General features: G+C 41.0%; 1 protein-coding gene and 1 pseudogene across 1 annotated transcript; both read left to right on the top strand.

Annotated features, from left to right (window-relative positions):
* The first annotated feature begins 78,084 nt into the window (after positions 1–78,084).
* On the top strand, positions 78,085–141,573 carry DCP1A (decapping mRNA 1A). Its single transcript, XM_041762827.1, has 10 exons — positions 78,085–78,240; positions 81,385–81,425; positions 83,695–83,822; positions 108,914–108,980; positions 114,612–114,750; positions 120,928–121,041; positions 131,968–132,720; positions 134,782–134,847; positions 137,031–137,249; positions 137,533–141,573. Exons 1-10 carry the CDS (start codon positions 78,106–78,108, stop codon positions 137,611–137,613), a joined length of 1,743 nt encoding a protein of 580 aa, XP_041618761.1. The 5' UTR covers positions 78,085–78,105; the 3' UTR covers positions 137,614–141,573.
* Positions 105,493–108,165, top strand: LOC121494514 (annotated as a pseudogene).
* Positions 141,574–144,179: the final 2,606 nt, after the last annotated feature.

The following is a 144,179-nucleotide window of genomic DNA, read 5'->3' as shown; positions in this document are numbered from 1 at the left end:
TCAAGTGATAAAAAGACATGGGGGAAACTAAGTTGCATATTATTAAGTGACAGAAGCCAATCTAAAAAGGTAACATACTGCACAATTCCAGCTATATGGCATTTGGGTCAGTTCCTACTATTCTACCTCTATATGCTGGCGACTACAATTGTTTGAGACATCCAGAGCAAGGACCAGCAAATCAAGCCCTTCCTGGCCCAAGGAATTATGAGGGGAAATAAAAATCATTGTAGTTGTTTTAAATCGCTAAGTCTTACGCTTGTTATGCAGTGACAGATAACTGGAACATTGACAATCAAGTTAACCAAAATTTGAGATATAACTATATTTATATTAGATTATGGGACGAAGAAAGGGGAATGAAAGAAGGATAAAAGTTTTCTTCTAGGGCAGCCCAGGTGGCTCAGCGGTTTGGTGCTGCCTTCAGCCCAGGGTGTGATCCTGGAGACCCAGGATCAAGTCCCACGTCGGGCTCCCTGCATGGAGCCTGCTTCTCCCTCTGCCTGTGTCTCTGCCTCTCTCTCTCTCTCTCTCCTCTCTGTGTTTCTCATGAATAAATAAATAAAATCTTTAAAAAAAAAAAAGTTTTCTTCCACCAGGGGTACCTGGGTGGCTCAGTGAGTTAAGTGTCCAACTGTTGATCTCAGCTCAGATCTTGATCTCAGGGTTGTGAGTTCAAGCCCCATATTGGGCTCCATGCTGGGTGGGGAGCTTACTTAAAAAAAAAAAAAGTTTGCATCTATCAATGTTTAAAGTTAGTAGATAACATATAAAATTGATAAACCAGGAGATAGTATATACACATAAAATATTTATAAATATGGAGAATAATACCGAGGAGGGAAAACAGTTAAACAGTTAAGAAGTAGTTATTTCTGGGGAACAGATTAGAATGTGTGGTTGGCAGAGACTACTGTTTTTATAAGCCTGTACCACTTTTTAACTTTTTAATGTATGTTCATTTATGACTTTGTTAAAAATAAAACATTTTACAGAGTAGCAGAACACACTCAGAAGACTTTCTTCTCTCCAATCCTCAACAAAGAAAAACATGGCCCAGCTTCACATAAATACCACACATTTCTAGTGCCTACCACATATAAATCACTGTGATGTGCTATCACTGTGGGGTGACATATATGCACACACATGGTTCCAGACTTTGAAACACCTGTAATTCAGTAAGGGAGAAAGAATATAGAAATTGAAAAAATAAATAGCACAGATGACCCTGACATCGTCAGATAAGTACTGTGGGTAGGTAGACAGTGCTATAGGAAATGAGAAGCTGACAGCCAGCTCTTCTTGGGAGAAAGACTGAAGATGCTGTTGCTGAGGAAGCCCTTACCCTGGGACTACAGGTAGATTTACCTGGTGCCCAGGTCATATTCATCAACACACTCTCACTTGCATCCTTTGGAACCTCAGGTACTACAGCCCTACGCTGTCCCTGTGCCCACACTCCACCATTCCCACATAGCCCATCCTATGTTCCAGGGAGTCAGCCTGTCTCAGAGACCCAGCCCTGACAATATGGGTGGTAAACTCCTAGAAAATCAGCCACAAGAACAATAATCATGACAAAGATCACTTATGTGTATTGAGTACTTCACAGATCACAAAGCATATTTCATTTCCTCCTCAAAACTGCGAAGCAGGCTAGAAATAATGATACCCACTATACAGATAAGGACTCAGAAGACTGAGAGATATGAACCAACCCCTTAATGTCCCACAGCAAGCAGAAGGCAAATGGGGATGAAAATTCACCTCTGTGACTCCAAGGTTGGTAGATAAACTCAAGCCATCCAAAACACAATTTGGTCTAATCCTATGCCTGCTGCCTGACTCCTTGGTCAAGCCAGAGCCATAAGGTGTAAAATGGAAAGAAAGGAGAAAGGATAACTCTTGAGTTTTCACATCATCAGGGGTGTCTGAGCTGCAGCAGAGGAGCTGGGTTATAAATAACATGCACCGGAAGAACCACAGTGTCCAATATTCACGATCTCACTAAAGGCAAAGGAGATTTTTATTGCAGCGCCAATGTTTAGAAAACAGGCTAATGGAAACGAAGAGACAACTGTGCTCCACTGAAAATAAAAGGCAAATAATATCCAAGAACGAGCAAGCAGTCTCTCCCCAGATCTTGGAGGAAAAACAGAACTCAAGAACACTCCCAGCTGGAGACGGGAGAATTAAATGAGTTCTCGAACTTAAGAGGTCTCCAAGGAGAGCAGAAGTAAAAAGCCAGAAACGTCAACACCACTTCTGGGAGAGAAAAGCGGAGGAGGAGGAGGAAGATCGGACTCAGCACTGAGTCTTAAGCCTGGGAATTAGCTTTCAAGAGGGTAGTATGGCCAGAAAACAAAACAAAACCACAACCCTCATTAGTGAATTTAATATTGTCTTCAACCGCCTAAAACAGGTGCAAAACCAAACGGATGAAGGCAGCAAAAGCCGGACCAAATTCCTCCAGCAATTGTGAACTGTGACATATTTACCAGGAGTCACACTGCAATGTTGGCAATGCCATCTAACTGTCACCTGGCTCTTTTGAGTTCACCAAGCACTTTTACATAACATGAATTGCATTAATGAAGTCTTTTCTCTTGATTGGTAAGGGAAGTGAGGCCCCCAAAGAGGTACAATTGCTTGTCCAAGGTCATGTAGCTATATGTAGCTATTTAGTGGTAGAACTAGAAACAAAATTCAGATCTTTGGAATAACTTTGGAAAGAGTTTCTAAAGAAAAAAAAATTCTACTTGTTTTAAATCTCAGGATTCAGCTTTTCTAAACATGGGGGCCTTCTAATTTGATGACGGTCAGTTCCTGTGTAAACAGATTCATTTCCGCATACACGGGCCATAGTAAATCACTAGAAGACTGGATTAGGAATACATAGAGAGGAAAACTAGACAAATGTAGAATTCCCACACATTCGAGGAAACGTATGTTTGATGAGTCAGGTGAAATCCTAGAAGAGGGAAAGCAAGCAAGCACCGCCCAAATAGGGAGGTAGATATTTCTGCTAGTCTCAAAGTCTTTTTTTTTTTAAATTTAAATTCAATTAGCCAACATATCTGGAATACAGTATAGAGGTTCCCCGAAGTCTTTCTGAGAGCAACTATAACGTCTTCAGAACTCACAAAGGATCCTCACCACCAAATCCTGCAACCCGGAGTCTCACAGGTGGCAGAGCCAGAGCCCAGCAAAGAGCTTAGCTCTGTCTCTTTCCGTCTCCTGAGAGAAATTCCTCCCCACTCCTGCACCATCACTGTCTTCGGACCCCCTTGCCTTTTGCTCAGAAAAACTCTAGCCTCAGTCATGGCACCTGAATATGTATTTAAGGCATTATATCATCTTTCGCCCAGGAGTTTGCATTTTGAGCCTTTTCTTTAATGGAAGAAAGACACCACATTAGTGGAAGGAATTTTCAGCATTAACCAACCACTTTAGAAAAAATCTGCACCCACTCCCCCAACAGAAACACACCCCAGCTGAAGAAGCTTCCTGATTCCCTTAAAATCAAAGCCATCCCCAGTTTTCTTTGGAAGAAAGAAAAGGCAACACAAATTTATAGCATAAGGGAAAAAGAAATATCTATGCAGGCTCTCCTTGACATTAAAAATAATGAACCAGATGATTGTTTATGAGGGAGAAAAGTCAGTTTGGAAATAACACCTAACAAAACCTCTATCCTGATTCTGTGTTCTGGTCTGTCTCCTGTTCACCAGTCACCCTGCCAAATGCAGACATAAAAATCATCAAACCTGCTCCACTGCTGCTCCTCTGGCCTCCTTCAGACTGTAAGCCCATATCTGCTTACAGGTAAGCTTAACACTCTACACTCAGCTTAAACAGCTCTGGCTCTTTGGTCTGGATGGAGCCTCACATTTTTCTTTGCATGTGTCACATGAGATCTTAAAGCTGTTCCTCTCATGTGTATATCGAATCCCTAAATGGGCTCAGCACTGTGTCAGGTGCCAAATGTAAGAACCCGGAGTCTGGTTGTAAAGACACACATCACAGTGAAATGAAACAACCAAAACAGAGCAGTGCATTGGCCTCTCCATCTTCTGATTTCAAGTGAACCTTTCTTCCATTGCACCTTCCTACCCTCATGCTGACAACTCACACACACACACACACACACACACACACACACAAAACGCATCACTTCTGTTTTTCCAAGTCAAACTCCAACCTCCTATTCTTTTGGTCTACTTGCTTAAGTATCCCAACTACAGTAGTTCTTAACATCACTTTGAAGCTCACAACCATCAACCTCTCTTTCTCCCCACTTCTCTCCTGTGCTTTGTTTCATCTTTATAATCCCCTCCTTTCAAATCCTCATGACACTCTTGCCCCTCCTTCTTCTATTCTTGTACTGCCATGCCAAAACCTCCCTGCTTGGATGTATTTGGGCATCTTCCTTTACCCTGTCTGCCCCCAAGTTCTGGAAGCAGCATGTCCCACATCTGGGAATTCTGTTCGGACTCATTTACTCAGTGGCACAGAAGGCTGCAAGTTTTAAGTGGTCTGGAGGAGGAAAGGACTCTGTAGCAAGTCCAACCAGTGACAGCAGTGATTTAGCCCTAGAACTTGAACCCTCCAATCTGGCAGAACCAATGACTCTAGAGGCAAATAAGCAGAGGGACAGAGGAGGTGGGTAGAGCAAAAGCCATGGGGAGTTTATATGACAAACTCCTGCAGAAGTTCCCACAGGAGAATCAGAATATAAATCCCAAGGGTTCTAGAGTAAAACCACAATATCTACAGTGGAGAACTATATACAACTTTTTAAACTTCTAGTGTGCTGCTGGATACTGTGGGACAGGAAGGGTCTGGTAATGAGAGATGGAGTGCCCACATAGCTGAAGTTGCCCATTGTGAACATGGTTCTGTTGGTCCCACCAGATCATGAGGTAGGATGGACCCAACAATGACACCTCTTAAGACTGAAGTAGTACATTGAGCATTGAATATGAGGAGGAGCAGAGGGCACAAAAAAAACAACAACCTAGACTCCCATGTCTTCTACCACCATCGTGAGTGTGTCTCCTTCAACTCACACCTATGGCCACCTGGGAGGTCCTGGTGAAACAGCTGACAAAGGAGGGAAAAAGAATATTTCACAGGTAGAACGACATGATATACAGTTGTGAGCCCAAAAGGGACCAGTGCTGCACTCTGGGGCAACAGCAGCTGTGTGTGTTGCACCTGCTCATCTACTTTATGTGGAAAGAGAAGTAGCCTGAAGTTGACATGTACATAGACTTATGGGCATAAGTCAATGGCCTGACTGGTTGGTCAGGGGCATGGAGGGAACAAGTTTGGGAAATTGAGGACAAGGAGATTTGGGGAAAAAGCACATAAACAGATCTAGAGGAAGAGACACAAAAACTGGAGATACTTATATTATATATTAATGTTCACCAGAGAGTATCCACCACAGAAAAGGCATTGAACAACCAAATAGCCAAAATTATTTGGTCTATTGACATCAGCCATCCTTTGTCATCAACTATCACAGTGCAGTTACCATGGCTCATGGTTCAGGGATGGAGGATATGCATGGGTCTAACAGCAAGGGTTTTCCCTCACCAACCCTGGTCTTGCTCCTGCTGTCACCAAATTTCTAACATGCTAGCAACTCTGAGTGCCTGATACTGCATCATTTGAGACCAACCAGCCAGCATGGAGCAATTTGATTGCATTGGACCCCTTCTGGCTAGAAGGGGCAGCATTTCACCTGCTGGGATTTGACTGTTTACCTTTGTTTTCTATGCCCTCAAAGCCCTGGCCAACACAAGTATGCAAGGGCTTGCAGAACATTCAGTCTACCAACACAGGATCCTGCACAATAGTACATTAGACCAAGGGACTCCTTTTACAGCAAAAGAAGTAAAGCCATATAGCATGTAACCATGATAGCCACTGGCCCTACCATACCGGTCACCTCTCTAGAAGTTGCCACGTTGCCAGAGTGGTAGAACAACATGTTGAGGGTTTATCTGAGGTGGGAACTTAGAAGTGATACTCACAGGGTATAAACAAGTTGACACCTAGAGCAATGACCATCATATTGTGCTGTGTCCCCAAGAGGAGAAATGCATGGGTCTGGAACCAAGGGATAAAATTAGGAGTGTCCCCACCTACTCTTACCCCCCCAGTGACCTGGGAAGTGGCTCTGAGTTTCCTCTCCCTGTAACTTCAGACTCCGTGGGTTTAAAGATCTTGTTTCTCGTAGGAGTAATACTTCTACCAGGCGACATTTTAGCTACAGCGACCCCCTAGTCACTTTGAGCCCTTTGTTCTAAAAGACCAGTAGGCAGAGAAAGGTGTCACCATACTAGCAGAGAGAGATCACTGGTCTTGCTCCTCAGCAGGAGGCACGACTGCTGGTAGACAAGAGGGACAGAGAAGAGTATGTGCTTGACACGCCCAGGTGGCGTATTGGCACATCTCCTGGTATTCCCCTGCCCAATTTGATGATACATGGACAATACAGCAGACTTAGATCCCAGATATTTCAGGAATGACCAAAGGGTTCAGCCCTCCCCACATAAGGTAAGCTAGCAGCTGTGCTAGCCAAGTGTGAAAGGAATTTAGAATGGGTACAGCGGAAGGACACAGTGAATGCCAGTTGCAATCTCAAGACCAGCTGCAGCAGAGAGATATTTCATCCCACTAACTTCGCTCTTACAGGTTTTCTCAGGAAAAGAGACAAGCCCAGAATCTTTTCTTCCCAGATGGAGTAAACAGAAGTACAGTATGTCATGGGGGAGGGCTGTACTTTGAATCAGAAGTCAGGTTGAATTCTGTGCTGGCCTGGACTGCATTTTAATCACTTGACTTGACTAGAAAGCTGGAGGATATGCCAAACACTCACTAAGAAATGGGAAATTGGTGAACAAGGTTGGAAGCAGTCACTGGAAAGAAATAAAGCTGTTTCAAGTCTATATCTGAATGAAATGAGAATCTTCAAGGAATTGTTTATTCTTGTTACTTGTTTATTGTCTGTCTTTCCCACTTCTTTGAAACATCCAGGAGGGCAGGAATCACTGTCTGCTCTCCTCACCTAACACCTAGGAAAGTGCCTGGCACAAAGCAGGTACCAAAACATAGCAGTAGCTGTGGTGCATATGAATGGAGGCGACTGCAGAGAGGCTGCAAGGTCTGAAAGCTGGAAGGGAGTAATGAACCTCAGATGGACAGAAAAAACTTCATAGGATTAAGCTGGGCTCTGAAGTGTATCTAAATTTCCCTTCTTTCTCCTTGTAGGGTAGTCTGTATTTACTGACAGCTATAGCTTTTTGGTCCTGTGAAGCTGCACAAACAAGTTGTTCCAAAAACCCCTGCTTTACATGAAATATGTGAATTCTTTTAAAATATAGCAGCATTGCTTCCAAAAGACTTGTCAGTTGAGGAATCACTATGTATTAACCTCTTACCATGTGCTTAGTGTTGTTTTAAGTACCTTCCAGGAACTAAATCTCCTTGGGAAGGTTCAAGACCAACCGTGTTAATGGTGAATTCATCTCTTCAACTGCCAATACTGCGGTAGGATTTTAGAATGGAGTCCAGTGAACAAGATTCAACAACGGAACTAGGGAAAAGCTGGTATCATCCAAACTTCCCCTTTCAGGTAACCTGAAAACACCACCACCTCTGCCACCTGGATCCAAAATGTGAGAGAGATGCTAGATCCTCCAAAGGCAAGTCAGTAAATTAGGTCTGAAACAGGGATGCTCTGACATGACGAATGCAGAGATTTTACTCCAATCGGTAAAATTTCCTCAACAAAAACATCAGGTGTTTGAAATAGGTAAAAACTGAGAATCCAACCTATGTTTAATTAGTCCAGCTTCCTTATTTTTATAGTGCCCGTGTCTAGCAATTCTATCAAATAAACCCTCCCATTCTGACCGACGCAGGGAGATTTCACCTCTTTGCGTTTGCAGGAGTGAAACTGCACCTTCCTGCAGGCTGTTCGCTAGCATAGGTCCAATAGAATAATAAAAGGTAATAAGAGAACAGAACGTAGACAGGAGCAAAAAAACATACCCCAATGCAACTTCTGCTTGCTATCCTAGCTTTTGCTTCCCCCAAGGGCTAAAAGTTCCCTCTAGAAATTTCCTAGGCACTATGCCTATGAATTGTGTAGATGAATGCTAGCAGAGCACAGAAGCTCACTGCGATGATTATTTCCTGAACCATGACATTTCCTAACATCTACTTCCTGTCATGAAGAGTTCAGGCACAGAGACTGACACCTTCATTAAAAGCCAGTAATGTTTCCCTGCACTAAACTCCTCTAGCATTAACAATTAATATGAGAGTACATGTTATCTGCATACCTAAAATTATCCTACTCGAGAATTTTCCTATGAAATGAACAAACTGATTTTATGTGCGGTGAACACTTACGCGTTTTTCCAAACTTGGTCAAGAATAGTTCTTTCTTTAAAAGCTTGGCAGACTATTGGAAAAGCCCATTCTTTTAAAGTACATACAAAGATTATTTTGGAAAGCTGGAAAGTGGAGGCTTATAAGTTTACCAAACAGTCTGAAAGAAAGATAATAGGTTTCCTTGAAAAAGGAGTGACTGCTTCATTTCTTTCCACATCTACCTATGGGATTATGGTACCTAAGGAAGGGAAACAGATGCTCTCTTTAGAATGGATTTATAAATCATAACTTGGTACTTTCTGGTGCATGTAACACTCACTTTGTGCACCATAGGAATCTTTTTAAATGGTTTAAAATAAATCGAATGGCTTCTAATTTAGTTGTGCCTTTTAAAAGCTTTCTTACAATAAAAATAATATATACTCATTTTGTTTTATCATTTAATATATTGTGAGCTCTTTCTCATGTCATTAAATAGTCCTAAAAATCTTGACTGCCTTTACTTTTCAAAGCACCTTCAAGAATACCTTTTAATGTCTGCCTTACATTCCAATGAACATGCCATATTTTATCTTTTGGTTTCTCCAAGTTTGAGCATATGACTAGTATTGTGATGAACACAATTGTACTTGTATTTTTGCTTGAGCTTTTGATTATGCCTTTAAGGCAGAGTTCTAGAATGACAATTACAGGATCAAAGGTATGAATTACCTGAAGTGTTTACTGTAGATGGCACTTCTCACCTCCTCCTCCAATCTCCTTTAACACTTGAGTTATCTGAGATCCTTTTCCTAATGTTCAGTTAGTACAAAATCAAGCAGTGTCCGATGAGAGTTTCCATTTGCCATCAATATTTTTAGACTTTAAGCCTATCCCCAAGGAGATGTTAAGCATCTGGATGAAAATGTTTTTTGAGATTTTCCAGTATCAAGATGGCCTTCTCTCAAAATTCTCCAAAACAAGGAGGAAAAGAAACAGAAAGAGAAACCCATATAAAGTGAGAAAGTGGGTAGAGGAAGGTTGAATACCTTAACAGAACAGAGAGAGGTCAGGGGCACCTGGGTAGCTCAGTCAGTTAAGTATTGGACTCTTGGTTTCAGCTCAGGTGGTGATCTCAGGGTTGTGAGATCGAGCCCCATGTCAGGCTCTGCACTCAGCATGCAGTCTGTCTAAGATTCTTCCTACTGGGGCTGCCCCAGTGGTGCAGTGGTTTAGCGCCGCCTGCAGCCCAAGGTGTGATCCTGGAATCCCGGGATCGAGTCCCACATCAGGCTCCCTGTATGGAGCCTGCTTCTCCCTCTGCCTGTGTCTCTGCCTCTCTCTCTCTCTCTCTCTCTCTCTCTCTCTCTCTCTGTCTGTCTCTCAATCTGTGTCTCTATGAATAAATAAAATCCTTAAAAAAAAAAAGATTCTCCCTACTGCTACCCACCCCCTAAATAAAATCTTTTTTTAAAAAAAAAGGAACAGAGAAAGGCTAAACCTAAGGGCATTCAAAAGAAGATGCCAGTGGAAGAGAAGCTAATTCACCACAAGAACTCTAGAAGAATTCAGGAAATGGTAAGCACCAGATAGAAGGCAGAGGTGAGCCAGAGGCGGACAAACCTCAAGATCCCAAACTCTACCTTGTATATTCAGTTGATTCCCCTTCCTGCAGGTCTAGAGGATATTAGGCTTGCAGAGAAGAGGGGTTTTGGTGAGGAGCAGAACTAAAACTCGGGAGATAAAGTGGTGATTTGCAAACTGAATATAAGAATCTCAGCCCCTTCCACTGCATAACTACAAAATAATGGCAGCCAGGCTTCTCACAGTCCTCCAGCAGGGACTGTATGATCCTTTCTTGGAGAAGCTAGCTGAGACATGAACAAAGCACTACTGATGCTGATATTTGAGAGCTCCCACACTCACAAAAAAAGCCAGCCAGCCACCCATCCATTTCCACTATGGTTGAGCCCATCAGACAGTAAGTCTTGCGTATACACATCCATTCATTTAATAAATACTTATGGAGTAACCACTATGTTTTAAGTACAAGGGATTCTGTAGTAAACAAAAGATAGAAACCCTTATCTTCATAGAGGTTCCAGTCTAGTAGGGGAAAACAGACAGTAAAAACAACAAATAAGTAAACTAAAGCAGGAAAAGGGAGTAAGGAGTGCCAGTAATTCTAAATAAGGTAATCAGAGAAGGATCCTTTGAGAAGGTGACACTTGAACACAGACATGAAGGAGGTGAAAAAGTGGGTCATGTGGATGGGTACTTGGGAGAAGAGGGTTCGAGGCAGAGGGAAGAGAAAATGCAAAAGCCCTAAGACTCTTGTGGCTGTAGCAGAGTGAATAATAATGACAGTCGCAAGAAATAAGGTCAGAGAGGTAATAAAGAGCCAGCCTATGTAGAGCATAGAGCATTTGTGGCACAGATTCAAGGTGGCACCCCACCCTCACACCTCTGTGTAATTCCCTCCTTCTGAGTGTGGACAAGATCTGTGACTTGATTCTAAAGAAAAGATTACAGCAAAGATGAGAGGATGTCAGTCTCATGATAACGTTGTGTTATATGAGACTCTGTCTCTCTAAAAGACTCATCCTGGTCTCTGTCTCTCTGTCACTGATTCTGTCTCCTTTGCTCCTTGCTGGCTTAAAGAGGTGAGGTTCTGTGAATCCTATCACTGCAGGGAACTGAATGTTGCCATCAGCCACACAAGGTAGAGAAGAGATGTTTCCCTACTTGAGCCTCCAGATGAGTATTAGATTAGGTTAGGTTAGGTTAGGTTAGGAGCCTAACCCTGGCCAATACCTTGATTGCAACCTTGTGCGACCCTAGGCAGTGGACCCTGCTAAGTCAGGCCTGGACTTCTGAACCAAAGAGGCTGTGAAATAATAAATGTGTATTGTTTTAAACCATTAAATTTGTGGTAACCTGTTACACAGCATAGAAAACTAATACATCATTGTAAGGACTTTGATTTTTATTTGGAATAATATGGAGCATCTGGAGCAGAAGGGATGTAATATGACTTATATTTTTAAAAGATCTCTCTAGCCTCTGTTGAGAATAGTCTATAATGCATTGGTATGTGCCGGGAGTCCAATTAGGAGGCTCTTGCAATAATTCAGGCAAGAAATGATGGTGGTTTGAAACAAGATGGTACAGGTGACAGTGGTGAGAAGTAGTAGGATTCTAGATACATTTTAAGATACACAAACAGCCCTTTAGACCTCATCCTTAAGTATGAATAGACAGCCTAGGGTCATCAGACATTTGAGAAATATTAGAATTATTTCTAATGCAACAGGAGAAAATAAAACAAAAACTCAGAGAAGACAGATACAACCCAGAAGCAGAAGAAAACTCATTAAGAATCACAGAGTTGGGCACCTGGGTGGCTCAGTGGTTGAGCATCTGCCTTTGGCTCAGGTCATGATCCTGGGTTCCTGGGATTTAGTCCCACATCAGGCTCCCCACAGGGGAGAGTCCCTCTGCCTATGTCTCTGCCTCTCTCTCTGTGTTGCTCATGAATAAATAAATAAAATCTTTAAAAGAAGAAGAAGAAGAAGAAGAAGAATCATCACAGAGAATTAAGGGGCACCAGGCTAACTCAGTCAGTAGAGCATGTGACTCTTGATTTCAGAGTTGTGAGTTAAAGCCCCATGTTGAATGTGGGGCCTACTTAAAAAAAAAATCAGAAAAATAAGAAAAAAAATTTCATACTTGAAATAACAATACTATATATAAAGGTTTTAAAGTAATTCTCCAACAACAACAATAACAACAACAAAAAGCTCTTCCTATGAAAAATATATATAATTTTTAAGTCTAGGAAAATCTCCTTAAAAATAGAAGTAAAACAAAAAGACCAAGAAATGGACAATAACAACAAAAGAAAAGGAAAGTAGGAACAATCCAGATGGTCCAATTTCTGAATAATCATTCCAGATAGAGAACAACAAAATAGGAGGAACAAAAAATAATTTAAAAAAAAATATATATATAACAAGAATAACAACAACAACAAATATATATATATAACAAAAACACCCAAGCAAACAGGGAAATTGCCAAAAACTAAAGAACACAGTCCTCCAAACTGAAAGGGTCCATTTACCAAGTGTACAACACAACGACTGAAAATCAACAGAGGCAAAGCAAATTATTATACATTTTCAGAGCACTGGGATTAAATAAGACATGTTTTAACTAAAACATCCAGGAGGAGAAACAGGTTGCCTACAAAGGAGTGGAAATCCAATGATATCAAACTTATCAATGGCAACATTGAAACTGGAAAGGACCAGAGCAATGCTTTCAGAATTCTGATACACTAGAAAAAAACTTTTCAAGCAGGTTCCACACCCAGTGACCCTGCAATCATGACCCGAGCTGACATCAAGAGTCGGACACTCAACTGACTGGGCTACCCAGTTGCCACTAAGAAATTATTTTTTATCTAGAATTCCACAGGAGTGGAAAATGTTCACTCGTGATATTGCAGTTTCTAAAGATTTCTGTCTCACGTATACTCTTTTTGAAAAAGCTACTAGAAGATGTATTTCAAGAAAATGGAGTAAACCAAGATAAAAGAATGATCTGAGAACCAGGAATGAATAGGGGCTAAAACACGGAGAATGACATAAGACAGGGTTTGTTGAGATCTGGATCCTGGCAAAGGACATCCCAGGACCCCTGCTTTGCAGTCCTGGGGACGCATGGTGCAGGTCAGCAGGGAAGAATAGCAGGCTGCTGGAGGAATGTCTGCAGGATGGGAAACCAAGGCACTGAAAGTTAAACTTTGCATCCATTAGAAGGGAGACAATAAGAATGTCTAAAACAATGATCCAAGACATCACAGCATATAAATATTGTGGGGTTTTTTAATATAAAGAAAACTTTAAAAGGTGGCTTTAAAACTTGAAGGCGGTTGCCTCTGGGGCTGGGAAAAGCCATGGGACCACTGGTTTTTGTTGTTTGTCTTACTTGAATTGTTAAAATATGTTAATTTATTCTTTCCCCAGTAGCCAAAATTAGTTCTAAAAAATTTAAGTAGTTTATCACCCGGAATTTGGCAACATCACAGGAAAAAAAATGCAAGGGTCTATGTAATTAGAGAAGAAAATCCTGTCTTATCACAAATAAAGGAAGCTCTATGTGTTATATAAAGTGAAAGACTTCCCAGCTCTTCTTATCCTCAAAATTACAGATTAATTCAAAGAATCATAGGGAGTTAGAGTCAAATTGTCATGAAGCTAATGAAGCTCTGTTTGCACAAGCCTCTTTCAAAGCCCTGGGAGTGCCTCTAAGCATGTGTGGAGGTAGAAATATATATGTATATACACACACATAAGATTCCAATACACACAAATATATATTTTTTCACATAAAATATAATAAAATCAAAAATTTTTTAAAAAACAAAAAGATTTTTTTACAGATCATGTGGAAAAGTAAAATATTTCAACCATAGTAGTTAAGAATTTTCTCTTTACACTCTGACTTCCTTTCTTTTTTTAAAAAAAAAAGATTTATTTATTTTTTTTTATGATAGAGAGAGAGAGGCAGAGACACAGGAGGACGGAGAAGCAGGCTCCATGCCAGGAGCCTGACACAGGACTCGATCCCGGGACTCGATCCCGGGACTCCAGGATCGTGCCCTGGGCCAAAGGCAGGTGCCAAACCACTGAGCCACCTCTGACTTCCTTTCTATCACACTTCTTCCGGAGATGAGTACCTTTAGAGGTCATATTGGGAATCTGGATAGTAGGGCAAGTTGAATTGTGGATGCATTTAGTTTTGTGTTGCTGGGAAATATGTATGTGGCTCAGAATCATTTCTGCATAGAGGCAAGTTTTTGCTTTCACCTCCAAACTAAGAAAGACTCCTAGGGATGTTCTTACCATCCACTCTGCTGACTCACCTGGTATCTATCATGACGTGAAGGTGAGGAGCTAAAGTCATGGCATGCCATGAGCATGTGCTATGCCACCAGGCCCAGAAGTATGAGAGGGGTGGAGGGGAAACAAGATTTGAAATGCACATCACTAGATGTCAGTCTGAAAAATTCTCTCAATAACTGAACATATAAAAATGTGAATGAAGGGTAAAGTCTGTATCAATGCCAACTCAAAAGGGAAGTTCTCCTCTAAAGGAAATATATTTGATAAGACCACTACAAATAATAAAAACATTATTTTTATCCTTTTGGTGGGGATCATAGAAAACATAATTTGTCAGAATTCTTGCCTTTAAATTTCTTGCTGACTTGATGTGAAATGCTGACTTTAATGAAGATAACATAAATGAATGTTAAGCTACTAACATGAGAACATCAGTGACAAACTGGCTAATAAGTATTGTCAATTTAAGGAGTGCTTAGGAATTGCTAGAACTCATACAGCAATTCGGCAGTGTGGCAGGATACAAAATCAATGCCCAGAAATCAGTGGCATTTCTATACACTAACAATGAGACCGAAGAAAGAGAAATTAAGGCATCAATCCCATTTACAATTGCACCCAAAAGCATAAGATACCTAAGAATAAACCTAACCAAAGAGGTAAAGCATCTATACCCTAAAAACTGCAGAGCACTTCTGAAAGAAATTGAGGAAGACACAAAGAAATGGAAAAATAGTCCATGCTCATGGATTGGAAGAATTAATATTGTGAAAATGTTAATGCTACCCAGGGAAATTTACACATTCAATGAAATTCCTATCAAAATACCATGGACTTTCTTCAGAGAGTTGGAACAAATAATCTTAAGATTTTCGTGGAATCAGAAAAGCCCCAAATAGCCAGGGGAATTTGAAAAAGAAAACCAGAGCTGGGGGCATCACAATGCCGGATTTCAAGTTGTACTACAAAGCTGTGGTCATCAAGACAGTGTGGTACTGGCACAAAAACAGACCCATAGATCAATGGAACAGAATAGAGAATCCAGGAATGGGCCCTCAACTCTATGGTTAACTAATATTCAACAAAGCAGGAAAGACCATCCACTGGAAAAAGGGCAGTCTCTTCAATAAATGGTGCTGGGAAAATTGGACATCCACATGCAGAAAAATGAAACTAGACCATTCTCTTACACCATACACAAAGATAAACTCAAAATGGATGAAAGATCTAAATGTGAAACAAGAATCCATCAAAATCCTAGAGAAGAACACAGGCCACAGCAACTTCCTGCAAGATACATCTATAAAGGCAAGGGAAACAAAAGCAAAAATGAACTATTGGGACTTCATCAAGATAAAAAGCTTCTGCACAGCAAAAGAAACAGTCAACAAAACTAAAAGACAACCTACAGAATGGGAGAAGATATTTACAAATGACATCAGATAAAGGGCTAGTATCCAAGATCTATAAAGAACTTATTAAACTCAACAACAAAGAAACAATCCAATCATGAAATGGGCAAAAGACATGAACAGTAATTTCACCAAAGAAGACATAGACATGGCCAACATGCACATGAGAAAATGCTCCGCATCACTGGCCATCAGGGAAATACAAATCAAAACCACAATGAGATACCACCTCACACCAGTGAGAATGGGGAAAATTAACAAGACAGGAAACCACAAATGTTGGAGAGGATGTGGAGAAAGGAAAACCCTCTTGCACTGTTGGTGGGAAGGTGAACTGGTGCAGCCACTCTGGAAAGCTGTGTGGAGGCTCCTCAAAGAGTTAAAAATAGAGCTACCCTACGACCCAGAAATTGCACTGCTGGGGATTTACTCCAAAGATACAGATGCAGTGAAAAACGGAGACACCTGCACCCCAATGTTTATAGCAGCAATGTCCACAATAGCCAAACTGTGGAAGGAGCCTTGGTGTCCATCGACAGATGAATGGATAAAGAAGATGTGGTTTATGTATACAATGGAATATTACTCAGCCATTAGAAACAACAAATACCCACCAATTGCTTCAACATGGATGGAACTGGAGGGTATTGTGCTGAGTGAAGTCAGTCAATCGGAGAAGGACAAACATTAAATGGTCTCATTCATTCGGGGAATATAAAAAATAGTGAAAGGGATTGAAGGGGAAAGGAGAGAAAATGAGTGGGAAATATCAGTGAGGGAGATGGAACACGAAAGACTCCTAACTCTGGGAAACGAACAAGGGGTGGTGGAAGGGGAGGTGGGTGGGAGGGTGGGGTGACTGGCTGATGGGCACTGAGGGGGGCACTTGGTGGAATGAGCACTGGGTGTTATGCTATATGTTGGCAAATCAAACTCCAATAAAAAAAAACATACAAAAAAAAAAAAGGAGTGCTTAGGGTAGTGATTGTACAAAATACTTGTGTTTATCTTAACAGCTTAGATATAAAAGAAACTAGAAGTTTCCCCAAATTTGATAACACTCCTAAAAATGTATTTGATAACCAATGTGAAGTCAAAAGAAACATTTCGAAATTATCACTAGAAACAAAATATGATTGACTATGTTAAAGGAAACATGGAAATATCCCTCATCATCTCTACAGCAAATGATATTCATTGTCATGTGAAAGGTAATCAGGGTGTGCTGCCAAAAACTAGGGGGAAAATACGATAGAGGCCTGTCAGGCTGCACATTAATTTTACTAGGTGTTTGAAATGTTTGTGGTACTCATCAGCATGAAAAACTTTAAAAAAAAAATTTTTTTTTTATTGGAGTTCAATTTGCCAACATATAGTATAACACCCAGTGCTCATCCCACCAAGTGCCTCCCTCAGTGCCCATCACCCAGTCAACCAAATCCCCCCCTGCCCAACTCCCCTTCCACTTCCCCTTGTTCATTTCCCAGAGTTAGGTGTCTCTCATAAAACTTTTTTTTTAAAGATTTTATCTATTCATTCATGAGAGAGAGACAGTGAGAGAGGCAGAGACCTAGGCAGAGGGAGAAGCAGGCTCCCTGTGGGGAACCCAATGCGGGACTCGATCCCGAGACCCCAAGATCATGACCTGAGCCAAAGGCAGATGTTCAGCCACTAAACCACCCAGGTGCCCCTAGCACGAAAAACTTCTTTATTTTGTTATAATATCTTTTCCCATTGTAAATAAATGCCCACGTCCCTACCTAATTTTGTATTTGTGATTTTGAGTCTCTATTTGAACCCTTCCCCCCTTAATGAATAAGCTCTGTGCTCCATAATGACTAGGTCTACCCTTGGTCCACTCAACACAGACTTAGAATATCTCCCAGTTCAGTAATTCTCAAGTGAGGTGGTACTTCCCACTATCCACTCTTGCCTCTCCTCACTTAGAGTGTGTTTTGGAAATTGTGGTGGGTATTTCTGTTGTTCTACTAATAATTTGGAGGGAACCGACCAGCATTTGGTGGATGGTAGTGAGGTATTTCCAACAGTCTCCAATGTGGAGAAGTCCATCCTTTCCCAGAGCATTATGTCATTTCCACTTTGACTTCCCAACATTCGGCCAATTACATAAGTAAAAAATGTGTATTTAATTATCTAAGCCTAGAACAAAACTCCTTTCTACATATAAACACATGTTTTGTTTTGGTTTGATATTTTTTTTTTTGCAGTTTAAATATACACTGATTTTTTTTTTTTTTTTTTTTTTTTTAGGAAAACAACCAAGAAGGGAAGATCATAGTTTATTTTATTTGGAACCTTACCAAGAAATGTTCACCATTTCGGAAAATCACATCACTGACAGCAATGCCACTAGTTGTATTTGATGGCCAATAAAAATGATATACAAGGGCAAGTACCACATAATCCTATCTGTAGTGTGTGTAACCATCACATTTATGATTCTACGTATAGCTGCAAACATCTAATGAATACGTCTTCTGGTGTAGGTGGGCCTGAGCATTTGCATATTTAAATACATATTGTTTTATATAAATATTTCCCTTTTATGCCTTTATTACAGTTAAGGCACTATATTGATTTTTAAATTATGTATATAAGTAACTTATGTTATCCCCGGATTTCATTTCAGAATAGTAAAAAGGGAGGTTTCAAACAAAAGGAAGACACTGATATGGCTGATATAGCTGAAAACCACTGATTACATTTAACTCTCTCGTTTCATAAATAAACTGAGGCTCTATCTATTCAATTGGTCTAGGTTACAGTCTGTTAACACAGTGCTAAGACCAGAACCAAAGACTCCTCTGTGCCTTGGGGAGCCATACCAATGGACCAAGCAACTTTCCAACATTGTCAGGCATTACTAAGAATCTGATTCCTATTAGGGTAGGGGTGTCACCAGGAAGGGAGATAAAATAAATTACTGTTCAACATTAACACCTAAGCTTGAACGGAGTGAGACTGTTCTTTTCAAAAGGCCCAGAAGTTTAGAGAAGCTTCCTGCCTAGATAAGACACTGGGAAAAGTATCAAAGCAGGAAAGATCTATTATCAAAGTACTTGGAGGAAAACAGTGACAAAAAATACCAAAAGACAAACTTCCTCTGTGGCATTCTTTGGCTAAATGCTAATCCTGAAAGTAATCCTACAGGAGAGGACATTTCATTTGCCATCTGACCTGGCAGCGGCATTGCTACGACCGACCGATGCATTCGCCTATGCAGATTCTCAGCACATGTCTGACTCAGGATGCTGGGAAGGGCAGAACTATCACTAGCCCTAGGGACTGTCCTAGAAGAAACTTGAGAGGACTCTCATGTAAATGGGCTTCATTCCAACTACTTTGAGTCAGGCTCGAGACGTGAATTTGCTGGGTGTACAGGACTTTGCCTGGATGGGAGTGCAAAACCCAGGTGGTTTTCCCAAGTAACCTAGAAATCCACATTGAAAGAAAGGAAGGTGAGGTCTTTTAAACAATCCGAGGACTATATTACAAGTCCTAACCAACAAGGAGGGTGGAGAGGCCAGATCTGCCATTCAGACATGAGTAGCTTAATTCTGATACATTTTCATGAATCAAGAAAACTAAGTATAAAATTAGCTTTAGTAGGTAGCATTAAACGGGCATGACCCTGGTATTCTGGAGTATCTAAGATAGCACCTCTGCAACCAACTCATATCTCCCCACCACTACCACCCCAAACCAGCTCTTGCTTCTTTCGACTTCCTGATCCCCACTCAGGGGGCCACCATTCCTAAAAGCTCCAAAGCTAACATACAGTACATGTTGTCAAATTTGAATTTAAATTAAATAATAATAACAGTAAATATATAATAAAATAAAATAAAAGCTCTACAATTCAGAGGATCCCTGGGTGGCTCAGTGGTTTAGCGCCTGCCTTTGGCCCAGGGTGTGATCCTCGAGAGCCAGGATCGAGTCCCACGTTGGGCTCCCTGCATGGAGCCTGCTTCTCCCTCTGCCTGTGTCTCTACCTCTCTCTCTCTGTGTCTTTCATGAATAAATAAATAAAAATCTTTAAAAAAAAAAAAAAAGCTCTAAAATTCAGTGCTTAGACTATTTCTGTTTCCTCACTCTGTGTCCCCAGTCAGTTGCTAGATTTCCCTCTGAAATATTCTTCTGCCCCCATTTTGTACTCTTTCTCGTACTAGTTTAAGCCTCCTCCTTTTTTTTACCCAGATTACCATGGAAATTGTCTTAACTTCTTCTTTTCTCCATTCACCTTGCCAGGCATGTCCTTAAAGTCAGCACCAAGTATGTGCTTCCATCTCTGCATTGGTTTGCTCACTCTTTCTTTCATTCAATGATCAAATACTTATGCCGTATGTGCTGGGCAATGGGAATATATAGTGGCAAGTGTGTCACAGTCCCTCCTAAAGCAGCTTACTATCTGGACATGGATACAGAAAATTCAGCAAGCATTATAGTTCAGAGGGATAAGTTGAATGACAAGGTAGCCCTGGGGTCTGAGGGACACACAGGGCCAGTGTCCAACTCTATTAATAGGAGCCAGGGAAGGCTTCTGGAAGAAATTACAGGAAAAACCTCAAGAACAAGATAGAGTTCATCATAAATAAAGGGATAGGGGTGAAGGTGAAGAGGTCTTGGGACAGAGTGCTTGGTAATCTATAAGCAGCTTGCCATTTCCACGGGTGTGTGCCTACAAGTGTGGATGTACACAGAATGAGGCCAGAGGGCAGATCAAGGTCATTATAAACTCTATTAAAGATCTTCAAAGACTCACCAAAATCAATGTAGTCTTCTTGTTCTGGCAATCAAAGCTCTCTCCAGTGTGACTCAGACTACCTCCTGGCCAGCCTTTTACATTGACTGACAGTTCTGTGATTTGGCTTCTACTTCTTCCCTCTTCCTGACTTTTGGCCACTCCAACCTTGGTTTTGGTTCTGAACACACACACACACACACACACACACACACACACCAAAGAAAATTCAGTATGCAAAAGCTAGGAGTGGTAAAAAGACATATAATAGGTGGAGAAAAGGGACAGAATAAATTATTCTTCAACATTAATCACAGTGATTTTAGATGGTAGCTCTTGTTGTATACAGTGGTGTTAGTTTATACACCATAAACTGCTTTCCAAAGTTGCTGAGCTAGGGGAAAAACTTAAAGCTTAGAATGTAAAGAACTACTCCTGAATCAAATGTAAATTAAAAATAAGGATGGGACACCTGGTTGGTTCAATCAGTTGAGCGTCTATCTTCAGCTTAGGTCATGATCCCAGGGTCCTGGGATTGAGCTCTGTGTAGGGCTCCTTGCTCAGCAGGGACTCTGCTTGTCTCCATCCCTCTGCCCCTTACCACCTCCTACCCCACTCATGCTCTCTCTCTCACTCTGCCTCTCTCAAATAAATAAAATCTTTGAAATAAAATTAAGGATAGTTATCTTTCTTCTCCAAGTAGGAATCAAGAATAAAGTCACATTCTATTTGCTAAGGTCCATTTTGCATATCACTTTTTAGAAAGGTATTTCTTGCAAAAGTAAGATCCACTGAAATTATTCACCAATACCTTCTTCATTCATCCATTTGCTGGAGGCATCCATGTGCTAGGCAGTACAGTACACAGTAAGTACAAGTAAATATTGAATAAAGTGGGCTCTCAGAGCACACTATTTGGTGGAAAAATAGTCTCTTTTTTTTTTTTGAAAAATAGTCTCACGTCAGAAAATACAATAGGCTCTACCACTGGCGTTGGCAGCCCCTGTGGGTCAAGGAGGAGCCATTTCAGACCAGGTCATCTGCCAATAAATTAGTAGATGGTTTTGGGAATATGACATGTATACATTTTGAGCCTCAATTTCCCCACCTGCAACATGAAGGAGTAGACTAGGTGATTCTAAAGTCCCTTCAATCCAATATGAATCAAAACAGACAATAGTTCTCAGAGACGAGGTTTTCAACATGTGGCAGAACAATGAATTGTGCAAGTGACTCAGTACGATCACTGGAGTATGGAAGTGCATAGTGAGATTCTTTTAGATGTGGTTATGTGGGCATACACATGAGCATGGGGGTTATCTTCGAAGATCAGCACAACCTATATACGTGACCTGATTCAGCTCCCTGATAGCTAGGTTTGGGGGGAGTAACATGATAGATATTTTAGAGATGGAGCAACTAAAGCATTACAAAGTGCCCAAGATGATACCATAGATGATACCATAGATCCACCATAAAATGTACAAAGACAGGCAGTCCTGGTGGCTCAGCAGTTTAGTGCTGCCTGCAGCCCAGGGCGTGATCCTGGAGACCCTGGATCGAGTCCCACATCAGGTTCCCTGCATGGAGCCTGCTTCTCCCTCTGCCTGTGTCTCTGCCTCTCTCTCAATCTCTCTCTCTGGGTCTCTATGAATAAATAAATTTTTAAAATAAATAAATAAATAAATAAATAAATAAATAAATAAATAAATATTCTAAATTTTAAAAAAAGTACAAAGACTTTGAACAAGATTGTTAACAAGAGTACAAGACTTTGAACCCATTCTCTCATGGGTCTCCACTTGTTCTCCAAATGAGTGATTTATTCAGAACTTACATATGTACAACACCATGCTTATCACTTACCACTATCTACACTAGATAGTGTAGATAGTGATCTTACACTATCCAATGTTAGATCACCTATTTGTTCAGTCTGTTTATTGTCTGTCTCCCCCACTAGAGTGCAAGATCCATGTGACCAGGAACTTTGTCCCATCTTACTGTAGCTCCAGTATGTTGCACTGAGCCTGATACAGAATAAATACTGTTGATTTGATGGATGGATAGATGTTAAGTGTTCTGAGAGAGAAAAACAACATAAGATATTTTCTCAAGATGGAAATTTTCACTGGGCACTTGGAACTATTGAACAATACGAAATAATGTGCAAGTGAGCACCAAAGTATTTAACATAGATTTGTGCTGTAATACAGTTGACAAAATAGAGTCAAATGATCAATTAATGTTATAGTGATTGTGGGGCATCTAGCTGGCTCAGTCAGTACTGCATGTGACTGTTGATCTCAGGGTTGTGAGTTCAAGCCCCACTTTGGGAATAGAAATTACTTAAAACATAAATAAGTTTTAAAAATTGTTTTAAATGGGCAGCCCGGGTGGCTCCGTGGTTTAGTGCCACCTTCAGCCCAGGGCATGATCCTGGGGACCCAGGATTGGGTCCCACGTCAAGTTCCCTGCATGGAGCCTGCTTCTCCCTCTGCCTGTGTCTCTGCCTCTGTGTGTGTGTGTGTGTGTGTGTGTGTGTGTGTGTGTGTGTGTGTGTGTCTCATGAACGAATAAATAAAATCTTTAAAAAAAAATTGTTTTAAATGCTATCATGATTGGAGAAGCTTCCAAAAGAAGTAAAACCTGAATCAGACTCTGAAAGATGGAACATTTGGGGTTTGGGATATGGGAGGTGAAATGGAATGAGTGAAGGCCAATGAAAATGGCCTATCAGAAGACCAGACAGATTTTAGGAGTTCCTTTTGAGAAAGAAAATGAGAAGTAAAGTTATAAGAGCAGGTGAATCACAGACTACAGAGGATCTCCAAGAAAAGAGAAGGATTCAGATTTCATGTGATAGTAAAATAGGAAAGAAGCCCAGAAATAACAAGATTAAAATCTTGTCTCCCAGATGGGATGATAGCAACTCTCCTTTTCCTGGGTCTTCCACAAACAACCACCAGGGCTAGTCATACAGTAATTGCTTAATTAGCATTTGCTGATCAATAGAATTTCAATCAAAGACCTGGGTCTTCAGTAATCCTTTTACTCACAGACCCCCCTGGAAGGGGGCGATTGCATAATTTTATTTCTCATCCATCTTTTGTGCTTTTTTCCACATCTGCTGCTGTTTACAGTCCAGGGTAAAAATGTATTACCAACCAAGTCATTGCCTCATTAGGAAGCAGGGTCTGATCTAAAACCAATTTTTCAGAACAATGACTTGTTAAGTGCTGGAAAATGCAATGTTTAGTCATGGAGAAAATAAAGACAGATTCACCATGCAATTTGGGGTTTTTTGTAATACTAAAAGATGAGAGTTTGAACAAATGGAAGGAACCAGTCCATTATCAAGTCTCAACTCTTTCAACATGGGAAACAACATGCTCTGCGGCACACAAATGGAAAAAGCTTTCCTTCATCCCCACTCCCTAGATTTTGTTACTTAACATTCAGAATGAATGCCAGCCTTGTAAGAAGGTGAGGATGCTCAGAGAGAAGGGTATGTAAAGTTCAACACAAATCTCTCTGTGAAGGACAAACTGGTTGAGCCATTTCCAGTGAGCGGTCCTTTGGGGCTGCCTGTGGTTGGTTTCTCGAAGGAGGGAGGCTGGCTCTGGGTGCTGAAAGGGGAATGACAAAGTTCAGAGAGTCCAAGATCACCCGCAAATGTCAAAGTGAAATGCATCAAAGGTGTTACCAGTTCAACTTAAAGAAGTATTTCAGAATAATTGAGTGGAAATAACTTCCATCCTATCATTTATATGGCCTCTGAAAGACAAATGGATAGAAAATGGAAATTAGTTGACTCCATCTATTAAGGAGTCCACTGAAGGAAGAAATGTGGAAGATTATTAATGCTGCAAGATTGTTTTAGCCTGAAATAGAAAATGCCCCCAAGATGCTTCTTTTCCATGGCCCTGAGTGCAAGGTTCAGGGTTTATTTCCCCTGTGAACTGGTTGCTTTCCCGCTGCTGCTGGCCACAGATCCTAATCATGACCCCAACCAGTTAGTCAGCAAATGTGCCCCATGTGTCACAAGGGAGACCAGATCACAGAATGGAAATAGCTCTAAAATTTATGTTTACTTTTTGGAGAAAATATCTAAAACATGGGTTCAAGCTATGTCCACCATATCAGATTCTTTTATTTTATTTTAAAGATTTTATTTATTTATTCATGAAAGACATAGAGAGAGAGGCAGAGACATAAGCAGAAGGAGAAGCAGGCTCCCTGTGAGGAGCCTGATGTGAGACTCGATCCCAGGACCCCAGGATCACAACCTGAGCCAAAGGCAGATGCTCAACCCCTGAGCCACCCAGGTGCCCCCACCATATCAGATTCTTATCTTAAAATACAATGTAAAACAAAGAAAGCAGAAGACATTCCTGACACAGGGCAGGCTTTTCAGAATTTCAAGCAATTGCTACTTCTTTATTTCTATAATCTCATCCTGTCTTGTTGAAGAGGATGTGGAAGTGCTGGCTTTAGGGGACATAGCTCTAATGATCTAATGCACGCTCATAATTCCCTGCCCCTCTCCTCTCTTCCAGCTCTAAGAGTATATGATCATAGATCCATCATTAACTTAGAGTTACATGGTTTGGCTCTTAATCATATACTATATTATAATTATATTTTCAACATATGAATGTTAATCTCATCTCCTCACCTATTATAAATTGTAAGCTCTTTGGAATAAGGGATTATCTTCACTTTTGTGTCTTCCAAAATGCCTATAAAAACGTTGGGTATACACTTTGGAAAACAGTTTGGCAGTTCTTCAGAAAATTAAACATAGAGTTACCCTCTGACCCAACAATCCACTCTTATACCCAAGAAACTAAAAACATGCATTCACACAAAAACATGTACCCAAATACTCAGAGCAGCATTATTCATGATTGCCAAAGAGTGAAAACAACCCACATATCTACTAGTTGGTAAATGGATAAACCAAACTAGTATATCCATACAAAGGACTATCATTAACCATGATAGGGAATGAAGTACTGATACATACTATAATATGGATGAATCTTGAAAATATCATGCTCAGAGAAAGAAGCCAGACACAAAAGGCCATATATTGTACGATCCCATTTATATAAAATATTCAGAATGGACAAATCCTTAGAAACAGGAAGTAGATTTGTGGTTGCCAAGGACCAGATGGGAGGGAAGAGTGGGGAGTGACTGCTAATGAGTATAGGGTTTCTTTTTGGGGTGATAAAAGTGTTCTGAAATTAGACAGCGTTGGGCACAGAGAATTAGTGTCTGAAAGTGAAGTTTCCAGAAATATTTTAAGGGAAAAAAAAAAAAAACAGACACTATGCCTAGCAATTTTGGTATAGTTGTTCCTTCCTGTTACCATGTGATGAGCTAGAGGCCTTCTCCATTCCTGATGGCTCCCTGAGAGGGGCTGGGCTGCCCCCAGGAAAACCCTGCTCAGATCCCCTGCTGCAGAGACGATAAGTGACTGATGGCCCCAGCTGCTCCTCCTCTAGATTTGCCACCACATTTGTGCCAGGCTTCCGCTGGCTGCTCCCCACCAATGACTGAGCACAGCAGGGGAGCTAAGGCAGGCTCATTCCAACAAGACACAGACTCCTCCATCAGGCAACTTTGGCTTGAGGACTCCCCCATCCACCTGGCATCACTAAGAAATTGAGTGGCGGCTCTCCTCTGCAGCCAAACTCGTGATAGAAGCAGCAATCACGGAGCTGGGTTCACTAATAGCTATGAGAAGATGGAGCCCAGAGTAACAGAGGCCTGGAGGGCAGTCAAGAGAGCCTGACATACACAGAGTCTGGAGATGGTTAATAGTGCACAGCATTCATAGGGGTAAAATAGATAGGCGGCCATCAAGAGTGTTACTTAATTTAACATCTATAAGCAAGCAAGCAAGAAAGCAAGAAAAAGAAAGAAAGAAAAAGTGTAGGAACAAAAGGCTGAAGGTAGTTACCTCAATAAAAAAGGCATTTTCCTTTCTCAGGTCTGGGACAAGGCAAGTTTTAGATCTGAAACCCACTGCCTAATAGAGGAGAGGTGGACAGGGTGATAGGACTCACAACAGCATCGCAGGTATATGCAATAATGATCCTGCAGTCCTTCTCCAGGGGACTCCAAGGGCCAGTCACCCACGTGATTACTGAGCAGAGATAAGGAAACTCTCAGACTTTTTGAGAATGATTTAACACAGAATCTGAGTTGACATTGATACTTAGAGACCCAAAGCATCATCAAAACCCCCCCGCCCCCAGGAGGACTTGGTAATGAATAGAGTAGTGGCTACAGTCTGGCTCACAGTGCGCCCAGTTGGGTCCACGGATCCACCCAGTGATCATTCCCCCAGTCTCTGAATGTATGAAGGGAATTGACACACTTAGTAGTTGGGGTAACCCACACAATGGGTTCTTGGTCTGTGGAGGTAAGAGCTATGGTAGTGGAAAAGACTAAGTAGAAACACTGAAACCGAACCCCCATAAGCCAAGATCGTAAACCAAATACAGTATCACTTGGGGGAGCTGGAGATGAGTGCCATCATTAACGACTGAGAGAATGCAAGACCTACCATATTTCCACTTAATTCACCAGTCTGGCCCCTGCAGAAACCAAATGGATCCTAAAGGATGCCTGCAGACTACAAGCTCAACCAAGTAGTAGCCCCCATCATAGCTGCTGTGCTGGGTGGAGTATTGATGTGAGAGTAGACTAATTAGGCCTCAAGTACAGAATATATACTTGATTTGGCAAGTGCATTCTTTGCCATTCTGCATTCACATGGAACCAATGAACGACAGCTGCATTTACAAAATTGCCTCGGGGTTATATTAATTCTCCTGCCCTCCGTCATTATATAGTCTGGCCTCCTGGACATTGCACAGAGCATCACACAGATCCATTTCATTAAAGATAGGACAAGCAAAAGGTAGCTAGTATGCTGGAGGCCTTGATAAAAGCACATGTGTGGCAGGGGGTGGCACAGATGCCCTATGAAGCATCGGGGACCTGCCCCTTCAGTGAAGTTTTTAGAGGTTCAATGGTCAGGGGTATGCCAAAATATCCCTTCTAAACTGAAAAAACGATTTGCTGTATCTTGCATCCCATACCACAGAGGAAATACAGTGCCTGGTAGACCTCTTTGGGTTCTAGAAGCAACGCATTCCACACCCAGGAGTTCTGCTCCAGGCAACACCAGGTAGCATGGAAGGCTACCAGCTTTGGGTGAGTGGGGCCCAAAGCAGGAAGGCACTATGCAGCAGATACAGCTGACCTATCCTGCACATAGTCCATACTTTTCATCAGACCCTATCATGCTGGGGGTGTTAGTGATAGGAAACAAGATGTATTGTGGAGCCTCTGGCAAGCCCCAGTGGGAGAATTGTAACAATGCCGGCCCCTGGGATTCTGGAACAAGGCCGTGCCATCTGCAGCAGAGGATTTTTATGCCTTCCAGAAAAAGTTCCTGATGGGGCCCTGATAGAGACACCATGCTTGGCCCTGAGGTAATCATGAGAACATACAGCTGTCCGTGGAGAGCTGGATTCTGTGGGACCTGCCAAGTCATAAAGGGGGACAGGCCCAGCAGCAGTCCATCATGAGACTGAAAGGGAGCATCTGTGAGTAAGCCTGAGTGAGGGCACAAGAACGCTGCATGAGGAGGTAGCTCGGAGCCCAGAGCAGCAGCCACATCTGTGCCAGGCCCCGCTCCAGGCTTGCACCCATGGCCCTGCAGGGAAAGAGCTGGAAAAGGCCCAAGACTGGCTCAGAAATGACTTACTGATCTGCATGGCATGGGAATTATAGCTCAGTTTTTTTCAGTGTTGGGCATAAGCTGTATATGGACACAAGCTGAAATGGGCAGCAGCTGTGTTGCGGCCTGAAAGCCAGCAGAGCAGGGAGTCTTCCCCAAAGGGTCATGAGCAGGGCTCACGGTCATGCACAGGCACGGAACTGGCCTGAGGTGAGAACATGAAAAGGTTCTGGAGGCAGGGCTGGTGGCTGGTGGCTGGCCCTTTCCTCAGGGGCAGGGGAAGTGCCTGCCAGGACCTCTTGCCTTCTTGTAACTATAAACAGATAAAGGCAGCAACTCCAGCCTGAGAAGGGTACAATCACCAAGGTTCAGTCCCGCAAGATGAAGGTTTGTGTCCCAATACCAGTAAGTCACCATGACCTGCCGAGAGTGAGGAGAACTCAGAATGGATGGTGGGGGAGAGGGAGGGGGAGCACCTGTGGCCTCAAGACCAACCACAGCAGAGGGCTATTATTCACCCCATTAACCTCTTCTAGGTCCCCTCCCCAGGAAAAGAGGCAAATGGGAACTCAGAAGAAGCTGTTCTCTGAGCTGTGAAGAGAAATTTGTGCAGGGCAAGGAGTGGATGCTGGCGGCCATGGAAATGCGCAGCTCAGATCTCCTGCTTCATACATGCAATTGACCCTCAGCCCCAGCCAATGACCAAGCACAGTGGGGAGATGACGAGAGGTCTTTCCAGCAAGACCAGGGACTCCTCTGACAGGTAACGTGTGGAAGACTCCCCACTGGCCAGGCTGTACCCCATCTGGACCTGTACCGTGGTCCAAGACTGCTCACCCATCTCTGCTTCCTTCCTTGCCTCCTTCCTCAAGTGTCAGACCAGCATGTGGGTATCTGCATCCTCCTGCTCCCTTCTCCCCAGACATCTTTGTGCCGGCTTCCAGCCTGCTTCTCCACGGACTGGAAGGAACACACACTACATTTTAGCTGAGCTCTGCAAGCAGAGAGTAACGTGGTGAAAGGCACTTTGTGGGCACAGAGGATTTTCTCATTATCCACTCTGCCCAAAATAGGTGTCATTATTACCTCCTGCCAGGAGATGAGGAGTGATTGAGTGGAGGGCACTCACCGTAATCTAAAACACTAGAAATGATGAATGAGGTAGATTTGGAAACTGGCTTTTATCAGTTCTCTTTATCCACTCAATTTCTATTGAGTAGACTGAGGATGGTGCCAGTACCTGCACGGTTCCTCACACTGCTGGCAGAGCTAGGGTCCAGAGAGCACAGAGGGACTCGGGTTTCTATGCAATTCAGTAGCACTTGAACAAAATATTCGATGATTTGAAATCTGACTAGAGGCAGAGGCATGCTCCTTTGGGAGCTTTCCCATCAGAGCAAACCAGTGAGCAGCAGCCCACTAGTCCTACCTGAGCTAGCCAGTGAGGCAAGTGTCGGCACAAAGCCAGGGCCGGTCAGCATACCTTCAATATGTACCTAGCTCCTTCCTGAGACCCCTCTCTTCACATCTGGAGGAGGTTCCTCCATTGTCTTAGGGTGGGAATGAGTGACAGCAACCTAACATCCCTTCTTTCCCAAGGCTGTAGCACTCTGAAAAGACTTCCAGTGACATGAACTTTTTAAGTATAGGGAAACTCTTTTGGAAAAGGGGATCCTTCCACCCCCTACCACTTACAACAGGTCCTACCAGGCATAGAAAACTGCACTAGGGGGCATCCCAGATGGCTCAGGAGTTAGCTCTGCCTTCAGCCCAGGGCGTGATCCTGGAGACCCAGGATCCCGTCCCACATCAGGCTCCCTGCATGGAGCCTCCTTCTCCCTCTGCTTTGTCTCTGCCTCTCTCTCTGCATCTCTCTGTGTCTCTCATGGGTAAATAAATACAATCTTTTAAAAAGAATTAAAAAAAAAAAGAAAACTGCTCTAGGTTGGCTGAAGCTTTAAAATCAGAATTACTTTCAAATATATTGTTTCATGGCTAATGAGATCCTCAATCAACAGAAGGCAAGCAGGGTAGGGGTTAGCATTCCAGGTCAGAGAAGGAAAGAGGCTCAATAGTGAAGGGGTTTGCTCAAGGTCACAAGGTCAGATCCTATTCTTCTCATTTTCCTACTAGCTTGCCTAACTCTAAAGAATGTTTAGTCTTTATAATTTATTCTTTACTATTAAGACAATCAGATCTATTTCACGAACAAAGGTAGATGAGATCAGGAGATGTCATATTCAAGATTTTCTAAATCCTAACTACAGACTGTACAAGATGCTGTGATGTTCCACACCGATCTCCCTTCTGGGATAAAAGTCTCTCCCAACTACTAGAAGTGCTGCCAGCAAAAAGCCCTCTGCTTACAGCCTCTACACAAATCACCCTGACTCATGACAGCCACATTGCCAAGGTCAACACCCCTTACCAAAGCATCCTGCAACCAATGACTCTTTGACATGGGGGTTTAAAGATTCAGCGCTCTTGCCCCAACTTGGGACAATGCTAAAGGGTCATGCCAACCTAACCTCTGAATTCCCGGGGTCAGCTGAGGCACCACCAAGACTGCATCTGGGCTCAAATTCCCTTCACTTCTACTGGGTCCACAGGATCCCAAGAGCAATTTGTTATAAATCTCTCACATGCTAATCTTCAACTGGCACCAGGTGTACTCTGAGGAAGTGGACGTTAGGTCAGGATTTGGGAGCTGGATCACCCAGTTGGCACTGAGGCTCCAGCATTGGTGAGACTCTGTGGCACTAGGTGGCACAAGGTAGCAGTGCAATTGTTAAAATTTTTACCTGTGGTCAACTGGAATGGTCTACTTACAGAAAGAACGGCACTGCCTGGCATAATGTACTACACATTGGAGAAATTACAGGCAACAGAGTAACAATAAGGATAATGAAATTGGATGGCTACTGCTTTAAGTAGAGGCATGCTGGAAGGGAAGAGGATCTGACCCTATGGCCCAGTAGGGGGTGGAGACCACGCTGCAAAGGAGAAGGGGTATCTAGCCAGCGCGTAGCAGCAGGAGTAAGGAGGGTACACATGGCCTGGATCCTGAGGGTGTTCCACCAAGGAGGGCAGAACATAAGGTTGAATAATGGAGGGTTTATCACTTTGGGAGCACTCTCCTGGGATGCATGATAGAGCAGCCTGGCAAGGATCCCAGGAGACAGCAAAGGCACTTTACTAGCATGATTCCTAGAAGCATAGAAAAGGCAATGGGCCACACTAAGTGAAGTAGAAATTCCAGAATGGCCATGGCAGATAATGGAAGAAGAATGAAAAAGCCAATATGGGTGGTACTATAGTGGATATACAGTGCAAGGCCAGAAAACCCAGGGGAGAAACATCACTACCCAAAAGCTAAGTTCAGTGGTGGCTGCCATCTTGGCCTAGGGCCGATAGTAGAGATGCCACTGCAAAATTGAATTTATTGATAGCAATGATGATGAGGATCACAGGGCCCACCCCCAGAACCCTGCCTTGCTGCTGCCCAAAAGACACCAGGTGGCGATGCTTATCTGTCAGAAGACACCTGGACAAAAGCATCACAGTTAAGTGGCAAGGTTGTGAGGGCAGCTCACAAGCCTAAAACAGAGTTCTCGAGATGACTCTAGAACACAAGATCCCTAGGGACAAATAAGTGGGATGCCAACAAGAGCATTACTCAAACTATAAAATCAAAAGAAATCAAGTCTAGATAATGAGAATGTCAAGGGCCATTGCCCCCCAAAAATGTTAAGGTCCCTTGCCCAGTTTCTGAACCAAATCCAGTTTTTAGACAAAGAAATTATTCCCTGAAGGAGAAGTCAGACCCCCGAATGGAAGGATCCTGTAATACCATGGCAAGTGTTCCTATTAATGTTTCCTCCTATTTCCTCCCCCAAATAGGCCTATATCCATCACTCAGGTAACCTCACACTGGGGAAAGGGAAACACTTGAAAAGACTGTTGGACACAGGGTTTGAATTTTTTATCTTAATTTCCAGAAACTGAAGACAGCACCAAGGCTCCCCATTTCATTGGGGTCATGTGGGACTTTAGTAACAACTGGAAGCCTGGCCCAGGCATGGTTCACAGAAAGCCCACTGTGTCTGCAACCCACATAGCAGTCATTTCTCTGATGCCCAAATGTGTAACTAGTGGAGCCTCCATTATCAGTGGGGTAAGAGCCATCATAGTGAAAACCTCCGAATGTGAAAACCTCCGAAACTGGTCCCCAGCCTTTGGCTTACAAACAAGCCAAAATAATAAATCCAAATCAATATTGCACCTGGGGGAAATGGCAGAAATTAGTGCCCTTGAAGATTGAAGGGATACAGAAAGGATGATCCCCATCATGTCTTCATTTATTGGCCCTTGCAGAAAATAACACAAAGCCTGGAGAATGAAAGGAGATCATTGCAAATTCAACCAAGTAGTATCTCCAAGGCAGCTGTTGGGCCAGATGTGCTATCTTTGGTAGAGCAGATTAATGGGGTCTCAGATATGTGGTCCCACCTGGAAATTGCATTCTCTTCTATCTCTCTCAGAAAAGGTCAAAAAACAGTTCACCGTAACTTAGAACAAACAATAGCATGCACTTAGAGTCTGTATAGAGCACGCATTTCTAGTCTTGCCGCAGAGCTATGTAACTCTCCCACTCTCTGAAAAGATCTGAAAGTCTGGCTGAAAACCCCATAGAATATCACACTGGTTCTCTACAGAGATGACGATTATGCCCATCAGACCAGAAGGACAAGTGGCTAGTACACTGGAGGACTGAAGGGAAGAGGACTCGTCACTCTTCAGTGCGCAGGAGACAAAGCCCACAAAGATTTATTGCCACATGAGCAAAATCAGTTAAGTCAGGAGGACAGGTCAAGTGAAATCCTGAAAGAGCTTCTCCCAGAACTTACACCAAGACAGTGGATCTGAGCAGCACAAGGGTCACTGAATGGGAAGGGATTACCTTGCTCTGCAGGCTGCCAACCCCAACCTGCCCCTCCCCCTGAGACTGCTGAGCTGAAGAAGCCACTTCCCTGAAGGCCACACAGTCTGCTTCCCAACCTAACCTGCAGCAGTGATAGAGCTGGAGTGATCCTTGAGATGTCATTCCAAATCCTGACCTTGACATCACTATCTGAGAAGGCAATGAGCCAGCCCCTACCACAGGCTTGGAATTTATATGCAGACAAAGTAAAGAACAATCCCAGTCATTTTAAAGCTTTTGTGGGAGTTATAGGCCCCTTTGAGTGGCCCCTAAAAATGCATGTGCGTGTATGTGTGTGGGTATAGACACATACGCATAAAATACCCGATAAACTTCAGATAGTTCATGAAATATATAGACTACAAATTAGGAATTCCCAATTTACATCACATCCAACAGACCCTAAATCTCTTGAGATTAGGCCACATTTCTCATAATGAGACATTTTGTAGGCATTAGGGAAAAGTTTACTGGTTTGCATTTTGTAGACACTCAATAAATACTTGCTGATTTGTTGTGCTTTCAGATATAAGGTCATGGACTAAGAATAATATTTTCTCTCCAATTATGCCACCCACCTCTCACCCTATGGTGCTGACCACTGGAAAGCCCACCACCATGTACTTTTATCTCTTTAGCTTGCAGCTTTCCTTCAGTTAAGTGAAGATGCTCCTGAAAGATATCAAAATAGGGGCACCTGGGTGGCTCAGTAGTTGAGCATCTGCCTTCAGCTCAACTCAAGATCCCAGAGTCCTCGGATCAAGTCCTACAACAGGCTCCCCATGGGATGCTTGTTCCTCCCTCTACCTATGTCTCTGCCTGTCTCTCTGTCTTTCATTAATAGGTAAAATCTTTTTTAAAAAAAATATCAAATAACATTTTAAAAAGGCTTCTTATAAATCAGTTTACCATAGATGAATCCGTTCACATTCACTCTTGAATACTAGTGTTACTTAGAAGTAAGGGAGAGTTTTCAAGAGGCCTCTGACTGGCAGATGGGACTTCAAAATTGATGGGTGGTGGAAAGACTAAGGGAAATTACTGGAAATGAATACATGTTTCCCCCACTATCTGAAAGTAGAGTATTCTTTTTTTATATATAAATTTATTTTTTATTGGTGTTCAATTTGCCAACATATAGAGTAACACCCAGTGCTCATCCCATCAAGTGCCCCTCTCAGTGCCCATCACCAGTCACCCCCACCCCCCGCCCACCTCCCCTTCCACCACCCCTAGTTCATTTCCCAGAGTTAGGAGTCTCTCATGTTCTGTCTCCCTGAAAGTAGAGTATTCTTATGAAACTTTTTGTAACTCTAAATGGCAGGGGAAAATGAAGCAATTATCATTAATTTATATGGAAAAATTTTTGAGCCTTCCCAGACCCCCCAAAATAACCTCTCTTCAGCTTTTCTGATACCTTGGAACACATCTTGCTAACAGATGCACAAAATAAATTGAGATAAAGCACAGATGCTCACAGACACAGTCAAAGCTGTGGTAGCTTGATGCTAAGATGCTGAGTGTGGTTCCCCGAGAAGGAGCTCGGCGGGGTTGCTCACTGCACCAGTGCGTGCTGCTTTTGTAAGGACTTGCTGCAACACAACACTGAATGCTGTTTTTGCTTTCTGCCTCTTTTCATGAAAGTGAAAACCCTCTTCAGTTTCTTTGGTTGGCAAAAACAGATACTGATGTAGGTCTTTTTGTAAAAGTGAAGTGACGTACTGGGAACGTTCAAAAAACAGGGACACCTGTGTAAACCTTGCCAGCTTCAGCTGTTTTGCATTGGAGACTTTGTTCTGCACTCAAAATGATTTACCCAGAGCAAATTACAGTAACTCCAAATTTTGCCTAATAAAAAATATATTTTGTGACTTTTTTTAAGGAAAAACAACAAGCCTGTTATAATAGAACTACTGTTTTAATATAACTGATCCTATATTAAATTTAATTTCCTAAGAGGTCTGCAAGATCCTTTTGAGACTATGTGATTCTTATCCACCACTCTGATTTGGTTCGTTGCCGCCAATCTCCTCTGCAGGGCCCCAGCTGAGTGGGTTTAGATGCTAAAAGCCTTACACGGGATATCAGATCAAGCAGCTAGTCCTGCTTCCTGACATGCCTTGGGTAAGGAAGAAGGCGCGTGTGTAACACAGACCACCAATTCCAGGTCTCCTGGCTTTCTGAGAAACCATACTTATAAACGGAGTGATATAGGGAGGCGATATGGAAAGAACTCTGATCTAGAAGCAGAAGATCTAAAGTCCCAGCCTTGCATTTGCAAACAGGATTCTTTGGCAAATCCTGTTACCTGTAAGAGTATATTACCTGTCCTACTTGATAGTATTCTTTGAGGACTGAATGAGGTAATATATGTGAAAGCACTTTGTAACCAGATGCATTAACACTCAGCTAAGTTTTATTTCTATCATCTCTGAACATACCTCCCCTCCTCCCCTTCATCTCTCCTTTGCTGGCCTATCACCCTGTCTGGGATGTCCCTGACCTACCTTCTCCATCTGACTGTGTTTGGGGTTTCCCCTATCTGCTAACACATTTCACACAATTGTGCACTTTCCAGACCATCTTCCCTCTTCACCGGGGAATTCATCCTCTCTGCAATGTGAATGTAACCATACTATAAACAAAAGCCATTCACCTATTCTTAAACCACTTTTCTTTAGCTGAAAACATGATAGGTCCCCAGTAATAGGAATATGACAAACTGGTTCTAAACTACATGTATGAAAGAGCAAAGGTCAAAAAATAGCCAAAACACTCCTGAAAGGTAATAATATGAGAAGACTTTCTCACCAGGCATCAAGACTTGGAAAATTACAGTAATTAAGGTAATGTGTCTTGGCACACAGATAGACAAAGTAACCAGTGGAAGAGAATAAAGACAATCTGAAACCATGACATGCATTTACAGAAATGTAATATATCTCAAAAGTGACATCATATATCACACAGGGGGAAAAAAACAGACTATAATAGTGCTAAGATAGTGGGTTATCTACATGGAACAGTTAAATTGGATTCCCACCTTGGGGCACCTGGGTGGTGCAGTTGGTTAAGTGTCTGATTCTTGTTTTTGGCTCCGGTCATGGTCTCCAGGTTTTGGGATCAAGCCCTGCTTCTGTAAGGCTCCGTGCTCAGTGGGGAGTCTGCTTCTCTCTCTCTCTCTCTCTCTCTCTCTCCGTCTCTCTCCCTCTGCCCTCAACCCTATGCTCTGTCTTGGTCAAATAAATAAATATTCTTTTAAAAATTGGATTCATATTTCATACCAGGTATAAAAATCAATTCAGATATCCAGATACCTTAAAGACTTAACTGGGGATGCCTGCATGGTTCAGTTGGTTAAGCACCTGCCTTTGGTTCAGGTGATGATCTCAAGGTCCTGGAACCGAGTCCCATGTCAGACTTCCCTGCCCAAGGGGGAGCCTGCTTCTCCCTCTTCCTTTACCCCTCCTCCCTGCTCATGCCTCTCTCTCTCTCTCTCTCTCTCTCTCTCTCTCTTTTCTCCCAAATAAATAAATAAATAAATAAAATCTTAAAAAAAAAATTAAAATCTTTAAAAAAAAGGCAAACACATTTGTAGAAATGGTTATATTTATGATTTGGGGATAGAAAAAGATTTTTTTTAAAGAAGAGGCAAGTGCTAACATTTTTTAAAAATCTGAATATTTTTACTGCCTTAAAATAATAACCAATTTAATTAGTTAATTAATAACTAATATATCCACCAAGATACCATAAAGGAAATGAAAAGGCAAACAATAACCTGAGAAGATATATTTGCAACACATCTGAGGAACAAAGGATTAGTCCCAGAATATATAAACAGCAGAAAGAAAAAGATCACTCAGCAGCTTTGACAAGGTCTGCGGGGGAGACATAGTTTTGGAGCTTGAGTCCTGCCAAGTTTGAGGGGCTGTGGGTGGGCTTGCCACAGATATGGGCTTTGCACGGATCCATCCTAACAAAGCATAAAACTAACTCTGCACAAATTCAAGGTGACCTGCCAGTAATATAACTGCCTGCTAGAATAAAAATCATTACCCTTCAGATAAAGATAACAAAATCAGGTTCTCTAAGATATATCCGGAACAATTTTCAGTACACTATTCAGAAGTATGAAACACACAAAGTAACAGGAAAATGTGACCTTGAAGTGGCATAGATGTTGGATTTAGCAGACAACTTTACCCAGCAAGAACTATGTTCCAGGACTTAAAGGAGCATATGATGCCACCAAGTGAACAGACAAGGGAGGTCAGCAATAAAACAATTTTAAAAGCTCGAAAGGAAAATTGAAGAATTAAAAGGAACAAGAACTGAAATGAAAATTTCACTGGATGGGCTCAATAGAAGAAGAAAGTGTTAGCAACTTGAAGACTGATCAGTACAAATTATCCAACATTAAAAACAGAAAAAATAAAAGATGTTCAGCTTCACTCATCATCAGGGAAGTGCAAATCAAAACCACAATGAGGGCAGCCCTGGTGGCTCAGCAGTTTAGCACTGCCTTCATCGAGTCCCACATCAGGCTCCCTGCATGGAGCCTGCATCTCCCTCTGTGTCTCTGCCTCTCTCTCTCTCTCTCTCTCTCTCTCTCTGCCTAAATAAAATCTTAAAAAAAAAAACCAAACCACAACGAGCTATCACCTCACACCTGTCAGAATAGCTAAAACAAAAACACAAGTAACAAGTGTTGGTGAGGATATGGAAAAAAAGGAACCCTTATGCACTGTTGGTGGGAATGTAAACTGGTGCAGCCACTGTGGAAAATAGGATAGAGGTTCCTCAAAAAGTTAAAAATAGAACTACCCCATGATCCAGTAATCATGCTATTGGGCATTTACTCCCAAAATACAAAAATACTAATTCAAAGGGATACGTGCACCCCAGTATTTATAGAAGCACTATCTACAATAGCCAAATTATGGCAGCAGCTCATGTCCACCAACAGATGAATGGATAAAGAAGGTGTGGTATACATATATATACAGTGGAATCTTATTCAACCATAAAAAAGAACAAAAAGGGATCCCTGGGTGGCGCAGCAGTTTGGCACCTGCCTTTGGCCCGGGGCGCGATCCTGGAGACCCGGGATCGAATCCCACATCAGGCTCCCGGTGCATGGAGCCTGCTTCTCCCTCCGCCTGTGTCTCTGCCTCTCTCTCTCTGTGACTATCATAAATAAATAAAAATTAAAAAAAAATAAAAAAAGAACAAAAAAAAACAAAATCTTGCTGGAAGATTTTGAACTGGATGGAACTAGAGAGTATTATGCTAAGCAAAACAAGCCAGCCAGAGAAAGACAAATACCATATGATTTCACTCATGTGTGGAGTTTAAGAAACAAAAACAAGTGAACAAAGGAAAAAGAGAGAGAGAGAAAGCAATAAACCAAGAAGCAGACTCTTAACTACAGAGAACAAACTGATGGTTACAGAGGAGAGGTGGGGGGATGGGTGAAACAGATGATGGGGATTAAGGAGTGCACTTGTCATGAGCACTGAGCAATGTATAAAATTGTTGAGTCACTGTGTTGTTAACTACACTGGAATGAATGTTTTTTAAAAAAGATAGAAAAAGAAGAAAGAAATTCAGAGGATGGATGATACTCACCCAAGGCTAATTTTGTAACATAAACAGAAAATATTGGGGTGCCTAGGTGGCTCAGTTAGTTAAGCATCTGCCTTCAGCTCAGGTCATGATCTCGGGGTCATGGGATCCAGGCCTGGGTCAGGCTCCCGGTTCAGAGAGGAGTCTGCTTGTCCCTCTGCCCCTTCCCACTGCTTCTTTATATATATATATTCTTTATATATTTATATATGAAGGAATGTATATACATATTTCTTTAAAGGGATGTGCAAAAACACACACACACACACACACACAAAACACCCAAAACAAAAAGAATAAAACTCCAGAGAAGTGAACTGAGCCTCAGGAATTTATAAAACAATGATCAAATAGTCTACATATGTGTTGTCCAGTTTTTGGAAATAAAGTTTTATTAGAACACAGCCACACTCATTCACAGACTTGAGTAGTGCAACAGAGACTGCATGGCCTGCAAAGCGTAAAATATCTACTATCTGGCCCCTTATAGGCAGAGTTTGTTGACTTAGGCAAGAGAGACAATGGGAGGAAGCAATGTTAAAGAAACACATGGACAACAGTCACCTAACAGAAGCTAAAACCATAGTGGCCTGTCCAGAGCCTCGAGTCAGGAGGACATTCAGACACTGCCCCTTCTAGAAACATTGCTCAAGACAGAGAGGAGAAATACCTGGTTTCTCTCTTCCTTGTGCCCTCCAATTCCCCCCCACCCTAAACAGTGCCTCCCACCTGCCAAACCCAGGTGACACAAAGCCTGAATATAAAGAGTCAGCCTCCTGCAATATAAAGAAGAGCACCAAAAGAACTGCCAAATATCCTAGAGAAACTCTTGCACATCTGCACAAAGAGACACAGATAAGAGTGCTCTATAAGCTTCCTCGGGAAAATCCTGTAAACAACCAAAGTGTCGACCAACAGGAGAATGGTCAAAACTCTGCAGAATAGTCACACAATGGAATGTTACACAGCAGGGAGAATAAATGAACTAAAACTACATACAGTAGCATTTAAATCTGAAAAATATAATGCTAAGAAAAAAATCAAGATACCAAAAAATCTACTGTGTGATAGAATTGATCTAAAGTCCAAAAATGTAAAAGTAAACAATACATTATTTTGTGCTATATATCTCTGTATTAAGATTATAAAGAAGAGTGAGGAAATTACAAACATAAAATTCAAGTCATGCTTCACTGAGGAGGATGAGGAAGCAGAGGAGTAAAATTAAGGAGAAATTCAAAGGTAGTGTCAACAGTATTGGTTTTGTTTTATTATTGAGTATCAGCTTCAATGAATGGTATCCATTTTATTATTAACCTTCATAACTTACATGTTTGCGTGTGTACATATACCCATATTTAGTTATGCATCTAATTTTTACAACCAGTATTTTAAAAGAAATAAAACCATGCTTTCCAGTTGCATCTTTCTTCTCTGTCTTTCCCTTAGGCATTTCATGGCCCCACAAAAGGAGAACTGCCCCTTCAGATTAGGAGACACAAATGGGAGGCTTTGTCCCAAGAACAGCCAATAATAACTATAATAGAGACAAAATGCGTTTGGAGAATATCCCTCTCCTGTAGAAGAGAAGACCTAGAAAAGATGGATACACTTTGAAGAGTTAGCAGAGATGACAAAGAGGTACAGAAGCATTGCGATAGTAGCCCACTGGGTTTACGCCCTGAGGGACTCCAGGAGCCCAAGGTCTAGTAGTAGAAATGGAACACAGTGTCAGGTGTGCGATGGGACAGCCCAGAGAGTGGGCCCTGTAGGAAAGAGGTGGGAGAAATCGGGACTGATGCAAGAAGTGAAGGAAGATCTCAAAGGAGAGGAGGCAGTCAGGACCCGGAGGGTAGAGGAGATGCCTTCCCTCCCTGGCACCTGGGGTCCCAGTGCTGCCAAGGACTTCCTGCAGCATTTGAGCAGGCCAGTTCCTGTCCATTCTCACATTTCACTTTCTGGGGGGGACATAAAGCCCATCTGCTTGCTTTCAGGGGATATTTAGGAGAAAGCGTGAAGTTAACAAAACCCTTTATTGATACGATTAATAGGAAAAAGAACACCATACACCAAACACCAACACCTGGCCACCTTGTTTTCTACATTCCTGAGAAGTCACCAGAGCAACCTGAGGCTTTGCTAGAGAACAGCAGCTTTTGTGCAGCAGGAGAGATCCTGCCCGTGCCTGCCGGGGTTAGTCCCCCACTTCTGGAGTGCTAATGGCAGTCAGGATGATAGGAAGAGGGCTTTACATCCAGGTCCAAAATATAGCAGAGAACCTCACACATCTAATTGATTAAATGCTTAATGAATGAATGAATGATCTGCCAGCTAGCAATGCACAGCACCAGATGATTCCTCAGATACAAATTGCGTGGGATTCAACACACCCGGATATATTACAATGCGAAGTAATGTCAAGAACTTAATTGGCACATTGAGTAGGTCAACATAACCATATGCAAAATGTGCCCCAAATGTTTATATGTAGGATCTTGTTCTTGAAAACAGTATATTTCTGTTTCACACATTAATGTTCCCTTGGGGAATATTTATTAGACTAAGGCCAAATGAATCTTTCAACAGCCAAACTTCAGAGATAACTCAGCCAAAAACCCATCAAAGCAGGCTTCTTTGTGTGATCTAAGGGGCCTGGGAGGAAGGAACTCACTTTATACATCAACCACTCCTTGGGCGTCCCCAGTCAGGGAGGGCATGACACACTGACCCCATGGCAAGGTGAAGCCTGAGCATTTCACTCTCTCGAGATGGCAGATGGCTCAGGGACACAATGAATGAATGAGCACAAAGGGAGTGGAGTCAGATAAGGTCACTGTGAGGATTTCCAGTAACCCCGGCTGAAAACGCCAGGCTCTTTCTCTCTTCTCTAGATCAGCACATCTACTTTATCACTCCACAGCTGATCATCAGATCTGTATTCTGAAAAACACCAGAGGGAAACGAAGGGATGCAAAGCTGTCCCCACTCCCCTGATTTCACCGAGTTCAGCTGACTTTGCAGCTGAGAACTGAAGCTCTGCTTAAAGAGCCTCATGGTTCGAAGGTAGTTTTTCTTTCCATGCCTTGTCTTTTTTTTTTAAGATTTTATTTATTTACTCATGAGGGATGCAGAGAGAGAGAGAGAGAGGGAGAGAGAGAGAGAGAGAGAAGCAGAGACACAGGCAGAGGCAGAAGCAGGCTCCATACAGGGTATCTGATGTGGGACTCGATCCCGGGACTCCAGTATCATGCCCTGGGCCAAAGGCAGGCGCTAAACCACTGAGCCACCCAGGGATCCCTCATGCCTTGTCTTAATAGCTTAAGACTCCACTGAACACATGCTGCTCAGCCGACCTACCCAGAGTACAGCTCTTCTCTGGGTATGGGCCACTAGAGGGCCACTAGAGGGCCACTAGAGGATAGTGATAAGCCACCTGCTTCTTCCCCCTTACCACTCCTTGCCCATGGGCCACAGGAGCTGCACCTTCTAATTGCATTGCTTTATTATAGTAAAATATATCTGTACCATAGAATTTACCATTCTAGTCACTTTTAAGTGTAGGATTTAGTGGCATGAAGTACATTCACAATTTTGTGCAACCACCATGCTACCTACTTCCAAAACCCTTCCATCGCCCCAAACAAAAACCCTCTAATCATTAAGCAGTAACTCCCAATGACCCCTCTCCCCACCCCAGGAAGCACTGTTCTCCTTTCTGTCTCTACGAATTTCACTGTTCTAAGCACCACGTATAAGGAGAATCATACAACATTGGTTCTTTAGTGTCTGGCTTATTTCCCTCAGCATCATGTCTTTATGGTTCATCCATGTTGTAGCATACATCAGATCTCCCTTCCTTTTTTCAGGCTGAATAATGTTCCATTGTGCATATGGACCACATTTTGTTTATCGGTTTATCCACTGATGGACACCCGGGTTGTTCCCAGCTTTTGGCTATGTGACTAATGCTCTGAGCACTGGTATATGAATACTTGTTTGAGTCCCTGCTTTCAATTCTTGTGGGTATATATTTAATTCTTTGGGATACATTTCTTTAGAGTTCCATTTTTATTTGTTTTATGATGTTTTCTAATATACCATCTTGCAGTTTTGTGTTGGTTGCCATAGGCATCACCATACAGATATGGGTAACTTATCACAGCCTCCTTTGTGCTGACATTTTCAAGTGAAAAATGAAGTTATAAAGAAGGTATGCCCAGTAGGGTTGCTTTGCTCCCCTCATCTCAAAATATAATTTCCTCTACATATACTGGGCACCACCTCAGACAGTGCTATAGAGTATTCCATTATGTTCACATGTATTTTTACCCATTCTGTAGTTCTTCTATCCTTTCTGGAAGCCCCAGCCTTCTTCTGTGCATGTGTGCATGTGTACATGTGTCTAGAGCTTTCTTTTTGCATTCTTTAAATACCATTCTGCTAGCAACAAACACTCTTAGTTTTTCTTTGTTTGGGAATGTCTTTATTTTCCCATCATTCCTGAAGGGTAATCTTTGTCAATACAGGATTTGGGCTTCACAATTCCTCTCTCTCAGCACTTGAAAAATGCTATGCCACATCCCCCTGGAACTCACGGTTTCAGAGGAAAAATCTGCTGTTACTTAAATTGGTTTTCTTTATAGATACTATGTCGCTGTTCTTTGGTTGCTTTAAAGATCTTTTTCTCTTAGTTTTCCAAAGTGGGTAGATTTCAGAAGTTGGTGCAGATTTTTTCTTTTGTCTTATATGGGGTTCACTCACTTCTGGAATATATAAGTCTATGTATTTCACCAAGTTTCAGAAGTATTTGGCCATTTGATTTCTTCAAATACTCTTCCAGCATCATTGAATTCCTCCTCTCCTTCTGCAACTCTGATGATATGAATGTTAGGTCTTTTGTCAGTGACCCCCAGGTCCCCAAGGCCCTGCTCACTTACTTTCTGTTGCTCAGACTGAGTAAATTCTATTGATCTGTCTTGGAGTTTACTGGTTCTATCTTCTGTTATCTCCACTCCACAATGGAATCTATCCAGTGAGTTTTTATATCAGTTATTATATTTTTCAATTCTATAATTTCCCTTTGGTTCTTTGTTATAACATATTACTTTCCTGTTTTTTTTCTATTTTTTTCTTTTGTTTCAAGAGAATTTGTAATGGATTGCTGAAGCATTTTTATGATGGCTGATTAAAATCCATGTCATATTGGGGCACCTGAGTGACTCAGTTGTTTCAGTGTCCAACTCTTGATTTCAGCTCAGGCCATGATCTCAGGGTTGTGGGAAGGAGTGCCGCATCAGGCTCTGGCTGTGAAGCCTGCTTGGGATTTTTTCTCTCTCTCTGCCCTTGCCCCCCTCAACTTCTCTAAAAAAGAGTTTTAGTATTTTATCCATGTCATATAATTCCAACATCTGACTAATCTCAGTGTTAGCCTCACTTGACTGTCTTTTCTCATTCAAATTGCAGTTTTCTTGGTTCTTGGTATGACAAATGACTTCTTTTATCATTGGACATTTGATTGTTATGGTAGGAGACTCTTGATTCTATTTAAACCTTCTCTTTTAACAGGCTATCACTCTGTTCAGGTTTAGCTTCTAGGTTCTGTTCTACTTTGTGGGCTTTAGTTCCAACAACAGTTTAGTTTTCAGAGCCCTTGCAGTGCTGTTCTGTCTGCTTCATTCTTCTCATGTTGCCAGGGTTCCTGTTCAATTCCTCCTGGTGCCATCTGCAGGGACAGAAAGCACTTCCTTCAGCCACCTGCTGTCACTGGGTGATCTTCTGGGTGAGGAAGATGGAGCAGAAACCCCTGAGTTTGCATCTCTTTTTGCCAGAGGGTGGAAGACACAGAGACACAGGGACTTACTGCACCTGCCACTGTGTTCACATCACACCGCCTGCCTGAGTCCTGGTTGTAGATCAGTGTCTGCGATGACCCAAGGTTTTGCTCCTGCCACTATTACCAGCAGATAGGACTACCTACTGGCCCAGGATATAAAACAGAGGTTGCAGCTCCCCACTAAGTTTCCATGGGCTTCTTCTCTCCTTGTTTGGTGAGAAAGAGCAGGCTTTCCTTGGGCTCTTTTGTCTATGTCTCTTGATGGTTCCAGATTGCAGGCCTGCCTCTCCGGTCCAGGGGTATATGGGAGACAAAAGAGAACCCAGGGAACTCACCATGTTGTTGTTCCTCATGTCCTAAAGTTTCCTACCAGTGTGCTTCTTCTTTCTAGCCTTCAAGTCCTTTTATCATTGTCTGCTCAGTAATTCCAAGTGTGTTCAGCTGTATTTAGAGAAAGGGATGGGGGAAAAGTATCTACTCCACCTTGTTCCAGACTCAGCAGCCCAAATAAATTTTAAGAAATTCCTATTATCAAGTCAAACTATCACCTCTCAATTATATAAAGTAGTGATTGAGTTATATGCAGGAATATCGACACAGACACACCATGTATAACAAAAAGCAATAACTATGTGGGTCAATCTGGTGTTTTCAGATTGCCAATTCTGACTGCCATAAGGTAGGATCAAGCCCTCCTGCAGTGCTTTACTTTATAATTGAAGAAAGAATCAGCTAAGAACAGCTCAATTGTTAGCAAAATTCCAACATGATCCTAGTCAACTTCTGGATGCTAGAGTTAAGTGGTAGATGGAAAAACTAAAACACTAGTATTTAAAAATACTTTTGACTATAATCACTTCTGACCCAGTGGAAGTGACATAATCTTGTCCAGAACCACAGACTTCTGTGTAGCAGTACACATTAGTTAGGTGCCCAGGAGTGAAGCCTCAGTCATGACTTGGAAGAAAACAGAGAAACCAAGAGATAGCTCAGCTCCTCTGCCTGGGACCCATAGAGAAACTGGGTGATGAGATTGAGTGGAGACATAGGAAAAGAGAAGTGGTAGAGAAGGATAGAGCAATGTGACAGCAGGGAGGAGACTCCCACAGGGATCCATTGATGAAGGATCTAGTAACCACTTTTTAAAATTCTTTGCTGTGCCATGGTAAACCTGTTATTTATGATGCCTTTTGCATAAGATATTTTGGGATGTGCAAAGAAAAAGTGTCATGTTCCATGTCTAGGCAAGTGTTAAGCAGAGAGGAGAACTTAAGAAGAGTAGTGAGACCTGAGTGAAATTATAGTTCAAAAGAATGGTAAGTTGGGGCACTGGGGTGGCTCAGTGGTCGAGCAACTGCCTTCAGCTCAAGTCACGATCCCAGGGTCCTGGAATTGAGTCCCACATCAGGCTCCCTGCAGGGAGCCAGCTTCTCCCTCTGCCTATGTTTCTGCCTCTTTCTGTGTCTCTCATGAATGAATGAATGAATGAATGAATGAATGAATAAATAAATAAATAAAGACAATAAGTTAGTTATAGAGGTGACCATGAGAACATAAGTGCCCAGAAATTCACAGACCAGATGAGAGCTAAGGGGTCAGATGAGTTTTCTGTATATCTTTTTTTTTTTTAATTTTTATTTATGATAGTCACAGAGAGAGAGAGAGAGAGAGAGGCAGAGACATAGGCAGAGGGAGAAGCAGGCTCCATGCACCGGGAGCCCGACGTGGGATTCGATCCCGGGTCTCTAGGATCGCACCCTGGGTCAAAGGCAGGCACCAAACCGCTGCGCCACCCAGGGATCCCCATTTTCTGTATATCTTTAAAGATAAGGTACTCTCAGCTTCAAGGAACATACATGTCCATGGTGTGTGAGTCCATGAGAGTGGAAAATAAGGAGGCATAACTGACAATCCAGCTGCTTTTCTCCAATGTAAGCATGGCTGGTCATGAGACTACAACCCGGAGTATCTCATGGGTGTAGATGGCAATAAGGAACACAGTAAAGACAAAGGACAGACTATTTGGAGAAGAACAACAGAAAGGAAGGGGAAAGTGTAACCCTTCTGCAGAAATGACATACTTGAATTTTTGTAGACTGACGACCATCCCAGCTGTGTTTTGAGAGTCCCTTCTTTAATGGTTTGTTCCCTTCCAGTTTGCCAGAATTACTATGAATCCATATCCTGATATTAGGCATTAATTCATACATTAGATATTTTTAAACTTGAATATAATAGGATATACAAGATTCTACTGAATCTTTGAAAATCTTAACATGACCTATGCAGAGAGCATATGAACTATAAAGTTAAATCCAATCTGATTTATTAATAAGACAACAGATATTGACAATTTTGATGTGTTTTTCAACAGTTAAGAGAGGTTCTCTCATCTGAGTGAAACTAAAAATGAAGGAGCCTCAAAAATAAGAAAAAAAAATTTCACATTATCCAAAAAATCCATCTTGATGCACCAAAGTATCTGTTACACATTCTGTCAGTAAATCTCAGAGGTTTTGATCACATAGGAGTATAAATGCACAGGGTAAAAATCAAACAGAATTCCAAATGGCTGCACTAAATTCCACAGCTGCAAAGCTAAGTATTTTGAAAAAAATAATACAAGTCTTCCTGCTCTCCCACCAAGAAAAGATCAATCCAGCCTCTATAAGAACCCTGGGTGGACTGGAGCTATTGTAATGGCTGCTGACCACCTTGTACAGGAGAAGTGGCTGGAAGGTGGTAGTGGAGACAGGAGGCATTTTGGGGGAGGATGACTCAAGGAAAAAGGAGAAAGGAGACACGGGTAATGGATCTTCTGCAGACTGACCCCTGGGGTAGGCCCGTGTCATGAAAATGACTGACTCACTTGGAAAATGATAAATAGCAACAATCACAGGCATTTGTAGAGTATTGATTTCCCTGAGACTTCCACAGGTTTTCACATGACTAATCTAATTTAAAACCAAGCAGTTCCTATGATGAGGCTGTTGAATCTCGTGTGTGAGTCCATAGTATTCCTTACATCTCATAGAAGAGGAAACTAAAGAGAGAAGGTACATGGCTTCCCCAAGACCACATGGGATACACACTAGATGGATGGTCTCCAGAGGATTCTAGAACAAATGGTTCCAGATTAGATGGATGACCCAGAGTTAAGTTACTGGATGCTTCCAGTCAACCCTCAAATCTAGTTGAGCCTGAATAATTGTTGTGAATATAATTTTTGTTAATGTAATTTTAAGTCTTTTTTTCTTTTTTTGAAGGTTTATTTATTTATTCATGAAAGACACAAAGAGAGAGGCAGTGACACAGGAAGAGTGAAAAACAAGCTCCCCACAAGGAGTCTGATGCAGGACTTGATCCCAGGACCTCAGGATCATGCCCTGAGCCAAAGACAGATGCTCAATCACTGAGCCACCCAGGCGCCCCAATGTAATTTTAAATCTGAAGGCAATCCTCAAGTAGTTCTTGAAAGAAATAATATACAAAGTAAAATGGTAATTCAATAACATAAATAGCAAGCTCTTCTATCTCATTTACTATATGCCAGGTACCGTTGAAGTGCTTTACCTGTATTGCCTCACTTAATCCTCACAATCTTTTGATGCAGATATTACTACTATCTCAATCTTTCAAGGGAGGAAACCGAGGCAGAAGAATTAAGTAAGCAAAGTCACACTGTTGGTAAGGGAAAGAGCTAAGATTTCAGGCAGTCTGGTTCCAGAATCTTAACCACCATTCTACACTGCCTTTCAGAACTACTATTAATAATACTCCAGCGTGAGGTTCCTGAGGTAGATCTACAAAAATTGGCAGTATCGAAGGATTGAGAGAGGAAGTAAAACATGCATTTTTTTTTCATTTTACTCAAAAGGAAATAAATTTTATTCTTGAATTTGATCACTTGAGAAAGAACACATTCAGATTTAGAGAACTGGAAGGAATGTGAGGGGAATTTTTGGAGCGATGATAATGTATATCGTTTTAAAACTTGTATTATTGACAGAGAATGTTAATTAGCTTCAGTTGCACAACATAGTGATTCAGTAATTCTATACATTAAGGCAGTGCTCACCATGATAAATGTAGTTACCATCTGTTACCATGCAACATTATTTCAATATTATTGATTAGCTTACTTAAGCTCTACTTTGCATCCTCATAACTTATTTATTTTATAACTGGAATTATGTACATTTTAACCCCCCTGTAATGTACATCTTGATAGGAGTTTGGGTCACATGGGTGTACGCATTTGTTAAAACTCAAGCTTGTGAATTTCATTTTATGTAAATTTTACCTCAAAAGATAACTGTAAGTAAATATTGAATTCTAGTTAATGATATTGAAGTACTGAAGTACCGAAAGGGAAGTTTACAAATGTCTGAATTTTACTTTGAAATGCATCCAACAATTAGATTGGTGGATGGAAGGAGGGATATATCGATGGCCATGGATGTGATAAAGCAAGGATAGTAATATGCTAATGCTAGAACAACTTAGTGAACTATCCTCCACGTGGCCCTTACTAATCATAAGAGCCTCCACATCTCCCTCTAAAATTATAATCATTATAATTTTATCACCCAGGTGTGCACAGTTTAGTTTTCTCCCTGTTTTAACTTGGTATACCCCCATTCTGTCCCTTTCTCTCCCTTACAACGTATATGTGGGAAGACCTACATTCTTTCATCTGTGGAGTTTCCTCTGATTTAGACTTAATGACTCGCATGCTCATGGTGCAGGCGAGCATGTTCCTCTATCCTCTGCACTCCCTACTAATTGGCTGCTGGTCCAGAGGATTGATGACACTCGGATTCCATCCTTTTGGCAAGACAAAGTGGTGGTATATTCTTTCACCAGGAGGTATATAATGTCTTTTTTTTGTTCTTTTTAATGTTGGCAGTTGTTTGTGCTCTGTGCCTAGTTTCATTAATTCATTTTAGATAGATAAGATGGTGGTATTCTAATTTTATCACATTGTTTTCATTGGTTGGCTGGAATAATTTTATTAAAAGATGTTCCCTTTCATCTACCATTTGGTCACCCAGTTGCAAGGTTGATAAAGGATAGGCAGGATAGGGATCCCTGGGTGGCGCAGCAGTTTAGCGCCGGCCTTTGGCCCAGGGTGCGATCCTGGGGACGTGGGATCGAATCCCACGTCGGGCTCCGGTGCATGGAGCCTGCTTCTCCCTCTGCCTGTGTCTCTGCCTCTCTCTCTCTCTGTGTGACTATCATTAAAAAAAAAAAAAAAGGCAGGATACAGTCGATTCGATTCTTTATTTTTATTCACGGTTTTCACAATTGGTTAACTGTCATCCTCAGGAAGTGAGCAATTAGTTTTATTTTTATATATTACTAGGAAATAATGGGCTTAAACATATTTAAATATTATCCTCATTAAGGCTTAAATTGTTTCACCATTGACCTGTGGAGGCCACTTCAAAATGGCTGCTAAGCCTTTTGTCCCTAACTCTGGTATTCTTTGAAAGCCTTCTTGCTATGTGGTGGGTCAAGATGCTCCAGTTCATCTCTACATTTCCTACTCCAGACCTAGAATCAGTCATTTCTCCAAGAAGCCATAGTTTCTTTCAATGAAACCCAGTATTTCAAGACCATAGTCTGGGCACTAGAGCCACTCATCATTCCTAAAGGATGGCATTTCCTTTCTTTCATACCAAGGATCTTACTTCTTTTTTTTTTTAAGGATCCTACTTCTAAAGGACCTAGAGAACGATAGAACAGAATATCCCATCATTTGCTCTAACCTATAGTTATTGTACAATGATCTCATAATCGTAATAATAAAGCCACTACAAATTAGAGAAAATAGTTTAAAATTTTTTTCTTAGGTAGACCTCATTCTCTCTTCTTTTTCTTTTTTTCTAAAGATTTATTTATTTATTTATTTATTTATTTGAGGGAGTTGGGGAAGGGCAAAGGAAGAGGAGAGGGAGAGAGAGAATTTCAAGATGACTCCCCACTGAGTGTGGAGGACAGGGAACTCAATCTCATGACTCATGAGATCATGACCTGAGCTGACACCAAGAGTTGGATGCTCAACCAACTGTGCCACCCAGGCACCCCCCTCTCCTCCTTTTCAATGGTTGTGCCAGACCTATGTTGGTAGATAACTACATTTACATATTATAATCTCTTTTAACCCTCATTAAGTCTTAGCTCTACAAGCAACCATGTGTCTTATACTCCCTATCAGTCTTGTGTCAATGTCTCCCTAATCTTCGTGGTGGACTTGATCTCCAGCAGATATTCTAATAAGGACCCATGAGAAAAGTATTCCCCAAGTTCCTGCTTGTTGACCAAGTTTTTGTCAATCTCACTGGATATAAAACCTTCACTCACATTTTCTTTCCTTGAGCATCTTAACTATATTATTCCACTCTCCTCCGGAATAAATCTTTGCTGTCAAAACTCTGATAATAATCTGATTATCCTTCTTTTATGAGTCACATGCTTTTTGTGCCTACCTGCTATAAGAAAATGTTTATGTCTCTTTAAAGTCCAGCAATTGTTCTAGAAAATGTTCTGGTGTTGGTAGTTCTGGATCAGTATTCTAGGTACATGGTGTGTTCTTTCAATCTGTAGTACAAAACATTCCAGAAAGTATTTCTTGACTTTCAGTTCTAACACTGGTTCAGTTGCATTTCTTTGCTCTTCTTCCTCTCCAGGGGCTCCAATTATCCATACTTCAGACCTTTCTTATTACCTACTTGTCACTTCTCTCAAATCCTTTTTATTTCTTCATATATTTTTGATTTTTAAATTATAATTCTTGGGACACCTGGGTGGCTCAGTGGTTGAAGCATCTGCCTTTGGCTCCGGTTGTGATCCTGGAGTCGCAGGATCAAGTCCCGCATCGGGCTCCCTGCAGGGAGCCTGCTTCTCCCTCTGCCTGTGTCTCTGCCTCTCCCTCTCTCTGTGTCTCTCATTAATAAATAAATAAAATCTTTAAAAATAAATAAATAAATAAATAAATAAATATTCTTTTTAACTTCTGCTCTACCATTTCTTCTGGTTTGGCCTTCTTTTCTAAAATGATTTTTCTCCTTTTAATTCTAGTCCTTTCTTGAATTTTGTCATTTATATCTTTTATCATTTTCTTATTGTTTTGTAGATCTTTTGAAATAGTATATCATCACATCTAGCTCTTTTCCAGCAGGTCTTTCTGGAATGTTTTCATTATCTACAAATCCTTTAATTTTCATACAGAAACAATAAGCCCAGGAGTGCCTGGGTGGCTTAGTCAGTGAAACTTTTGCCCTTGGCTCAGGTTATGATCCATCCCAGGGTCCTGGGCTTCCTGCTCAGTGGAGAGTCTGCTTATCCCGCTCTCTCTGCCCCTCCTCCTACTTGTACTCTCACACTATCTCTCAAATAAATAAATAAATAAAATCCTTTAAAAAAAAGAAAGGAAGAGGGACGCCTGGGTGGCTCAGCAGTTGAGCATCTGCCTTTGGCTCAGGGCATGATCCCGGAGTCCCAGGATCAAGTCCCACATCCGGCTCCTTGCATGGAGCCTGCTTCTCCCTCTGCCTATGTCTCTGCCTCTCTCTGTGTGTCTCTCATGAATAAATAAATAAAATCTTTTCTAAAAATTAAAAATTAAAATAAAAAAATATAAAAAAGAAAGGAAGAAAGAACAAGCCCAGAGAGTGTTTTTTCATACAAGTTCATTTTCTGAAGCATGAAAAAGAACTTACTTTTTAAAACAAATTTGCATTCTTATGTTTTCTTTGGAGAAGCAGTTCACAAAACCAAACAGTCCACAAGGAACTGAGAATTCCCAAAGGCAGGTCATCCTTGCTCCAGAGGTTGGAGCTTCTTTCAGGTAACTCTTTTCCCCTTTCATATGTCAAAAGCAAATAAACTATCAATTTAGTCAGAAGAAAGTGCACTCACATCACATGCTTTCAAAAAGGCCTAATGAATCCTGTTTCATTTCATCTGCCGTGTCAGTTGAGCTTCTGCTTTTGAGGTCCCACAGAAAAGAATAATCTGTGTCCTTTTGTATCAATCAAAGAGAGAGATCAGTGGCATATTGAATTAATATGAAAGGGAGTTTCAAATGTAGGCACCATCCAACACCAATGCTGAGCATAAAACTGTCTTCATTGAAATATTTGATCAATTGTTTGATGCCAAGCAATATTTATTTCGTTAGATATTTGTCTCTCTTCACATAAAAGGATAGCTTACTGTATTTTACAGAGGAACAAATTTAATAATTTCCTATAATAAAATAGAACTTTGCCCTCAAAATATTATAACTACTTGAACTTTGAAATGCAAGTCATCTCCATAGTTATTTGCCATTTTATTTGGATTGATAAAAATATTTTAATATTAAGATAAATACCTATGAAAAATAATTATCTTGCATGAGAAGTATATAAATACCCAAGCACTCCTTTGATTAAGGACAAAAATCTCTGAGGATTTACATATAAAAGGAGTTATAAAACTTGGGTAATTATGAAAAGGTCTGACCACCTAAATAGAGCCTCTTGAGTCCATAAAAATTCTTATTTACTTTCCCAGCAATAATTTTCCTGTGCATTTCACTGCTTGTACCCAAGACTTGGTCAAAGTCATTCCCAAAGCATAACAAAGGATATGGCCCTGTGCTCAGGCTACCAGGCACTAAGCAATACATAGGGGAATTCATTGGTAATATTAAAACTATACTTTGGAGGGGAAAAGGAAAACAGAGAAGAGAAAGGAGAAACTTAAAAGGGAAAGAGGAACATGAGCTGAAGAATAGAACAAAAGGAAAGAAATGCTTGGTTTCCATCAATAATCACCTCTAGGAATGTACAGTATGGTGACTGTAGTTAAGAAAACTGTAGGGGTGGCTCAGTTGGATGAGTGTTTGACTCTTGGTTCCAGCTCAGCTCATGGTTTCAGGGTTGTGAGATCGAGCCCCATGTCAGGCTTCACACTGAGCAAGGAGTGTACTTGAGATTCTCTCTCTCCCTCTCCTTTGTCCCTCCCCTCAGCTCACACGCACAGCATATGCCCTCTCTCTAAAATAAATAAATAAATAAATAAATAAATAAATAAATAAATAAATAAATAAAAGAAATACTGTATTGCATAGGCAAAACTTGCTAAGAGGATAGATCTTAGAAGTTCTCATCACAAGAAAGAGATAACTGGTAACTATGTGTGGTGATGGATGCCAATTAGACTTAGGGTGGTGATCATTTCATAATGCATAGAAAAATCACTATGTTGTACACCTGAAACTAATACAATGTGATATGCCAATTATATTTTTTTTAAAACCTCTTAAGTCCTAAAAGAGACTCCTGTCATCATTATTACCATCCTCATCATATGGAATCACAACTTATTTTGCTCTTGCCATACTTTGCATGCACACTCACTTTATTTTTGCAACAACCCCACAAGGTAGCCATTTAAAATCATAGATTGATTTGTACATGAGTATTCATGGCAGCACTGCTCATACTAGCCAAAAAGTGGAAACAATCCAAATGTCCATCAACTGATGAGTGGGTAAACAAAATTTGGCATAACCATACAATGGAATGCTATTCAATAAGGAGAAATAAATACTAACACATGCTACAGCATGGATAAACCTGGAAAACACGCTAACAGAAAGAAGTTTATTATAAAAGACTACATATTATACGATTACATTTATGTAAATATTCCAGAATTGGCAAATCTATAGGAACAGAAACATATTAGTGATTGTCTAGTGCTGGGGTTAGGGAGGGTGAGTATTGGGGAGTGATGCTAATGAGTATAGGTTTCTTTTTTCGGTGATAAAAATATTCTAATATTGATTGTGGTGTTGGTTGCATAACCTAAAAATATATTAAAACCACTGAATTACACAATATAAGGGGATTAATTGCAGAGCATGTGAATCACATCTTTATAAAGCTATTTTTAAAAAGTCATATATTGGAGCACCAGGGTGGAGCAGTTGGTTGAGAATCCAACTCTTGGTTGCAGCTCAGATCTTGATCTCAGGGTCATGATCTTAGGCCCTGCCTCCAGCTCTATGCTCAGTGGGGAGTCTGCTTGAGGTTCTCTCTCCCTCTCCCTCTCCCTCTCTCTCTCTCTCTCTCTCTCCCTCAAATAAGTAAATAAATCTTTTTTTTTTTAAGTCATAGATTAAAAATACCAGTAAACCCTGAGGAAAAGAGCCCAAGATTGATTTGTTTAAGCATAACAATTGGCCTGTTTCTGAGACATTTAAAGAGCCCTAAAAATATGGTAGAAAAAACTCCCCACCATCCACCATCTTGACTCAGGCCTCCATCACTTCTGGATTACTATATCACATCTATCAGGGTCTTTCTTCCTCCATTGTGTTTTCCACCCATTCCTCCAACCTCACTGCTGCCAGAATGATCTCTTTAAAATTAAGGTCTCAATGATCAGGGAAATGTAAATCAAAACTACAATGAGATACCACTCATACCCATTAGGATGACACTACCAAAAAAACAAAAGAAAAGAAAAGAACAAGTGTTGGCAAAGATATAGACAATTTAGAAACCTGTTGTTGGTGGGAATGTAAAATAGGATACCTGCTGTGGGAAACAGTTCTGTGGCACCTCAAAAAATTGAACATAGAATTACCATATTTAACCAAGTGGATCCAACCATTCCACTTCTGGGTATATACTCCAAAGAATTGAAAGCAGAGTCTCAAACAGATATTTGTGTGGAAGCAAACCAAATGTCCATTCATGGATGAATTCACAAGCAAAAAAAAAAAAAATATATATATATATATATATATATTTGAATTTTATATATATATGAATTTATTTGTATTATATATTTATTTATATTTATATTTATAAATTTATATATATTTATATATGTAAGGCTGAATTATATATATGTGTATATATAATATATATACATATTTGAGGACATTATACTAAGTGAAGCACTAAAGTCACAAAAAGACAAATATTCTATGATTCCACTTATACAAAGTGTCTATTTGTTTTTTGAGATTTTATTTTTTAAAGCAATCTCTACATCTAATGTGGGGCTTGAGCTTACAACCCAGAGATCAAGGGTCACTTGTTCTACTGACTGAGCCAGCCAGGTGTCCACTTATAAGAAGTATCTAAAAGAGTCAAGTTCATAGAGAAGGAAAGTAGGATGGTTGTTTGCAGGGACTAGGGGTAGGGGTAAATGAGTTATTGTTCAATGGGTACAGAGTTTCAGCTTTACAAGAGAGCAAGAGCTCTGGAGATGGTTGGTGGTGATAATTGCACAATAATATAAATGTATTTAATACCACTAAACTGTACACTTAAAGATCATTAAGATGATAAATTTTACATTGTGTATATTTTACTACAATAAAAAAATTTGGAAAAATAGCTTTTTTAATTAGCAATAAAGTAAGTACATTAGTCATGGTACCAGTACCATTACCCTGCCCAAACCCTTCCATACTCCCTTTGTCTTAGAGGATGACAGTCAAGTTGCTTGGCTCCCCATCTCTTGGTGAACTGGCTCCTCATGTCATCTCTGTCAAACTTCCACCCAACAGAGAGGACATGCTCTCAGCCCCAGCAATATGATACCAGAGGACTGGAGGTCCCTTACATATACCACAGTTCCTCACATGTCCACATCTTTGCACACTGTTCCCTCTCCCCCCACCCCTACCCATAGAATTGCTCTTCCTCCTCTTCTTAATGTAAATGTCTAGACCAAGGGCACTTCATCTAATTGCCTCTGCAGTGGTGGATGGGGTTGGGGTACTGGCTGGAAGGAAGCATGAAGGAAATGTCTGTGGTGATGAAAATGATTTATATCTTGATTGAGTGGCATTTACATGGATGTATGCATTTGTCAAAATTCAGGGAACTATATCACAATCTGCACGTTTTATCTAAACTTTTTATACTGGTAGGCAACAAGAAAAAGGTTCATTCAAACTTTCATTTCCTATCAGAAGCTTTCTCTGAGCACCACTCCTAGCACTGACTGACTCAGACACCTCACCTCGGGACCCCTGAAACACTCGACAAATACTTCTATCACAGGACTTAAATTCTCCAACCACATACACACGACTATTGAATTTATTTGTCTGCCTCATCAGACAATAAGCTTTAGAGAGTAAAGACCATATCCTAACAGCTTTATTTCCCTAGCATTTGCTACACCTTTATGCCTCTCCAGCACAGCAAAAAGCACTTGTTAAACAAATATCTATTAAACGGATCAAAATGAAATTTATTGATGGGCAGATGACAGAAGTGGCAAGAGAAGAGAGACAGGAGGAGGTTTCTGAGGTTGTAATACAACTCAAAAAAATGTAACATTTTAATAAAATGTAACCACCATAATTAGAATCCTTACACATATGAACTATCCCTCACCATCACTTTCTTTACTGTTCCTTTTAAACAGTTTACACCAAGATTAATTAACATGTGTAGGGTTATGGGGGACACCTTCCCATGTAATGTAATATTTGTTTGTTCCCCCCCTTTCCTCCATAGGCAATCCTTAAAGAGAGACATTTAATACATCATTCCCACAGTGAACTTATATCCTGTTGAATGCAGGAATGATGGCAAATCAATTTCCAAGAAAGGCTTCCCCTGCTTCTGGTTCAGGGAATTCAATTCTAATCTCTTCAAAACACATGTCTAAGTGAGCTTTATCATGCCTATAATTAACTTCATTTAGATAAATATTAGTCTCTAGAAATTTTACATTATAATTGTGGCTCTGGTTGAGCGCTCCAGGAAGGCCCCACTGTGCTGTGGGAATCAATGAGATGTTAACAAGCACTGACAGTTGAGCAAGTGTCATGGAGGAGAGTAGAATCCCAAACAGGATCGTGCTACACCTGGCATCTCTGCCGCACCTCATCAAGGTCATCTTCGGGCCACTCCTCCACCTGTGTTGACTGACCCGGAGGCACAACCCAGGTGCACTGAAATTCCTTCCCATCCAATACAGTTCCTCATTACCTTTCCAACTCAGTACCTCAGCCCATGAAAACCTCTGTCAAGAAAGAACTGAGACTCATTCACTCCATGGTAATGTGGACTGATACAAAGCTCTCTTAAGCAATTCCAAATCCCAAAACTCTGAAAGCCAAAAAACTTTTTGAAGTTTGACAGCATGCCCAGGAATGAACTGACATGAGACCATTTGTAGTCTTGATCATACTGCATTGTAAATATTCATCATTGTCTGATTACAGAGAGCTGCCTCGGGCTGTGCTGGTGGTATTACATAATATACAGTTTACGCAAACATATCACCTTTCTAAAATCCAAAAACATCTAGATGCTGAAGGACATCATCTGGCACCAAATACTTTGGACATAGGACTGTAGGCCTAAGCCGACTAGAAGGCCAGTCAGGCACCCTCAGGAACATATCTGGGTCCAGGTGGAAAGAGCAAGGACATGGTAGGTGGCTTCTGGTTGTCTGACATGTCTGACTGGGCAGGGAGTGGGCCACACCTGCCTGAATCAGAGCATCACCTGGTCCAGCAGCCCCAATGCATAGGAAGCCATGACTTGCTCTTGTAATCGTTAGGAGATGGTAAGGACATACTCACTGCCTCAGAGACTGGGCCCTAAAGCAGAGCTCAGAGAACACTTACAAAATCCTGTCTGTGGAAACAAACCTTACAGAATGGCCATGGCTGGGTGTCACCTCCAAAGCAGCAGGCCAATTCAGTGAATTCTGGTCACCAGTTAACCACCCCAGTTTGTTGATGTCATAGACACATATCTGAAGGTTGAACTGACTAGCTTACTTGCTTTTGAAGTGTAACAAATACACAGAGTGGTGCACACCGCTGGATCAATTTTCACAAAATTGAACACACTCTCATAAACAGTGTCCAGATCAAAAAACAGAATATGCCCAGAACAGCAGAAACGTCCCTCATGTTTCCTTCCGAATCATAATCATCCCCTCTCCCCACCAAAGGCAATCACAATCCTGACTGCCAAGAGTCCACTTTTCTCCTGTTTGATTCTTAGATTCTATTCATCAAATGCCTTGCCATTAGGTATGCCCCGTTTGGGTGATGCGCGCAGGTCTCCTCTGTCTCTTCTGAAGGTGGTACTGCAAAATGAGCTGAGGAGGAGTTGAGGCAAAATAACCATAATATAGGTCCTGATACAACTCAGAAAAGCACATGCTCTCACCCCACCTTGGCAGTACCTCAAAACCAAGCCCTGCCTGAATATTAAAAAAAAAAAAAATCTTGCCTGCAATAAAGAGCACAGAAGCCTAATTTAAATAAGATGATTCAAATATATGTATCACTTAAAGGCCTGCAAAGTACCTTTTTTTTTGGAAATAAAAATCACCATTTTAAAATGTATAATTCAGTAGTATACTCGCAGAGTTGTACAACCATCATCACTATATAACTGCAGCACTTGTACGTTATGCTGCAGGACTTGTGCATTACACCAAAAAGAAATTTCTTGTCTGTTAGCAGTTACACCCAATTCCCCCTTCCTCCCAGCCCACCAATCTACTTTCAGTTTCTATGGATTTGCCTATTCCAGACACTTCATATAAATGGCATCAGACAAGGAGCCCGACACAAGGCTCAGTCCCAGCACCCCAAGATCATGACCCGAACTGAAATCAAGAATCAGCCATTTGGGATCCCTGGGTGACTCAGTGTTTAGTGCCTGCCTTTGGCCCAGGGTGTGATCCTAGAGACCCGGGATCAAGTCCCACATCAGGCTCCCTGCATGGAGCCTGCTTCTCCCTCTGCCTGCATCTCTGCCTCTCTCTCTCTCTCTCTCTCTCTCTCTCTCTCTCTCTGTCTCTCATGAACAAATAAAATAAAATCTAAAAAAAATAGTATATTGTAAGACTGAAAAAAAAAACCCTCAATCCCTGTTACCTAATCTCTCCTAGCCTCAGTTTTTCATCTATAATATGGAGATGATAGTAGTACTTACCTCATAGGTTATGAAGATTAAGTACGATAATGCATGAAAAGTAATAATAGCATCAGTTATATATAATATGTTCAACAGACATTGGCTGTTATTATCTTTATTGTTTCATTACATTACATTTTTATAGTAATTTTTTTAAATGATGCATTTTCCTTGGGATGCTCTCTGTTCCATCTTGCCCATAGAAGAATATAAGCTCTATGCAAGCAAATGAGCAAATGATGATTTGAGCTAAAGATAAACTGCCTTGGAAGAAATCTACAAAATTAGAAAGAGAAACTGGAAACTTTAGCGTGGTTAAAGACCGAGAAATATTCATTTCTCCCTCTCTTGGGTGATGCTCTAGCTACTTGCCCACTGGCACTGAGCTTTTTGAGAGTTAGCAGTGAAGTTCTCCAAGATATTTAGCTGAACATTTTCCCGACTCTTTCTGTGTTTACTGGGAGGGCAGCATAATGTATTCCAAAGAGTAAGAATTGGGAAACCTGAGTTTGGCTCTGACTCTGCCATGAACTGTGTAACCCTCGAGATTTGCCTCATTTCATTGGCCTTTGGTGTCCTATTTGAGGAAAGAAGGAAGGAAGAAGAGACAGGAAGAAAAGAGAGACAGGAAGGAAAGGTGGGAAGTAGTGAGGACAAGAAATGCCCTTCTGATTCTGAAAGTTTGGGACTACATTTAGAATTTCTTTTCATCTCTACTTGTAGCCAGCAAAATTGTTCAAACCAGTTTTCAAGCTGTTTATGTGTGCTAGCCTTTGTGATAGCACCTCTATCCCATTTGGCTTTTGGAAGTAATCCCTAGCCCCCAAAATAATCTTCCTTTCCTTGTTTGGCATCTCTACCCAAAAACCAAGCATCCGCACATCTGGAGAGAAGGAAGGCTCTGTGCCAGGCTCACAGATGGGCATAAATGTTGACTCCCCAAGGACTGCAGGAGATCAACAGCAGGGAATGTGCTGCCTAAACATCCAGTAGAAATCATGCTAGCCCGGAGCTTAAGGTCTGTGTCATCCCTGACTGGCCAAAGTTTGGCAAGGAGACAGAAGGCCCCTACCACTTCACATCAAGCAGAAAGCGATCAAAATCATACTTTAAAGTCTCTGCTCTCAGCACTTGTCTCTGCAAGGAGATAAAGTATATGGACAGTTTATTCATTCAGTGAAAATGTTTTGAGAACCAGCAATGTGCTGAGCACTATTCTAGGCCATAGGAATACAGTAGGGAATAAAATTAAGTTCCTCTATCCACAAAGTTTACATTCTAGGGGGAAGACAGGCAATAGACAATTAGGTGTACGTGTGTGCACAGGTGCAAAAATGTGCCACAGGTTTAGATAGGTGGAAAATGGGTGCACATGTGGCTGCATATACTTCTGTGTATATGTCTGTGCCAGTAGGCAAGTATTGTAGCAAAAAGAAAAGAAGAGAGATTGGCATTGTGAATGTGGAGACGAGGTTGGGTGGAAGCTGCTATTTTAAATAGTGTGGTCAGAGTGGGCTTCATCGTTTAGGTGACATGGGAACACAGAAGTAAAAAGAGGAGGAACCGAGATATTTGAAGGAAGAGCATTCTAGGCAGAAAGAACAGTAAGTGCAGAAGCCTTGAGGGGAGAATATGTGTGCTGTCTATGAAGGATAGCGAGGAATCCAGTGCAGCTGCATCTGAGAAATCAAGATAGAGACAGTTAGTGTGCAGTTAGTGTGACGGGGAAAGGGGAGGGCTCATCACCCAGGGCTTGTAAGACACTGTAAGAATTTTGGCTTTTATTCTAACCAACGTGGGGATCCACTGGACAATTTTGAACAGAAGGGGCACCTGAGTAGCTCCGTGGGTAAAACGGCCGACTCTGGAGTTTATCTGGCTCAGGTCATGATCTCAGGGTGATGAGTCCCATGTCAGGCTCCATGCTCAGCAGGGAGTCTGTTTGAAGATTTTCTCTCTTTCTCCTTCTGTCCCTCCCCCTGGTCATGCATGTTTTCTCGCACGCTCTCGCGCTCTCTCTCTGATATAAATAAATCAATCTTTAAAATGACCTCTCAAGCTTCTAAGAATATACTGTGAGGGATGGTAGCAGGGACACCAGTCAGGAGTTTATTGCAATTATCCAACAGGAAGTGAAAGTGGCTCAGACCAGGGGCTTAGCTATGAAGTTAATAAGAAGGAGCTGGATTCTGGATGAGTTTTGAAGGAAAGGCCAGCAGGATTTGCTCATAGATGTAGTGTGGAAGTAAGAAAAAGTCAAGCGTGACTACAAAATGTTTGGTCTGAGCAACTAGAAGGAAGGCTGTGGAAGGAACAAATTGGAAGGCGGAAGGTGTGGCGGCATGTTGCTTTTGCACTGCATGTGAGAGACCCGAGGAGTGATGAAGATACAGCTCTGGAACTCAGAGGAAAGGCCAGCCTGGGGACACCAATTTAGGAGTTAATGGCACATACGGGATAGAAATCCATGTGACTGGCTGAGGGCCCCATAGGAGCAGGAGTAAAGAAGAGAAGAGGTCTGAGGTCTGATCCCTGGGCTTACCAGCATTAAGAGATCCGGAAGATAAGAAGGAAGTATCTAAGAAGCCTGAGAGATGTCTCCAGTGAGCAAGAAGGACATAAAAGGGAGGGAGCTCCAGAAATCAAAAGAAAAAGAAAAGCGATTAGCATGTCAAGTGCTCCTGATAGGTCAGGATGAGGACTCATGATTCATACTACAATGTGAAGGAATCTTGAAAACATGAAGATAAATGAAAGAAGCCAGTAACAAAAAGCCATATATTACAGGATTCCATTTATGGAACGTCCAGAATATGGACATTATATATGGAATGTCAAAAATGTCCAGAATAGACAAATCCATAGAGATGGAAAGTAGATTAGTGGTTACCCGAAGCCAGGGGGAAGGAGAAACAGGGAGAAACTGCTAATGGGTATGAGGCTTCCTTTTGGGGGCTGATGAAAACGTGCTGCGATTAGGGAGTGCTACTGACAGCAAAGCTTATGAATAAACTAAAAACCACTGTATTGTACTCTTTGAAAGAGTGAATACTACGGCATGTGAATTGTATCTCAACTTTTTAGTAATATATCTTGGCAATCTTTATCAACGTGTTTCTTTTAATGGCCATAGTGCGCTTTTTAAAAAGAGCTTTGCTGTCCATCATACCTTAGTCCGGTTGGAACATACTGAGACCAGATCTCATTTTTGCAGATAACAAAGAGAAATTAAATGACCTGTCCAAGGTCTCACCAGGGTTGGAAGCTGGGGAATATTAGCCAACCTAGGGATTCCTTTCTCTCCCTGTGCCACAGCGCCTCCTAGTGGCATTCAGGTGGCATTTTCCACCTACAGCACCTTGGTGCCAGCCTCCTGGCAGATCCACCAGTTCTCAGGAAACTTTTCATTTGAATTAAGACCATCCCACACCAGAATAGGTGTCCCCCCTTTTAATCTAGTTTCTCTGTTTGTGAAATAAATTTTATGACCATGGAAGGCATTTGGATTTGAAATTCTTAATAGAATGTTAAGTTGTGGATCTGATAGCTGACATTTGAAGCCTTTCAAGTAGAAAGAAAAGTTTCTTTTTAACAATTTTTTTAGGGACACATGGGTGGCTCGGCAGTTGAGCATCTGCCTTCAGCTCAGAGCGTGATCCTGGGGTCCTGGGATCAAGTCCCACATCAGGCTTCCTGCATGGAGCCTGCTTCTCTCTCTGCCTCTGTCTGTCTGTCTGTCTCTCTCTCTGTCTCTGCCTCTCATGAATAAATAACAATTTTTTAAAGATTTTAAAGATACAAGGACCCTGGGATCACGCTCTGAGCCAAAGGCAGATGCTCAACTGCTGAGCCACCCAGGCATCCTTCTTTTTAACAGTTTTTAAAAATTTAATCTAATGTACTGAGCATTTTCAAATGTTTGTGGTTCCTAATATTTTGGGGGTGGGGAGACATAGACCTTTTTGAGAATCTCATGAAAGCCACCAATCCTCTCCTAAAACAAATGCACACACAAAATCTTGCTTTTAATCCCAGGGCACTCACAGAATTTCTAAGGGCCGTCCACAGGCCCCAGGTTAAAAAAACCCTCCCAGTTTTGCTACACCTGGGTCTATCGACAACATTTTCATCAGTGTCACTACCTGTTTTTAACTGATTCTTTTTAGCATATGTGCACATCTTCTCAGCCTGACTGTTGTTTAGGGATATCTCAGTATAAACTCAACTATCACAGGCAATATGAATACCTGGAAATACTTTGTTTCAAATGTTTTTAAAAAGATGGAATTAAATTTCAACTTTCATTGAAAAAGGTTTTCAACTAAAATGATATTCAAATTAAGATTTGACCTAGATTACATAGTGATGAGTTGATGTTTGGTCATTAACTATACCAAGGACAAAACCAAACAACAAAAATCCAGGATTTGAATATGGAGGAAGGGGTGAACGGGATAGAGAATCCCTCATAACATCAATTAATCGTTAACTTCAGAAACATAAGGAAGCTCGGGGACAGAGAAATTTGTCCTTTAGCTTTTGAATGGCAAAAACACTCCTAAAGAAAATCCTTTTATCTACCACCTTCAAAGTTCTCTGCTCTATTTTTTAGAAAAGATTTTATTTATTTATTCATGAGAGACACACAGAGAGAGGCAGAGACATAGGCAGAGGGAGAAGCAGGCTCCCTGTGGGGAGCCTGATGTGGGACTCGATCCCTGGACCTAGGGATCATGACCTGAGTCAAAGGCAGATGCTCAACCACTGAGCCACACAAGTGCCCCTAAAATCCTCTCCCCTAAATAGGGCATAATTTTCTGAGGTGTCTAAGGACATCACCTGAGGCAGGTTCTGGTCCACATCAGAATGAAGTCTGCATGTAGCACTGTCATTAAATAACAATAAAAGGCTATATCAATTTTTTCTTCACATAGTTAAGCTGACAGCTGATTCTCCTTTCTACCAGGTGACTATCCAACTTTCCAGTCCAAAAGCCATTCTAAAGAAGAGCTTAGTCATCTACCTAAAACATTTGGCAGCTATTTTTGAATATTTTTTAATTATCCTTTTTTTCTCCACTATTTAATAAGGCAAGAAAAAACAGAAGAGGGTAGTAATAATAACATTATTATCAGGGGACCTGGCTGGCTCAGTCAATGGAGCATGCAACTCTTGATCTCAGGGTTGTAAGTTCGAGCTCTACATTGGGTGCAGAGATTACTTAAAAAAATAAAAATCTAGGGGCACCTAGGTGGCTCAGTTGGTTAAGTGCTTGCCTTTGGCTTGGGTCATGATCCCAGCATCCTGAGATCAAGCACCACCACCCCACCCCACCCCACCCCACCCCCCAGCTTTGGGCTCTCCACTCAGCAGGGAGCCTGTTTCTCCCTCTTCCTCTGTGGCTCCCCCTACTTGTGCTCATGTGCTCTTTCAAATAATGTCAAATAAATAAATCTTTTAAAAAATAAAAATAATAATTAAAAATAAAGATCTTTTTAAAAAATAACATCATTTTCTTACTTCCAAGAACTTCTCCTGAGGCCCTGTCCCTAACACCTCATCTCCCAGAGAATAAACACTTTCTTCAACGCAAACCCAATTACTCTCTATGGATTCGTTGCATGTCTGAGGAAGAGAGAACAAAGGCCCCCACAGACTTGGAAGGTGGCACACCCTGCTGTGTTGACTGGATGCCCACTGGAAGCCATTCTGCAAAGGCACAGAAGCTCCTTCCTTCCAGGGGTAGTAGCACATGTTTAAACAGGTGGTTTTATCTTTTGGGATTTGGGGGAGTTTGTTGCCTTAGATCCATTTCTCTGACTGGAAATACTTTGTTATTTGTGTTATGGTTTTATTGCTGTTAATTCAACAGAAAAGCTGAAGCCTAAGGACATAAGACCTAAAGGTGTATACCTGATTCACTCTGAAATTACATTTAGCTTTTACAGGGATATTATTCAGCTTGGGGCGGGGTGCCTCTGACAATGCAACCTCTCCCTTCCTGCAATTCTTGGTCTTACAACAAGCTCCAAAACCAGATTCTCCCCCTTGTAGTGGCCCCTTTCCCAGTAAGATGTTTTAGGCAACTAAATAGAGCACAGAGGCTATTTCTTTATATATATTTACTGGTAGAGAGCAGGTTTAACCAGCATGTCCACTCTTTCTGATTGCACTACCATAGGATTTTGGAAGGCCATCCAGGAAAATATATGCAAGAAAAACTACTGTAGCTTTCTGCTGGACTAGCTCACTGGGAAACTTCTGATTACCTAGCAGTATGCACATGTCCTTGGCTAACAAATGTCCTCACTTTTTAACATATTTGCCTGGCCTCAGCGCTTTTTAGTCCTAAACTCCACTCTACTTTAATCTTCTTGACAGCCAGCATGTGTTCCAGGGCTCTTGAGAGTTGTGGATGGCAATGTACCAGGAAGTGTGAACCATGGTGCCACCATCCATTTCCTGGACAGGAATAAGGGTCTTTGGGTGGCCACCAGTGAGAGGGCAGGCTGTGGTTTCCAGGAAGGTTAACCCTCATTCCAGAGACAAGCATTTTAGCAGAGGTACCACATTCTCTACATGCTGCCAGGAGCCCTGCTGATTGTCCCCTACTTATGAAACAACAAAGGTCATTTATGAATTATGAGAAGGGAAAAGAACCTTATTATTGATTGAGCCCTTAATATGTAAAAGGGACCATGTTAGTTAATTTGCCCACATTTTCTCAATACTGGCAAATTTCTACAAGCCTAGGAAGTAGGTATTACTAACTCTACTTTTTTGTTTTATTTTTTTTTTAAGATTCTATTTTTTTATTCATGAGAGACACAGAGAGAGAGAGAGAGGCAGAGACACAGGCAGAGGGAGAAGCAGGCTTCACACAGGGAGCCCGACGTGGGACTCGATCCCGGGTCTCCAGGGTCAGGCCCTGGACCGAAGGTGGTGCTAAACCGCTGAGCCACCCGGGCCGCCCCCTTTTTCCTGTTTTATGTTTTTTAAGATTTTATTATTATTTTTTTTATGATAGTCACACACACACACAGAGAGAGAGAGAGGCAGAGACATAGGCAGAGGGAGAAGCAGGCTCCATGCCCCGGGAGCCTGACGTGGGATTCGATCCCGGGTCTCCAGGATCGCACCCTGGGCCAAAGGCAGACGCCAAACCGCTGCGCCACCCAGGGATCCCCCCCTTTTTCTGTTTTAGATGAGGAAACAGTCCAAAGAAGTCAAATGACTTCTCTTGAGGAGCCAGCCATCATGTGGAATGAAAACTGGGGTTCTTTTTTTTCTAATTTTATATATTTAATCACAAGAGACACAGGCAGAGATATAGACAGAGAGAGAAGCAGACTCCTCACAGGGAGCCCAATGCAGGACTCAAGCCCCCGACCAGGATCATGCCCTGAGCCGAAGGCAGATGCTCAACCTCTGAGCCACCCAGGCATCCCGAAGACTGGGGTTCTTGTTTGACTTTCTGATGTGGAATGCTCAGATATTGAATGTCTTAAAGCCATTGGTGAGGGATGCCTAGGTAGCTTAGTCAGTTAAGCATCCAACTCTTGATTTCGGCTCAGCGTCATGGGATCGAGCCCCGCATCAGGCTCTGTATTCAGCAGAGTGTCCGCTGGAGACTCTTTCTCTCCCTCTCCCTCTGCCCCACCCCACTCTTGCACACACATGCTCGTTCTCTAAATAAATAAATAAAATCTTTATTTTAAAAGAAGCCTTTGGTGAAATACTCCTTTAGCTCATCACAACATTCTTTCCAAGCAATATTACTTGAGAATCTGTATAGTTCTCTCTGTAAGAAAACATACAGGAAAGAAAAGGTGTTGGTATCTTCTCTCTCAGCCTATTCTAATTCTACCCATCACCAAGGCTCAATTCCAGTTCCTTCTCTTCCATGATTGCTTCTCTGCATGTCCCTCATCTGGGACTCAGCCCTGGCTACCAGCGCTATTTGCTCGGCACTTAATATATACTGTTCTATGTTGCTAGTTCAGCTCCCTGCCCCAGCTCCTAATTACCTGATGGAAATTCTAATAAGCAGAGAAATAGTAAGAAAGAGAAGAGAAAAGGAAGCAAACTAAGTATCAATTAATGGATGAATGGATAAAGATGTGCTATATATTTACAATGGAATATTATTCAGACATAAAAATAAGAAGGAAATCTTGCCATTTGTGACAACATGGATGGCCCCTGAGGGTATTAACGCTGAGTGAGGGAAGTCCGACAGAGAACAATAAATACTCTCTGACCTCACTTATAAGTAGAATCATAAAAAACAGGTATCCCTGGGCAGCGCGGCGGTTTAGCGCCTGCCTTTGGCCCAGAGCGCGATCCTGGAGACCCGGGATCGAGTCCCACGTCTCGGGCTCCCGGTGCATGGAACCTGCTTCTCCCTCTGCCTGTCTCTGCCTCTCTCTCTCTCTCTCTGTGACTATCACAAATAAATGAAAAAAAAAAATTAAGAAACAAAAACAAAAAGAACTCATAAACAGTGAAATGGTTGAAAGTGGTCAAATGGTACTGAATGGGAAGTTCAGAGAGAGAGAAAAACCAACTCTTAACCATAGGAAACAAACTGAGGGTTGCTGGAGGAGAGGTGGGTGGGGGGATGGGGTAACTGAGTGATGAGCATTAAGGAGGGCACATGATGTGATGAGCACTGGGTATTACACGCAACTGATGAATTATTGAACACTACATCTGAAACTAATGATGTACTATATGTTGGCAAACTGAATTTAAATTAAAAAGAGGAAGAGGAGAAGGAGGAGGAGGAGGAGGAGGAGGAAGAAGAAGAAGAAGAAGAAGAAGAAGAAGAAGAAGAAGAAGAAGAGCAGCACAAATCCAATTATAAAATAAGCAAGTCATGGAGATGTAATGTACAGGATGTAATGTATGGTGACTCTAGTTAATAATACTGTGCTGTATATTCAAAAGCTGCTCAGAGAATAGATGTTAAAAGTTCTTACGACAAGAAAAAAAATTTTATGTAGCTGTGTAGTGATAGATTTTAGCTAGAGAGGTTGTGGGGATCATTTCACAATGCATACAAATACCCAAATCGTTCTGTTGTAACCTGAAACTAAGATGGTGTTATATGCTAATTAGATCGCAATTTTTTAAAAGGTCTTAAAACGTTTAGATCCTGGATGTCCCACAGATTGGATCATCAACCCCTGATATCCAGAATTGACTCTATTCCAGCAGGAGTCCCATAGCATTGTGGTGTCCCACCTGCAGAAGAGGGGAAGCCAGGAACAGATCCTCCAAAGTCCAGCCCTGTCAGAGTGAATGTACAGAGCTGTTCAGCGATGAAGAAGCAAGAGACAAGGAAGCCTGTGCCCAGCTCCAAGGCAGAGAAAACTCCAGTCACAAAATTAAGAGTTACATCAATCATGAGTGCTTTCCAAAAATAGTTCCCAACGTTTTTATGCTATCTAACAAAATTTTATGGACACCGGGGTTTTTATGTGTTTCTCCTTTCTTGTTTCACAGCCCAATTCCATTATGTTTCTAGAACAAAACCATCTGCAATACTTTCTGAAATGTCCACCAGAAAAGCTGCTAGTGGGATAGCTCAGATAAAATGCATATTACCTGGCACTGGTCCAGTAGACCACCTATGGCACATTAGCATTTGTTTATCAGTTTTGCTACATGATTTTTTGGATGTCAAAGGGTTGAGATCCCAGATGAGCCCATGGATAGTGAAGCCAGGCACTGTGGGATGGGCACTGCAGTTGTGGTGCTGGTTCTATCACTTCATCTATCAGAGCACCTATTCTCCCCTAAATAAAACAGGAATAAAACATCCCTCCCCTGTCTTGAGTTGAGGGAATAGGTGTGGATGTTCAGTGAAAGAGATAAATATTTCTATGGCAGTGATGGGGTTCAGGACACATTACCCCAAAATAAGGCATCTTGGTACATTGAATATTTCAGGTAGGTGCAGAAAGGACTCTTGGACTTTCCCTGAAGTGGGTCCTAAGCCCTTCACATGAGAGGTGCCCTCCTTAGACCCAGAGGAAAGAAGCTTTATTTCAGAAGACGAAGGGACACACAGAGGAATTTAAACTAACAGACCTTGCTGAATTCTCCTCAATCTACTACACTTAGATCATGGATGTTCCTCTCCTGCTATCTTTGTCAGTTTATATTTCAGACCTAACCTACTAGAGACCCTAATATGGTCGAGAAAAACTTTTCCCTCCCCTACAGGAAGGAGCACATTAAGAGATCAAAGTGAAGGGGTGCCTGGGTGGCTCAGTGGTTGAGCATCTGCCTTTGGCTCAGGGTGTGATCCCCAGGTCCTGGGATCGAGTCCTACATCGAGCTCCCTGTGAGGACCCTGCTTCTCCCTCTGCCTATATCTCTGCCTCTCTCTGTGTGTCTCTCATGAATAAATAAATAAAATATTTTAAAAAATAAAATGAAAGATCAAAGTGCCAGAAGAGTGGTGCTTTGTCATCATGTTCTTATCCTGGAACTGTCGGAATCAAGATTTTGGTCAATTAATTCTACGCAAAATTGAACACCCTAAGATTTATTGGAGGAAATGCTACTGAGTCATCAAAAGTTTGCTGCTGCATTTTTGGATTAAAGTTAAAACTAGGGGCACCTGGGTGGCTCAGTTGGTTAGGCATCTGACTCTTGATTTGGGCTCAAGTCATGACCTCAGAGCTGTAGGACCAAGCCCTAGACCGGGCTCTGGGCTCCGAGCCCAGAAAGGAGTCTGTCTGAGATTCTCTCTCTCCTTCTCCCGCTGTCCTTCCCCCTGCGCTTACTCTTTCTCAAAATAAATAAATAAATAAATAAATAAATAAATAAATAAATAAATAAATAAATAAAATCTAAAAAAAATAAGTATTTTAGTATACATACAATTGATGGTGATGGTTTTAAATAAAACTAGATTCAAAAGCTGGGTAGAAGATCAAAAGAAAGCCATGTCTGTGTTTTGCCCTTAGCTTTTAAAATGCTCTTTTCTGCCCATTTGCATCTTGGAGGACAGGTGACCCTAAGGCACAAGGCATGGCCACAGCAAGAGACTGCGCGGTCAGCAGTCATTTTGCTTGGCTCACTCTATGAAATGCGTGGGTCTGATAGATGCAGGCCTCACCCATATTTTCATAAAAGGTCAGTTCTCTTTTGTTTCACAATGTTAATACATTTACCCTCTACCAGACTTGATAAGAATGACATAAACTCTATTGGCTTTGCCTCTGAAACCGATTTTGCAGTACCAGTCTCTAGTTTGAAGGACAAAATCCAGAGACTGCTCCTTTTTTTATAGTCCATGTTACCTTTTAAAAAGACCTTTCCAGCTCTCATAGGGAAAGATCTATGCCATTAAAACTTTAAAAATCAGTCAACTTTTTTGGCAGGGAAGAAAAAGACTACTTGCTTATTCCATCCAAAAAGACACACCAAAATATGACATTAAGATTACCTGTCAGTTTGATGCAGCTGATGTATTTCTAGCAATCGCAAGCTACACGGTTCATTTCTTTAGTGTGATATGCCTTTCAACAGATCTCTTGGCTGCTTCCCTACAGATGATGTACTACATTCCTCAGGGATTCACAGACTAAAGAGTGTGAGAGTTTTATTCGCATATATGCTATTAGTATATGCTATTAGTATATGCTAATATACTATTTTCCCTCCTAAGCCTCAGTTTCTAGAAGATTATTTTAAATGTAGGCATCTGTAAAAAAGCAGAAAATGTCCGTATGGTAATGTTTCACCTGAGTAATCATATCTCCATTACCATTACTTAGCCTCAAGGCAATTTAGCCCAAAAACAGATAAGGGGAAAGTTTGAAACTGTGTATGTTCTCCTATGTTTCATTATTGAACAATAGAAGGCCATTAATGGAAAACAAAGATAGGAAAGGGTCACTTAGAAAGAAAACAAAAACCCATTAATATGAAAATATCCATCAATACTTAGGAAATAGATGACTTTTAGACATTTACAAATAAAAAAGTCCATCTCCCCAAATCCCTTAAAACTAAGTTACATTTATATCCAAATAGTTCCACTCAGATTATTTTCTGGCATTAAATATACAAACATGCATGCTCTAAAATACTCTTAAAAAGCACAACAAAGAGTCTGAAAGGCTACAGACACACTAACAAATAATTTTTCAATACTAGATATAGCTCTTTTAAGACGTCTTTTTGCCAGCTTTTGGTTCTTGAAGAATTTCATTTAAAAAATAACTATATTGTGTTTTTCACACAACTTTATCCAGAAGGACTATTAAATTGTATAATATTTTAATACCATATCCTTTTACTTCACTTTTTTTTTCTTTTGCTTGTACTTATCAGCAACCTAAGTGAAACAAAATTAAAATATACCAAATATACACAAGATGAGATTCTACTTGGGTCATTACCTTTTTACACCACCTGCCTCTCGATTTTCAATAACAATTCTTTTGGTTTGAAAATCTTCATCTTTGCCAAAAGACAGTTTCTAGAGCTTTGGAAAGTTGTCCCACTAATACGATCAGAAAATATAATGGCACAGAGCAGCTTAGGAAGATACAGGAGAGCGGGTGTTTTATTACATTTCTGTACAGATCATTGTTTCTAGGAGGTAATCTATAAATTTTTAATCCTTCTAGTGTTCTTGAGCAATGTAAAAAGGACTGCTCCTGACCTAGTTCAACCTCTTTTATCACAGTAGTGGCAATAATTTTATTGTGCAAGAGAAATGGGTTTTTCTATTATCTTTTGAGTTAATGTTTATTGGATGGCTAAGTGTAATTTATGCTGCTCTCTATAGATGATGAATATTGAAATCTCCTTCAAGGTCCAGAACAGGTAATAGCCCTTAAATTCAAGGCTGCAGGCAACATACAGATGAGTGAATGGTTTTTCACATTGAGGCAGTTAATCTCCATTAAATTATGGCATTTCAGTAATCTGGAGTGATTTTTAATGTATTCTGTTTAACATTATTTTCTATGTTATGAGTGCAATTGAGTGGGGAAAGATAGAATTTCCTAATACTTGTGCCTTGAGGATAAATGAATTCAAGTTTACCAAGTAACATAAACTGTATCTGGACTATGTTTATTATTCCACAAATCATATAATAATTGGTTTACATGAGAAAGACCCACAATGAATCCTGTGTCAGTTTTGCCTCAAGCCCACACATTAGATCACATATCGGATATCCCAATTAAGACAATATGTAAACAGAAAACAGAAAGCATTGAACCTTTTAAGTATGTAGTATTGTGGTTTTACCTCAAAGTTGGAGGGTACAGTGAAGATACATATTCATTCTTAACAGTATCTCTGTGCAAATTCAACCCCTAAGTGTTCAACAATTTATTAATATGCCCTAGCCACGAAACAATCAAATTTCAGATTGACGAGAGCTAAAACTCCTTAAATGAATCAAAGGCATATGTAAAAGTGATTATGTTAATTTAGCCAGATAAATATTAGTAAATGAATAATATATATAATAATAATATTATAATAATGGTAATAAAGCAACCCAGAACTAAAACTGAGAAGACCAGAAAAGCATCCATAAATAGAAATGGCTATAGACTGCGTTATCGGTACTTATTACATTTTCATATTAATCTGGAGAGTCAACGGGAAAGATTTCAGGTTATGGAGTTAACACACAGATAGATGCCTTTACTTAAATTCTTCTTATTGTGTTGGCTTAAGAAATACAGTTGAGCCTTTAGATGAATGGATAAAGAAGCTGTGATATATCTCACCCATAAAAAAAAAAAAGAATGAGACCTTGCCATTTGTGACAACAAAATACCAGAGGGTATTTTGCTAAGTGAAATAAGTCAGAGATACATACTATATGATTTCACTTATATGTGAGATCTAAAAGAACACAAATGAATAAACAAACAAAAAGCAGAAACAGCAGCATAAATGCAGAGAACAAACCGATGGTTATCAGAGGGGAGAGGGTAGGAGAATGGGGAAAATGGGTGAAGGAGAGTGGGAGATACAGGCTTCCAGTTATAGAATGAATAAATCAAAGGGATAAAAGGTACAGCATAGAGAATATAGTCAATGGTATTGTAATAGTGTTATACGGTGACAAATGGTAGCTATGCTTGAGAGTATATAGCATAGTGTATAAACTTGTCAAATCACTATGTTGTACACTGAAACTAATATAACATTGTATGTTAATTATACTTCAATAAAGAAAATAATAATAATAATAAAATAAAGGTACCTTTAAAGTAGGAAAAAGGAAATACAGCTGAATCTTGAGCAATACACAGGTTGGAGCACCAAATCCCAGCACAGCTGAAAATCTGTGTACAGTTTTTGACTCCCCCAAAACATAACTGCTGTTAATAGCCTACCGCTGACAAAGCTTTACCAATAATATAATTGATTAACATATATTTTGTATATGTATTATACACTTCATTCTTACAGTAAAGTAAGCTAGAGAAAAAAAATGTTAAGAAAATCATAAGGAAAATATATTTATAGTACTATTACTGTATTTATCAGAAAAACATTTCCACATGTGGACCCGCATAGTTCAAACTCACGTTGTTCAAAAGTTAACTATACTTGTATTTTAATATGCTCAAGGGAAAAGGAAAAGAAGAATTAAAAGAAGCCTAAGAGAATCTGTGGAAATTCTCATGGAGAAAGTGCATTTTAAATGACAGCCTCCCATTTTGGCTTGGTAGGTTATTTCAGGATGCAATTGCAAAATCAATTGCCTAATGGTATAGGCAAAAATATTTTTGATCTTTAGCCACTTTGTGACTCTGCAAATTTGTTCTTATAACTGATTGCAAATGCAGAGCTCTGGCTGGAGTTCTTTTAAAATCTTGACTTATTGTCAAAGCACTAAGCAGTGTTCTGGTAAATCACATGTTTAATTTTAATTCTACTGCAGAAGACTGAAGTTTCATTGCTGAATTTCTAAACAATCTAAAGCAGTGTAATTAGTTGCGGTAGGCTAGGCTGCAGTAACAAAAAGACCCCAAAGTACATAATTAGTACATAAGTACATAATTAAAGTACATAATTTCTCAAACCCAACAGTGTCTACTCTTCACATAATAGTCTGAAAACGATACCCTGGACAGCAAGCAGCACTTCTCTTTGTGGTAATTCAAGGTGCCACCTCTTTCCATCTTAGGTCTCTGCCATTCTTCATGGCCTCACAGTTGCCTGCACCCAGGCAACAGAAGGCGGGAAAAGCAAGTCAAAGGGGGAGATGCTCATTAAAGCTGTGGCCTGGGGTAGGCACACATCACTTCTGCCAACATTCCATCGGCCAGAATTGGGTCAGAGCCAAAAGAGTATACCTAAGCCAAAAGAGTTTGGGAAATGAAGCCTGCTATGTGGTGAAGGTGGGTATGTATACCTAGGAAGCACTTTGTAGTCCATGGATAAGCACTAGCAGCTGTGTATATACTGCTGCTGTTTATAGCTGCTAGACTATTCTTGATTTGAAACATTACATTGGTTGAAAGGTTACATTGGGTTAAGTAACAGTAATCTATGTAGAACTTGCTACCAAAGAACATTATCAAGAACACTGCGTTAAATGCAATAACCAGATGAACTAAATGGTGTGCTGATCCCATGTTCTTTTATTCTAGTTACATTACCCCATATGAGCAGCTTTCTTTCTTCCCGGTGGAAAGCATTAGTGCTTCTGCTCCATAGCTGACAGACTAAACTAATTCACAAATCAGAAATGCAATCCTAGAAAACATCTAGACCCTTTAAAAACATTTTCATAAAGTAACATTTTCAGTACAAAGGTCTCAGATCTTTCTGGAGAAGCTGAAGAAAAGAACTACCATCCTAAGCATCTGGTAAGCAGCAGGTAATGAACTTTATATTAAATCCAAAACCTTTTGCCTATCAACCCTGTAAAATAAATATCAGTGGTGAAACAGCAGCATAAGGATAACAAGTTTCACTCATGTGTAGGCAGTGTAATTTAAGAGGGTGCCAGACAGAATAGTAGCAAGATATATGATCTACCTGGAAGCCAAGGCTAGAAGATGCTAATCCAACTCAGCAAATGAATCATTATGTGACCTTGGGAAAGTTAGTTAGCTCGGTTTCTCTGCCTAAAAAGGCAAACGGTAAGCAGGTACTTCTAGAATATCTTCTAGAGAAAGAGTGAGGAAGGAGAGGAAGAGAGGGTAGATGGAGGGATGGAGAAAAATGCACAGGGAACCACAGTTATGTTTGCTTCAGGAAGCCTCAAGCCTAAGAATCAAAATATGCAAATACAAGAAAATCAGGCATCATTATTTGTTAAGCACTTATGAGAAACAAATGCTTTCTTAGATGTGGAATTGAAACTACCATCCCTTCACTCAGGTTTATGTGATAAAGAGAATACCCTGACATTCTGACTAATCCAACAAACATGTATTAGACCTGGGAGTGTGATAAAGAAGACAGACATGGGTCTTGCTTCATCAAGCTGATGATACATACAAAACAGAAGTAAATAAAATAATTACCACCTGCATCTGAGCACTATGAACGTGAGGAAACGAGCCATAAGAATATCATAGGGATATCAGAGAGAAGAGTGTTCCAGAAAGGGAGAATGACCAGCTCAAAGGCCCTGAGGCAAGACTCATTTGGCTTACGTACAGGATTAGCAAGGAGGCCAATGGGCTGGGTGGAATCATTGAAACGGCAATTCATAGAAAGTGGTGATAGACAGAAAGCTAGCCAAGCCAAATACAAGGAAAAATTAGGCCTTAAAGTAAATGAGGAAGAGTTTCAATTCTGAAATATTCACATTGTCTTTAATAGATCTTGAGAGCTGTATGGAGCGTTAAAGTCAACGTTAACATTTTTGGGGGCCACACAAACATGCATTTTGAAGCAATTTTCTATTCTAATTATGAAAACTCCCTAAATAGCTTGGTGTTGGGGCACCTGGGTGGCTCAGTGGTTGAGCATCTGCCTTTGGCTCAGGTCCTGATTCTGGGATCCTGGGATCAAGCCCCACATCAGGCTCCCCCTGGGGAGCCTGCTTCTCCCTCTGCCTGTGTCTCTGCCTCTCTCTGTGTGTCTCTCATGAATAAATAAATAAAATCTAAAAAAAAAAAAATAGCTTGGTGTCTTTCACTAGTCTAGCCCTGTTCAGTTAAAAATAATAAATAAAAATGAAATGTCTTAGATTTTAGTAAACCTATGTAAGAAAAAAACTAAAGAATAAGTCCTGGGGATGTAACATACAGCCTGATGACTACAGCTAATAATAGTAATTCATATTTGAAAGCAGCTAGGAGACCCAGATCTTGAAGATTCTTACCACGAAAAAAATTCTTGTAACTATGCATGGTGATAGATGTTCGCTGGGCTGTGGCTGTCATCATTTGCAATGTACGCAAATATCAAGTCACTATACTGTCCACCTGAAACTAACAGTGTTATATGACAGCTACACCTTAATAAAATCATAATTTTTTAAAAGAAGAAAAGTCTACTTTTTTTTAAAAAAAAAAATTGTTTTTTAGTTTCAGGTGTGTCTGAATTTTGTATTACCTATGCAAAAAAATGCATAATCTTTTTAAATTAGGGTACAGATTTTCAAATATTGGATTGAAAGTAGCTGGAGGGGAGTTGAGACTCATTCTCAAGGATGAAGGAAGGTAGCCATGGTACAGAGGAAAGGACTCTGGGGGCAAGGAAGGAGTCTCTGGATTCCCCTACCAGATTACCCTGGCTAGTGTGCAACTCTGAGCTAGGGATGTCTCCACCCAGCACTTGCTTTAGAGAGGAAGACAAACCATGAGAGATGCCTAACTCTGGGAAACAAACCAAGGGTTGTAGAAAGGGAAGGGGGCGGATTGGGGTGACTGGGTGACAGGCACTAAGGAGGGCACTTGATGGGGTGAGCACTGGGTGTTATATGTTGGCAAACTGAATTTAAATAAAATATTAAAAGAAAAAAAAAACCACCAAATTGTTGACGGCTGTGATGTAGTGAGATGGACGATCTGGGGTGACTTTTGGGATCTTGCCTCTCCCCCTCCCTCCCTTCTCCATGCTGTCCCCACGATGGTGGAGCCCATACACAGCCAGAGCTGGAGAAAGCTCCCGGACAGCCTCCGATCCCGCTGTCAGGACATTTCACCCCAAAGGCAGGGAGAACCTGCGCCCCCTCCCCCTCGCCTGCCCTGGCCTGCCCTCGCCTGCCCCCAACGCCACCCCTAGAGCCTCGGGCGTCAGGAGTCCCGGAACCCGGCGTCCGGGGGTTGTGGACGTAGCGGAGCACAATAGCCGTCGTACCTACCGCCCCTCCCTCCGCGAGGCCCTGCGAAGAAGCGGAAGTGGAAGGTGCTGACGCAGCCGGGGGAACTTTGCTTCGATGGCACCTTCCTGTCCGCGACTCCGCCCCCCGCCGGAGGGGCTCGGCTCCGGAATTCAAGATGGAGTCGCTGAGTAGAGCTGGGCAGGAGATGAGCTTGGCGGCCCTGAAGCAGCACGACCCCTACATCACCAGCATCGCAGACCTCACGGGCCAGGTCGCTCTGTACACCTTCTGCCCCAAGGCCAACCAGTGGGTGAGTGCGGCGCGGCCTCCGAGGTCGTCCGCCCGGCCGCCGCCTCTTAAAGGGGCCGCGCGGACTCTCCGGAGTTGGGGGCGATTCGGGGAGGCGGGGGTTGGGGGGGCGGGGGACGGACCGACCGGCCGCTGGAGGGTGTCAGGGCCGCCAGGGCCGCCGGGGCTGTGCGGAGAGGGGCGAGAGAGGTAGGCCCAGGACGTCTGGGAGGAAGAGCCGGGAGGAGAGGAGGGAGGGCTGGGGTCCGGTCCGGGGACCTGGGCGGGCTGCCTCCCTTGCAGACGTGCTGGAGGATGGGAACCGAGGGGTCGGAGTCACACCTGAAAGGCGCTGCCTGAGGCCGTGCGGGCTCCTGGGTAAACTACCTGTGCGTGATCCATAAAGTAAACACGCGTCCTCCCCCCCCCCCGCCCCCCGACGGGCACGTGAATAAGAGCCCCCTTCGCCCAGGTCATCTGGGTTTATAAAGCTTCAAATCCAATTAGTTTCCATTCTTGGAAGAGAGGTGGTGAGGGTAAGTCCGGCTTTTATCTAACTGTACTGTGTATTTACAGAGTTTTTTTTTGGGGGGGGGGGATTTCAAGGCACTTAAGGAAAAGGGCTTCCGTGTTAATTGCATTTCTTTGGAGCCGTTGGAAAAGAGGCCCTGTAAATGCGTTTTGGTTCCAGCTGTGCTGCTGGTGAGGTCGCCTCGGAATGCTCCCTTCCTACTAAGTACTTGTTGGCTTTGCTTGCTTTTTTTTTTTTTTTTTGCACGGGAGGGGGTCCGAAAAGTCACATCGGGTCTGTTGTCTGACTTGTTGGGCCCCGTTTAAAAGTAAGGTGATTTCCAGTTTTCGGGACGCCTGGGTGGCTCAGCGGTTGAGCATCTGCCTGCAGCCCAGGGCATGACCCTGGTGACCCGGGATCGAGTCCCATGTCGGGCTCCCTGCATGGAGCCTGCTTCTCCCTCTGCCTCTGTCTCTCATGAATAAATAAATAAAATATTTAAAAATAATAATAATAGGGGCAGCCCGGGTGGCTCAGCGGTTTAGCGCCGCCTTCAGCCCAGGGCGTGACCCTGGTGACACGGGATCGAGTCCCGCGTTGAGCTCTCTGCATGGAGCCTGCTTCTCCCTCTGCCTGTGTCTCTGCCTCTCTCTCTCTCTCTCTCTCTCTCTCTCTCTCTCTCTATGTCTCTCATGAATAAATGAACAAAATCTTTAAAAGAAAAAAAGAAAAACTATTTTAAAAAATAATAAAAATAAAAAGTAACATAATTTCCAGTTTTCTAGCAATTGACCCTCCATCCTTTACTCCTTTAGGCTTTACTTTTGGCAGATGATCTGTCAACGTCTGTTGGATTGATTTCATAAACACGTCACATTCACATTTCAGTGAAAAATGAAATACTACTAACAAAACCCTGAAAGATTGTCGTAATGTGTCCTTTAACGGTATAAAGACTCATAGGCTATATTTAAACAGTAATTGTATGAAAATCATTTGACGTTTATAAACACTTAACTCAAATGAAGAGAGCTTTCAGAATCCTCTTGCTTTTTTACCTTATCTTCTTTCTTTCCCCTCCTGGAAGAAGAGGTATGGAAAGCCACAAGGAGCAAACTTACAGATTTTTATTCTTATTTTAATTTTTTTTTTTTTTTTTTTAGTGTAGCTGTTTTAGACATTGCCTTAGTTTGAATTGTTCTGAATCATTTTTCTTTATTTGGTCTGCATATAAATTTGTGAGATGTGAATTGCAGACAAATGATGAAGACTTGGGGGCAGGAACTTATGACTAACACTCATATTTCTAGTTTTTCACAGACTTTCAGAATTGTAGAATTCTAATTGTAGAGTCCTGCTTTAAATATGAAATACAAATTATATCTATCTGGATTGAAAGAGAAGCTGTTCGTTTGGTTAATGGCCCATAGAGCATAACCAAAATCTTTTGTATTTTTATTTTACAGTGAGTTGTAACTTTGCACAGTGTTGTGTTTGAGCAAGTTTTATTTCACTGTGAGGCCGTAAATTGCCAATTTCTTTTTTAATAATTTAACATTTGAAAGGCAAGAAAAAGCCTGTGAATCCTTAGGAAGGAAAAGTTTTTATGATGATGTTTATGATAGGGCAATACTCTCAGCATGTTAAATATTTTTAAAATGTTTTTATCCCAACAAACCCAATTTGATATGACTAGCATTTAAAGTTTTCTAACAGTTTGTGGATTGCATTAAAATACATCACTTCTACCTAAGCTGTGAACTGCCACTAATATAGTTATTTGGGTTTTTTAAAAAAACATTGTGTCTAACACCTAAATACACTTGTCACAGCAAATGAAAGATAATGAGTTGTACTTTTAATCAAGATGTTTCTTATTCTTAAAATTTTTTAGTTACACATTTTATAATAATTACCTTAAGGCAGAGTATAGCTTCAGGTTTCACGATTCTTCAACAAAGGTTTAAGAATAAAAAATTGTGTTTGACTGTATTTCTTAACAAACCACAAAATTTGCTATTCATAAAAATATACCCAAATCGTCCAATGATGTAGCAAAGTATCCTAGGATATAATGTTTTCTTTTTTTTCCTTCCCTAATAATTTTGATAAACTTTAAAAGTGAAGGAATTGCAGTATACAGAAGCTTGGCTTTAAAATTTAAAAATCGGAGGAAGACATTTTAGCTTAAGAAAGGGAAAGTGGGGTGCCTGGGTGTCTCGCTTAAGCATCCAACTCTTAGTTTAGGCTCTGGTCATGACCTCAGGATTGTGAGAGTCTGCTTGAGATTTTTCTCCCTCTGCCCCTCCCCCATGTGCACATGCACACTTGCACTCTCTCAAATAATATTTAGGAGGGGGGGGGGAACTAATTCTAAGATTTTCACCCTAAAATTTAAAAAAGAAAAATGCTACAGACAACAGACATGTTGCCAGATTGAACATTGTGGATACATTAGTATACATCAAGAGCACAGAAAGGTTACAAAAGAAACTGGTAACACTGGTTTGTAGAGTAAGAGACTTACTTGACCTGTTCTAAAGGGACTAATTTTTAAAATAAGTTCATCTTAAACATGAAGTATTTCTTCTCCATTAGGATCATTTGGGGTTGGATTATTAGGGGAAAAACTAATGACCTCATTGTCTGTTATAGGAGAAGACTGATATAGAAGGGACCTTATTTGTATATCGAAGGTAAGCTTTTTAAAAAAAAATACTGCATATGTATTTTTGGTTCAGCCGTGTTGTCTTTGCAACCTTCCTCCTTGACCCTCCTCATCCATTTCTAGCTGGGAAATCTTAACCAAGTTATGTCTCTTCTTTGGGCTTTCCTGTGTATCAGAATAAACAGAGCTAGAACTTAGGAACCTAGCAAAACTATCTCAAAATAGAAAACATTTTCTAGTAATGAGTGAGTCTAAAACAGATGCCTTCTTCTTCCCCCTGTACTAAACATATGTAAAGAAAGAAAAATAGAATTCATAAACTACCTATAAAATAATGTAGTTGAAAGGTCAGTCTATTATATGTAGTTACTAAATGAGTCATGTTCTTACAATTCTGGTTCTGTCCCTTTTCTGACCCCCTCCCTGCAAAGAAAGCTCTGGACTGTGTACAGTGTCTTTAGTAATGTGTCATCTTAGTTTGAGAATCCATTAGAAAGCCTAGACTATTCAATTGCACATTTTTTATTTTCAACTTTCCTGCAAGTTGATTATCTAAAACGTGACTGGTTTGCAAATTGAACCTTTTGTTTTGTTAAGCAACTTTGTGTCCTAACTGTAACTCACGGGAAAGAATAGTCATGGAATTCCTTGTTTTCCTGGATCTCCCTTAGGGCTTGCTCTGACTACAACTGGTTCCTCCCCGTGGTTTCTAATATTTAGGGATTCAGCAGAAATTATTACTGATATCTGTTCCTCCCCACATTTTTTTTATTGAGTTATTTTTAAAGGATTACCTTTTTCCATTGATGGTAACAAGAATTTGTCAAATATTCCTCTAAATTTTGGTGTACAGATTTAAAATCTTATCTAAACACACTGATTTTTCCTTCCTTTATAAATAAGTGCTTAGATATTACATAGTAACTATAGAAGTTCATCATTCTTTGCTACTTTGTTCCTTGTCCTTCATCTTTCTCCTTTAAAAAATGGGGGAGGGGTGGCCTTTACCCTCTATAAATCTCTAGAAACTCATCAGTTGTTATTAGAATCTTGGTATCTTTGTTATTTGGAAAGTATTTCCTGCCCTCATTGTAACAGTATGGTACAGATCACTGGTTGTAGAAAATACAAAATTTAGTAGAATAAATTATTTGACTTAATTAAATTCATGGAGGCTTATAGAGTATTGATCTTAATAAAAAATTTGGGGAAATGTGAGGACATTTATGTACCTTGGATAAAGGTGTGCTACAATGTAAGAATATTGTTTTGCAGAGACCTTACTGTAGAAGAAGCCTGGATTTGGAGTCAGAAAACCTAAAGCTGCATTCTGGTCACAGTATTTGTGTGACTTTGGGCAAAGGCCTTAATCATTCTGAGTTTATTTCCTAATCTGTAGAGTAGGATTCTAAAATCTCCCCCATGTACACAGAGAAATGATTGATAAACTATGAAGTATTATATATGTATGAAGAGTGTCTAGAGGATCATGTACTGAATCACTGATAAGAGAACCAAAGATGTTTGTTATCGTAGAATTCAAGGCATTTTCTATTTAACTCAGGAGAACTATGGGAAGACCTATTTGGTGTAAGAAAAAAAATCATAATTATAGTGGACAGTTATTATTAAAACCAAGTCTAAACTGTGTTTAAAATAAGCGATATTTTTGTTGAACACAAGTGTTTATTAAACATCTAGTACGTGTCTGTCTTAGGATATATCTGGAAAAAATAAGACAAAATGTGTTTGCATGGAGTTTACATTTTAGGGGAGAAAGACAATAAATATGAGAAATAAGTAAGTGGTATGGAAAAAAAGAGGAGAGTTGGAGGTATTGAACTTGAGAGCAGACTGGGATCCTGAGAAAGAGTAGTTCTGTGGTAAGTGTCATTGAAAAAGTGGTATTTGAAGAAAAGCATGTGGAGGGGTAAGATAACTAGATTCTGGGCAAGTGGTCCAGACAGAGGTCTTTAGGTAGAAGCGAGAGAGTGACAAGCTCAGTGTGGTTAGAGCAGAAGCAAGGGAAGAGGCAGAGGAGGTGAAGGCAAGGAGAGCACCTATCAGCCAAAGCTTTAGTGGCCTTACTAAGGGCATTGGCCTTTACTCTGGGGGACTAAATCCTTGGAAATGTCTGAAAAGAGAAGGGATATGATCTGACTTGAATTTTTTGTTTACAGATTTTAAGTGTCAACAATATTTAATGTAGTTATTTTTTGAAATGGAAATAAAGAAGTAGCTAACATTTCTGCAAATTAAACAGTGATTACAGGGTTTTTTCTTCTGTCAAATCTAAGGTCAGCCTCACCTTACCATGGTTTTACCATTGTGAATCGACTGAATATGCACAATCTGGTTGAACCAGTGAATAAAGATTTGGAATTTCAGCTCCACGAGCCATTTCTTCTGTATAGAAATGCAAGCTGTGAGTATGCCTGTTTTATTATGATTCATATATTTACAATTAAAATTGAATGACTATAGCTTCTATCATCACATTATTGCTGGAGTTTCAAGTACAATAAAAAATATAATCTGTACTCTTAGGGATATGAAAGAGACTTTTACTAAGACTTTACTTTTATAGACCTTTTAAATTGGGCTTCTAAAATTGAAACACTTTTATATACAGTAACTTTTTGTATTGTAGTAAAATATACTCTTCCATATAATAGCATTATATTATACTCCTGTTGCTTGTTTTATGAAAATAAGTTTCACCCTTTGTTTTGGTTGTGACACTGTATTATTGGCTACCCATGCCCTTGAGCAACAGAACTTAGTTTGAGAGAGACAGGATGAGGACTGATATTTCTATCCACAAAGAAAGTACTATCTTTGCCCTTGTAGTGATATTTTTCAATGTATTTATTGAGTAGCTACTGTGAACAAGTTCTGGGCCAAGAGCTATTGTACTTTAATGTTAATCAATAACCTGTGTGGGACAGACAAGCAGTTAGATGAGCTGAGACTCAGAGGTGAATGGCAGCTCCCCAGTTGGAGAGCGAGGATGATGACCCTTTTTTCTGTTCCCTAGTTCCAGGTTCCTTTCAGGCATTTTACAGACTTTTGAGAAGGGTTGCATACAGTCCACAAAGTTAGAATGGCACTTTCAAGAAGTTAAGATACAAAAAAAGTATCCTCAGGTCCTGTATTTCAGCATGGGTGTTGAAGGTATGAGTGTTTGAGACAGAAGAGAGACTGTTTGACACTGACTGTGGGTAGGTCGGAGCTGGTTATACTAGTAGAGCGACTGTAACTATCATCCATGGAGATTGCTGGAGAAATGTTACTTCTCACTTAAAAAGGAAAAGTGAGGGACGCCTGGATGGCTCAGCGGTTTAGCCCCTACCTTTGGCTCAGGGCGTGATCCTGGAGCCCCAGGATCAAGTCCCACATCGGGCTCCCTGTATGGAGCTTGCTTCTCCCTCTGCCTAGGTCTCTGCCTCTCTCTCTCTCTCTCTCTCTCTCTCTGTCTCTGTCTCTCATGAATAAATAAAAATCAAATTTAAAAAAGAAAAAAAAAAAGGAACAGTGACTACAAAAAATAAAAATAAAAAAAGGAAAGGTTACTGTTTGGATTTCATTTGACTACAAGGTAACTAGTACCAGAGGAATGTCTTTGGTATGAAGTATAAGAAGCTCTGGAAATTCTGCATCTTTTAGTTCCCTGAATGAGGAATGGTGAGGCCTATTTCAGAGCCGGAAGCCCCAAATTCTTCCCTACAGCTCACATTTTAAATATCTAAGTGAAATAGTCTCTTGATTTTTCAGTGAACTGCTTGTCCAGATAATTCTCCTCTGAGATTTTAACTTCTGGCAGCATATTGGAAATGCTTTTTAATACCTTAAGTTCAGATGGACTTATTTAAATTAATGTAATAATAGAATTACTTCAGATGGCAGTTTTCTTTGTGCTGAACATTCTGTTAAAGGGGAAATTCTGCATTGGAACACAGATCCATATATTTTTTTTTAATTCTACTCTTTACTACCTGGAAACCTAATCTAGCTATTGCTTCTAAGAAAGGTTTGATTATTAAAGTAGTCAGGAGGGCACCTGGGTGGCTCAGTTGGTTAAGCATCTGCCTCCGGTCAGGTCATGATCCCAGAGTCCTGGGATCGAGCCCCACATTAGGCTCTGTGCTCTTTGGGGAGCCTGCTTCTCCCTCTCCCTCTGCTACTCCCCCTGCTTGTCCTCTCTCTCCCTCTCAAATAAATAAATAAGATCTTTAAAAAAAAAAATTTGTAAAAGGTAGTCAGGAAAATTATCAGACTTATGGATTCAATTATTTAGTATAAGCCTGATATGAATCATAGTATTTCTTACACAAGCAAAGGTTTCTGTGCAGTTAAAAGTGCAACATAACATAAATATAATTAAATCATGACTAATCAGGACACTTGGGTTAGTCAGTTAAGTGTCTGCCTTTGGTTCAGGTCATGATCCCAAGGTCCTGGGAGCAATCCCCATGTCTGGCTCCCTGCTCAGCAGGGAGTCTGTCTCTCCCTCTCCCCTTTCCCTGGCTCATGCTTTCTCTCTCTTTTTAATATATTTTTTTAAAATAAAAGAAATCATGACTAACCAAAACTTAAGTAATCAGAGCCTCAGTTATCTGGAAATATTTCTATAGTCCATGTGTGGAAGAAATGAAGGCAAATTATAAGAAAATAAGCTAATATTAGGTTTCATTTTGTAAGAATCTAGCAAATATCGCGAATGTTAACATGGGGTCAGCATTAAAAAGTCAATTTTCTGTTACTTTAACTCCACTCTACTATCATAGATTAATTTGTTGTCATAAAACCTGAAACCATCAGTAGTGTTTATTATGTTAATTAGAATATTCTTGAGCAGAAAGGTACATTAACACATTTTATTTTAGAAAGATTTTCAATAAGAAGTTAAAATAAAGGTTTTCTTAGTTGAACAGAAAACTCACTTAACAAGGTTGTCCAGTTCCCCAGTTAATTGAGGCACTGAATCATCTTCTAAGGGGCCATACAGTTTCTGGTATTGCTAATTAGAAATTCAGTAGCACATCAGCTTGTTTTCAGACTAGAGAAAGGTCTGAAAAGGTCAAGTACAACACTGTGGGCATATTAGAAACAGTCTACAAGAAGAGCTTGGGGAAGGTATTTAAAGGAACAGCTGTATTGGGGAGAAGTGACAGCATAAAGTGATTCTGGGAGTGTGAAGGCCTCTCTCGAGTATATGTTTTGTCTACCTAGTCTTAAATGTGGAAAATAGTCCTGTCAGGTCTGCAAGCTGTTGAGTTGTTAAGGGATTTGTTCTTTAAACAAAAAGTTAATTAGTGTCTGAGTGTGTATACAGGTAATTATACCTGATTCTGTAGCTGCTCTGTCATTTTCTTGTGAGAAATACTGCTGAGACATCTGACCCATTTTACTCATGGCCCCTTCAGATCCAGTTTCTTTCACTCAAGTCAATTTTTAGTTAATAGGAAATTGAACTATAATTTTTCTAGTTCTAAATTGTTTTGATTTGATTTTTTGGTTTTTATGTATATAATTCCTCCCACCCCCAAAAGGAAAAGTAAAATATTACAGAGAAAATGCTTACACTAGCCAGAGTCTTAGATTTGATGATTCTGTTGAATATTTTGGAAGCCGTATATTTTTCTATACTGATCAAGAGCCTTTCAGCAGCCAGGAGACTGCAATGGGGGTTGGGAAGATTGCAGATTCTGTAGTTAATTAAGCAAAAGTGTGGTTCCTAACACCCTATTTCTGACTTACATTGAGGAAACAAGAGTCCCAGAGAAGTTAAGAACTTGCTCAAGAGTCACAAGGATGTGTCGCCTGGGTGGCTCAGCATTTGAGCATCTGTCTTTGGCTCAGGGTGTGATCCTGGGGTCCCAGGATCAAGTCCCATATCGGGCTTCCTACATGGAGCCTGCTTCTTCCTCTGCCTATGTCTCTGCCCTCCCCCACCCCCCGTGTCTCTCGTGAATAAATAAATAAAATATTTTTTTAAAAAGTCACAAAGAGGGCAGCCCGGGTGGCTCAGTGGTCCAGCGCCGCCTTTGGCTCAGGGCATGATCCTGGAGACCTAGTATCAAGTCCCACATCGGGCTCCCTACATGGGGCCTGCTTCTGCCCGTGCCTCTGCCTCTCTCTTTCTCTGTCACATGAATGAATAAATAAAAAAATATTTTTTTAAAAAAGTCACAAAGCTTATAAGTGACGTAGGCAGCATTCAAGTCTTCGAAATCCATATTCTTTTACTCAGCTTCCATAATAAAATCACTTCATTATCCACATTCTGAAGTGAGGCTGTCCTGTACAACTCTGCAATAATGGAAATGCTCTATATCCATCCTGCCCTAAAGAGCAACCACCAGCTAAATGTGACTGCTGAGCACTCAAAGTGTAGCTAGTGCAACAAGGAAATTTTCTTTTCTTTTTTTTTTTTTTTTAAGTTAATTTAATCAGTTTGTGTTGAAGTAGCCATGCGTGGCTAGTGGCTTCTGTATCGGACAGCAGAAATCTAAAGCATGAACCCATGTTCAAACACACCCTTGTACTGTGCCAGACCTGAATTAAACAAGCACTACGGGAGCTTTGAGTTCAATTTTTATGCCTCTCATTTAGTTATTCTTTTTTAAAATTTATAAATGATTTCTAGATATAAAAGCTATAGATGTCCCTGAGGGGGGGCTTTGCCATGGTAACACTCTTTTGGCATGCAGTTTAATTTTCAGAAAAGAATTCTATTCTAGGCTTTGCCATTTTCAGGCTGTAACCTTGGATAAATCACGTAAACCATTAATCTGACCTACTTATCTTAAAAGGGCATCATATACATGAAGGTATTTTATCAGGCACTTACAAATATAAAATATTACAGACACGTGCCTCCATCTTGGACCCAACCAAATTATCTTTATTGTGAGAGAGTCACAAGGATTTTAATATTATCCAGGTTCTCTTATAACCTAGGCCCATCGTGTCCTTCTTCCCGTCCCTTTTGGCTAGCACCATGACAGTCTGGAGACTGTGTTTACAGATATTATCTTCAGATGTTATAGGGGCCATTACTAGATAGCCTGAGGTGTGATAAGTTGAAAATATATACATAATAAAAATGAGAAATTTTAGAGCATACGGATTTTTAAACTCTCAACAGCAGCAATTCTGATTGGTGGATTGTGGTGTTCATTTTGATCAGTATACTGGAACGTATAGCACCGTCCCAGCTAAAACTTTGTATTAGTTTAATGATGTTTAATTTGTGGACACCTCTCCCTAAAAAACTGATGATAGTTTTAATTTTATCTTTGATTAGTTGAAGAAACATAGTTTTTTACTACTTAAACACAGGCATTGCTACTAATCCACTAAACTTCTGTTTTCATTTGTAAGGAAAATCCATTCTAACTGTATTATAAAATCATTCTTTGGAGACTCTGAACTTCTAGAAGTTCTGTGGCATATGTATGTCAAAGAAAATATCCTTCAGCTCCTGTCCAACAATGTCATAACAGGAAATCTTTATCCTACAAACATTTAGAAATGCTGTTTAAAATACTAAATGCATAGCTTAGCCAAAAAGAGAATAGGAGACATTGCAGTGGGCCAGCATCAGAGTGAAAACTGAAAGCTGAAGTGAGAAGCTTATAAACCAACTGGCTGCCAGCTATTAGGATTTCTTTTTTTTTTTTTTTTAATTTTTTTTATTTATTTATGATAGTCACAGAGAGAGAGAGGCAGAGACATAGGCAGAGGGAGAAGCAGGCTCCATGCACCAGGAGCCCGACGTGGGATTCGATCCCGGGTCTCCAGGATCACGCCCTGGGCCAAAGGCAGGCGCCAAACCGCTGCGCCACCCAGGGATCCCTAGGATTTCTTAGGTATGGAGTTCTCCTCCATATAAGGAGCCCATGACAGTTACATGGGGTCAGGAGACAAGGCCTTGAGCTCTCACAGGTGAAGAAGTGGAGCTGAGACATGCATACATACATAACAGCCAGGTCCTCTAATGAACTATATATGACTTAATTAGGAAGATATCAGCCCGGGGCAGCCCAGGTGGCTCAGCGGTTTAGCGCCACCTTTAGCCCAGGGCCTGATCCTGGAGACCCAGGATCAAGTCCCACGTTGGGCTCCCTGCATGGAGCCTGCTTCTCCCTCTGCCTGTGTCTCTGGCTCTCATTCTCTCTCTGTGTCTCTATGAATAAATAAATAAAATCTTAAAAAAAAAAAAAAAAAAAAGGAAGATATCAGCCCACCAACCTAGGAGGGCAAGGCAAACCTCTCTGTCTCGGTGTGGTCTATGGGTTACAGGGAAAAAGTCTCCCTCAGTAATTGTAACCATTAGCCTTCTCCAATACAGATTTGGGGTTCAGCTTATACCATTCACTTGGTGTAATTTCTTATTAACACCAAAAAATTAACATAAAAATTGATCCTCAGCTGGTAAGTACTCTAGGACACCTGGCAAAGGCAAATGCAAAATCCTTCTTAAGAGACCCCCAGATTGCCTGGGGATCTCATCAACAAGCCTCATGGTCCAAAGTTACTAAATATATAAGGAAATAATACACAATCAGTGAAAGGTAGAATATAACAAACAACAGGAGTAGCCAACCCTTCCACAAAACTTTAGTGAAATGATCAGATAGAGACTTTAATGGATGTAAATGTCAGTTGTAGATTATTAAAAAACTGACAGGTAGCTTTGAAAAATAACCAAGTCCAGTTTCTAGAAATTAAAATTTTAATTATTGAAATAAACTCTTTATCTGGACTCTAGTTAATTTGTAACAACAGAAAAGAGAATTGGGAAACTGGAAGAGACACTGAGGGAGTTTTCCAGAATGCGTCCAAGAAAGGAAAGGAAATAGAAAATCTAACCAAGAGGATAGTATTGGAAAATCTAACACATAACAGAGAAGAATTTCAGAATGACAGAATAGATTTAAGAGGACAGTACTTGAAGAGATTATAACTAAGAATTTTCTAGAATATTTGAAAGTCAAAAATCTCAGATTTAGGAAGTAGAATAAGGCACCAAACATAAAAAGTAGAAAGAAATATGCAAAGTGACAGAGGCAACCAAAGGCTACTTGAGATTGATTATTTACAAGGGGCATCAGTTAAACTAACAGCATTTTTAGTTGCAGCTACTGAGTTTGGAAGACAAAGGAAAAATGTTTTCAGAGTACAGAGGAAAAAACAACCCATACTTCAATAATCCAGGAGAACAAAATAGACATTTTTCAACAAAAACAGAGCTTTTGCCTCTAGCAGCCCCTTGCTATAGGTGCTTGGAAAGCAGTGCTGTCCAACACAGTAGCCACTAGCCACATATGGCTGTTGAGCACTTGAAATGCTCCTAATGCAACTGAATTTTTAATTGTATTTAATTTGGTTCAGAAATAAGAAAATTGTGGGGCGTCTGGGTGGCTCAGTCGGTTAGCTTAAGTGGCTGACGATCTTGATCTCGGCTCAAATCTCGATCTCAGGACTATGAGTTCAAATTCTGCATTGGGCTCCACACTGGGTGTGGAGCCTACTTAAGAAAGGGAAGAAAATTGAGCACAGAAGAAAGAAATGAAGTTTACGACCTATAATGGGCAAAGAAAGGAGATAAATCAAAATAATGATGGACTGTATAAGACAGCAAAATGACTAGTCTGAATAGAGGTGTTAAATGTGAAGCAAAGGGAAACCTGGGTGGCTCAGTGGTTGAGCATCCCGGGGTCCTGGGATTAAGTCCCACATCAGGCTCCTCGCAGGGAGTCTGCTTCTCTCTCTGCCTATGTCTCTGCCTCTCTCTCTCTCTCTTGAACAAATAAGTAAAATCTTTTTTTAAAAAAAAGGGTGAAGCAAAAATACTAGACACCGATAGCATCAGGTAAAAGCACTTTAGACCTAAAGCATTCCATAACTGGGGTGAGAATAGATAAATTAACCATAGATTTAAATAAACCGTGTGTGTTCAAATGATTCAGGGTAACCACTGCAAAACAAATGTAAGGTGTCTTCTAAGTCAGTGCAAACCAGGGTGGGGAAAAAAGTGAGCGGACACCACATGGAAATAGAAAGCCCAATGTGAAATGGCCGAAATAAATAAGTCAATAAACTAGAACAAGATGTTGAGTGAAGTAAAGAGCCAGTTTAAAAAGATTCTGGGACTGGATGATGATACAGAATTTGAATAATGCTGTTTTCAAAAAACTTAAAACTGAAAAACCTGGAAAGATTGAAAAGTAAAGGGATAGAATGCAGTGTATCAAGCAGCTGTTAATCAAACAAGGCTGCTAAGGCTATGTTAGTCATACATGATAGATTTCAGGTGAAAACCAGGGTAAAAGTTGCCACATAATGGTAAGAGGATTGATTTACCTAAAAAATAAAATGATTCCAAACTGGTATGTACCTAGTATATGTTAGAAATATATATCGAATGTTAAAAATACCTAATCATAATGAGAGATTTTAACAGGTCACCTCAGTAATTGACAGATAAAGCAATTATTAAATATTTAAACAGTAATAGTTAAAGTTGATCTAAGGGACATATAAAGATCCCCGCTTCCAACAATTTGAGAATTTGCAATTTTTTGAATACATATTAGAATTTTATAAAAATTACCATATATATAAAACAATTACCATATATAGGCTACCCAGCCAAAGAAGTTAAGAAAAAAAGAAATCTGGTTTAAGTCAAAGGAAAATGCAGATGAGTAGCAATTAATTACAGAACATAGAAATTGCAGTAGAACAGAATGAAATCAACAACAAAAACTCTAAAAAAAAAAAAAAAAACTCTATAACCTGATTGATCCGACAGCAACAAAATGGAGAGGGGCATAATGGGCAACATTAGGAATAATGTATCTATTTTTTATATATTGCACTAATTATAGGGAATACACATTTTTTGAAAGCAAAAAAATCACTATGAAGGACTTTTTGCCTATACATTTAAAACAGATTATACAGTTCCCTAGAAAAAAGTGTAACAAAACTTACTTGGGAATAAATAGATCTGAATACACTCCCAAACAATAAAATGTTGGGTCAGTAGTTTAAAATCTTTCCCATCGTGTTTAAAGAAAATGCTAAGAGGAATGTCCTATTCAGGGAACACTACCAGAATGGTTATTCTCCAGGTAGAGAGACTGGCCTCTGAAAAAGCAGATATAGGATCTATACGTTTCTGATATTATCACAGGACACTTGTACACTCTTGTACAGTGAGTGAGGAGATCATGCTTCTATTATCCACTGTTCATTCCTTCAACAAGCATTTGGCAAGCACCTGCTACAAGCAACATAACCTTACTAAGTATGCTTCTAGAAGGTACTTTCCCTTTGATTTCCATTTCTGTGGGTACCTCTTTATGACTTAATTATGAAATGCCCCAAGAATATTCTGTAAAGGGTTTTTGTTTGGTTTTTGGTGAGCAGCAAAGGAAAGTTTATTGAAGCATAGTAAAGTGATAGTACAGAGGAAGGGGACCTTAGAGGGTTTCCTCTCTAAAGGGTTATGAGCAAGTTCTTTAATGCAAAATTTGGTATATGAATCAACAAAAAAGTAAAAGCAAGCAAAATTGGTTTTTCTCTTTGTTACAGCTAGGCAGTCTATATCGTAACCCCTAGTTAATTGAAAATACTAAAGATGTGTGGTCCTAGTAAGCTCTATATAAAATCAATTCTGACATTTAATGATTTCCTTTTGCAAAAACTATTTCAGTATTGTCTTTTACTTTGTTTTTAAACAAACAAGCTGATTATTTAACTCAGACATAGATTTTATTCACTGATACTTATTGAAAATCTGTCATTTACCAAGTAGTTAACCAAGTACTACACCATTTTCATAAAACTATTGTGTATATTTTAGTTATCTTTTTTAGCCCTGAAGTTCTGTTGTATTTTCTTAGAGAATTAATAAGCAGAAGTCATTAAATTATGTTAGAACTTTTAGTGTCAGAACTCTACCTTTCTAGTAAGGATGAAGATTCTTAATGAAATATGTTACTCTATTAATCCCAGTGCTATGAATATTTACTCCTAAAACAGCTCTGTTAATTAGTGATAAGAATTAATAATTTAAGATCTATGATTAGAAAACTATCAGCTGTAAATTTGAAGGATTAAGCCAGTAGTATTGAAAATCTGATCCATCAGAGAGACCATGGGGGTATTTACATTTTTGTTTTTACCTGATCATTTTTAGCAGCAACACTGATCCATTAATTAGAAGAGTATACAGTCTAGTTTTCTTTTCTCACACCTTTGTTCCCTCCTTAGATCAGTGTGTGATCATGGTTTTAGCCAAAAAATAAGTGACATTATTTTTACTTTATGTGAATGTAGACTTGGCATTTTTTTACTGAAAGAAACAAGGCAATTTTTATGTTTTCTCCATCCAGCACCTTAAGGCTCAGATCTCCCACTGAATGCCGCTTTTCAATTTTAAAACGTTTTCTATAACCCTAAAGTGCTTTTGGAAAAAACAAACAAAGTTTGTTGCCCTATAACCTGCTTAAACAACAATCAGTATAACAAGCAATTGAAAATAAAAATATTATTACTACTTAATATTTTTAAGAACTTACCTCCAAAAGCCTGTGAGAAGTACCCCTTTGTTTCCGCTTCACTTACAACTTTTCCTTTATATCGGGCATCAGTCTCTTGATAGAGAACATTTTTAATTAAAATTAGATCACTAGAAAAGGCAGGGTGATTCATTTCCAAAGTGTTGAAAATTCAGCTGCCAAATGGAAAGTTTTAGTAGAAGAAATACTGTAGTGTGTACTTTTTTTTTTTTTTTTGTCTCTGCTTGCCCTTTCTCAGTTCAAGGGCAAGACTCAGAACAGTAGAGATGGTAGGTGGCTATTGGCATTTACACAAATCTTCAGACTTAAAGCACAGTGCAGGAAATGTCCTTGCAAGAGAAGTTTACAATTTGTCAAGTCAAAAAATGTGACTTCCACCTCCAAACTAAAAGAGGAATTTATAAACAATTTTAAAAGCTCCACAGTCCATTCTCTATGATCTTTGAATTCAGCACAGTGCTTCTTGACCAGCCTGAAGAAAGGCAGGCAGTCTTCCACCATCAGCAGCCTCACTGCTGTGGTTGGTGTGACTCTGTTATCAGTGAAGGAGAAAGGATCTGTGGCAACTGCATTAATCTGGCCTTCTGGACAAAGATAAGGAAAGAGCCTCACTGTTGCCACATTCGTAGAGTGAAGAGGTAAAAACACCATGAAAACATAGAGTGACTTGGACTGCAGGCTGACCTGGTGATGCTGTCAGGTCAGATGTTTCAAATGTCTGTATTGCTTTCTATCTGTTGTAGGCCTCTGTTGAGTGTTCTAGGAGAGCCTCTAGCGGAACCTTTACTAGGTACCTTCTGGCTAACTTTGTTTGTTAGTCCTGAACGTTTCAGAATTTCCGAAGCAGTCTCTTCCCAGTGTATCTCATTAAGTACTGGCTTCCCCCCCCCCCCCCCCAAGTTGTCAGGTAAAAAGCAGTTTTATTTTTTTATGTGTTTGGTGTTATCCTAGTTATAATTTTTTTTTAAGATTTTATTTATTTATTCATGAGAGACACAGAGAGAGAGGCAGAGACACAGGCAGAGGGAGAAGCAGGCTCCATGCAGGGAGCCTGATGTGGGACTCAATCCCGGGACTCCAGGATCACACCCTGGGCCAAAGGCAGGTGCTAAACTGCTGAGCCACCCAGGGATCCCCTTACAAATATTTTAAAGTCAACAATGCATGCACCATTTATCTCTTTTAAATGATGAATGTTTTCTCTTTTGAGAACTAGCAAAGGAAAACAACAGTTACTTACAGCTAAGTGGCAGAAATGTATTCTTAATATGTATGTATAATAGGTTTTCATCTTATGTTTACACAAGTTCACTTTGGAGGTAAAAATTGAAACATAGAGTAACCACTAATCCAAGAAGATTTGAAGCCATTCTGGGTGGGCAGAAGAAACTTCAAGACTGAGCCCTTTGGGTTCAGTCCCCTGGAGGTTCCAGGCAAATCTAAGTTACTTAGAAAGTCACTATTTCCAGGTCTGCTCAGGGTTTTTGATTTTTGTTTTTAATTAACAGGAAGGCATGGGATAAGAATTTGCTACCAACATTTTAAAATAAGGATATTTTACACACACACACACACACACACACACACACACCTGGATTTCTAGCTTTCCTTCTTGTGAGCAAACGGCTGTGGGCCTCACAGCTCCTGCATCCCTGCAAGCACTGGTAGTCAGCAGGAGCTCTGGGTGCGTCCAATCCCACCACACCCTTTGTCTCTTAGACTCTCATGGGCATTTGCCGTATAGCCCTGGTTTGGATGATATCTTAGTAAAGTGATAGAAAAATATGTAGGAAAGAAGTTAGGAGACAAAGGAAGAACTCCTTTTTCTAGAACACTATCTGAACTATTTCCTGAAGCCTTATGTGTAGATTTTGGGGAGCCCAGAAGACTCCATGGAGGCCAGGGACCATTGTTCCCACCTTTTGTAGTCCCGTTATAAAGTGATCATTTCTGTGTGGGACACGGATGCATAGACTACTAGGGGTCGAGTAGGTCCAGCATTTGGCATACCCATAGTCAGTGCACATGTAGGGGAGGCTCTGCCTAAAGGAGTGGCAAGTACTGTGTGGCAGTTGTGGCAATAAACCCTGGCAGCATACATAAAAACCCTAGTGTGACTCACTGTTTTATTTGGGGTGGCCCATTATTTAAGAATAGAAAGTTTGTAATTAGGAATGATCAGTCGGGCGGCTCTGGTGGCTCAGCGGTTTAGCGCCGCCTTCAGCCTGGGGCATGATGCTGGAGACCCAGGATCGAGTTCCCATGTTGGAGTCCCTGCATGGAGCCTGCTTCTCCCTCTGCCTGTGTCTCTGCCTCTCTCTCTGTGTCTCTCATGAATAAATAAATAAATAAAATCTTTAAAAAAAAAGTAATGATCAGTTAGTTATGATGTTCTTGGGTTTATTTTCCTAATTTCCCCCCAAAAAATTCAGTGATCATTTCATATGTCTGAATCCTATACTAAGATTACAACCTTAGAAGGGACTGTGGAAGCGGTGTTGCCGGTAAATAGTTTTAGACTTGATATGTAGAGAGGGATACCAGATTTTAAAATAAACCAAAGAGCTTATAGAATAGCGGTTTAAAATGTCTTGGCCTATGTCTTTTAATCAGTTTTTGATAAATAGACATCACAATTTAAATTTTAGAAAGTGTACTCTTTCTCTACCATGTTAGTGTTCATTGATGTTTTAAGATAAGTGTTTTGGGCAGAACAGGTAAGCTGCTGAGGTAGCTGAATCCCCTTTACCAGCCCTACATACAGATTCATGGAGTTTCCTTGCCTGTGTGCCATTTGCCAAGGTCTGTCAGAATCTGAGGCTAGTCAGGCTTTGGCTCCATGCCCTTTGTCCTGTATGCATGTGTTCTACCTTCCACTCAGAGCTTTCTCTTCTCTCTCTTTCTGACACTTTTAATGTTGATGTGGAGCTATCAGGGTTATTCTTGTCTTAAAGGAAATGATCTGTCCAGGCAGAGGCATTTGCTTTCACTGGCCAGCTTTTTTACTAGCTAGGACAGGCTTATATTTATATAATCTATTTCATTCTTACATTAGTTTTATAATCAGAAGGATTTTCCTTATGTCTAGAGTAAATGTTTTGGCTACATTCAAAGCACATTTCTTGTTTTTCTTTCCCAGTGTAAGGGATCTTTGTCAGTATCGTCTTTAGAAATTTTATAACTCTTAACACCATTGCCAAAAAGCTTTTATCAAACCCCCTTTTCTGCTTGGCACCATACTGAGAAAATCTCCAACCTCCTCAAATCCTTTTAAAAAGTAGGTCAGATCTAAATAATAAATGAATCAAAAAGACAACATGTGCATGAGAGTGATTCCCAGCTCTGTTTTTGTGACATTTCACAGTATCTTAGTCTCAAGAGATTTTTACAAAGGCTCCAAATTAATTTGGATTTTCTTGATCTTGTGCATGCCAAATACCATTCCAGATGAGAAGTAGAATGAGATGTAACATCAAATCATAATAGGCTGCTAGGTCTTAAAGAGGGCTCCCTGGGAAATGGAAAACACTTAACCCCTCAGCTTTTTAAAATTTCTCAATATTAAGTGATCTAATACTTTTATTCTTTGTCAGTTTTGTTTTTCACACTTTCAAAAGATGCTGTCATTTAAAAAGCAAAGGAAACATTTAATTTTGGATAGTCTTTTCTACATTTTGGTATTTTTCATGGAAGTACAACCTAAAGATAATCAGATGCTCTACCACACTCCCTAATTCTTCAGTGACTTGCCTGTCTGTACAGCATGACTTACTGCAACAGCTGTTAACAGCCACACTATATGGTGGGGGTCCAATATCTAATTTCCTTTCATCTTGAGAAAAGCCATTTATAAATCAGGACGCCATTATTATTTGCCAGAGCAAAATAATACTGTATTGTCAAATCCTTAAATCTTCTGTGCTGTAGTTAATCAAGGAAAATTATTTCAGGATGTTTCAGCAAATGAATTATTCACAGAATGTGTTGGGCCTTAGAGTGGAAGTTCTCTTGAGGGAGGAATACTTGGCTTTGGCTTAAGGACAGGTCCTCCATGGTCTTAGCTATCTGGAAACTTGTCTGTCTTTCCTCACCAGTAACAGTGACAGGCTCAGGGGCAGCTCCCAGGGCCTTCTTGCCAGTTGTATGTATGAGCATTTGATATGTTGGCAGACAGAGCTGATTCTTGGATGCGTGTCTGAACCTCTACAGGTCTACTTTTGGCAGAATTGAGTGTGACTCTTATCCTTTACCCATTAAGCTATCGTTATGGCTTCCTTATCTTTATTTCTTCTGCAAACATGCCTTTGAAAGTGTTTGGCTCTTTCTTGGCAGTTTATTTGATAATGTACAAGAGTGGAAGGCATGTGTCTTATTTCTAAATTATAGTGTATTTCTTCAAAGGAAAAAAGGAGGATGTAAGTGAAGTTTTGTCAACATAAGTTGACAGCTCTGTTGGGCTTATTTTGATTATCAATATGAAATTCTTGCTTAAGAGCTAGGTTTGCAACTCCCTATGAAAACATTACTAAATGCCCCTGTTTAGCCCAGAAAATGTTGTGTTCTTCTCTGAGCCTGGCATATTGCATATCATAAACTTTTTCATTATTATAAGTTGTATGGGTGTGTCCATTAGAGGAAAACTGGAATCTTGTATTCGGATTCTTGTGTTTTGTGTGTTCTTTAGCCAGCCTTGAAAGAGGTATATTTAAAGAAAGATACTTGTATTTAATTGCCATATATGGAGTCTTTTCAGAGCCCAATCTGATTTACTCTATGTAGGAGCAATCCTTAACTGTGAGGAATAGGAACATAACTAAGAGCCTGCAGCAGATAATGTTTAATAAATATCTCTTCTGTGTTCCTTGTCAAAGGGCTGTCAAAGCTAAATTCAGTCTATTTACTTACATCATGTAAAATATTCCAAAATTACTTGTTATTCCTCAGACATTGATTCTGTTTGAAGTTTGGTGGTATTTTGAAGTCCTGTGAACAAAAAGAGGAGCTGTGAATCTGGGTCTAAACATGGAAAACTATTCACAGCAGGCTGAATGATGGCTCAGAAAGCAGAAGCCAGCCTGGGTACCTGGTGGTAGTGTGCAGAGTTACCTGCAGGACACATCGCCATATGTGGAGCCCAGCAGTCAAGGGCAGTTTTAGTGAAACTAGAGAATTTCTCCACCAGAATTTCTCTTATGAACAGGGTAGGAAAAACAGTCATGTTCATGATCTTCATTCATAAAATGAAGCCATTCACTCACTCTGTATGTAAATGTTTACACTCACTGTATAATGACAATTGAAAAAATCCAATTTCCTTCCAAAAGGGAACTTTAAAGTTGTGATTCGCCATGAAGTTTTTTGTAGAATATAATGACTGTAATTCAGAGTGAAACAAAATATTTGCCATTAAAATAGCTTTTATTGTACACAGAAAACTTTAAGGCATTAATGAAAGAAATTGAAGAAAACACAAGTCAATGGAATTGCACTCTATTTTCCTGGATTGGAAGAATTAAAATTGTTAATATGTCCATACTATCTAAAGCAATTTATATATTGAGTGCAATTCATATAAAATTTGCTGTGACATTTTTCACAGAAATAGAACAAACAGTCCTAAAATTTGTATGGAACCACAAAAGATCCCCTCAAAGTATATTTGAGAAAGAAGAAAAAAGCTAGAGATACCACATTCCCAGATTTCAAGATATAAAGAGCTTTAGAAACCGAAACAGTATGGTACTGGCACAAAAAGAGGCACGTAGATCAATGGAACAAAATAGAGTGCCTAGCAATAAACTCACATATATATGGTCAAATTAATTTACAACAACAGAGCCAAGAATATACCAAGGGGAAAAGAAAATCTTTTCAATAAATGGTTTTGGGGAAATTGGACAGCTACATGCAAAAGAATGGAAATGGTCCACTATCTTACACCATACACAAAAATAAATTCAAAATAGATTAAAGATTTGAATGTAAGATGATACCATGAAGCTCCTAGAGGAAAAAATAGGTAGTGAGCTCCTGGACATTGGTTTTGGCAGTGATTTTTTTGGAGTTGACACCAAAAGCAAAGGTAGCAAAAGCAAAAATAAGTAAGTGAGACTATATCAAACTAAAAAGCTTCTGTACAACAGAGGAAGCCATCAACAAAATGAAAAAGCAACCTACCAAATGGAAGATAATGTTTGCAAGTCATATACCTAATACGGAGCTAATATCCAAATTATATCAACTCGTAACAACTCAGTAACAACAACAACAACAAAAAATCTGATTTAAAATGGGCAGAAGAGGGGGATCCCTGGGTGGCTCAGCGGTTTGGCACCTGCCTTTGGCCCAGGGCGCGATCCTGGAGACCCAGGATCAAGTCCCACATCGGGCTCCCGGCATGGAGCCTGCTTCTCCCTCTGCCTGTGTCTCTGCTTCTCTCTCTCTCTCTCTCTCTCTGTGTGTCTATCATAAATAAATTATTTTTTTAAAAAAAGGATTAAAAAAAGTTTATTTAAAAAAATAAAAAATAAAAAAATAAAATGGGCAGAAGATCTGAATAGACATTTTTTTCAAAGAAGACAGACAAATAGCCAACAAGTACACGGAAAGGTGCTCCATATCACTAACATCAGAGAAATACAAATTAAAATCACAATGAGATATCACTTCACCTATGTTAGAATGGCTGTTATCGAAAAGATAAGAAAGAACAAGTGTTAGTGACAATGTGGGGAAAAGCAAGCCCCTTGTGCACTGTTGCTGGGACTGTAAATAGGTGCATCCACTATGGAAAACATTTTAGAGGTTCTTCAAAAAAAAAAAATGAAAACAGTAATTTAAAAAGATATATTCACTCCCATGTTTATTGTAGTAGTATTTACAACAGTGAGGATATGGATACACCTAAGAGTCCATCAGTGGATGAATGGTTAAAGAAAATGTATATATACAGAATGGAGTATTATTCAGACATAAAAAAAGTGAAATACTATCTTTTGCAACAACATGGATGGACGTTGAGGGTATTATGCTAAATGAAATAAATAGAAAAAGATAAATGCTTTATGATCTCACTTACATGTGGAATCTTTTTTTAAAGATTGATTTATTTTTAGAGAGAGAGCGTGGGGGTGGGGGAGCAGAGGGGAGAGGGAGAGAAAATCCTTAGACTCAGCACTGAGCGTGGAGCCCAACATGGGGCTCAATCCCACAACCTTGAGATGGCGACCTGAGCCAAAACCAAGAGTCGGATGCTTAACCAGCTGTGCCACCTATGTGCCCCATATATGTGGAATCTTTAAGGGGAGAAAAAACAAGCTCATGGATATGGAGAACAGATTTATGGTTGCCTGAAGCAGGGGTAAGGAGGTAAAATGGGTGAAGGAAAGTAAAAAGATACAAATTTCTAGTTGCAAATGAGTTAAGTCATGGAAATATTAGTATAGCATGTTACTATGGTTAATAATATTGTATTGCATATTTGAAAATAGCTAAGAGTAGATTTTGAAAGTTCTCAGGACACCTGGGTGGCTCAGCAGTAGAGTGTCTGCCTTTGGCTCAGGGTATGATCCCAGGGTTCCTGTATTGAGTCCCGCCTCAGCCTTCCTGCACGGAGCCTGCATTTCCCTCTGCCTATGTCTCTGCCTCTCTCTCTCTCTCTCTCTCTCTCTCTCTCTCTCTCTTTCTTTCTCTATGTCTCTCATAAATAAAAATCTTTAAAAAAAATCTTGAAAGTTCTCATCACAAGAAAAATAATTTTGTAACTGTGCATGATGATGGGTATTAACTGTACTTACTGTGGTGAGCATTTTACAATATATACAAAAATCATTATATCATATACTTAAAACTAACAATATTATATCAATTATACTTCATTATTTTAAAAGATTTTATTTATTTATTTGAGAGAGTGACAGAGCAAGCATGAACAAGGTGGTGGGGGGATGGGCAGAGGGAGAGGGAGAAGCAGACTCCCCTCTGAGCAGGGAACTGATGCGGGGTTTGATCCCAGGACCCTGGGATCATGACCAGAGCTGAAGGCAGATGCTTAACCACCTGAGCCACCCAGGCACCCCCAATTATACTTCAATTTTAAAAAAGCTTCTCACTGGTTTTTTCAATTAATGTATATTAATATATATATATCAATATATTAATACATGTTGACACTTCAAGTAATAGTTAATGAAAAGGATCTTTAAAGTCTCTTTGTTTTAATTTATTTGAGAGAGAAAGTACGAGCCAGGGGAAGGGACAGAGGGAGAGGGACAAGCAGACTCCCCACCAAGCAGGGTGAGATGCAGGGCTTGATCCTAGGACCCTAGGGCTATAACCTGGGCCAAAGGCAGATGCTTAACCCATTGAGCCACCCAGGAGCCCCTAATTAAAGTTTCTTGTCCTAGCATTATATTTCCTATATTCTGTCATCCTTTAATTGTGTAACTTTTAACTTAATTACTTCTACTCTATGTGTTACTTTGGTCTTCAAGCCTAATTAACTTTTTTTTGAAGCTCATTAACTTTGTTTCTATAAAAAAAATTCATTTCATGTGATGAGGCAGTGGCTGTGTGATGTCAAGACTACTGGCCTAGGAGTGGGAACACCTAAGTTCTAGCTACAGTTTTAAGACTTTTTTTTTCTGATTTTTAATAAGCCACTTAGTCATTCCATGAAAGTGCATAATGAGACTTCTCATCCAAACAAAATGGCATAGATTTGTCTCTCCTTGCTTCTCCCTGTTAAATACAACTACAAAACCCAGAAATAACATGAGAAAATCAGAAGAACTCTGGAAGGTGGAAAGAGGAAGACCCAAAACTGGCAAAACACAACAACAGGGTCTTAAAACCCTCTCACCCAACAGAAGGAGGAGACCCAGGCCTGATATTTATTGACTTCTAACCTAGCAGCACAAGGCAGATCAGGTAGGCTCATCCCTCTCCTAGACTGAGTAGGAGTCCTGCCAACAATATCAAGTGAGCCCAGAACAATTGACAGGAAGGATTAGAAGCCCTACTGACAGTAAGTGGCCACCAAAGGTGTGCTTTCCCTCCCTTCTATGAAGGGGAGGTATAGTTGTGGAGGGGGAATCACATCACCAATCTAGCCTGGGAAGCAGTCTTGTCTGTGAAGGTCAGAGGCTCCCTTCCTCAGGAGAGGCACACCAGGTGGCCTAGCCAGGAGAATTCCTCCCACCCCTACAAGTGACACTGGCTAAGAGACTACTAAATTCTCACTTGAAGAAATCTTAAAAAGAGCAAATAAGCTCAAAACATACAGAAGTAAGGAAACAATAAAAATGAGAGCAGAAGAAATCAATGACATTGAAAATATGAAAACAAAAATTAAAGCTAGGTTTTCTGTATTTTAAAAATGGTCAATAAAATTGGTAAGCCTTTAGCAATACTGACAAAAATAAAAAGAAGACACAGAGTACCAGTATCAGGAATAGAATAGTGGATATCACTATAGATTCTTCAGACATTAAAAAGGCAATAAGCTAATGCTATGAACAACTTTATTTTCATAAACTATTTGATAACTTAGAAGAAATGGACCTTGAAAACCCAAATGATAGAACTCAACCAAGATAAAATAGATAACGTGAATAGTTCTTTAGCCATTGAAGAAATGGAGTTAATTTAAAAGAAAAAGAAATCTCCAGGCCCAGATGGTTTTACTGGAAAATTCAAAGAGGAATTAACACTAATTTTTACACACAGCTTCTTCCAGAAAGCAGACAAGGAGGGAACAATTGTAAACTAATTTCACAAAGCCAGTATTACTCTGATACCCAAACAAGGCAAAGACAGTACAAAAATAAATAAAACTACAAAGCAGTATCTCTCATGAACTAGGTTTAAAAAAAAAAAAAAAAAAAAAGCCCTCAACCAAATATTAGCAAACTCCGCAATACAGAGAAAAGAAATATAAATGATGCCCAAATGGGTTTAATTCCAGATCTGCAAAGCTGGCTCAGTATTGAAAATCAGTTTAATCCACCATATCAACAGACTAAATATGAAATAGAAATATCACATCATATTTTGTGTTTTTTGATACAAGAAAAAAATCATATGTCCATTTATGATAAAAATTCCCAGGTTGAGGGCAGCCCCGGTGGCACAGCGGTTTAGCGCCGCCTGCAGCCCAGGGTGTGATCCTGGAGACCCTGGATCGAGTCCCACATCAGGCTCCCTGCATGGAGCCTGCTTCTCCCTCTTCCTGTGTCTCTGCCTCTCTCTCTCTCTGTGTGTGTGTGTGTCTCTATGAATAAATAAGTAAAATCTTTAAAAAAAAAAAATTCCCAGGTTGAGAATAGAAGTGAACTATGTCATCTTGGTAAAGAGCATCTACAGCAAACTTACAGCCAACGTCAAATTTATAGTGAAATATTGAATGTTTTCTAAGATTGAGAAAGAGGCAAGGAAGAAAAATAGGCCTACATATTAGAATAGAAAGGGGAGAGAAGAAATTAATAAAAGTGTTATTCACAGATAGGAGAACTGTCTAGGTACAAATTCCTGGAACTCGTGAGTTTGGTGTAAGGTATGAGGATACAAAATAACACTCAAAAATTAGTCACAACTAAAAACTACCATTTAGGAATGCCTGGCTGGCTCAGTCAGAAGAGCATGTGACACTTGATCTCAGGGTTGTGAGTTTGAGCTGCATGTTATGTGTAGAGATTACCATTTATAATCCGTACAAAGAAAATTAACTACTTAGGCTTAAACTTAACAAAACATGTACAGAATCTATGTACTAAAAATTACAAAATACTGATGAAAGAAATTAAAAAAAAAAAAACTAAATAAATGGAGCGTTAGACCATACTTGTATATTGAAAGACTCCACATCGTAGATTCACCTATTCCCAAATAGGTTGGTAGGTTTAAAGCACATTCTATCAAAACCCCAGCAAAGTTTTTGTAGGCATAAGCAAACTTACTCTAAAATTTATGTAGAAAGGCATAGGCCCTAGAAGCTAAAACAATTTGGAAAAGATACATAAAGTGGGGGGAATTATTCTACCCAATATTAAAGCCTACTGTATTGCAATAATAATCAAGACAGCGTGGTACTGGTGGAAGGATAAACGCATAAATAAATAAGATAAACTAAATCTGGATATGGACCCACACAAATATGCCCAACTGCTATTTGACAAAAATACAAAAGATTCCTCAATAAAGAGAGGAGAGCAGGGACCCCTGGGTGGCACAGTTGGTTGAGTGTCCGATTCTTGATTTCAGCTCAGGTCATGATCTCAGGGTCATGAGATCAAGCCCCAAGTCAGGCACCAAGCCTGAGGAGTCTGCTAAAATTTCTCTCTCCCTCTCCCTGAGCTTGCTCATGTGCTTCTCTCCCTCTCTCTAAAATAAATCTTTAAAAAAGAGAGAGAGGAGAGCATTTTCAATAAATAATGCTAGAACAGTTGGACCAAAAATAAAAGAATCTTAACCTAAGCCTCTTTATACAAAAACTAACTCAAAATGGGTCACCAGCTGAAATATGAAACTGTATATAAATCATAGAAGAATTTGGATCTAGGTGTCCATTGTTTAAAAATTCCTAGACTTGACACCAAATCATGATCCATAAAGGAAAAACTGATAAATTGGGCCTTGTCAAAATTAAAAACTTTTACTCTAGAAGGACCTTATTTGGATGAAAAGCTACAGACAGAAAATATTTCCAGACCACATATCCAACAAAAGACTAGTATCTTGACTATATAAAAAACTCATAAAATGTAACAGTTAAAAAGTCAATTAGAGGGCACCTGGGTAGCACACTTAGTTGGGTATCAGACTCTTGGTTTTAGTTCAGGTCATGGAATTGAGTCCTGTGTCAGGCTCCACACTCAACTGCTTCAGATTCTCTCTCCTTCTCCTGTCCCTCCCACTCATGCTCTTTCTCTCTTTGAAATAAACATTTTTTATAGGGTTTTTTTTTTTTTTTTGAGATTTTATTTATTCATGAGAGACAGAGAGGCAGAGACACAGGCAGAGTTCGGAGAAGCAGGCTCCATGCAGGGAAGCTGACGTGGGACTCGATCCCAGGACTCCAGGATCATGCCCTGGGCTGAAGGCGGCACTAAACCACTGAGCCACCTGGGGTGCCCAAATAAACTTTTTTTTTTTTTTTTTTAATCAATTAGAAGAAGCAAAAGACATGAACAGACATTTGACTAAATAGGCTATTATGTATGACAAAGCATATAAAAAGATGTTCAGCATCCTTAGCTATTAGGGAGATGTAAACTAAAACCACAGTGAAATGCCACTGTATACCTATCAGAATGGAGGAAGTTAAAAATAGAACAAATGTTGGCCAGGATGCAGAGAAAACTGGATTGCACACACATTGCTGGTAGGAATATAAACTATCCCAAACAGTCTGGGGAGCAGGTTAAGAGTTTCTTACTAAACTGAACATGCAACTACTATGACACAGTAACTGTTCTTTAGGGCAGTTAGTCCAGAGATGAAAACTTACATTCACACAAAAAACCTGCACGTGAACATTTATAGTTGCTTTATTCATAATAGCCAAAAACCAGAAACCCACCATGTGTCCTTAAGCGGATAAATAGTTAACAGATACATCCATACCATAAAATACTACTGAGCAAAAAAAGGGGAGGGGGGGCAGAGAGGAGTGAACTATTGATGCAAGAAACAACTTAGATGAATATCCAGAGAATTGTGTCAGAAAAGTCAATCTCAAAAAATTGTATACTGGATGGTTCCATTTATATTATGTAACATTCTTGAAATAGGACATTAAAGAAATGGAGAACAGATTAGGGTGTTTGCTAGCGGTTAGAGATGGGAGGAGGGTGTAACTATAAAAGGGCACAAGGGATCCTTGTGGCCACAGTGTTCTGGATATTGAGTGTATCGATGTCAGAAGCCTGGCTATGATATTACGTTACAGTTTTACAAAACATTACCATTGGAAGAAGCAAAGGATGCATATATTCTCTGTTCGTGTTTTACAATTGCATGTGAAGCTGTAATTATTTCAAAACTAAAAGCTTAATTTAGCTTTTTTTTTTAAGATTTTATTTATTTATTTATTCATGAAAGACACAGAGAGAGAGAGGCAGAGACACAGGCAGAGGGAGAAGCAGGCTCCATGCAGGGAGCCTGACGCGGGACTCGATCGCGGGACTCGATCGCGGGACTCGATCCCGGGTCTCCAGGATCACACCCTGGGCGGAAGGCAGCACTAAACCGCTGAGCCACCCCAACTGCCCAGCTCTCTTTCTTTGTCGTGCCAAGGAAGATCCTGGTGTGGCTGTGGGCCGCCACCCCACCCAGTAGTACCATAAGGACAAGCCATATCCAAAGGCTCACTTTTGCAGAGGTGTCCCTGATGCCAAGATCTGCATCTATGACCTGAGGCCTAAAAAGGCAAAAGTGGATCAGTACCTACTATGTGGCCACATGGTATCTGACAAATATGGGCCCTCCTCTGAAGTCCTGGAGGCTGCCCGAATTTGTGCCAACAAGTTATTGGTGTAAAGTTGTGGCAAAATGATTTTCACATCCAAGTGTGACCCTACCCCTTCCATGTCATCCATATCAACAAGATACTGTCCTGTGCTGGGGTTGATGGGCTCTAGACAGATATTTAGAGCACGTTTGGAAAGCCCCAAGGCACAGTGGTCAGGGTTCACAGTGGCCAAGTCATCATGCCCATCCTTACCAAGCTGCAGAGCAAGGAGCATGTGATGAAGGCCCTACAAAGGGCTGAGTTCAAGTTCCCTAACCACCAGAAGATCCACATTTCCGAGAAGTAGAGCTTGCTAAGTTTAATGTAATTGAATTTGAAGATATGATGGCTAAAAAGCAACTCATCCCAGATGGCTGTGGGATCATATACATCCCTAATGGTGACCCCTTGGACAGGTGGCAGGCTCGGCACTGATGAGAATTGGCACTATTCCCTGCTTATTCGTGCCCACCAATAAACCCTACTTCCTATCTTAAAAAAAAAAAAAAAAAGCTTATTTTTAAAAAAGACATAATGATACCTGCACTTCCTGTACCAGTCATAAGTGTGAAGGGAGGTACACCCTGGACCAGGCTGTGAGTGTCATGGTGGGTGTATCTGGTAATAGCAGGCCCTAGCTGTCCTTATGTTTATTTTGGCTTACATATTCAGTATCACTACTCCATCTTACCCAAAAAAAAAAAAGTCATTTTTATATATTGTTATGTTTAATGATAAGGTTCATTTACCTATTTACCAAATGTCTTTTGAGGATTTTCTTAGTGGTGGTCACACCATCCATGCTGGGAAAAAAATAGGAAAAGTAAGAAGTATGAGAGTCCAGCCCTGGCATTTCCAGTTCCTGTGGGAACGGTGTTGGTCATGTACTGGGTCTGGAGCTGGTGTCTGTTTTGATTAGAACTAATTCCATATTTCACACTTCAAGAGACTGGTAGAGGTTCTGGTGTTTGGTTAGCTAATGGGTGAACTTGGTTTTCAATAATTAAGACACTTTTTTTTCACATTTTGCTATCCATTTGGAATGTATCTTATAATCAGTGATGATTCTTGGTTTATTTGGCAGCGTTTTTCTTTCTTGATAATACAGAAAATAATGGTGCTTCTTTTACTTAGTGGCACTTCAGGCTTGGTGAGATCTGGTAATCATGTCTTAAAACAACTTTTTTTTTTGCAATTTTCATCTGGATATTTTACCTATCCTAATTTTATTAATACGTTTATTAATAAGCTTATTAAACAGGATGAGGCCTTTTTTTTTCTTTAAAGGAACTCCAGTATAAGGGTTTAATGGTAAATTCTGTGACATTCCATGGTAATAATATAGTATTTTTATACACCCAAATATTGAAACCTCATTTCCCCTCATCTTTTTTTCTCCTTTGTTTTTTCAAGTGTCAATATACAGCATCTGGTTTTATGACAAGAATGACTGTCACCGCATAGCCAAACTCATGGCCGAGTAAGTATTTATATTACAACATAGATTTAATTAGTGATATATGAGAGATGAAAAAGTGACTTTCCCTCTTACTTCTCTTTGTTACTGAATCTACTAACTCATTTATTTCTCCTCTGATTTCCTGCTTATTGTCAAAAATTTGTAAAAGGCAAAAAAAGATTAAAGAACTCTGGAGTTATCTTTAATCCTGCTATTCCCATTGTTAGTGTTTTAGTCTGTTTCCTTCCAGTCTTTTTCTTTATTTGTACATTAGGTTGGTGTATGTGGTTGTTTTTTTACAAAAATAGGATCACCCTGTACCTTTGCCTTTTCACGTCAACAGACTTTTTCCAGGACACTGAAGTGGCCTCTGTAGCATTTGTAACAACTGCATTTATCTAGTCCTGCAGACAAATCATAAATTAACCAGAACCTTATTGTTCAATGTGTGCTTAGGGCTGTCAGACTGCCTGACTCCAGAGGTTACCATCAATACCCCAGGGCACAGCCTAGGCACTGCCTGCTGGGCTGTAGGCTTTGTCCAGGTTTCCTCTCTGACCAGTGGTGCTGCATTCAGTAGCTGATAGAGAACTACACACGCTTCTTTCTTTTTTTTTTTTTTTTTTAATTTATTTATGATAGTCACAGAGAGAGAGAGAGGCAGAGACACAGGCAGAGGGAGAAGCAGGCTCCATGCACCGGGAGCCCGACGTGGGGCTCGATCCCGGGTCTCCAGGATCGCGCCCTGGGCCAAAGGCAGGCGCCAAACCGCTGCGCCACACAGGGATCCCCTACACATGCTTCTTTTAAGTGAACTTACTTTTGACACCGGTTCTAGGTTTAGTGGTCCTCAGTTCACCACTGTGTGGTGTTCCAGTAGATGTTTTGTATGTCATAATCTTGGAATTTGGAAAGAAACGTCATTGAATTAATGTTCTGAAGGGGGGCTCACTGTGCTTTCTCAAACCAGCCTGCAGGAGCCCCCCTCTTCTGGCTGCTGGTGCTGCTGGTCTGAATATTGGGAACCTAAGACATTGTGGTGCTAGAGGGGCCTGAGGTGCCACACAGCTCTGGGCAAAGTGCTATAGCAGACAGTGTATTCTGGCTCACCTGTGTTTCCTTTGTGATTTTTGCCTGAATCTCCTCAGAGATGTGGACCTTCCTCTGTCAAATCACAATTCCCTTTGCTCTCCTGTGAGGTTTTTAGCTACATCTTTGGAAGAAAACGGTCTTAATTTTTTTAAGAAACAGGCCAGTTTTGCACTAGTTTCTGTAAAGGTGTGAGTAAATAATTAGTCCTCAACCTTCATTTCCAGGTACATTTGCATTTTAAAGGAAGCATATATGGTTAAGGCAAAGTTTTAATCCAGGACCACATACATGTCCTGATTGGATGTTTGTCAGCCTCCTGCTTTGTTTTGCTATGAGCTCACAGGGCAAGGCCATGTTTATTACTGTAGTCACATACCCCTGCAGATACTGTTCAAGATGAGCTTGGATCACTCATACTGGAAAACATGAACCACATTTTCTTTTTACAACATCTTTTCTCTGGAAGTTAATTAAATAAGATGAGTTTTTTTTTTACAGAGCCATTTGTTTATTTGATGACTACTTTTTGTAGTTTTGAAAGTGACAGCAAAGACAATTTACTTCTAATTACTTAGAAGACACAGATTTGCTGATTCTTGGTGATCCTAAAATCCAGAATAATTTTCTTAAGTGCCGGGAGATCCCTGGGCGGCTCAGTGGTTTGGCATCTGCCTTTGGCCTACGGCATGATCCTAGAGTCCTGGGATTGAGTCCTGCATCAGGCTCCCTGCATGGAGCCTGATTCTCCTCTGTGTCTCTGCCTCTCTCTCTCTATCTGTGTCTCTCATGAATAAATAAATAAAATCTTAAAAAAAAATAATTTTCTTAAGTGCCTAAACTTTGGGATATATTAGCATAGAGACTTTCTCCTGCAGATTGAGAGCTTTTGGGCCCCAAGTGAGAAATTTGTCTCTTTTAGCTTTAATAGCTACTTACAGGAAACCAATCTGAGCTTTTTTCTAAACTATCAGGGCCAGTGGTACCCCTTATCCAGGTCTTCAGATGATAAATGAGGCAGAAGACTGAAGGCCTATCTGAGAATATTGTATTGAACCCGAAAATAGGATGAGGAGGTAGAAATAGAAAGCAGAAGGGAAAAGAAGAGCCTTCAGGTTCTTTCATGAGAATGCCCAAAAGAAGCATATTTGCTTACACTTTCAGCTGGTTTTACTAGAAGCAGGGGAAGTATTCAAAGTGATTAGAGAGTGCCCTCATGAAACTGTTGATAATGAGTTTTCAAGTGTCTGGCCTATTTATGGCCAAAGAGAATACCTTATATGTTACCATTAACTTTGTGATAAATGGTGTTCTGGTCAGCACAGATAAAAAAAAAAAAAAAAGACTATTTTATGTTTCCTTGCTCTGACTGCCTGTGTACAGCCTCTGTTTGCCACATATTTCAGAATATCATCTCTGCTAACCGAAATACAGGTAAAATTATTTTTGGTAATATTGTGTATCTCAATAACTGCCTGTCAGTGCCCATCCTGTTAAATCACTGTTTGAACAGCTGCTATGTAATACAAATTCTCCCAGTAAAGAAATCTGTTTGTTTATTTATTTGTTTGTTTGTTTGTTTATTTATTTTTAGATTTTATATATTTATTCATGAGAGACACAGAAAAGCAGAGACCTAGGCAGAGGGAGGAGAAGCAGACTTCCATGCAGTAGCCCAATGCAGGACTCGATCCCAGAATTCTGGAGGCAAAGGCAGAGGCTCAACCGCTGAGCCACCCAGGCGTCCCAAGAAATGGATTTATTTCAAAAGATGTTTATAAAAACTAAGAAGCTTAAACAAAGGGTTGCAGAAGGCAAGGTGGGTGGAGGGATGGAATAACTGGGTGATGGGCACTAAGGAGGGCACTTGATGGGATGAGCATTGGGTATTATACTATATGTTGGCAAATTGAATTTAAATAAAAAATTTAAAAAAAAAAAAGCACTGAGAAGCTATGTGGGAGAGCAAGTAAACTTCTAGACCTGTACCATATCTGAATTTGGAAATCCTCTCTGGTCAGTGGCAAAGTTGAAAATTCACTAAACTTAGGAAGTGCTGACTCTCTTAAAGAGGAAATCCACTCTGCCAGAAACTCTTCTTAACAATAAGCACTTATTAGAATGGTTGCCTATATAGACTATGAAATTTGGAGAACTCATGGAAATAAGCTTTATTCCTGATTTTACAGGTAGTCTTGGGGTATATTTGAGAGGAGGGTGAGAGTCAAGGGCATTCCTCACAGAGTTTGGATTAGAAGAGTCTTTACAGAGTCTAAGCATCATTCCTGTTCCTTCCATGCCACCTAGACAGCTTCTGCTTGCAGCAGTGGTGTGCTTTGTAAGGTGGCCTATTCCACAGGTGAGCGGTGGTGACTATTAGAAATGACCAGAATTCTCTTTGGGGGCCCCTGGCTGGCTCAGTCAATAGAGCATGCAACTCTTGATCTCAGGGGCAGGAGTTCAGACCCCATGTTGGACGTAAAGCTTACTTTAAAAATAAAAAAGAAAGAAAGAAAAGGAAATAAAAGAGATGTTCTTCTTATAGATTACAGATCCAGTCCGGGTCAGGGGAGAGAGGAATACCAGCCTGGGCAAGACAAGCAGCATGGCAGGAGGCAGGAGAAATAGGCTGTGTGACTGGAGTCCTCAGTAAAGGTGGATTCAGGCCGGCGCAGTCTATAACTGAGTGTAACTACAAGTCCCTTGAAATAGGACTTTTTTTATCCTCCTGATTATTAAGGAGTGCCTGTTAATAATGGAACATGAAGAGGGGCACCTGGGTGGCTTAGTGGTTGAGTGTTCACCTTAGGCTCAGGTCATGATCCCAGGGTCCTGGAATCGAGTTCTGTATCAGGCTCCCCACAGAGACTCTGCTTCTCCCTCTTGCCTGTGTCTCTGCCTCTCTGTGTGTCTCATAAATAAATAAATAAAATCTTTTAAAAAATAAAATAAAATAACGGAACATGGAGGAAAGTACAAAAAAGGAAAGTGAAATTGCTTGTGACCCACCATTAAGAAATAACCAATATATGTCTCTCTGGTCTTTTTTTCCTTTGTAACTGGCCTCACAGCTGTCACAATCTTTCTTTCCCAGTATGGATAGAGAAAAAATAATGTTGATTCTAAATGGTCTGATTCTCATATCACATAACAGTCTTCTTTCACCCTACTGTAAAGTCCATGATTGTATATTTATTTTCAAAATAATAATTCCAGGGGCTCCTGGGTTGTTCAGTCGGTTAAGCATCTCAGTCTTGGTTTTGGCTCAAGTCATGATCTCAGGGTCCTGGGATCAAACCCTTTGGGAATTTGCACTCAGTGGGGAATGTATTTAAGATTCTCCCCTTCCCTCTGCTTCCCTACATGCTTTTTCTGTCTAAATAAATAAATCCAAAAAAAAAAAAAAAGCCAAAACTAATCATCCTATTCACAGCTGTAAGAATCTAGATCAATAAATGCCATTACCTTAAAGCAGAATTTTCCAAACAAATCCTGCCTCAGGAGAAGATTCTATGGTCAAATAAATTTGGGAAAATTTTTAAGCCCACCCTTATCAGAGAATCGTAATACATTTTAGCATGTTAAAAACTCAGAATGATTCTGCTGTTAAAAAAAAAAAAAAGATCTGTTTGATATTTTCAGTGTTTTCAAATACAAGAACCATCCCACACACAGTAATGGGAGCTCCTAAGCAGGCTGTTTAAAAGGCTGTTTTAGAGCAGTGAACAGATACCGAGTAGCCTATTGTCCTGCTCCTGTTATTCAGAAAAAACAACAAACCCTTTGCTGCTGAATTATTTTATTGCCTATCCTTATCACTGTCCAGAAAGTTTTCAGTTCATACAATTATCAAGCTGTGTCTGTGCTCATAATAACCTATTCATTACAGCTGGGATTAAAACATAAATGAATCTTAAAAAGAAAAAAGGCCCCAACCCTATCAGTGACATTCTTAACCCTCAACTTTTCTTGCTTTGTGTGTTTTCAAGTGCAGAATTAGTGTAAGCACCAATCAGAATAAAGAGCATTGCCAATCACCCTGACCTCAGCCACCCACTCTGATTTCTAAGGAGAGAATAAAGGAAACCTTTGAAGATTCCCCAAGACCTCTCTTTTCAAGAAGGTGGTTTATCTCTTTCCTTGCTAGTCTGGTGTCGTACAAACTTTGCATAGTCGGTTGCTCACCTCTGCAACCTGCCTTTGTCTTGCTTGCCATGTCCATTTGAAAATGTACTTTACCTGGTAGTTTGAAAGAGAAATAATTAAGTCATTTTTAATTTCTTTGCTTCCACCAACTCTAGAAAAGGATTCTGTACTTCTGTCCTTCAAACAGTGAGACACGCCATTCAGCGTTGTTATGCATGAGCTGGCCAAGTGGTTAGTCACATGTTCCCGGGATGAACATGTTCCCGGGATGAGGTAGTGGAGTCCTTGCATATGTATTGGGAGAACAGTGTATCCTGTGACACTCTTCCCATATCCACAGAAGACGAACACCAGGAGAGTTCATGGGTCAGATCGAATTTAAAGAAGTGTTTCTGAAACCTGGTTCTCTTCCACCAGTGTTGTAGAAGAGGAGACACGGCGGTCCCAGCAAGCTGCCCGGGACAAGCAGAGTCCCAGCCAGGCCAACGGCTGCAGTGACCACAGGCCCATCGACATCCTGGAGATGCTAAGCAGAGCCAAGGATGAATATGAGAGGGTGAGATACTGACTAGGAGTACCAGGAAGGGTGGGGGAGGCCTCTGGGGGACTCATGTGCTGGGGAGGTCACCTCTAGGCAGAGATGACTTAGTCCAAAAAGCAGAGATGATTAGTCCAAAAAGAGAATTTGCCTTACAGTTTTTAGCCTAAAAGGGAAAGAAATTTGCATATCTCAGAGTCCTTGACTTGCCATAAAAACTTAGAATGCTCTTTTTCTGTTTCCTGTAAAATTACTATGGGAGAAAATGGTTTCAGGTTGCAGAAGGTAGCCTGCAACAAGTAGTTCTGAAAAAGCTTCTTACCTATTGTTAACCCTTGTAGCCTCTGCTAAGGCTTAGAAATTTATGTAGTCTGATTATTTGCACCCACTAATACTAAAAGGTACACTTATGGTCTGTAATTGGTGGTAGGTTCACAGCCTTTAATAAACAGCATTTGAATTTTACCCACATGTGAAGCTTTTCTAGAATTCCTTCTCTTTTGTATGTTAGTTTAAAAGTTAAGTGATAACATTTTCTCCCCAAATTTGAATAAAATGGAAGTTGTAGTGCATTTATTAATTTATTTAATACACACTTATGAACTGCCTACTGTGTGTCAAACAGTGGACGTTTCCTCCGTGGTCTTCAAACCATGTGGCTTTGAAACTGTCCTGGCTTTTCACTTGACATGGTCACTTCAGAACCCCACACTTCCTAGGTACAAGACTGAAGGTTTCCACTACTACACTTTGTTTCAGTGGAATTGTAATTGTCACCTTAGTCTTTACTCATATCTGATTAAGTACTTTGCTTTGCTTTGTATAATGCTCACCTCACCAAAAGTTCAAGGAACAAAGTGTGAAAAGCACTCACTGATGAGTTTCCCAGGTGATCCTTAAGGATCAATTGAGGTAAAGAAACATTGTTAACACAGTTCCTCCTACCCCCATTCTCTTAGGGCTTTGCAGCACTCAAGACTCTGAGACGTCATATTATAAATTGATATAACTGTAGGACCATTTTTCACATATTCCCCTTTAGCATCTCAAGCATGTAGAGTTTAGGAAACAAACTTTGAAACAGTGCTCTGGAGAGTAGTTTCCTCTAATGAAGGAAAAGTCCTATTTAGACACCAAAGGAAGTCCCACTTCCAGTGTAGAGAAGTATACATTAGGGTCCATGAGAAGTTTCAAGCCATACCAAATTCCTTAATATCTCATAGATAATTAGGAGGAATTTCTGGATCTGTAAAAATTAGTATAGGAAAAGCAGTCATCTCTATAGTAGGCTCATTGATTCTTAGGAAACTGGATGAGAATAAATATTAAGAATCATTTTCTCGGAACGCCTGGGTGGCTCAGTGGTTGGGCATCTGCCTTCAGCTCAGAGCATGATCCTGGAGACCTGGGATCAAGTCCCACATCAGGCTCCTTGCATGGAGCCCACTTCTCCCTCTGCCTGTGTCGCTGCCTCTCTCCATGTCTCTCATGAATAAATAAATAAAATCTTAAAAAAAAAAAAAAAGAATCATTTTCTCTACTTTAGGTCACTTTATATTCTCCCAAATTCCCTCATATTCTTAATGAGATGTGGATTATCTACAGATGCCTTGTTCAGTTTTTATTAGAGGCCTTTCTGTGTTCTGATAACAGGTAACTAACAAATCCAGGGTTCTATCACACATTGCTATGACTAGATCATGGTGGTGTCACATGGGACAGAAAGTATAGGTGCTGTGCACTGGAGCTAGCATTCTAGGAAGTGGCCCAGCTTACTCCTCAGGCTAAATAGCAAGTGGCCCCAAAATGAAAGGAACAGAAGCTTCATTTTTTGTTGTTGTTTTTAAAGATTTTATTTATTCATCAGAGACACAGAAGCAGAGATACAGGCAGAGAGAGAAGCAGGCTTCATGCAGGAGCCCAATGTGGGACTTGATTTCGGGACTTCAGGATCATGCCCTGAGCCGAAGGCAGAGATGCTCAACCACTGAGCCACCCAGGCATCCCAGAAGCTTCGTTTTTGTACACAAAGCTATAAAGTAACTTTAGGTCAAGCAGGCAATCTGAAACTCTTGACCCGATTTCTCTTTAAAATATATATTGTGGGGGATCCCTGGGTGGCTCAGCAGTTTAGCGCCTGCCTTTGACCCAAGGCGCGATCCTGGAGTCCCGGGATTGAGTCCTGCGTTGGGCTCCTGGCATGGAGCCTGCTTCTCCCTCCTCCTGTGTCTCTGCCTCTCTCTCTTTCTCTCTCTCTCTCTCTCTCTCTATGTCTATCATAAATAAATAAATGAATCTTTAAAATATATATATTTATTTATTTATTTATATTGTGAACATAAGAATATGGAGAGCACAGTAATAACTTGTAAAGAAAATTTCCCAAGGTGCAGAATAAATAAAATGATGTCTAAAACTAAAACCTTTGGGAACTTAGTAAAATCCTTGGTACTTACTATACAGTGTGTTCTTTCTGTTTTTGAAAACTATCTGTAAATAGGCAGAGCTTCCTGAAAGAACAATTTTGTTTCTTGTCTGCACTTGCCTGTCATCTAACCAAACGGGGTTGGTATTACCAGTGACCCATGAATTCATATCTCAGTGTTTGCATGGGTGCCCTCAGCTGCCATGTGGCTCCAGATGGCTCCTTTGTTTATCTTTAGGTAGGGACTTAAATTGACAGAGTCAAGGGCAGAGATACAAGCCATACCTCAGCCGTGGGATGTACTCCCAATTCTAAATCTCCCCTGTCCACTGTGTGTCATACAATGAATGAAATTCCAGACTTTGAGGTAAAGGCTTTATAACAGAGACTGCTTAGAAATAAGAAGTCTCAATAATAAACATTTTCTCCCCAAGTCCTGTGGTTTGTTTTAGCAACTTATCTTTTTTAATGTAAAGAAAGATAACTAAACCCACAGTTCTTTACAGTTACCCCTGGCTGAGTTGCTTCTAGCCATAGGATATAATTGTGGATTTTTGTAGAGGTTGTTTGTATTTTATATTTAAGGATTAGAGTAGAAGAAAAAGACGTAATCCCACAACCTAGAAATAGTCACTGATAAGACTTTGTTATGTATCCTTCCAAAAATATGTATGAATATGTCCCAGTGTCTGTGGTATGTTTCTCTACTCTAGTTTTATTAACTGTTTTTTTTTTAATTGATTAATTTAATTATTTATGATAGTCACACACACACACACACACAGAGAGAGAGAGAGAGGCAGTGCGCCACCTAGGGATCCCTTATTAACTGGTTTTAAAAGTCACTTTCTTTTTTTCTTTTTTTTTTTTTTTTTTTAATTTTTTTTATTTATTTATGATAGTCAAAGAGAGAGAGAGAGAGAGAGGCAGAGACACAGGCAGAGGGAGAAGCAGGCTCCATGCACCGGGAGCCCGATGTGGGATTCGATCCCGGGTCTCCAGGATCGCGCCCTGGGCCAAAGGCAGGCGCCAAACCGCTGCGCCACCCAGGGATCCCTAAAAGTCACTTTCATTAACTCTTTTGTAACCATTTTTTCCCAGTATCTTTATGACAGCTATTCATCTCACAGTGAGTCCTTGTGAGGTTTCCTTTGGTAGAATGAAAAGTCTTTGAAAAAGAACAATATGATATTAATAGATGCATATTTTTCCTTCGGTGCCTTACATAAACAATATGCTGTTTTTTTCTAATTCTCTTAAGAACGCAGAAACATATCCTGTAGCTGAGTCTTCATGTTCAGTATTTTCTCTTAAGATAAATTACTTGAGGGCAGCCCAAGTGGCCCAGTGGTTTAGCGCCACCTTTGGCCCAGGGCGTGATCCTGGAGACCTGGGATCGAGTCCCACGTCGGGCTCCCTGCATGGAGCCTGCTTCTCCCTCTGTCTGTGTCTCCGCCTGTCTCTGTCTCTCTCTCTCTGTCTCCCCCCCACCCATGTGTGTCTCTCATGAATAAATAAATAAAATCTTTTTAAAAAAAAGAAAGATAAATTACTTGAGGTCCAAGTCCCTGCTCTGCTGTGTCGGGTACACTTGGACCCAAGCTCGAGCTTGTAAATAAACCTCGTGTGTTTGCATCGGTGTCGGCTCCTTGCTGGTTTCTTGGATTCGTGATCTTGGGCACAACATTTTGGGGCTCGTCCGGGATCCGAGAAACCCCCAGGATCCCATCCAGAGGGTTTCATGTGTGGTGAGTGCACTCAACTTTTTCCAAAACCCACCTCGGGGTCCAAGTCCCTGCTCTGCTGTGTCGGGTACACTTGGACCCAAGCTCGATCTTGTAAATAAACCCTCGTGTGTTTGCAAAACAAACAAACAAACAAAAAAGATAAATTACTTGAAATAGAATTGGTAGATCAGGGACACCTGGGTGGCTCAGTGGTTGAGTGTCTGCCTTCAGCCCAGGGCATGATCCTGGGATCCTAGGATCGAATCCTGCATCGGGCTCCCCACAGGGAGCCTGCTTCTCCTTCTGCCTATCTCTGCCTCTCTCTCTCTGTGTGTCTCTCATGAATAAATAAGTAAAAAATCTTTTTTAAAAAAATTCGTAGATTGGGCAGCCCCAGTGGCGCAGCAGTTTAGCGCCGCCTGCAGCCGGGGGCGTGATCCTGGAGACCTGGGATCGAGTCCCACGTCGGGCTCCCTGCATGGAGCCTGCTTCTCCTCTGCCTGTGTCTCTGCCTCTCTCTCGCTCTCGCTCTTGCTCTGTGTCTCTCATGAATAAATAAAATCTTTTTTAAAAAATTGTAGATCAAAGGATTTTGACATTTTTAAGGTTTTTACCAAATATTGTAAAACTACTCTTAGGAAAGTTTGTGATTGTCCATTCCCCTCCCCCCCAATCCCTACAAATACTGGAGTGTCATCAGCAAACAAACTCCAAGTAAACCTTCCAAGAATAGTCCTGCATATGAATAAAAAATGTTTGAAGTTCTAAAGACCTTTTAAAGCATAACTCATCTGTAACTCATGTTGAGTTTAGTATAGGAGACCAACTGCCCCCAAAACCACATGGGCCATGGGAGTACATGCCATAAGTCAGGGTGGACCTGACGTGAACAGAGCCTGGCCCTTCATCAGAATGTCACTTGCAGCTCAGCTCCAGCCAGTTGTTGCCAAGGTATCCACTTTCTTCTCTCTGAAAATAACAAGCTGGGATTTTTATGTGCAGACTCCCAATTTTAAAAATGCTTCTGAACATTTTATACCTTCTGTTCTAGGAACTTGCTGTGAACAATGTTTTGAGCTTTTCTTTGATACAGTTTAATTCCACGCATTCTCCATAATGTGTTAATACAGGTTGATGGTGGTGTTGCATAAAGAGGTGAAAAATAAGATATTTCATAAGCAAGTAGAATAGTTGAAGGGGGTTAAGAGGTATAGACAGCCGGTTATAAAACAAGTCACGGGGATGAACAGTACAACAGTACAGGGAGTGTATCAGTAATGTTGTAGTAACTCTGGTGGCCACCCTTAACCTGATGGGCACTGTTGTGGTATGTAGAATTGTCTAATACTTCAGTAATAGATGTTTTTAAAAAGATATTTCATAGCTTTCCCAGGCTCTTTCACCTCTATGTAAATGGATAACACCAGAGTAAAAGGTGTTCTGAAATAAGGATTAAGTCATTTGAAGAGAGGGATCCCTGGGTGGCGCAGCGGTTTGGCGCCTGCCTTTGGCCCGGGGCGCGATCCTGGAGACCCGGGATCGAATCCCACGTCGGGCTCCCGGTGCATGGAGCCTGCTTCTCCCTCTGCCTGTGTCTCTGCCTCTCTCTCTCTCTCTCTCTCTGTGTGACTATCATAAATAAATAAAAATTTTAAAAAAAAGTCATTTGAAGAGAAAAAAATGCCTCTTAGCCATTCTTTTAATATTGGACTGCCTAACAGTGTGGTGTAAAACAAAACAAAACAAAACAAACAAAAAACTAAAAAAGATCACTAGATGGACATGGAATTATAAATTTTAGAGACTAAAGTTCTAAAGTTCTATTTGGGCTATCTGATCCAGCATCTAGTGAGCATTATTCACATCAAAATAGATACACAGTTTAGTAACACTCAAGAGACCGGATTTTTAAAAAAGAAAAAAAAAAAAGCCCTAAACTTCAGTCAAGGGACATGTTACTTTTGACTGCATAGTACATATGATGTTTTGCTAGCCAAATAATAGCAAACTTTTCACATGATATACTTTTCCTTTTAATTTCAGAATCAGATGGGTGACTCCAATATCTCCAGCCCTGGGTTACAGCCAAGTACTCAGCTCTCCAATCTGGGAAGCACCGAGACTCTAGAAGAGATGCCATCAGGGTCACAAGATAAGGTCTGTACAGCCAAAGCTCTAGCTTTGTCTAAGGTAACAAAACACAATATTATTTTGTAAGGATATTAGTGCAGTATAAATTTGTCATTTTTCTGTCAAGGGTATACATATGGGCAGCAGCATGCTAACATCCACTCCTGGCATTTGTACTCTTTCCATTTGGATTTTGCAGGAGCCTTCACTCTGATTGTAGAGCTTTTGCCCTGGCTACCCCCTTACCTGTCCTTCACCCAGCAGCCAGAGTAATACTAATTATACATAAGTTAGATCATGGCGTTCCGTTGCTTAAAACTTTGCAGTGATGTCCCATCTCACTTGAATAAAAGCCAAGGCCATGCCAATGGTCCACCAGGCCCAACCTGATCTGGCCCTCTGACCCCTGCCTCATCTTTTCCCACTTGCCCCAGCCTCAACGGATCTTCTGCCTTTTCCACAAATGTGCCAGACTTGTTCCTGCCTTGGGACAGGCCTTTGTACTTGCTGTTCCTTCTGCAAAGAATATTTTCCTCCTAGGTAGGGTTTGTTCCCTTTATTCTTTCAAGTCTCGAGCGTCCTCCATACAGTTGAGGCCTTCTCTGGTCACCTAGTTTTAAGTAACGCTCCTTCCGTACCCTGTCCTGCTCTATCTTATTTTCTCTCTACGGCCTCACCAGTTAACATGGTTTGTGGGTTTTTTTACTGTGTGCACTGTGTCTCCTCTTCGCCTAAATGTAAGCTCCATAGGGTCAGGCAGTTTTGTAGGCCTTTGTTCATTGCCATATTCTCAGCACCTAGGATTTGTAAATACTTGTGACTAAATTAGTTTTCTTTATAGCCGATGGCTTAATAAATGAACAGATACCGAGTAAAACCCATAGTTTTTTAACTGATCTTTTTACTTTGAGATAATTATAGATTCACATGCAATTATAACAAATAAATGAAAAGATCCCATGTACCCTTTACCCATTTACCCACTGATGACACCTTGCAAAATAAAATACAATATCACAGCCAGGATATTGACAAAATCTGCCCATCTGGTTCACATTTCCTCCATTTTATTCACATTCATTTTTATGTATATGTGTATGTGCATGTATGTATTTCTGTGCGATTTTATGTCATGTATAACTCTTGTGTATCCACCACCACAGTAAAGATACCAAAGACTTACATTAACACAAGAGTCCTTCTTATCACTTTGTATTGTCACACTAATTCCCCTGTCACCTTCCTGCCTTTCCCCTCCTCCCATCCTTAACCCTGGCAGCCACTAATCTATTCCTCATTCTATAATATTTCAAGAATGTTACATAAATGAAATTATATAACCTGCTGGGAGTGTCTTTCTTCACTCAACATGATTCTTGGAGATGTCATTGAAATTATTGGGTTTATCAGTAGTTTGTTCTCTTTAATTCTACTGCCCAGTCAAGTGGAAGTGCCAAAATTTGTTTTACCATTTTTAACCATTTGCCTGTTGAAGGAACATCTAGGTTGTTTTCAGTTTTTAGCTTTTGCAAGTAAAGCTTCTGTGATCATTTGTGCAGGTTTTGTTTTGTTTTGTTTTTTTGTTTTGTTTTTAAAGATTTTATTTATTCATGAGAGAGAGAGAGAGAAAGAGGGGGGCAGGACACAGGCAGAGGATGAAGCAGGCTCCATGCAGCGAGCCCAATGTGGGACTCGATCCAGGGAACCCAGGATCACGCCCTGGGCCAAAGGCAGGCGCCAAACCGCTGAACCCAGGGATCCCCCTGTGCACAGGTTTTTATACACAGATTTCCATTTCTCTGGGATAAATGCTCAGGAGTACAAATGTTGGGTCACTTGATGATTCCATGTTTTAGTTTATTAAGAAACTGCCATAAAGTTTTCCAGAGAGGCTGTACCATTAACATTCCACCAGCAATGTATCCATAACATTTTTAAGTATTTAGATGACAATTTGAGCCAGATTTTATGTACTACATTCTCATGCTCTGTTTTTACCATATTTACATTTAGAGTCCATATTTACATTTAGAGTGCTATGTAAAATAGAATTTTTACAAAACATGTTGGATGAGAGAAGGAGCAGCGTCCCTGTGTTCCTTCTGGTCTGGTTTATCAGCTCTGCATGTTCAGTGGGCCAGTCATGTCCCCTTTTTGATTCATGAGTCACTTCCCATTCCTTTCTGAATCCTGGGGTTAAGGATTCTTGCACTGCCTAACTCTCAGAGTTATTGTGAGAACCAAATGAAGGAACACACTCAAGACCCAGAGAACCATTTAGAACACAGGCCTTGGGATAAATGGGATTTCCTGTTACAAATCCATATTATAATTAAAACTAGGCTTAGAGAATCCATGCCTGTTTTCTGAAAAGACAAGAAGGTTACCAGTGCTATGTTCGGAGCCTGGCCTAAGCACTGCAGCAGAGCAGGCTCACCTCTCAAGAGTATAGCAGGTGCCAGGCCACGCTCTTCTTGGCTAAATAGATATTGTAGTAGTTTGGAGCAATAGCTGTTGCCACAGCCAGGGGAACGAAATGAGGCAGGGGGGAAATGATAACTATACAGAGATTTCCAGGCAATTGAGAACAGACGAAATGCTCTTACACTTGTTTCTAAGCCTGGCGCTAGCATAAGTTTTATTGTACAGAAAATAGCTCTTCACACGGTAACACAAATTATAGAACCACCGTGGGATGAAAGTAGCATTAGTATCACTATTGTATGTGCATGAAAACTGAGACCTGGGCTGATTTTGTAAAAATGTAGCTGCTCTAGGATCTGAGCATTTTCTTACTGGAGTATAATTAACACATAGTAAACAAATTTAGATCTTATGTGTAAACCTTGTAATTTTTTACAAGTGTAACTTTCAAACATTGTGACTACCACCAAGATCAGGAGATAGAAAACTTCCACCACCTTAAAAGCAATAAAAACTGAATTCATTTGCCACAAAAGGGCAACTGCCAGGAAAAGGAAATCTTAATCATTAAGGTTAAAGAAGGGTGAGTGCGATGACCTGTGCATGCTCGACCTTTCAGCAAAAGCACCAGTGATGGAACTGTGGGCACACAGTTTTGAAGCAAGCACTCAGAGAATTAGAGTCTCTAAGGAGCAAAATGCTGATGTTTGTTCCTCCTGCATTTGCACATCCTTCTGAAAGTCCATTTTATAGGTCACAGTGACAGAATTTTGTAGAATATTGGGATCTGGATATTTTCAGAAGCCATGTGATTGACTAAAATCAGCTTAAATCCATAATCAGCCCGTACAACACAGTACACTTGTTTAGTAACACTGCCATCTGGTGCTGAGGAGCAAGTAATGCTATCAAGTCTTAATAGTATTAAATTCTATTTCAATTTCATAATTCACTTGCCAAAATTCCCTTGGGACTATTTCCCTAGTACATTTTATATTGTTTTTTGGTTACTGAGGTTAAGAATATTGTACATAGGGGCCCAAGTGGCTCAGATAGTTAGTTAAGTGTGTGCCTTCAGCTTAGGTCATGATCTTGAGGTCCTGGGATCAAGCCCCATGTTGGGCTCCGTGCTTAGCGAGGAGCCTGTTTTTCCCTCTCCCTCTGCCCTTTCCCCTGTTTGTGTATACTCTCTCTCTTTCAAATAAATAAAGTCTTAAAAAAAAAAAGAAGAAGAAGAAGAAGAATACGTAGCTCCTGGTGTGCCAGGTACACTGACCAGGTAGAAAATCAGATATGGGCACCATAGATCCAGACAGAAATAGGAAATTCCCTAAGTGGCAGGAGCTTAGGGGTAAGGTGAGGTGAAGAAGGAACAGTGTAAAACCTGAAACAGTATACTAGAATTTCGTTGTGCACCATAGCTACCATTGCTCCCTGAATTCCACTTCACAAGGGGAATGATCAGACTAACATTTGATGGAAGATATTGCAAAACATGGAATTCATAAATAAATGAAGCATAAAATTCTCCTTTTCTATGGATGAGGGGAGATGAATCCATGATTAATTAAGTCCAACTACTAGAGCAGTGTGGCATGTTTCTCTTGTCATGGGCAGAGAAGAGAGGAAGGGTCCTCAAATGCAGAGACTATAAAGCTTTTGTGTGGAGAAGCATGCTCTGTTCACTTGCCTCTTGTGACTGATTCAACTAGTTATACATATTTCCAAAAGTTGGTACATTTTAACCTGTAGCCACTTATTAGTTATTCAAGCCACAGATGTACCTCTGTTTTCTAGATGTCATTATCATCATCCAGTTGATTAGGTAACCTAGAATATACTTATTTGACATCTCAGTACAGGGGCATAATGGTTAATAACATAGACTTATCATTAGGACTAGGTTGTACTTAAGTGTCACCTACAAGGTAGCAGTGATGATAATAGTGCCCTCACTGATTTTAATAGAGTAATGCATGTGAAGTGCTTAGCACAGGGCCCCCACGTGGTGAGCATTCTGTCTGTGGTCACTCTTCTTGTGCTTGTAACCTCATTTATCCCTTATGTGAGATTCCTTTGAAACCCTACTGGCCTTACCACAAATCCTATTCCAGAGAAAGTTTGAGAATGTTTCTGGCCTGGCAGAAGTTGTAGGGAAGCCACATGGAGAAATCTGGAAACTTTCTGCTGCTTTTGCAGTCAGGGTTCAGGGCTCTACAATATGGATTCATTTTTATTTTATTTTATTTTATTTTATTTTTAAAGATTGTATGTATTTATTCATGAGAAACACACAGAGAGAGAGAGAGGCAGAGACACAGGTAGAGAGAGAAGCAGGCTCCACACAGGGAGCCCGATGTGGGACTCGATCCCGGGTCTTCAGGATCATGCCCTGGGCTAAAGGTAGACACTCAACTGCTGAGCCACCCAGGTATCTCTGGATTCATTTTTAAATGAACCATTAGAAATACCTTTTTGGAGGGCGCCTGGGTGGCTCTGTGGTTGAGCGTCTGCCTTCAGCCCAGGGCGTGGTCCTTGGATCGAGCCCCACATCGGGCTCCCTGCATGGAACCTGCTCCTCCCTCTGCCTGTGTCTCTGCCCCTCTCTCTCTCTCTTTCTCTCTCTGTCTCATGAATAATTAAATAAAATCTTTTTAAAAAATACCATTTATTTAAGTATAAAAACATTCCAAATGTATATGCAGTAATTTTAATTGTTCAAAAGTCGATTTATGTTCCACTGAACAGATAAAAAATGCTGCCTAAATTATGCCATTTTTTGAAGCCTAAGGTGTATTTCATGTTGAATTTTCTCCATGTCCTGTGGTGGTGGTGGTGGTGGTGGTGGTTTTAAAAGCCCGTGAGCAGAGGGTGGGTGGTAGCAGGCTCCACACTCAGCACAGAGGCCGATTTAGGGCTCTTGATTCCACTATCCTGAGTTCACAACCTGAGCCAAAATCACTTAAAATCACTTAACCAACTGATCTTCCCAGGCACCCACCCTTTTCTTACAACATAAAAATATTTGTATTCTTACCTGGGAAAGACTCAAGTTTCTACAAAATAGCCCCAGTGTGGTCCGTATTTTTCAAAGTATGTCAATCTAAACATTGTTTTGTGTGTGTATATACATATATCTGAAACAAAATGTGGTGGTAAAGATCTACATAATTTGTATTAACGAAAAAGAATTAGCATAGTTTTCAAGTACTTTTTTGCCAAGCCATCTTGACCATTTTGTTCTAATCATAAGGTATATAAAAAAGAATTAACCCAACTCAAAAATGGACAAAGGACTTGAATGGTCATTTCTCAGAAAAGATCAAATGGCCAGTGTGTTGGCAAGAAACACAGGAGGTTTCTAGAGAAACCAGAACCTTCTGGCATCACTGGTGGGATGTAAAGTGATGCAGCAGTTTTGGAAAACAGTCTGGCAGTTCCTCAAAAAGTTAAATGTAGGATTACTGTATGACCCAGCAATTCTATATTCCTGGGTAGATATCCAAAAGAATTGAAAACAAGGATGAAGACAAATACTTCTACACTAATGCTCACAGCAGCAGCATTCACAATACCTGAAGGGTGGGAACAACCCAAGTGCTGATCCTCAAGTGAATGGACAAATATGCACACGATGAAGTACTAGTCGGCCTTTACTTGTAAAAGGAAAGAAACTCTGCTACAGCGTGAGTGAACCTCAAGGACGTGATGCTAGGTGAAGGAAGCCAGTGACAGAGGGACAAGTAGGATGTGATTGTTGTTGCACGACGTACCTGGAGTAGCCAGATTTATAGGAACGAAGAGTCGAGTGGAGCTGACGGGGCCATGGGTGAGGGTAAGATGGTGGTTACACAGTAGTGTGAGTATCCTGAGTGCTGCTGGGTTCTACACTTCCATACAGTTACAGTGCTAACTTGCAGTACCTATATTTCAACAGGACTTTTTTTTTTTTTTTAAATTCATAGAGACACAGAGAGAGAGAGAGGCAGAGACACAGGCAGAGGGAAAAGCAGGCACCATGCAGAGAGCCTGACATGGGACTCAATCCCGGGTCTCCAGTATCACGCCCTAGGCTACAGGCGGCGCTAAACTGCTGCACCACCAGGGCTGCCCAGGACTTTTTTTTTTTTTTAAAGATTTATTTAGGGATGCCTCAGTGGCTCAGCAGTTGAGCGCCTGCCTTCGGCCCAGGGTGTGATCCTTGAGTCCCAGGATCAAGTCCCACGTCGAGCTCCCTGCATGGAGCCTGCTTCTCCCTCTTCCTATGTCTCTGCCTCTCTGTGTCTCTAATGAATAAATAAATAATTTTAAAAATATGAGCAGCCCAGGTGGCTCAGGGGTTTAGTGCCGCCTTCAGCCCAGGACATGGTCCTGGAGACCCGGGATCGAGTCCCATGTCAGGCTTCCTCCATGGAGCCTGTTTCTCCCTCTGCCTGTGTCTCTGCCTCTCTCTCTCTCTCTCTCTCTCTCTCTCTCTCTCTCTCTGTCTCTTGTGAATAAATAAAATCTTTAAAAAAAATAAAAATAAAAGATTCATTTATTTGAGAGAGAGAAAGAGATAAAGTTCGTGCGCAAGTCAAGGGGGCAGAGAGAGAGAGAGAGAGAGAATCTTGAGCAGACTCCCTGCTGAGCACAGAGCCTCATGGAGAGTTCGATCTCACAACCCCGAGGTCATGACCCAAGCTGAAGTCAAGAATCAGACCCTTAATTGACTGACCCACCCAGGTGCCCCACCATAACTTTTAGAAATCCGAGGGAGAAAGGAATTATGTCTGTGTCATCAGTAGACCTTTATCATGCCAGAGATCCAGAAGTGAATAAATCATAATGTTGTTCACCTGAGGAGATGGAACCTGTGCATTACTAGTTATGTGGCCTGGACAGAGAAGTGTGTCCCAAATAAGAATTCAGTGTCTTATTTTGAGTTATGTTGAATGGGTTTGAAATCTTAAACAAGTGTCATCAGGGAATGACAGGATGATTTATAATAGCTCAGCCTTGATAGCCCATCAGGTGGTAGTGTTATTTTACATTATGGGAATATGTTATTTCAGAAGGATTTGATGAATTTTTAATTACCAGTATGTATTATTTGATATTGTCTAAAACATGCAAACACAGATTTATCGTGACTGCTGTTAAGACTGTCTGGTATTAAAAAAAAAAAAAAGACTGTCTGATATTCATATAATTGTAATAGCCGACTTCCACTTACTGAATGCTTGTTGGGTACCAGACATCATGTTGAGAACTCCGTTTTCATAGCAGCTCTGTGAGGTGATTGCCACAATTGCCCCTGTTTTTCAGATGAGGGAACTCAGTACAGAGACTGTTATTTCCCCCAATTAACAGCTGGGAATTGAACCTCAATATCTTTGACTTCAAACTCTAAGATCTATAACTTTTTCAGGAGTAAAAACATAAAGAAATTAAACCGTATACATTCTTTTGTACTTTTTTACCTTTACAGTTTATAATGTATGTTAGTGGTACTGCCTTGTATTTGAAGCGAGATCCTGAATCTGGAAAATCCCTTCAGGTGCTGGGAAGTGTTGTGACAAGGTAGTCTTACTAGTCTGACTCTACAGCATTGTAATAGGGAGTCTGAATCTGCCGTTTGAGAATTCCTTCACTTAAACAAAGCCTCTCGTCACAGTAACTTGCCAAGATATATTACATTAATTCTTTTTATTGAATATTTTCTAAGAAGAAATGGTTTGGTATGAAATTACAATTTTTTTTATAACTGGAGGAGGCTTCTGCCTCTTCTCCACTGCTGTTACTTTGCCCCATCTACATTCTCCTCAGCCCTGCCAGCCCCTCTCACCTAACAGGTGACACGAGAGACTACACTGGCACTCACTTACCTTTCCGTCCCTCATAAGCAAGCTCCCCTGCATCCTCCATCCTGGGTGCTGGCCTCCTTTCCTCCATGTTCCTCCTCAACAAAGGGGATCCCTCATACCCTCCCCCTGAGAACCTGTTGCCAGTGAGCTCCCTCTTCCCTCACCCTGCCCATCCCAGCACTGTACCCAGGGCATCTGCTAAACCGCACATAGGTGTCCCACCCACCCTCCTTTTCAAAAGTTCAAATGAAGTCCACTTCTGCTTTTAGGGAAGACCTGTATCAGTACCTGTCTTGCTGACCAAAAAAAAATCCAAAGAGGACTTTTGCTTTAATGAAAAAAGATAAAAAGCAAAAATAGCATCTGGTGTTTGTGTGACAGTGGTAACCCTGCTCAAAGAGAGTGGTCTGCTGAGCCCCTGCCCTGGGAACCACTCAGCATCCCAGCAGCAGGCCGTGACAGTTTTGACTTGGGTCTGCAAGCACCTATGCTTTGTCTCTATTTATTCTGTGCATCTGTTAGCAAGGTGTGTTCTGAGGTCTCAGAAAAGCCAAAGAGATGGGCACCTGAGTGCTCAGTCAGTTGAGCACTTGGTTTCAGCTCAGGTCATGATCTTGGGGTCATGGGATAGAGCCCCATGTTGGGCTCTATGCTGAGCAGGGAGTCTGAGATTTTTTCCCTTTCCCTCTGTCCCTCCCCCCTTGCTCATTCTTTCTTGCAAATAAATAAAATATATTTTTAAAACGCCGAAGAGAAGTTACTTTGGAGTCTAGAAATGCCCCCACATTTTCCCTATGAATTAATAGTAATTGCTGCTTCACTTTCTATCATTTTGGCTTTTGAACATTTCCTAGGAATAATCCGCTTTCAGATAGCAAGGGAACCCTGTAATTGTTGATCTCACAAATAAAATATTTCCCTGGGAAAATCTGTGCTTTTCCTGCAGAAATGTCATACCATGCTGCTTTCATTCTTCTTCAGATGCAGTGTAGTTTCAGACCTTTATAGGCCGTGTGATGTACTGAAAACCGTGTGTTTCATTCAGTGACTTGTCTTTTTCCACATAAACATGTATCTGAGCAACTAAGTAGTCCACATACTTTAGTAGTCCCGTATATCAAGGGGCACCTCGATGGCTTGGTTGGTTTAGCGTCCAACTCTTGATCTCAACTCAGGACTCGCTCTCAGGGTTGTAAGTTCAAGCTCTGTATTGGGCTCCATGCTGGGTGTGGTGCCTACTTTAAAAAAACAAAACATGTTGAGGCTGCTTGTGTTTTCAAAGTACTTAGGTTAGTCTCCCACTAGAACATAAGCTCTGTCAAAGTCTTTGTTACTTCCTACCATGTCCTTTGGGCCCAGGTCAGAACAGGCCCTGGCACCTTGTTAAGGTGAATATGGCCATAGTGCTTGAAGTGAAGGTCAGAAAAGCTCAGGAGTAAAAAGCATAAATATTTCTCCTTCAAATCATTGCAGTGGCATCAATAAGCCAGATCACTGCAGTAGATGGAAACTTAACATTTTCAGACTTAACATGCTTTGTTTTTTCTTGAGGATTCTTTGATTTGATAGTAGAAAGGAGGACTGGTCTGCTGTTTACAAAATAGTTAAATTTGTTTTCTTTTACTTAAGACCTAGTCCCTTTTTTTTTCTTTTTAAAGATTTTATTTATTTATTCATGAGAGACACAGAGAGTGAGAGAGAGGCAGAGACACAGGCAGAGGGAGAAGCAGACTCCATGCTGGGAGCCCGATGCAGGACTCGATCCCAGGGCTCCAGGATCATGCCCTGGGCTGAAGGCGGCGCTAAACTGCTGAGCCACCCAGGCTGCCCGAGACCTAGTCCTTAAGGTGCAATGCCTAGCTTTTTATCAAGAACTATGAAATATAAGGGATGCCTGGGTGTGGCTCAGTGGCTAAGCGTCTGTCCTTGGCTCAGGGCATGATCCTGGGGTTTTGGGATCGAGTCCCACATCGGGCTCCCTCTAAGGAGCCTGCTTCTCCCTCTGCTAGTGTCTCTGCCTCTCTCTCTGTGTTAAATTTATTTTTAAATAAATTAAAAATCTTTAAAAAAAGAACTATAAAATATGAGTCTTTTTTTTTTTTAATTTTTATTTATTTATGAGAGAGAGAGAGAGAGGCAGAGACACAGGCAGAGGGAGAAGCAGGCTCCATGCACCAGGAGCCCGACGTGGGATTCGATCCCGGGTCTCCAGGATCACGCCCTGGGCCAAAGGCAAGCGCCAAACCGCTGCACCACCCAGGGATCCCAGAACTATGAAATATGAAAATAAAAGTAGAAATACTCAGCATTTGGTCCCTTTGTCCTCTTGAGGATTATTTCCTTACATGTGTTACTGACATAGGGCAATTAAGTACTATTAACTTTGTAATAAGATACTTGCCCCTTTACCTTACATCCATTTGCCAAGGAAAAGGGGGAATTCTAATACTCTACCGGGAGTCCCTAAAACTTGGGTTTTATTATGAATACAGATTTCTGCCCACCAGCTGAGGGAGATGATTTGTCCTTAATCCCTAGCACATCTTTGGTTTGTTCTGGGTCCTTATTTTCCAACTCCATCCATCCTTCCTTCTGCAGACTGTTTTGATTGATGGGAAAGAAGTTTGGTTACACTGGTTTGTAAGAGATTTCTTTCATTGGGTGGTTTGATTTGTTTTTTCAGTCTGCTCCATCTGGACACAAACATCTGACAGTTGAAGAATTATTTGGAACCTCTTTGCCAAAGGAACAGCCAGCCGTCATGGGTCTAGATTCAGAAGAAGTGGAGAAGCTGCCAGGAGATGCCTCCCAGAAGGAGTCCAGCTCACTGCTACCATTTTCCTTTGAACAGTCAGGAGGAGTCCCTCCATCAGAAAACCTGGGTGTCCGTCCTGCTGCGCACCACCCAGTCCCACCTGAGGTCCCTGCCCCAGTGCTCATCACTCCTGCCTCCATAACACAGTCCGGTGAAAAACAGGCCCCAGGCTATGCCGTCCCCCTGCGCCCCGTGCTCAGTCCCACTCTACCAGCAGACGCTCCCACAGCACAGGTTCCCCCCAGCTTACCCCGGAACGCCACCATCATGCAGGCAGTGAAGACCACTCCAAGACAGCGGTCTCCGCTCCTGACCCAGCCAGTCCCTGAGCTGAGCCACACCAATCTGACTGCCACCCAGAGCCCCTTCAGGGCCCCACTGAGCGTGACAAACACAGCTGGTACATCCCTCCCAAGTGTCGATCTTCTCCAGAAACTCAGGTTGACCTCACAGCATGACCAAATACAGACCCAATCACTTGGGAAAGGTGCCATGGCACCCAGCTTTTCCCCAGCAGCTGGCCAGCTGGCCACTCCTGAGAGCTTCATAGAGCCTCCCCCGAAGACTGCAGCAGCGCGAGCCTCAGCATCCCTGAGCAACATGGTGCTTGCTCCCCTTCAGGTACTGGCAGGAGGCTGGGTGGCTCTGACTGGGTGGGGTGAAGCTAAAAAGGCCTTGATGTTGCCTGCCACTAGGCAGTCCCTTCAAAGAGATGCTTGTTAGGTACATCCAGGGCCAGAAGATGGGGAGGTAAGGAGCCCTGTAGTGAATAGCCAGATCATTGGTATGTGGTGTTGTAACTCAGTTCCACTGTCCCAGATCTCTCAACCGATACAACTCAAGACACAATACTTGTATTTTCCCAGCACAGCGTCCATTGTAGGGGTTTTTGTTTGTTTCTGCGTGACAAGTCCAGGAGTCCGCATGTGACTCAGACCATAGATCCAGATTATCCCCAGCTCCCTTGGTACTCAGTGCCCACCTTGGGCCAGACACACTTGGGGTGCCATAACAGCATCCCAGATTTGGAGATATGGGGTCAAGTAAAACTTCCTAAGGAAGCTCATGTTTAGCTAAAATCTGAAGGCTCAGTAGAAGTTAGCCAGACCTTTCCTTAAAAGATTTTATTTATTCATGAGAGACAGAGAGAGAGGCAGAGACACACAGGCAGAGGGAGAAGCAGGCTCCATGCAGGGAGCCCGATATGGGACTCAATCCCAGGACTCCAGGATCAGTCCCTGAGCCAAAGGCAGATGTTCAACCACTGAGCCACCCAGGCATCCCAGCCAGACTTTTCCTAAAGGTAGAGAAAAGTGTTTGAGACAGGAAAACTAGTATGTACAGAGGCCTAGAGATGAGTGGCATTTGCTAAATGTAAAGACCTGTATATAGTGTGGCTGAATCTCCTATGGAAGGGACTTGGAGCCAAGGTCGTGACCGAGGAGCAGGACTTTGGAAACTATGTGAAGGAGTCAGTGGCTTGTTCCCAGAGCCCTAAGGGAGTCTTTCAAGGCTTTGAGCAGAGGTGATGAGCAGGACAAGGAGAAGACAGAAGTGAGACCACCCTCAGGAAGGAGGCCAGGCAGTTACCCAGGCTTGAGCTGGTGGGGGCCTGACATTGGGAGTGTGGACAAATGAACAATTGCAAGCAGTGGGACCTGCTGGTAGACTGAGGGTAGGGCATGAAGAAGTTCGTCCCTCAGTGATGGATGAGGCTAGTGAGTTTATAGATGAGATTACAGTGATGTGTACAAGATCACACAGCTGATCACAGCAATAGTGCTGTTTGCCTTCCAGGATCTCAGTTCCATGCCCATTAATAATAATTTACAGTCTTAACATTTCACCAAGTAATACTGTACAGAAGAGCCCATCATAATAATTGTATGTGATTTCTTAGTTAATGGACTGTGTTTTGTTCCATTCCTTTAAAATCTCGTACAGAAAGAAAGGAAACTTAGTGTCTTGGTTATACATTAAATTGTCACTTGGGAACATTTGTGTTGAGGTTCTCTGCAGTGTTAGGAGAGGGGATGTTTTAACAGATCAGTATTGCACTCCTGAAATGCCCCTGCTGCTCTGGAAGTGCAGGGCAGCAGCTCCAGGTTTGGGCCTCCGGGATGGCTCCCGCTCTCCAGTGTGCCTCCCTGCAGGGGATGCCTACCTACACGTGCATTTTCATATATATTTCATTTCATTGAGGACCTGGGCTTCATTGAATTTTAAATGAAATGCTTTTGCTCTACAACAAGAAGTTTTTTGTCTCCCGATGAATAAGGACAAAGTTTATCATATGGAGGTGTGCCTCTGGATGAAGACTGTTTAGTGCCACCTGTCCAGAGTTCATGCTGCGTTATTGAGGTCTCATGCTGCCAGGATATGCCATCTCTACAGATTCAAGAGCAAAACTATACTTGGGTTCTACCTAGCTCTTAGACACAGGTTTCCATTCTTTCCTTGGAGACGCCTTGAAGGCTCTGCACACAGTCCTTTTCTTGGGGAAACTGTGGGGGTCAGAGGCTGTCCCAGTGCCCTCGCCCTGCAGTTTTGAGGGATTAGAATCTAGGAACTAGTTAATGTCTGAACTATTCCTTATTGCCAAAGTGGATTTATCCGAGGTAGCTTGGAAATCTTCATTGAAACTTGCTACATCTGTTCATCTTTTCTTTTTAAATGTTGCAGTCTATGCAGCAAAACCAGGATCCTGATGTCTTTGCCCAACCTAAGGTGTTATCCAGTGCCATCCCGGTAAGCACTCCCTTTTTGTGAAGAACACATTCTATTTAAGCTCTTCTACTGGGTTTGTGAAGTAAAACGTTGTTTGAGTGGAAACTGGTAGCTTTCAAGGCTAGAGCCCCCTTAGATGCCCCTCTTAGGCCAGGCTGCCCTGCTCCCCAGACAGAGTTCATTGCTGCAGTCCCTGTGAGTTGCAGTCATCCTCTCTAGAATAATCCCTTCCCTGATCATACCGAGGGTAGGGTCAGCCAATGGGACTGGGTGCTTGCTCAGTGTTTGTCAGCTGAGAAGCATGTCAGCATGGTTTCTGTGAGGAGGAAATACTCTTTGCCCTGCAAGAGCTATGATGCCCTGGTTAAGAATCACCATGGTGCTCAGGCTCCCAGGCCTGCATGCTGTGTCCCTTGCTTGTTCTCCCCTGCCCCACTTGGTAAAAGTTGTCCCCACCCCTCCATTACCTACCAGCCTTGAAGCGCACACTTACTTTTTTCAGTTACTGAACTTTTACGTTCCCATTTACCTTTGAGCATTTATACCTCTCCTCAGGTCTCAGAACTTAAATTGCATCCAGCTCCTGATGGGTACTGTTAACTGGTCTTCCCTGTAGCTCATCCTGCTGCCTGGGGATCAGCAGGGTGCTCAGCCTGGGGCAGCAGCAGCACCAGAGACAAATGGAAGGTGCAGACCCCAAAAACCACACCCGTAGCCCTGTGGCTGTTTGTAAATGAAGAAGGGTGACAGGAGAAAGAAAAAGAGATGTCTGTTGATTACATCAAATGGAGGATTTTTTTTTTTTTTTTTTTTTTTTTTTTAAGATTTCTCTATTTATTTAAGAGAGAGGCAGAGACACAGGCAGAGGGAGAAGCAGGCTCCATGCAGGGAGCCCGATGCGGGACTTGATCCTGGGACTCCAGGATCACACCCTAAGCTGAAGGCAGGCACTAAACCACCGAGCCACCCAGGTGTCCCTGATGGAGGAATTATTAAAAATGCTGACTATTTCTGGTTTAGTGTATTCTGATGGTTAGCTGCTATTAGCATAGAAGCACCTCTAAATGGAGGAAGTAGGTAGATGTTTTATTTGTAAGAAGTTGTATCCTGATACCCATAGCAGAATGATAAGTATATTGGACACTACAAAAGAAACTAATGCTTCATGCAACTGGATTTTTTTTTTTTCAAGATCTTATTTATTTGAGAGAGAGCAGGGTGGGGAGGGGCAGAAAGAGAGGGAGAGGATCTCAAGCAGACTCTGCACTAAGTGTGGAGCCCAACTCAGGGCTCCATCTCACAACCCTAATATTACAACCTGAGCCAAAACCAAGAATAGACATTCAACTGATTACAACCTGAGCCAAAACCAAGAATAGACATTCAACTGACTGACACATCCAGGCACTCCTTTTCTTTTTCTTTTTCTTTTTTTTCTGAAGTAAAATTTTACTGCAGTGAAATACATATAAAATGCAGATTCTGTTTTATGAGTGTTAACAAACATAACATCCCTTCGGGTAACCACTCAATCAGTATATGTAAGATTTCCATCACCCCAGAAAGTCCCTCATGCCCTCTTCCAATCACTTCCCTGCTCCCCATATAAAACTTTGCAGTTTTGGGGATCCCTCAGTGGCTCAGCGGTTTGGCGCCTGCCTTCGGCCCAGGGCGTGATCCTGGAGACCCGGGATTGAGTCCCACATCAGGCTTCCTGCATGGGATCTGCTCCCTCTGCCTGTGTCTCTGCCTCTCTCTCTCTCTCTCTCTCTCTCTCTCTCTCTCTCTCTCTCTCTGTGTGTGTGTGTGTGTGTGTGTATGTGTGTGTCTCATGAATAAATAAATAAAATCTTTTAAAAAAACTTTGCATTTTTAATTTATCATAGGATTTTTTTTTTAAGATTTAATTTTTTATTTGAGGGAGAACATGCTTGTGTGCATGAGCAGGGATGGGACAGAGGGAGAAGGAGACTCCCCACTGAGCAGGGAGCCCAACGAAGGACTCAAGGATCATGACCTGAGCCAAAGGCAGACGTTTAACCAACTAAGCCATGCAGACACCTCTTATCATAGGATTGTTCTTATTGTGCATACCCTGCTGTGATCATACTTCTTTTGTGTGATGATCAGACTTGGCTTCCCAATAAACAGACCCTTCATCCTTTAGCCGACAAGCTTCATTCATGACCATTGTTGCCCTGCAGGTCGCAGGCCCCACACTGGTTACTGCAACAACCATGGCAGTGTCTTCAGTCCTGCTGTCCCCAAGTGTTTTCCAACAGACAGTCACAAGGTCCACAGACCTCGAGAGAAAAGCAAGCGCCCCTTCTCCACTGACTGTTGGAACATCAGAAAATCAGAGAAAGCCTTCCATTATTCTCAGCAAGTCCCAGCTCCAGGATACATTAATACATCTAATAAAGGTATGCAGGCCATCCCAGCAGTTGAATCTGTAAACTTCTATTCTTTAATTTTAAAAAACATTATTCTTTTTAGAAAACCAGTTCATAAGGTAAATTGAAGACTAGCGGGACTGATGTTTCTCTCTTTCTGAGCATATACTCCCAATGGAAAAGTATCTGAATAAATTCCAAAATATTGATTGCAGCTGTCTCTGGGTGATGGGATTCTTTGGGTAGTTAGTTTTATAAATCATTTATACAGTAAGTTCTTCTGAGGTAAATGAAACATTACCATCTCTTCCAGAATGATTCCAGCTTCCTCAGTACACTTCACGAAGTCTACTTGCAGGTTCTGACCAAGAACAAAGACAACCACAACTTATGACTGGAGCAGAATAAATCCGAAGGCAGAATGTCGACCTCAGAAACGAATAGGCCTCATCATGGGAACTTCTAAACAGAACATTGAGTTTTGAGAATCCTGAAATTGAGCCTATGAGAAAGAGACTCATTCCTTAAGAATGTTTTCCAAGTGACGTTCTCAGTGATAATGGAGGTTTCACTGTGAAGCATCACCAGCAGACCTTTGTTTTGACAAAAACAAACAAAGCAAAACAAAACAAAAAAAACATTAAGTTGTGTGGGTGTTTTCATCAGCTGTAAGAAGGGATGTGAAATCAGGAGCCTGGTTTTCAGCTTGCTTTCACTCTCAAGGTCTTAGGGAGGGGAGGGGTCACCAGCCTTGTAGCAGAGTTCAGCCCGCACCCCTTCCCCTGCTTCTCCCCCCTAGAAGTTTGAGCCTTAGGCTGATAGCTAAGTTCTGAACAGAGCAGTAGTCAGCTCTGTGCAAAGTAGCTTTGAGTTTTAAGGATCAGAGTTTAAGTTGGCAAATTAGGAATGATTTGTTCAAGTGAAGTATATTTTTATGAATGCCCCATTTGGGCCTTAAAAGTTCTGAAATTTCTCAATTGTGTTTTGTTTTTTTTTTAAGTGTCCCCAGAGCTGCCATGCTGCGGGCTCCCAGGGCAGTGATACCACGTGACTAGGGCCTCCTCCGGCTCTGTGATGGTATGGGAGTAGCATGTCACACCTTTGAAGCAAAGGCTGGGACTGGTAAAGACTAAACTTGATCAGAAACCTTCACTTTACGTTAAACTATTGAGTGGTTTCGAAAATGTTAAGTTTTGTGTGAAGTGTAGCCTTATTTTCCTTTTCTGTCTAAACACAGAAGTCATTGTTGATTGTTTTCCTTAACACTTGGCAAAAAGGACCAGTGGACCAATCTAGCAAAGCCATTCTGGTTCCATTCCTCGAGTCTACTGAGAGTAGTTTTAAAGCTATGCAGAAAAGGGAGCTGTTATTCATACTGCCCTTATTTTATTATAGAATATGGAGTTAAAAACAAAGTGTGAAATTCAGAACTTTACCAATGTATTCCTAGGCTGTGAGTACTTTTGCAGCCCAAAGTGTGAAAATATGTAAAGATGCTTTGTTATGCTGCTATTGACCTGCCATGATTTATATTTATTCTTTTATGGCATGTAATGGTGATTAGTAATATTTTAATGTAGACTTTGATTTATTTCAGCAATAGTAATTTTAAGATACTCTTTGAATGAAAGTGTCTTCGTTTCTATGATGCAGATCATTTTGTAGTATTTAACCAATTAAGATGCACTGCTTACTTTTCTGAGCACTATTTAATGATGGGGTAAAAACCCAGTTGGCTCAACCAGCTAGCATAAGGGTGAGCTGTGAATAATGCTGATGGATGTGGTGGTTCCTCGCGAACAGTCATTTAAGCTTTAATGGTAACTCAATCATAAATCGATAGATTTTTTTTCCTAGCTGAGATTTTAGAAAATTACTTGTGAATTACATACTTGTTTTAGTTTGGTCTTAGTTTTTTTAGCATAAAGAATACTTTGTTTGATTGGCGTTTGTTACTCTAAACATGCTTCCTGGGCAGCTTTTCTGCTTGTCAAATTTAGTGTCTTTTCTTGCTGTCTACGTAGTTATTTGTGAATTGTACAGAAGTCAGGGAAGCTTGTAAGTTCTCTTACTCAATGGGGAAGAGTTTGTTGTCAAAGGTAGTGTGTGAATCCAGCAACCAAAAATGAATTGCTTGTACATCACCCAGGAAGGAAAATGTTGAAGTAAGATCCAGAGTGTTGCTGACACCAGGAGATGGTGTCGGGGGGAGCCATGTGACTGTTCTCAGAAAACAGGTTTCATCACACCCCCAGTGTGGTTTCCATGGGCTTTGGTACATGGAAGAATCAAGGGATTCTTGTTGTAATAGACGTATGACTTGAAATGACTTGAGTATGTGTAATATTACAAGAGAGTTAAGAGAGAATATCCTAAAGAGGGTCTGTAATCAAATCTGTTAATTTTCACCCTTTAATCCAAGGAATGAACATGATAGAGAATCTGTAAGTTTTCCTTAGTGGGAAAATAAACTTTGAAGTGCCCAAGTCATGGAGACTTGAAAAGGGTCAACCTGTTTCAACTCCCAAATTTACATATTCAAAGGATTTACTTAAAATTCAGAAGCCAGAAGTTCACTGTCACAATTACCAGAAGGTTCAGGCCAGAATGAGTCCCTGAAAAGTTGGGCCAAGCCTGACTAGTCACAGTCGGATGACCCTGGCCCGAAAGTCACAGTTCAATTGCCTTACTCCTGGGTCAGACTTCCTATCCAGAACCTCATGCTAGCTTAGATTGCATGTTTCCATAGCTGCCGTGACTTTACCAGAACCTTTGTTTCAGACCTTAGTTGAATCAAAGTAGACACCAAAATACAGATGCTTCTTGCTAGGTTTGCATTTAGGCCACCATGTCTGTCTGTGCACCACTCCAGCCCCAGTGGGTGGCCCTGCTCTTTTGTTGTAGTTAACGTGATGTCTGGATGGACTCCTGCACCTCCCAAACAGCCTTGTTCCTTCAGGGCAGAAACTCCTCAGCTTGCATCCTTCCAGAGATTTGTAAAGTGGGATTTTGAATCCTAAGTTTTCAAGTAAATGTCAGTGTCAGAAGAAGCATTTCTTACTATGTGCATGGGAATATCCTCAGCTCACCTTCCAAGCCTTTGGGGTGGCCGTCACAGAGTGGTGTTTTGCAAAGAGCCCAAATTGACGGGTCCTTCTCTGCTGAAGGCCACACAGGCCATTTAGAATGTGTCTGGCCCAATTTTGCATGTCAAGCATCTGTTCTTTTTCTACTTACGTTACCTTGTAAAAATTATAAACCCTATCAAATCCTGTACTAGGTAAATATGTTTAAACCATGCAGCTTTATTACTCTCCCCACCCCCCACCTCGCCCCCAAGAATGTAGTTTGACGTTTTCTCATTTGGGTAGAAGAGGCCATAACTGCCATTGTATTACTAATAATGCAACATGAAATTGAAGGTGCCTAACTGCTTACAAAACAAAATCAGCTGTCACACAGTAACTGGGCAAAACATAGAAGCAGGAATGAGAGGTGGGACAGACACAAGTGGGCCCAGTCCAAGTGAGTGAAGACCAGGAACCACAGGGATATATGTGTCCTGCATCCTTGCTGCAGATTTGCTGCTAAGCACGTGTTTCTTTCTTACCTATCTTTGGTTTTCTTCAGTTGTGTTCAAAGTACCTTCTGGAACCAATAGTGCCCTGTGTTTTCAGGAGGTTAGAATGTTAAGATCTAAATCAAGTAAAGCAACTTACACCGGGCTTTTTTAAAGTTGCATTTGAGAACATTTCCCTCAAGGAGCCTGTTTTCCAGCAAATTCAGCAGGAGAGACATGTGCAATGTTTCACTTGGTTTTCTATTTGACATCTTTATTTGAAATGCTAAGATGCAATATTGTTCACTTTGAAGGGGGAAAATGCAGAATTGTGTTTCCCTTTTATCTGTGTGATTCCTTAAGAAACGTGTTTTTAAAGTATGTATTCTAAATGGTTTTTTATTCTGTATTACTGCTTTGGCCATGCGGCTCTCATGACTTTCAGTGTACCAGATCCTCAGCTCCCTGAAATATGGGGCTGAGAAGCTCTGGAATTACGGCAAGATTTTTGTTCCATGAGCGCAATACTACATCATTAACATTTTTAATGGTATGGATTTTATACCATCTGTGTATGTTTGCAAATATTAAGTTATTACATGTTTTCAAATGAGCATTTTTCATCCTAAATTTTATATGTTTGCAAATATATTTTTTTAATAAAATTTCAAAACCAAGTTTTAGCACCTACTAAATTTTAATTGTGTTTTTATTTAATTTATAGAAATTGAACTTCTAAATGAGTTGCTGTGCTTTGCCAGAGCCTCACACTGGTGAGATGGGGTGAGGTAAAAGAACAGAGCTTGCCGGAGAAGGCCCTTGTCTACCTGTTTCCAGCCTGGGCCTTCCAGCTGTGCCGCGCAGGCCGCACAGATCCCCGGGTCCGAAGCCCCTGAGTCCTGGTATCTGAATGACTGAGCACTTCCTCCCCTGGTAGCTAAACATCAAATGTGTAACTGCTGTAAGTGGACAGCTAAAGAACTTCATTTACGCTTCTGTGGTTTCCCCAGACAGAGGGTGCACTTCAAATCACAGCCAAAAACACTGTTCTGTAAGAGAGTCTACGGGTCTCTGCCAGTTCCCACATCCATTCAATTCCTGCGTCTCAGGCTAGCACGTGCCAGGCATCTAGGATAACAAGGAAGAAAAGGAAGACGGAGGAAACTAAAATATGATCATTATGGGAAACAAAAGTTTAAAGGGGAAAGGAATCGTTAATCATCTATCTCCCCAACAACTGTTGACATGCTAGTAATCCAAACAAAATTCTCGGTAAGATGTTTGTTATCCCTGCCTGCTCTCGTATGGCAGAACTTGAGCTTGGCAGAACTTGAGCTAACTTGTGCTAAATGACTTTTTATGCAGACACACAAGTCATCATTCCAGCTGCATGCTCATTCAGTACTTAGGGGCTGCTGTCCCTATTATTTTCCCGATCTACACAGCAAGCCATTTTGGGGAGAAGAAAGTTGAAGCCGAGAGTGACTGAGGCATACGCCAAAGGTTGCTAATTATTAAGCCAGCTGGGGGTCACAGAATTGAAACCAAACAGGCTGAAGAGCTAGTCTAAAATTCCTTTCTTGACTCGGCTGTCTCGATGATAGATGATCTGGATTGCTTTATTATAGTTTCTTAGGTCTTGTCATCACTGTTTATTAAAAGCTAGCAGGGTCTGTTCATCTACTGGCTTACATGTCTGTTGGCACCTAGGAAACCAGGTAACTGGGTTCACTGGGAACTTCATGGGAAACGAAGGTCAGTGGGTCCTGACCAAGAGCTATAGCAGGTGGGTTGGAGGTTCCTCCATTGTCTCTAATGACATTTTCATACACTGTTGTTGGATCCCGGTTCGTAGATCAGATACTGCTTTTAAAAAAAAAAACAGATCTTTGCGAAAGGGTTGTGTGCATAAGCCTGCTGAGGCTTCCAGGAAACTTTCAGAGAGCTATCCAGAACCAGCCTATGGATGAGAAGCTAGAAATCCAGCAGCCATGCTGTCCCCATGAGGGAAGCCTACCTTTTGATGAATCTAGGTCCTTGGAAAGCAGAAGGGAAGAGCATCAAGAGACTCTCTCAAGCCCTAATGCTCACCTTACATGTCCACCTTTCAAGACAGTACCTTTTGGGCCGTCCATTACAGGCAATGTGAAAAGGCCTGGCAGGTTCCAAGATCCTCAACCTCAGACCTTGCAAGATGGAGTTAGGTGAGAGGACAGCGGCCAGGCTCCTGCAGACTGGGCCCATGGTGACCATGTGCCGGCCAAACAGCAGCCCCGGAAGCCCTCTGCGTCTCCTCCAGATTCACCAGGCTCCCCCAGTACCTTACAACTCCATGTGAGACGTCTCTTGTAACCAAGAGGTGGAATGTCTTTAAAGGAGCCGATACAAAGTCAGTGTGACAGTCCTCATGCTTGACAAAGCATCTCTTTCAGACAAGTAGGTAAATATGAAGAGCGATTCCACAAGTATTCATAACTGACACTCATCATGTGCTGTGTGCTTTGTCTGCATTCTTATGTCAGCCTCTCCACAGCCTGGAGAGCCAGAGCTTGCTCAGAGCGCAGCCTCAGGAAAGGGCCACATGGTGACCCCGGCACACAGGACACCAGTGACTTCCTGTCATCCTGGGCAGGGGCAGAGGTACTGGCTCTGTGGTTAGATTGACGTCAGTCTGTGGGTCTGAAAAGGGCCCCAGAAGGCAGCTTTGGTCAACAGGAACTTTTCCTTGGGCCTCTGTCACTACAGAAAAATGAGCCTGGCACTGCCTGAGCCCTGGCAAAGCCCAGGAAGGCGCCTTCCGCAAACCACCTCCCATTTGCTATAAAGGCTCAGAGTGCTGGCAGCGGCCCCCACCCTCCGGGTTTGAGGCTTGCAGGTTCCTGGAGCATTCTGAAGGGCATTTTGAAATGACAGTAGCATTGCTCTCCTGACAGGGCCATGAATCGGTTAAAAAACTGCTTCACTGGGCAGCCCTGGTGGCTCAGCGGTTTAGCACCGCCTTTGGCCCAGGGCGTGTTCCTGGAGACCTGGGATCAAGTCCCACATTGGGCTCCCTGCATGGGGCCTGCTTCTCCCTCTGCCTGTGTCTCTGCCTCTGTGTGTGTGTGTGTGTGTGTGTGTGTGTCTCTCATGAATAAATGAATAAAATATTTTTTTAAAAAAGCTGCTTCAGGGATCCCTGGGTGGCGCAGCAGTTTGGCGCCTGCCTTTGGCCCAGGGCGCGATCCTGGAGACCCGGGATCGAATCCCATGTCGGGCTCCCGGTACATAGAGCCTGCTTCTCCCTCTGCCTGTGTCTCTGCCTCTCTCTCTCTCTCTGTGACTATCATAAAAAAAAAAAAAAAAAAAATTTTAATTAAAAAAAAAAAAGCTGCTTCACTGCCAGTTGCCCTCCAGATGAA

The sequence above is a fragment of the Vulpes lagopus genome, chromosome 7 (genome assembly GCF_018345385.1).
Source record: "Vulpes lagopus strain Blue_001 chromosome 7, ASM1834538v1, whole genome shotgun sequence".
NCBI classification, from domain to species: domain Eukaryota; kingdom Metazoa; phylum Chordata; class Mammalia; order Carnivora; family Canidae; genus Vulpes; species Vulpes lagopus.
Note: the sequence above shows the minus strand (reverse complement) of the source record. Positions and strands in the feature narration are given on the sequence as shown.

What these genes read in the sequence shown, in the direction of transcription:
- DCP1A (XM_041762827.1), top strand. Translation starts at nt 78,106, where the DNA reads ATGGAGTCGCTGAGTAGAGCTGGGCAGGAGATGAGCTTGGCGGCCCTG. An exon ending in TCTGTATAGAAATGCAAGCT is followed by an intron (nt 83,823 to 108,913) that starts GTGAGTATGCCT and finishes TGTTTTTTCAAG; the next exon opens with TGTCAATATACAGCATCTGG. An exon ending in TGTTATCCAGTGCCATCCCG is followed by an intron (nt 134,848 to 137,030) that starts GTAAGCACTCCC and finishes GTTGCCCTGCAG; the next exon opens with GTCGCAGGCCCCACACTGGT.